General features: G+C 47.5%; 6 protein-coding genes across 23 annotated transcripts; 4 read left to right on the top strand and 2 right to left on the bottom strand.

Annotated features, from left to right (window-relative positions):
• Positions 1-3,414: 3,414 nt before the first annotated feature.
• Positions 3,415-53,152, bottom strand: LOC140899881 (protein ABHD15-like). The gene is given in 5 exon segments (XM_073316122.2): positions 3,415-4,962; positions 6,003-6,355; positions 8,807-9,207; positions 9,210-11,834; positions 53,067-53,152. Coding segments are annotated over 4 exon segments (1,290 nt in total). The 5' UTR covers positions 9,226-11,834; positions 53,067-53,152; the 3' UTR covers positions 3,415-4,442.
• On the top strand, positions 11,709-28,313 carry WDR81 (WD repeat domain 81). Of its 8 annotated transcripts, none has more exons than XM_073316101.2 (11): positions 11,709-11,843; positions 15,534-19,135; positions 19,528-19,635; positions 19,865-20,055; positions 21,983-22,173; positions 22,517-22,682; positions 22,817-22,982; positions 23,350-24,048; positions 24,638-24,783; positions 25,022-25,201; positions 26,304-28,313. In XM_073316101.2, the coding sequence occupies exons 2-11, from the start codon at positions 15,571-15,573 to the stop codon at positions 26,619-26,621; spliced, it is 5,730 nt and encodes a 1,909-aa protein (XP_073172202.1). In that variant the 5' UTR covers positions 11,709-11,843; positions 15,534-15,570; the 3' UTR covers positions 26,622-28,313. The 8 variants fall into 8 exon arrangements, with proteins under 8 accessions (XP_073172202.1, XP_073172203.1, XP_073172200.1 ...); XM_073316102.2 differs by lacking the exon at positions 11,709-11,843 and adding an exon at positions 13,795-13,833; XM_073316099.2 differs by lacking the exon at positions 11,709-11,843 and adding an exon at positions 13,884-14,558.
• Positions 28,620-65,953, bottom strand: SMYD4 (SET and MYND domain containing 4). 6 transcript variants are annotated; one of them, XM_073316107.2, is made up of 11 exons: positions 65,387-65,951; positions 65,045-65,189; positions 63,322-63,402; positions 61,087-62,257; positions 58,692-58,874; positions 57,797-57,966; positions 56,691-56,823; positions 56,074-56,190; positions 55,595-55,718; positions 53,067-54,784; positions 28,620-28,748 (listed from the first exon to the last, which is right to left on the bottom strand). In XM_073316107.2, exons 1-10 carry the CDS (start codon positions 65,518-65,520, stop codon positions 54,631-54,633), a joined length of 2,412 nt encoding a protein of 803 aa, XP_073172208.2. In that variant the 5' UTR covers positions 65,521-65,951; the 3' UTR covers positions 28,620-28,748; positions 53,067-54,630. The 6 variants fall into 6 exon arrangements, with proteins under 6 accessions (XP_073172208.2, XP_073172209.2, XP_073172210.2 ...); XM_073316108.2 differs by lacking the exon at positions 28,620-28,748 and adding an exon at positions 40,927-44,095; XM_073316109.2 differs by lacking the exons at positions 28,620-28,748; positions 63,322-63,402 and having other exon boundaries at positions 54,417-54,784; positions 65,387-65,953.
• SERPINF2 (serpin family F member 2) lies at positions 36,922-41,674 on the top strand. Its single transcript, XM_073316126.2, has 6 exons — positions 36,922-37,069; positions 37,433-37,576; positions 37,821-38,024; positions 38,911-39,053; positions 39,659-39,863; positions 41,123-41,674. Exons 1-6 carry the CDS (start codon positions 36,922-36,924, stop codon positions 41,446-41,448), a joined length of 1,170 nt encoding a protein of 389 aa, XP_073172227.1. The 3' UTR covers positions 41,449-41,674.
• Positions 46,090-54,036, top strand: SERPINF1 (serpin family F member 1). Its single transcript, XM_073316123.2, has 8 exons — positions 46,090-46,209; positions 48,896-48,981; positions 49,392-49,593; positions 49,678-49,833; positions 50,768-50,971; positions 51,948-52,090; positions 52,972-53,182; positions 53,632-54,036. The coding sequence occupies exons 2-8, from the start codon at positions 48,904-48,906 to the stop codon at positions 53,889-53,891; spliced, it is 1,254 nt and encodes a 417-aa protein (XP_073172224.1). The 5' UTR covers positions 46,090-46,209; positions 48,896-48,903; the 3' UTR covers positions 53,892-54,036.
• Positions 65,344-111,940, top strand: RPA1 (replication protein A1). 6 transcript variants are annotated; one of them, XM_078849209.1, is made up of 17 exons: positions 65,344-65,969; positions 69,030-69,077; positions 69,449-69,527; positions 70,165-70,273; positions 71,196-71,284; positions 82,903-82,992; positions 84,682-84,814; positions 86,296-86,398; positions 87,651-87,719; positions 87,868-88,060; positions 89,147-89,286; positions 91,508-91,656; positions 102,062-102,194; positions 103,521-103,697; positions 108,201-108,308; positions 110,374-110,460; positions 110,850-111,940. In XM_078849209.1, the coding sequence occupies exons 2-17, from the start codon at positions 69,036-69,038 to the stop codon at positions 110,958-110,960; spliced, it is 1,812 nt and encodes a 603-aa protein (XP_078705335.1). In that variant the 5' UTR covers positions 65,344-65,969; positions 69,030-69,035; the 3' UTR covers positions 110,961-111,940. The 6 variants fall into 6 exon arrangements, with proteins under 6 accessions (XP_078705335.1, XP_078705334.1, XP_078705338.1 ...); XM_078849208.1 differs by lacking the exon at positions 65,344-65,969 and adding an exon at positions 65,976-66,099; XM_078849210.1 differs by lacking the exon at positions 65,344-65,969 and adding an exon at positions 67,190-67,307.
• Positions 111,941-133,345: the final 21,405 nt, after the last annotated feature.

The raw sequence follows: 133,345 nt of genomic DNA on the forward strand, positions 1-133,345 counted from the left end.
GGGGCTCCTGCAATGCCCCTCTGGCCAATTGCTCCCTCCCAAGAAGTGGGGTTGGAGCGGGACTTGGAGGCAGAAGTTACTCCTGAGTTCTGTTTCTGCCCCGCCACACACTTGCTGTGTGACCTTGGGCAAGTCCCCTGACCTCTCTGTGCCTTTCCCCTCTGTATAATGGGGCCGGGGGGGAGCGCTGGCAGAGCTTGGGTTCAGTGCAATTCCTGATCTATGTGCATTCAAACCACAACCGGAGCATTGCGCTGAAAACCACTTCCCAGCACTCAGCCATCTGCTGGGCAGAGTGGAGCCAGCCCGTCCGCATGCAGCTCAGGGAGCCACCTGCCGGCCATGGCGGGGTCCCACTGAGGAGACAAAGGCCCTGTTCTGGGGAAGCAGAGGGCCTGAGGGGCAGCCCTGGGCGGCAGAGGGCCGGGTGGAGCCCCAGGCGGGCACTGATGGGGAAGCTGGGCTGGGCGTCCGCTTGGCGCAGCAGTTCTGGAGCGGTGCCACACCCTGGGAAGAAGAGACTCCCCTGCCCAGTGCTCGGGGCCCTGGTGGGCACAGGGCCCATGGTAGCAAATCCCTCCCCAGGGCTCAGCCCCTCCAGCTGAGCTGCCAAGCGCAGCATTTCCTGGTCGCTGAGTCCCAGCTCAGAGTCCCCTGAGTGGGAGGGGGGCAGCCGGGCCAGGGGCAGCTAGGATGGAGGGTGGCCAGTTTTGGTTGGGTGTATTCCTGGAGATTTCATCACATGACATAATCTTTAATTCTTGAAGACTTCAGGACAATCCTGGAGGGTTGGCAACCCTAGCCACTGTTCCCAGTAACCTCCCTGGCTCCCTTCTCCCCCCCCCAAACCCTTTCCCCCAACTCCACACTGGTTCCAGTAACCTCTCTGGCTCCCTAGTGCTCCCCAGCAACCCTCTGCCCAGCTCCCCACTGGTCCCAGTAACCTCCCTGGCTCCCTACAGCCCCGCAGCAGCCCTCTCCACAACTGCCTCCTCCACCCATAACAATCCCTCTTCCAGACGCTCTCCCACAGTAACCCCCCATCCCTCCCCCCGGCCCTGATCCCGCTCATGCTGATTCTCACTGACTGGAGGGGAGAGTTGTTGCTGCGGGGGCAGGAGGGAGCGAGGGAAGTTGCTGGGAACAGTGGGGAGTTGGAACTGTTACATAGTCAGTGTTATATTCATATCATAAGCATATTTCCATAAATAATATGGAGTGTAAGGCCACACCGGGGATTCAGCAAAGCAGGAATCTAGGTGAAGATGAAAAACAAGGCCATCACGTGGGGCAAAAGGCAGGGCGGTTCATGCCCCTGGCACCCTCGCTGCAGTACTGACAGGCTCTAGCAGAGGGTTTGGACTCTCCAGGCTGGCTTGAGCACAGTCTGCATGGGAGTAGGGCTCAATTAAAAGTTTCTTGAGGGCCAGCAGTAAGATTCTTGGGATGTGGTGGAGTTTGGGCAGTCACCCCCCAACCCCTAACCTGCTGCCCTGAGACTGCACAGCTGTTAACACGAGCCCTGCCCTTTCAGAGTCCTGGCCAGGCGGTGGGCCAGGGAGAAGATTTAGGGGAATGGCAGGAGTGGGGAAAAGGGATCTCGTCAGCTTTGTTCTTTCTCTTGTTTGGGTTTGTACCTTTGGGCACTTTTTATGCGGTGGAAGCAGAACTGGGGACACAACTGTCAAATTTCCTGTCCCCAGCACTACAATGGTGGCTGCGTCAGACATGCCTATGATAGATGGACGGACACAGAAGGAAACTCCCTAGAAGTAGAAATTGTGTCCACTGCTGCTAGTCAGGTCCGTTCCACAACCTGACCTGTATGTAATCCTGTATCCAGGGCAACCTCCCAGCCCTGCCTTGGCCCCTGGTCCAGACCCTCAGCATCCACATGACCCAGCCCAGGGACTATTCCCAGGGGAGCAGCCATGGCTCATCCCAGCTCCCCTACAGCACCAACGATAACACAAGTGAACTGAATAGCCCAGTAAAGAGGCTGCTGTGCCTGGCTGGCCAAGCCCCCCTCCCTTCCCTTCCCTCACCTCCCAGCTGGTGTCTGGCACACAGGCCTCTGTTTTGGAAAGAGCCCCACCTTAGAATCATAGAATCATAGAATATCAGAGTTGGAAGGGACCTCAGGAGGTCATCTAGTCCAACCCCCTGCTCAAAGCAGGACCAATCCCCAATTTTTGGCCCAGATCCCTAAATGGCCCCCTCAAGGATTGAACTCACAACCCTGGGTTTAACAGGCCAATGCTCAAACCACTGAGCTATCCCTCCCCCTAGCTATCCCTCCCCCCCTTAAGTGAGGACAGGTGGCCCCGAGGCTAGGGTGCTAGCCTAGGAGTTGGGAGACCCAGGTTCCATTCCTGCTTGACCTCAGGCAAGTCACTGAGCTGCTTGGTGCTGAACTGCCCTGCCCCACAGGCTTTGGTGAAGATAAAGGCAATAGTGATTTGGAGATGCCCCAGTGATGGGGGCACCTAGGGAGAATGAGAACATGGGCACTCCCCGGTGGAGGCAGGGCTCCTGGCAGCTTAACTCCGGAGTTGACTAAGCCTGTTCAGAGCAGGGGTCCTTGGCACAGCAGTCCCTACACCTTAGCTACAACTTAGTTACTGGGACTTAGTACAGCAGTACTAGGGGAAGCTGCATTCCCCCAGGAAAGAGGCGACTATAGCCAAGCCCACAGGCAGCTCAGTCTTGCCAAGCTCCCAGTGGGCATGATCATCCCCCATCAGCACCTGCTCCAGGGGGTTGCTCACACCAGGTTTAGATTCTAGGGGGCCCCCTAAGAATCCATCTCCCAGGCTTCTTGTCCACCCATTTCATGACACTGTTGTTCTCATCAGCTTGTTGCCCAGTAGTGCATACAGAGGAGTCAGGCACACCAGCTCCTCAAAGAATGGACACGTTTTCCTCCTGCTGCTGGATCTGTGTTATTGACTCAGGCCTTCCTGTACTGGAGCACAAGTCCCTTGTCTTCCCATGGCATTGCTTGCTTCTCCAAGAGACATCCCTAGCCGCTCTTAGCTTTCCACACGACACACCCAGCCAACCTTACCTCTGACCCCTTTGCGATGCTGGTACATGGGGACATGGCAGCTCTAGGTGCAATGATACTTGGGGAACACAGCATCAGCCAGTGGTTGTGGTGGACTTATAACGTGCTGGTGTTTGTTATGGAGGCATAAAGTACCCTTGTGGCTTCCCTATGGGGACAGAGCTCAGCTGTCCGGCTGCGGTGTGTGGTAAGTGTCACCTGAACTGAGCATTAGTGTGCAAAGTGGGGGAGTGTGTGTGCACACCTGTGGGTGCATTCATCTGTGAGTGTGCACACATGTATGACAGGTCTGTGAATGAGTGTCCACTGATCCCAGTGAGATGCAGAACAGGAAGGAAGACACCCGTCTTTGAGCCTAAAATAACATTTCAAGCATCCTTTAGTCTTGTCATGGAGCCCTAATGAAGAATGCCAGTTAGCCTGCACACACGGGCAAGGAGGTACAACTACACAACAGGGGTGCATTACAGATGAGGGCCCAGGAGCGTCTAGCACTGCATCACCCAGCTACGTACAGCAGTTCCAGCCTCAAGAAGGGAATCTATGCTAATTACTTCCTTATTTTTGTAGCTACGTGGAGAAAAGTAACAGGCCCAAATTGCTGCCCAGGCAGTGACCCTGAGTCACCCCTGATCATTCTGCTGCAGCCTCCCTCCCGACTCTCAGCTACCCCCATTTGCTTGGACACATGTAAAACCTAGAGATATGCTCACTGCAGCAGGGCCTGTGTCTTCGTATGTCTTCCATGAAGCACTCAGCATAAATTCGGGTGCTACAAAATAAATAAGAATAATTCATCCCTCTCTGTTCCATTGCAGCATAGCACCTGGCTGGGCCCCAATCTTCTAGCACTGGGACATCACAGTACCTGGCAACCATCCGCAAAGGCACAGAAACACATCACATTATCACAACCAGGAGCCACTGGCCCTGGGACACAAACACCACTTCTGACAGGGCAGCACCTGAGATGCTGACACCCAGCCAGGACGCAGCACCTCTGTCACGCTGCAGTTAGCATCTAACATGATCCAGTTGTTCACTGAAATACTATGTTCTTGCTCAGAGCCGTCCCTTCGGGGTGACCGCTCTGGGCCCTGTGCTTTTGGGGGGCCCCAGGCCGGCGCGATTGGCCAGGGTGGTTGGTCCTGGAAGAGACGAATCCATCTCTTTCGCCCTGGGTCCTGCACCCCACTAGGGATGGCCCTGTTCTTGTTACAAAGTGTCACAGTCCCAAGAGCGGGGCCGGGGGGGGAGGGTATGGCACAACCCAGCTGTCTGGGCTGCTGAGACACCATCCAGGTGCAGCTGATGAGACAGTGCTCTCGGCAAAGGTCAGCAGAACGTCCTCCAGATGCCGAGTGAAGAGCAGCTGTCAGTGGGTGTAGGAGCGCTGCCAGCTGTAAATGTCAGGCGTATTGTGGGGGCAACAGGACTCCTGCCTGCAGCCACTTCTGTCCTGGGTGACCTTCAGCACCGGCCGGGCCCCTCTCTTCTTGGCCTGGCCCTTCAGTTTGTCCTCTGTGAGGAGGAAATCCACAGTGGAGTTGAAGAATTCCAGCAGCACCTCATGGCTCCAGAAGGCACCACCCAGGCTATCCTTGAAGAAGCCGCAGTGTCCGCCTCCCTGGGTAAGCACTAGGAAGAAGTAGGGGTTTGTCTCAAACAGGTCGAGGGGCAGCGTGTCCCTGGGGGCCCCACACATGGGGTCGTCCTGGCTGCAGATGCACAGCACTGGTACTGCTACCTCGTCTACGTCCCGCAGGGGGTTGTTCCTCTCCCAGTACAAGTCCCAGGTCTGGGCCTGGCAGAACAAGACCTCCTCCAGCTCCCTCAGTGACTGGCCCCCAAAGAAACGATCCAGGGGAAGAACCTCCCCTAGCACCGTGGCAAACCTGGGGAGACAGACACTGGTGAGAGCCCAAGCAGGAGAATGAGGAGGGGGGACTGTGCTGGGGGAGGTTCATTGATTGAGCATGGGGCAGCTCCCCATGGCTCTATCTGGGATAGAAAAGGCCTTCTCCCTTCGTCCACCTCCCCCAGGGCTCTGCAGCTCCCCACCTTGTGCTGAGAAGCATTCTCACTAACCAGGACTGCTCCAGCTACACCCTAGGGCAGAGGTGGGCAAACTATGGCCCGCGGGATCATCCTGCCCATCCCCTGAGCTCCTGGCCAGGGAAGCTAGTCCCTGGCCCCTCCCCTGCTGTCCCCTCTCCCCCGCAGCCTCAGTGCACCACCAGGCTCCTGGCCCGCGGCTCCTGCCAGGCAGTGCAGGCAGCGTGGCTGGCTCTGGCCAGGCAGTGGGGCTGCGGGCTCTTCTGAGCAGTATGGTAAGGGGGCGGGTGGATTGGATAAGGGGCAGGCGATTCCGGTGGGCAGTCAGGGGATGGGAAACGGGGGGCGGGGGGTAGGATAGGCATGGGAGTCCCGGGGGGCCTGTCTGTGGGCGGGGGTGTGAATAGAGGTCAGGTCAGTCAGGGCCCGGGACAGGGAGCGAGGCGGTTGGATAGGGGGTGGGGTCTGGGTGGGGTGGTTAGGGGCAAGGGCCCTGGGAGGGGGTAGTCAGGGACAAGGAGCAGGGGGGGTTGGATAGGTCGGAGGTTCTGAGGGGGGCAGTCAGGGGGCGGGAAGTGGGAGGGGGCCAGGCCATTTGGGGAGGCACAGCCTTCCCTACCCGGCCCTCCATAGAGTTTCACAATGCCGATGTGGCCCTCAGGCCAAAGGATCACCAGCTCAGTCCCCTATCTGCTGATCCCACAGGATCTCACGTGGGTCCATGGGACAAGGGCAAAAGCCACTGGGATCCCTCAGTGCACTGCAAAGCTGCACTCATGGCATGGTGGAGCTGGGAGGCTGTGGCTCATTGCTTCAGACACGGCCGGGCCAGGCCATTGCTCCACGCTGTCCATCTCAGCCCCAGAGAGGAGTCACTCACCGGCTAAGCCACATCTTCTGGGACATGAGCAAGAGTTGCTGCCATAGCCAGGGGCACCCAGCTTCAAACCATCCCCGAGGATCAAAGATGGGGGAGATGCAGCCAGCAGCTGTCAGGTGGCTAGAGGAACCACATTCTCCCAGGTAGGAGAACAGGAGCCCTGCCCCAGTGCTCTCCCCCACTGCGAAGAGCAGGGCCCCTGGGCACTGGGAGCGGATGTACCGGATGGCTTCTCGCAGGTCAGCAGGATCCCCATACGGCTGCAGCGCGGTAGTGCTTAGGGGGCAGCCGTTCTGGCCGCGGCGGTTAAAGACAACAGGATGGTAGCCATGAAGGAGTGCCACGTGACATAGCTAGACCAGACAAAGGGAGTCACTGTGAGTGCCCTGGGAACAACAGGGAAGGACAGCCTGTCTGCTCTGAGGGCCCCACCCCTGGGCTGCTCTACCAACTGGTGGGTTAGGGCAGAGCCATCCCTTGGGTAGGACACATCGGGGTGACCGCTCTGGGCCCCATGCTTTGGGGGGCCCTGTGGGCTGGTGCGATTGGCCAGCATGGTCAGTCCTGGAAGAGACAAATCCGTCACTTCCGCCCTGCCCCATCCCCCCTCCCTCCCCCCCAGGGACAGCCCTGAGTTAGGGACTCAGACACCAGGAGAAACCTGTGATCACACCTGGAATCCAGGTCAGGATTCTTCCCTGTGGCCATTATCTATGTCTTTATGAATGACCCAGGTGATGGGTCTTAGAAGCCTGTTCCTCTGCTCAGTGCCATGGTATCCCTGCCTGGAATGTTTCCCTCATTCTTCCTTTCCTCAGTGTCCTGATCCCTGGCCATGCGGCCTTGGTCCCTGTCTCCTGGCCTTGGGTGCCACATGCAGGCCGAGGTTTGCAGACGTGCTCACTAATGTGGGCATCCAACCAGAGACACCTGGGCTGATTCCCAGCGTGCTGAGGACCCACCGTCCCACTGAAGTCAGTGGGAGCCGCAGGCTCTCATGGGGGCTGGTCAGAAGCTGAGGCACCCAAATGAGCAAGCACGTTGAGCACTTGGTGCCTTTAATCTCTGCGTCAGCCCCTCCATCCCCAACTCAGTCGTGTGCCCATCTCTGGCCTGCTCCCACTGGGATAAATCCATCTATTAATTGGGTGAAGCCAATACAGTACCAGGGGAGTCACCCACAGCCCCCGCCCTGCTGCAGCACAGCCCCAAACAGCACTGACCATTCAGCTTTCTATCGCACCATCCACTCACCTTTAAGTCCATGAGCCCTACCCCTCACCCTCATAGAAGATCAGGGGTGGAAGGGACCTCAGGAGGTCATCTAGTCCAACCCCCTGCTCAAAGCAGGACCAATCCCCAACTAAATCATCCCAGTCGGGGCTTTGTCAAGCCAGGCCTTAAAAACCTCCAAGGAAGGAGATTGCACCACCTCCCTAGTAACCCGTTCCAGTGCTTCACCACCCTCCTAGTGAATAAGTTTTTTCTAATATCCTCCCTGGTCTCTCCCTGCAAGAGGGAGGTTTCTGCCCCAGATGGTCAGGTGGGTTGGCTGCATTTCCCATGTGCAATGGCATTTTGTTATTTTCTGCCCTTGCTTCCCATCTCCCTAGCTCCCTTTGTTTGCAACTCCTCCCAATTCAGCATCATTGGAAAATTTAACTGGCATCTTCTTTACCCCTTTCCAGATGGGCATCACGTAGGGGGAGGGTTTAAATAACAGGAATGATTAATGAAGCTGTTAAAGAAGATCAGCACTAGGTGGTGTGGAGCGGGCAAGAGCATCAAGAGGTGTCATAGGGACCCAGCACATGTGCCGTGCTGCAGTTGGGGTCGTGTGGCACTAGGTGGGGGTGCCACTGACGGGACAACCTGGACTCAGTTGCACTGAACAAGCTTTCCTGGCCCTGAGACTGGAGTTAGCTGGGGAGCTCTCTGGCTGATACGGACCGTGTTGTTCTAACCGCACTCACAGGCTGTGGGCTGGCCCTAGTGAGGTGGCACTAAGGCCGTTTCTGGTAAGGTGAAGAGAGGTTTAAAGATGCCCAGAACGACCTACGTCTCCCAGCCCAGTCCAAGAGAATCCACTGTCTTCTCTGTAGATTCAGCTTGTCAGCTGCTGCAGCAGAGCCAAAGAGCAAATGGGGTCAGTGGGGTTGTGGGAGGATGGGGGATAAACCTCAGCACTAAATCCACTGTTAGCAGCGATTGCTAGGGGACCACTTTGGTGCTGGGCAAGGAACACACTGCTGGGGTTTATACACAGCCTTGGATAGAGAGCCTCTGCCTCGGGCGTCGGGCAGCTGGGAGACAGACTGGAGCTCCATGCAGCTGCCTGATGGGAACAGCCTGTTCTCCCTGGTGTGGGCAGGGGTTATGCAGCAATTCCCTAAGTACAGTATACCCTTCCAAATCCTGTGTGACCCCCTATGTTCTCCAGCCAGGCACAGCACTCACCCCTACTCAGCCCCAACCCAAATAGGCCATAGTGCTTCCAAACCCTCCAAACAGCCCACTTCTGCCCTGAGTCCCACCTCCCCACAAACATACACATTGTTCTGCCCCTCAAGGGTAGGGATTGGCTCCATCTCTGCGTCCTGTTGCTGTTTGTCTAAGGAAATTCTCTGAGCTGTAGCTGAAGGGGTCGGGATCATGGTCCCTTTTTCTACAAAGGGGAAAACTGAGGCGCAGGGAGGGGAAGTGACTGGCCCAAGGTTACCCAGTAAGTCAGTGGCAGAACCGGGATTGCAGTTCCTAGTGCCCAGCCCTGTTGCCCGTCACTGCCAGTCCCTCCCCCTCATTACCTTGCTGATGTTGCGGGTGACCTTCCCGAAGGAGTTGGGGACAAGCAGCAGGACAGGTGTGCTGCAGATGGTGGATGTCTGCCTCCTCTTCTGCTGTGCTGGCCCCACTGCCCAGTCCAGTGCCACCAGCCCTTCATCGCTCAGCTGCAGATAGGTCCTTACAAAATGCACCCTGCTATCCAGGGGCCCCATCATGCTGGCCAATGTCTGCAGGGTGGGGAGAGCCCTCCATGGCCAGCTGGCTTCGCATAGGCTTTTCAAGGCCTGGCACTGGCTCTCCAGGTAGGTAGCCAGCGCAGAGGGCTTGCAGACTAGCTGGGCCCCAGAGCGGCTGGGAACTTTTGCTTTCCGAACCCAAACCCAGACACACAGGAAGATGAGCAGTAGGAGGAAGCCCAGCCCCCCACCCATGGCAGCATGGCCAGGACAGAGCCTTCTTGGATCACAGGTCCCTGCTCCTCTATGGGCTCTGGGGGGCTGAATCACACACAGCCCTAGGGAGAGGAAGGAGCTGAGCCCAGGGGGCTGCACTATCCAGACCCCTCAGCAGACTTCCCTCCAGAGAGGACAGGTTTCTAGCATGGCAAACTTCAATCTTCTGCTTTGGTAGTGAGAGAGGGTGGGGGTGGCTGGGGCGCGTGAAGCAGCAGCCTGGAGGAGGAGCTGCAGCAGTTTCCGTGTAGGTCCCAGACGCAGAGAGAGAGAACCACAGAGACCAGAGATTGTCCATTAAAGACTAACCCTTTGGGTGAGGGGGGGGACTTGGGGATGGGGTGTGTGTGAGGGATGCTGTGGGGAGAAAGGCTTCACTTGGCTGCTGGGGCAGGCAGCATCTCAGCACTCTGCACCTACCCCCTCCGGGCACAGGAGTGAGAACAACCCCAGTCCTAGGAGAGCGGGCAAAGCAAAAGGGAAACCTGGGGAAGACAGAGCCCAGGACACCCAAAGCAAAGGGCAATGGCTACTCTCAACAGCAGGTTCAGCAGCTCATGAGCAAATACAGAAGAGAAAAGGAGTTAACATTTCCCGTCCCTTATTCTCAGACTCTGGCCCTCAGAAGCAGCATTTCAAATGCTCCAACCCAGGGTTGGACGTCCAGGGCAGATGCATGGGCAAGAAGCAGGAGAGTTAACTGGGCAGTGCTTTCCAGCCCGCTCAGCGGAGCGGCTGAAATCCCCAGCTGTACTCACAGAGAACAGCTTCCCACCTCAGCAGCACTGTGCAGAGGTGGAGCACACCTCCCCCTGGGAGCACGGCCAGCCACACCCACCATGCAGCTCACCCCTTAGCACTCACAAACCACGACACAGGAAGCATGACAGCTGATGACTAGACTGCTGGTGGCACAAGCCCCACTGCCATTCCTTGCAGCAGCAACATGGGCTCTCTGCAGAGCTGGGCCACATGGAAGCCAGGAGAATGGTCTGTTTCTCCAGCAACAACTGCCAGATCTTGGCCATCTGAGCTATGCTGGCTAAGGAACCCTGACTGCCTTGTCTAGATCTCAGACCAGTCCTGCCTGTAGCTGTGCTGAGACCAGACAAGTCTAGTCGGGGGACAGGGCACCAGAGCAGCAAGAAGCAGTGTCTAACCCCACCATCCTCCAGGGCATTTGGGTGCCTCTCACACACACATAACCCCTGCTGACATTCCACAGGGAAACCCATCCGGACACACCTCCAATGCATGTGATAGTCCAGCCAAAAAGCAAACGTAGGCTGGCTCCCAGGGATAAAGCCCTGGCTCCAAACCCCTTTACCCACAAGGCAAAGACCTTACTCCAAAGATCTTACCAATCACCCATGTCTTGGAGGCCTCCCAGTCAGGATCCAGGCCAGGCCACAGCCCAGAGATGGCTTTGGTAGCGCTCACAGATTAGTCTCGGTTTGGTGTGAGAAACAGTGTGTGAGTGTGAGTGCAGTAAAGCAGGCACACCCAAGACTGGGTTAAGGGTGCATGTGGGTCATTGGCCTTTTCTGATCCAGGAGTGCTTAATGCTCCCTTAACATTGTTTTGTATGGAACATGAATGAACAGCATCTGCAGTGATGCTAGCAGGGATACAACAACCAAGAACTATTGATCTCTTGTTCCAGGTCATAAACTGATCACAGGAAGGGGTCAGGCAGAAATGTGTCCCTAAGGGACAGCACTGCAGGTGCATTAGGTCTTCTCCAGTGCATCCTGCACTGGCCACCATATAAGGCGGACCGATGCCCAAAGGGCAGGCCATCCCACACCTCTTCCTGAAGATGCCAATTGCCCTGGGGGGGTCTCTATCAGTACATGGGCTTCCCCTGAATGATGCACCAGGTGATTTACAGCCTGTTTTATCCCTTGTTTCTTCACTGACCTTCCTGCTGCCTTGAGGGCTGTTTCATCCCCACAAATAATTACTCAGCAGAAGTTGCACAAGTCCCTGAATCAACATTGGTGAGAACAGGTGCGGCCAGAGCAGGAACTTGTAGCCACAGCACCAAAAGCAGCTGAGCAGGTACCACTAGGAGGCTGCGGGGCAAGGAAAGGAAAATCGCATCCCAAACCCCCAGGCCTGGGAAAGGAGGCGTGACTGGAACTGAAGGACACAGACAGGGCTGCAGGCTCAGCACCAGGAACTTAGCCCTTCACAAATGAAAAGTCTCCTTATTAAAAGTAATCCACATCATGCAGTGTCTGACACTCCCCCACAGAGGGCCCTGCCTCCTCTGGGAGCCATCTGGGCTAATGGATGCTGCCTGTTTACCCTGGACTCTTTCCTTGCACTGAAACAAAAACCCACTTACCCATGAAAGCTGGCGTGAGCAAGCGAATGGGAAGCTGTGATGGTTGCAGGACCCTGAACAAGGAGCTCACAGGATGTGCTGGTGGCGCAGGGAGTGGATTCGTGACACTGTTGCTCCCAACTTCTGCTTTCTCTCTTCCTCTGTTTCTTTCTCTGGGCCACGAGGCAGACCCCAGCGCAGCTGCCACTCCACTTTGTGTGCCTCTATCCCAGGTCCCACAGTCAGCTCACAGGATTCCTAAAGTCCCTAATTCAGGTGAGAGAAAATAAGCCATTGCTTTTCTATGGAACTGACTCTGTTTGTGAAAAGGGCTCTGTGCACATGACTGTGCCACACACAAGCAGCCTAGCTGAAAGCATGGCACTGCGGCTGTAGGAGTGTGTCACACTGCTCTGCACTGCATGTGCAAATGACTGTGCATCAGTCTGTCTGCCATGGGCTAAACCTTCCAACAGGTGAAACTAATAAAAACCCCTCTGCCTTTCATCAGAGGGTCTGGAAGTGCTAAGAGCCAGATGGGATTCCTTCCTGGCCGTGCTCAGTGTCCAGCTGGCATTAATTTGCCCCCAAATTAAAAGTTTAGAAAACCCTGTAGTGGGGAGGGTCTAGGGAAAGGACAGAATATGGAGCATACGAATGGGTCAGTAGCCTTTATTTGGGTGGGGGGAGAAAGGCATGTGCTAGATGTCCCAGGCTGAAAATTACTATTGAGGTGCACAGAGAGCTCAGGACTGAAACTGCAAGGCCAGGTTGCAAGTCAGCAGCACCAGGCTGAGCTGCGTGGGCGCTGTCTGGCTGTTTACCCTGATCACACCGCACCATCTCACCTCCCCACTTCCTTGCTGTGGATGGAGGAGCGGGCCATGTAGTTCTGTGTTGCTTTCGTTTCTGTAGTGACTTGACCACTTCCGGCCCTGTGTGGCTCTCAGCCACGCAACCCCATGGGCCCTGCACTAGAGCACCAATCTGCACAGCAGCGTCTCTCTGTACAGCATCATCCTAATATCTGTCCTTGCTGCGGCTTCTCTCTCTTTCCCAGGCCAGGCTGGGGAATAAAAAGATTCTGTCCAAGGTGACGAAGGCCAGACATGCAGGGAATTACCGTGGGGACCTATCCAGCAGCCCTATGGTGATGGCCTCAGAAGCTGGAGGATGCCATAAGAACATCCATACTTGCTCATACCAAAGGTCCATCAAGCGCAGTATCCTGTTCTCTGACAGTGGCCAATGACAGGTGCCCCAATGGGAATGAACAGACAGGTTATCATAAAGTGATTCATGCCCTGTCACCCAACCCCAGCTTCTGGTAGACAGAGGCTAGGGACACCACTCCTGCCCATCCTAGCTAATAGCCATTGATGGACCTATCTTCCATGAATCTATCTAGCTCCCTTTTGAACCTTGTTATAGTATTGGCAAGGAGTTCCAGAAGCTGACAGTGCGTTGCTTGAAAAAATACTTTCTTGTGTTTGTTTTAAACCTGCTACCTATTAATTTCATTTGGTGGCCCCTTGTTCTTGTGTTATGAGATGGAGTAAATAACACTTTCTTATTTACTTTCTCTATACCACTCAAGATTTTATAGACCTCCATCATATCCCCCCTTAGTCACCTCTTTTCCAAGCTGAAAAGTCCCAGTCTTCTTAATCTCTCCTCATATGGCAGCCGTTCTATACCCCTAATAATTTTTGTTGCCCTTTTCTGAACCTTTTTCAATTCCAATATATCTTTTTTGAGATGGGGCGACCACATCCGCACACAGTATTCAAGGTGTGGGCGTACCATGGATTTATATGGAGGCAGTATGATATTTTCTGAATCTTCCTTGATGATTCCCAACATTCTGTTCGTTTGGACAGCGGCTGCACATTGCGTGGATGTTTTCAGAGAACTATCCACGATGACGCCAAGATCTTTCTTGAGTGGTAACCGCTAATTTAGACCCCATCACTGTATATGTAGAGTTGGGATGATGTTTTCCAATGTGCATTACTTTGCATTTATCAACATTAAATTTAATCTGCCACTTGGTTGCCCGTGCAGGGGCAGTGGGCCCCAGGTAGGCCATCCGCTGAGTTTTAAGCTGGCTAGCCCTCTTTTGGGGAAGGGCTGTCCTTCTCCAGCATAACTGTGGAGACCAGGATGTTGCAGAGCACCCGGCTGGGTGGGGTCACGGGGGGAACTACGGGAACATCCGCTCCTGGGGGCTGCGCCCCTGGGCACCCCGTGGGCCAGCTGACGGGAGGTGGGCGCAGGGGCCGAGAGCCCCCGGGGAGCTCACGGCTGAAGGGAAAGGCCTGGTACCAGCGTCACAGCGCCCGCGACCTCCCGTCCCTCCCATGCTAGAAATGGGGCTCCGCTCAGGCGGGAGCAGGGGCCGGGGGGGCAGGACCAGCCGCGAGAACCTGCCCCCCCAGCAGCCGCGGGACCCAGGCACCGCCCGGGCCGGAGGGAGCTGCGCGCCGGGGCCCGGGCCGGAGGGAGCTGCGCGCCGGGGCCCGGGCCGGAGGGAGCTGCGCGCCGGGGCCCGGGCCGGAGGGAGCTGCGGGCGGAGGGAGCTGCGCGCCGGGGCCCGGGCCGGAGGGAGCTGCGGGCGGACGGAGCTGCGCGCCGGGGCCCGGGCCGGAGGGAGCTGCGGGCGGAGGGAGCTGCGCGCCGGGGCCCGGGCCGGAGGGAGCTGCGGGCGGAGGGAGCTGCGCGCCGGGGCCCGGGCCGGAGGGAGCTGCGGGCGGAGGGAGCTGCGCGCTGGGGCCCGGCCTCGGCCCCCGCCCCGGGGCTCCTCCAGGCCCGGCTCAGACCCCGCCAGGGCCGCGCCCGGCGCCTCCCCACGTGGAGTTTGTTTCCCGGGGAAGCGCCGCACGTGACCGGCATCAGCTGATCCAACATGGCCGGGGCCCGGGCCGCCCCCGCCCGCCGGGGCTAAGGGCTCGGGCCGGCGCCCGCCCGGGGAGCCCCGCGCCGCGGCCGCAGGTACGGGCCGGCCCGGGCCGGGGGCGGAGACGGGGCCGCTGCGGGGCCCGGCCCGGCCCGGCTCGGCTCCCCCTCGCCCCGCCGCAGTCCCCCGTGGGAGGAGCGCGTCCCCCTTCCCGGGGCCCGGCCCGGCTCCGCCCGCAGCGGGGGGCGCGGGGCTGGCCCGGCTCCAGGGGTCGGGCGAGCTCCATTGAAAGCTCCCCGCCCGGCGGCCTCCCGGCTCGGGGGGGGGGGCGGCCTCCCGGCGGCGCCCCGGCTCTGGGGGGGGGGGCGGCCTCCCGGCTCTGGGGGGGGGGGCGGCGGCCTCCCGGCGGCGCCCCGGCTCTGGGGGGGGGGGCGGCCTCCCGGCTCGGGGGGGGGGGCGGCCTCCCGGCTCGGGGGGGGGGGCGGCCTCCCGGCGGCGCCCCGGCTCTGGGGGGGGGGGCGGCCTCCCGGCTCGGGGGGGGGGGCGGCCTCCCGGCGGCGCCCCGGCTCTGGGGGGGGGGGCGGCCTCCCGGCTCGGGGGGGGCGCGGCCGCGCCCCGGCTCGGGGGGGGCCCCATGTGCTGCTCTTGCCCAGATTTAATGCTGCTGCCACCGCTCTCCTGAGCGCGGCCTGGCCAGCCCTGTGGCGCATGGCAGAGCAGTAAGGCACTGGCCTCAGGCGACCCCCGTTCAGGAGCGAGTCTTGAGCCCTAGGTCTGTCCACACTGCGGGGGGGACTGAGCTTCCCAGCCCGGGGAAGACAGACCCACACTAGCAAGGCTTGAACTAGTGGCTAAAGGCGGAGGCTGGACTAGCCACCAGAACGCGGGGCCTCTGGACTCTCTGTTTCCAGCAGTCCTAGCCCCAGCCCTTAGCGTGGGTCTGTCTGCCTGGGCTGGGAGGAGCGCAGATACCCTATGGCTGAGGAGAGTCCTCGAGCCCCATGCGCATGGGTGGAATCGCAGCCCCCAAGCTGCCTGTCTCATTTAAAGTGTGTCTGTTTCCCACACAGACAGCTGAGCTGCGGAACGCACCGGTGCCAGACCACCATGGAGTGTCTCCTCAGGAGAGCGGAAAAAGACCTGAATATTGACCACAGGCAGCTCGCTGCTGCTGCTGAGGGGACCCATCTCATTGCCTTTGTCCCAGTGAAGTGGCTAGTGAGCCTGAAGGAGCGCAGGGTGCTGCCCAGCCTGTGCCCCCGGCCCGAGGGGCTGAGCGAGGTGGAGGTGAGGACTTTCCTTCAGCACTCTGTGCAGAAGCTGCCTGTTGGCTGGACGAGAGTGGAAATCCATGGTCTGAGGAAAGAGAGGCTGGCTTATCCGCTGACTCTATACCACAGTGCGCAGGACGATCGGAACGGGGGCGTGGAAACACTCCATGGGTTCATGCAGAACGTTGCCTCCCAGAATTATAGAAACTTGTGGCACAGAGCTCACCGCCTGTATGTGCAGCCGTCCTGTCATGCTCACATGCCGCCCACGATGCAGGCCCTGGACATGCTCAGAGTGGCTCTTCAGAAGATCTACGGCTGCCCTTTTCTCCAGGTGGGTAGGAGTGTCCAATATGCCTCTCCTGCCAAAGAAGGTTCTATAGCCACAAAGGGGACGTCCTCCTGCCCAAACATCCTCCGAGCAGAAGCTCTTCTGGAGTCAGCTAACATGCTGTACATCATCTACCCGTATGTGCAGTATTGCTTGCATGACATTGTGACCTTCAGCCCTGCGAAGCTCACCAACAGCCATGCCAAGGTCCTTTTCATCCTCTTCCATGTCCTGCAGGCTATGAGGGCCTGTCACCAAGCAGGGTTGGCATGTGGCCCCTTCTCCCTTCGCGATGTGGCAGTTGATGAGAAGCTGTGCAGCAGGCTCAGAATTAACCTCCGTGAGTATGAGAAACCAAAGGAGGAAGAGAGGGATCTGAGAGCTGAAGAAGAACAAAGGGCTGAGAAAAGCAGGGCTGTGGAATGGACTGGGAAGGAGGCTAGGTGCACAGCTTGCCAGGAGGAGCTCAGGGGCCTTGTGCTGGATTGGGTGCATGGGCGAGTCAGTAACTTCCACTACCTTATGCAACTGAACCGCCTGTCTGGACGGAGAATGGGAGACCCCAACTACCACCCGGTTCTCCCCTGGGTGGTGGATTTCACCACCAAAAATGGCAAGTTTAGAGACCTAAGAAAATCCAAGTTCCGCCTCAATAAAGGAGACAAGCAGTTGGACTTCACCTACGAGATGACCAAGCAGGCATTTGCAGCTGGAGGATCAAGTGGAGAACAGCTCCATGTGCCCCACCATATCTCCGACGTGCTCTCGGACATCACCTACTACGTCTACACTGCCCGGAGGACACCCAAGGCTGTGCTCTGTTGTCATGTGAGATCGCAGTGGGAGCCAAATGAATATCCAGCTAGCATGGAGCGCATGCAGAGCTGGACTCCAGATGAGTGTATCCCCGAGTTCTACACAGACCCCACCATCTTTAAATCCATTCATTCTGACATGCCTGACCTGGATGTGCCATCCTGGTGCAGCTCCTGTGAGGAGTTCATTGAAGTCCATCGCATGCTGCTGGAGAGCAGGGAAGTCTCTCAGGATCTCCACCACTGGATTGACCTCACTTTTGGCTACAAGCTGCTGGGGAAGGATGCTGTCAAGGAGAAAAATGTCTGCCTCCATCTGGTGGACAACCATACCCATCTGACCAGCTATGGAGTGGTGCAGCTCTTTGACCAGCCACATCCCAGACGCATGGTGGGACTTGCATACATACCCGCTGAAGCGCCAGTCATTGCTCGACCTCTCATCCAGCATGCCAGAGAGACAATAGTCCTAGAGGATGTCCAGGGTCAGATGGGTGATGGGGTCAATGGGCTGGTCTTGGAAGCCACTCCTTGTGAAACGAGCTGGTCTGGTGACAAATCCATCAGTGGTGAGGATGACTTGGAGCAAGGCACTGAAGCTCTGGATTCCATTCCTGCAGCTGGCAGAGCCGCCGACCAGCCCTGTCCCTGCATGCCTTCAGCTCAGCCCTCCAACCTCCCTGCCTATCCTACAGAAGGCAAAACCTCAAATGTCCGGCCTAATCGAAGGAGTAAGCCTGGTGTTGTGGATCACGCTGAAAGGGACAAGATGAAGATTACACTTCCTGAGGGTTTTAATCCTGTCCAGGCCCTGGAAGAGCTGGAAAAACTGGATAACTTCTTGGTTAAAGGCTTAAACAGTGAGATGGAGCTGATGGAGAAGCCACGGGTGGAGCCGCCGCTGCGCCTCTCAGATCTTTTCCAGAGAGACATGCAGGCCCTGGGAGTTCTGATAGCTGAGATTGTGTTTGCGCCGAGGGTTCGCACCCTGAAGCCAGATGCCTCCCTGCTGGAGCGGTTCCTGACCATTCGGAATCTTTGCCAGTATCACCCGAAGGAGATCCCAGCCCCGCTCCAGCACATGCTGGATACTTTGCTGCAGCTGAACATGCCTCAGGGGAGACTTTTAAAGAACAAAGTGGCCAAGAACAGAGTCCAGCTTTTTGAGTACAAACCTGTTTCCCAGGGTCTTCCGCCACCCAGCCCCTTGCAGTTCCTTAGTCCTTTCAGCTCAGTTGTTCCCTTCCCTCCATATTTCCCATCTCTGCACAAATTCATTTTCACCTACCAGTCAAAGAAAGTGGAGGATGAGAGTCAGGGCCGTGAGCTTGTTTTCCAGCTGTGGCAGCAGCTGGAGGGGATCCTCTGTGAAATCACTCCTGAAGGCTTGGAGATCCTGCTGCCCTTCATTTTATCTCTGATGTCGGAGGAGAACACTGCAGTCTATACAGCCTGGTACCTGTTTGAACCCATAGCAAAAGCTTTGGGCCCCAAGAATGCAAACAAGTACCTGCTCAAGCCCCTGATTGGTGCATATGAGAATCCCTGCTGCCTCCATGGCCGGTTTTACTTGTACACAGACTGCTTTGTGGCCCAGTTAATGGTGCGTCTGGGGCTGCAGTCCTTCCTCTCTAATCTGCTGGCTCACATCCTGCAGATCCTTGTTGGCGTTGAGAGCTCCCGGGAAGAAAGTAAGTCCCTTCTGGGAATGGCAGAAGATGAGGAGAGTGGAGGAGGCAGCCCAGTTTCCTGTGCATTTGGGGAAGAGATCAAAATGGATGTGGATCATGGTTCCCCGGCACTTGACCTTTTGGATTACACATCTGGAGTCAGCTTCCACGACCAGGTCTATCTGCCAGAGAACGAGGACTTCCAGAGTGGCCTCTATGTCAGCGAGTCCCTGCAGTCTCAGGAGCAGGAGCTGCTTAGCCTGGGGCGGCTGAGTGACAAAAGCAGCGCCAGTGAAGTGTCGTTGGGAGAGGACAGACCTGCAGATGGGGATTCCCAGAAGGACAAGAGTAGCTTGAAGTCTGTGGACAGCAGTCAGGACCTGAAGCAGAGTGAAGACTCTGAGGAGGAAGAAGAGGAGGTGGAGGAGGAGGAGGAGGCCACAGTTGCTACAGAGCTTACCCTGTCAGTGGGCACTGGTCCTTCCATGGATGCTGCCCTGGCTGATGACCACAGTGAGCCAGAGGAGGGGGACGAGCAGGAGCTGCATGACCCCTCTGAAGATAAAGAGCAGACAATTCTCCTGGGTAAGAGCTGCACTTAGATGTCCGTCTGTCCGCGGTGGTGAGTGACTGGTGCAGCAATGGGAGAGGGAGATGGGAAGCCAGTCCCATGCAAGAGGAGCTGGAACCAGCTCTGGACATGCTCCTGAATTCTCCAGGAAGGGGATCAGAGCAAATCTGAATCTATCAAATGGACACTTTAATAGGGTGGAAGATGGAGTCCTGATGTTGCCGCTTGGCTGATGCAGCTGGCAGGGTGCTTGACAGAAGCCCAGGCGATGCTGCGGGTCAGGAGTCCGCTATGTGGGGAGCTCTGGTGAGGACTGAGGCTCTCAGTATCCCATGGGCAGGGTCTGGGAAGCTTACAGAGTGGTAGAGTATTGCTCCTTCTCCTACTCTGTGCTCTTGTTTTGCAGACACAGCCTGTAAGATGGTGAGGTGGCTCTCGGCCAAACTGGGCCCTACTGTGACATCCCGTTACATTGCAAGGAACCTGCTCCGTCTCCTCACATCCTGCTATATCGGTAATGTCACTCCACCAGCTTTAGAGGCCCTTTGAAGGGCTGCTCCTCTGACTGTGTCCTAAAGCAGTCTGCTGTGAATGCTGCCCTCCCCGAGAAGGGGTGCAGACCTAACTGCATGGCGCGCATGACTGGCTGGGGGGTGGACAGGCCCCATGTGAGTCTTGGGATGAATGTGCCCTTTGCGATTCAGCACAGCGTGTCTCAGCTCACTGAGCTGTCTCTCTGGCAGGTCCTACCAGACAGCAGTTTGTACCAAGCAATGAGGAACACAGTCCTCTGAATGCGGGAAACATCTACCAGAAGCGACCAGTGCTGGGGGACCAGGTGTCCAAGCCGGTCCTGGCCTGTCTCATGTATATGGCATACCTGTATGGAGAGCCTGTTCTGACTTATCAGTACCTGCCCTACATCAGCTACCTGGTTAGTGTCCCTTCTTTCTCCTTTACTTGTAGCTGTTCACGCATGTGATGGAGCGAGAGATGCATCAAATGTTGAGCTGCAGGCACGCAGGAGGGATGATACAGCACAGGCTGCTGAGGGAGCTGCTAGTCTCCAGAGCACACGCATTAGCTGTGGTTAATCCTGGGCATCGTAAGCCGAGCAATGTCCTGCTGGGCTGCTGCTTGGCTGGGAGTTGGCAGGGAGAGCACTTGGCTGATGCAGCCAGAGCAGGAACTGCCAATTCCAGGAGTGAGTTCCCACTTTCTGCCCATGGGTGCAGTGGAGGGATTTCCTGTTTGGAAACCCTCGGTCTCCAGGAGCTCTTGGTGTAAGAGTTCTGCACTATATAGATATGGGACAGGCCCAGGAGGGATTGAAGGCATCTGCCTCTCAATTCCATACTGAAACATTAGCAAGATTTACGGGCTTCTTGGTTTGAAATTCTTAGTTGCTCCTGTTGATTATTTGGCAAAGTGTGCAGTAGAGGTGATCAAAAAATGGAACCCTGTTTAAAAAAAAAATCAACCTTGATTTTGTTTTGAGGTGTACAAAACAGATCCATTTTTATTCTCTTAAATAGTTGTTACTTTTCTACTTACAGACTCTTGCTACATGACGAATTTCAGTAACCATTTCCTTAGCATTTTTTGATTAAAAATTGTGGGTGGGGAATGGCACAACAGTTCATGGAACCCTTTGGCAATGCTGGTCAGATTTCTGTGGAAAAATTTTGTTTTTGAAAAAATGCCATTTTTCAATAAAAACTTTGTGGAAACTTTCAAGCAGCTTTATCATGCAGGTGGTCAGCACAGGAGCCTGGGAGTCACTGAGTTAAGCCTCTTTCCCTACCAGCTCTCTGTGATCCATTTGCCCTGGAGGGGATTCTCAATGTCTGAAGTCAGCAGCTAGAGTTATGTTAGCAGCTGATTTGCTTTGGCCTCTTGTTTTACTCCAAATAGAGAGAGAGAGAGAGAGAGTGTGTGCGCGTGTGTGTGGGGGGGCACACCATGTGCTGCCTTATTGTTGCGGAACAGTGTTTGGCAACCTGATGTCGGAGAGGTGAAACTAGGGGGCACACCAACTGCTCCTGCAGGGGCTTGGCAGAAGGGTTTGTGCAAGACTGTGCTGTATTGGGTTAAAAGATGGGAAGAAACGTAGCTTGTGATCGTAAGCTGCCACCGAGAATTGTTCCCATTTTCAGTGCAAACAGCTCTCTGCCCTGCGTCTTGGGTAAGAGCATGGGTTTGTAGGGCGGATAATCTAGAAAGGATGCCTTTGGTGTTACACTGAAAAGCTCTTTAATAATGCTAACTGTGGCCAGAGCTCTGCTGTAGCCAGTGCTCTTAAGGCAGGGAAAATGGTCACGTATGTTCCAAGCCTGACCTTTGAGGTTCTGGGCCTACGCTGCTCTTCCAGCTCTGAAGCGTGCTGGGCTGGCCCCTCAGAATGTATCATTTGAATGTCACTGGCCCAGGAGTCCGGTTCCCAGGATGCTCTGCTAGCGTCCTGGCATGGCCTGGTGGTGGTGAGGCCTGTGTGCTCCGTTTCTCTTCCCCCACTCAGACTCCAGGCCTTAGTGTGTCCTGCAGGCAAACACTGTCTGTGCCATGGAATTGAAGTGCTTTGTTCTCATCACTCTCCCTCCTCCTGGCTTCTGGGTCTTTCCAGCAGGTGAGGGCTTTGGGCTCAGCCTCTCCCCTGCAGTCTGTTGGTCCCTGGTGGGGCTCGGTGCTTGAGCAATGGTTGGAAGCTCCTCTGGAGGCCATGAGAGGTGCAAGCATGAATTCCTTGGGAACTGCTCCAGAATGTGGCTTGTCTGACCTGTGCAGGGAGGCAGGTAACCATGGAATGGGAGGTGGTAATGGAGAGAGCTTATGACTGCTTGACTCTTCTTTCTGCCCTCCAGGTTGCCTCTAGCAGTGGGGTTGGCTCTGGCCGACTAAACAGCAGGAAGGAGGCTGGGCTGCTGGCAGCTGTGACTCTGACCCAGAAGATAATCGTGTGCCTTTCAGATACCACCCTGATGGATATTCTCCCCAAGATCAGCCAGGAGGTCCTGCTCCCAGTACTGGGCTTCCTGACCTCGCCTGCCATTGGGTGCGTGTAGAGAGCCATCACGCCCAGGGACCAATCAGCACCCACCAAACCCTAGCATTTCCTCTGCCTGGTGTGCATAAAACATCATGAGCAATCTAGCGGGTTGGGATAAAGCTCCCCTGGGCGGGGGTGGGTTCAGGACTATGGGGGCTCACGCTGCCATTCTGCCCCATCCCCCCCGGTGGGCTCTCCTCGTGCCAGGACTCGGCATGACACAGAGTTCATGTCTCTGGAGCTCTCTGACAGTGCTGTCTCTCCTCTGTGCTCCTGTAGGGCAAGAACCCTACGTGGGTGCACACTGTTGGTCTGCGGGGTGGGGTGGTGACTGATGTGTCCTCTTCAGGTTCCCTAGTGGTGCCCAGGCCCGCGCTGCCCTGTGTGTTAAGACCATCGGTTTAATTGCCTTGATCTGTCTGCGGATTGGGCAGGAGATGGTGCATCAGCACTTGAGTGGCACCGTAGGAACCTTCTTTGGGGCTTTCTCACTAGTGCAGGAACTGCAGGAGCAGGTTAGTGACCATCAGTGGCATCTGTCTCCCTCTTCCCCGTGGGGCTGTGGGCACATGGACGTTGCAGCTCGTGGTGCCCAGGGAACGCATGAGGGGCCGGTCTCACTAGAAATCATCTGTCTTCTCTTGTCCAGGGTCTGTCTTCAAAGTCATTGAGCCCTGGTGAGACGTCTGAGCTGGAGGTGTCCTTCTCAGATGGGAGAGTGCTGCGCCTGGACCCAGCCGTGCTGGCAGAGTTACAGAAGGTTTTCAGCCCAGAGATGGCCTACACCACCTATGTCCCCTTCTCTTGCCTGCTAGGTATGCTTCAGCTACCTTCTCTTCGCGGCTGGGGCCTTGTGCTAACAGTCCTTGCCCTGCACTCTGTGATTATATGCCTGGCCTAGGGTCCAAGTGCAGCAACTGCTCTGTGCATGAGCCTTGAACCATAATGCAGCATTGACGGACAGGAATAAACCCTCAGGACATCATATGGGCCTTGCCCTGCCTGCAGGGGACGGAAGATCTCCCTGCCCCTCTGACCAGGAAGGACATGTAGGTGACGGTATCTGGAGGGGCCTTGGGCCAGCAGAATACTGGATGCTCTGCGAGCCTTGTGCTATTGCTGAGGGAGATGGGGAGGCCGGGGAGAGGTTCCTTCTTCCAGAGCTGTGCTCTGTACTTTCAGGTGATGTTATCCGGACGATTGTCCCTAACCACTTGCTGGTCGGGAGCCTGGCCAACTTGTACCTGGAGAGCGTGAATCCAAAGAGCTTGCCTCTGGTCAGTCCGGAGCCAGCACCGAGCACAGCCTGCTTGGACCAGGATGCCCGAGGCAACGAGCCCAGTTCCAGTCACCATGAAGACAGTCACTCGGGCACCTTTGGGAGTGTGCTGGTGGGAAACCGCATTCAAGTCCCTGCGGACACACAGCACAAGGGTTCTGGCCCGCTCTGCTTCAGCCCCAGAGCTGATGGCTTTTGCCCCAGTTCTGCCAGCGAGGAGAATGTCCTGAAGCAGGATCTGCCCCGCAGTGCCCACATGCTCTGTGGGAACTGGCTGGCTTACTGGCAGTACGAGATCGGAGTGAGCCAGCACGATCCCTGCTTCCACTTCCACCAGATCAAACTGCAGAGCTTCTTGGGGCACACAGGGGCCATCAAGTGTGTGGCACCATTCAGCTGTGAGGACTTCTTCCTGAGTGGCAGCAAAGATAAAACTGTCCGTCTCTGGCCCCTCTACAACTGTGGGGATGGCACCAGTGAGACGGAGTCACGGCTCACGTACACTCAGCACAAGAAATCTGTCTTCTACGTGAGCCAGCTGGAGGCCCCACAGCAGGTGGTGAGCTGCGATGGTACTGTCCATGTCTGGGACCAGTTCACAGGTGAGGGGGCGTCTGCTGATGCAGTGTTTGAAGAGAGGGGAAGCCGGGGCAATGGTGAGAGGCTGAGCTGTACTCAGCAGGCTGTACGCTTACTGAGAAGGACCAGGCTAAATCTGTACATCTGCACCTATAGGAAACTCAGCCCTGTCCTCTTGATTTCAGGAGGAACAGCTGGCTGGGGCTTCTCTGCAGAGTAAGACAGAGTGATTCCGTTCTCCTCCTGCTCCTGGCAGAGTCTTACCTATAGGACAGAGGGGGTCCCTTGCTCTGAAGCAGCAAGTCTAGTCTGCCTCTAGAGGCAGGAGACTGGAGTAGAGGTGTCCTGTGTTGCTGGTCCCAGCTGATTTCCTGGTAGAGACTGTCCTCTGTTCCCTTCCTTTTCCCTCCCCGCCCTCCTGACACCATGGGTGTCGTTGCAGCAGTGTGTGATGAGTTGCACACAAGGACTGGAATTGCCTTTGGTTCCAGGAGCCATGGCCCACGGTGCCCTGAGCGGTGACGCCTATTGGGGCAGCTTTGCTGATCCTCCCCTGCTGCAGGGAGGTAGGCAGGCTGCACTGGTGCACTCAGCCTGTTGTTCTTTTCAAAGGTAAACTTCTCCGGACCTTTGATGCACTGGACAGCAAAGTTCCCATCACCGCCGTGACCACCATGCCCTCTCCCCACAGCAGCATCTCTGTGGCCAGTGCAGACTCTGTGCTGCGCTTCATTGACCACAGGAAGCCAGGATTACAGGTACCGGGGTCTTTGCCATCTCTAGACATTGTGGGCCACCCTCTCCCTGATCTGTTCCCCAGTTGCACCTACCTCCAAGGTTCTTACCAGGCCAGTCATTGCTACTCCCAGTCCATGCATGATTGGGTACCCACAAGGTGAGGCTGGTGACCTAGGCCTGGCATCCAGGCCCTCCCTGCTTCCTCTCCTGTCACTCAGTAACTGGGGCTACTCCTATCTGTACCTCTGTCTCCTGTAGCACGAGTTCCGCTTGGCCAGTGGAGTGAGCGCTGGGCTCATCCGCTGCTTGGCTGTCAGTCCCAATGGGCGCAGCGTAATGGCTGGCTTCTCATCTGGATTCATTGTGCTGTTGGACACCAGGACTGGGCTCATCTTGAGGGGGTGGCCAGCCCATGAGGGAGATATCCTGCAGATAAAGGTGAGAGGCTGGAATAGGGCTTGGGCTGCTCCTGCATGTGGGGGACCACAGACGGCGCTAAAGGCTGAAAGTTGGCTGTGTGGGGCCTGCTGTGCGGATCCTGCTGAGCCTTGCGGCAGCAGAAAAACAGAGCTGAGGTGGGGTGTCCTGCTGCCGGTGGCTCCTGCAGCATTCAAAGGGCAGTGAGTAGATGTGCCCATTTGTCATCTTTCCCCCACTCCTTAGAAGTCTTTTAAACTCTTGGTTGACTTTTTTTTATTTTAAGGCCACCTCTGTTGCCCCCTTGCCTGGGCTTTGCGTAGGGACTGCCAGTGACTTTTGGTGCATTAGATTCTTCCAGCTCATGTTCTGTCTGAGCCAGCAGATCCCCGGTCTCCTTGCTGATGAGCAGGCATGGGCATTGTGAGGGGCAGGCCAGACACACAAGCTGGGGAGGAAGGGAGGGTGCTGCTCTCTCCCTGAGGCTAGCAGCCCCTCCCCGCTCAGGACCTCATTCTAATAAGTAACTCTTGTCCATATTTACCTGCCCTGAGGGAGCAGCGCTGGAGTTTTTGTGTCCTTGACCCAGTTCAGGTTAAACAAAGTTCACCTGCGTGGGTTGTTTACCCTCTCGCAGCACTGCTAGCCAGAGTGCAGCGGCCCCAGCCCTTTGCTCTCCTCAGTGCAGTGTGTTGCACAGTCTCAGCTGGGCCCTCAGCTCGGCATCCCTGAGCAGGGTTGTGCTTTGTGGACCTAGGCTTGCGGAGGAGAGAGTCTGGCAGTGCTGCCCGCTCTGTAATAGTAACAGGATGACAGAGGAAGGGGCAAGCCCCCAATGTGCAGGGAGAGGGCTGTCAGGTGAGGCAGAGATGCACGCTGTCGATAGTCCCTTGGGAGAGTGCCAATTGCCAGACTGCGCTCAGGAGTCTGAGATGGGAGGGTGTCTCGGGCTGACAAGTTCTTGCCAGCAGAAGATGCTGTAGGTGCCCTGGTGAGAGGAGCTCAGTGCTACTCCTGTTTGCAGGGTCCGCTTCCTGTGATCTGGGGAGGGGAGAGTTGGGCTCTCAGGCTGGGGTGCTCTTAGCGCAGAAACACTGATTCACTGGCACGTTCTCTCCTGCAGGCTGCAGAGGGCAGTGTGCTAATCAGCTCATCTTCTGATCACTCCCTGACTGTCTGGAAGGAACTGGAACAGAAGCCTTTGCATCAGTATAAATCTGCTTCCGACCCCATCCATGCCTTTGACCTCTACGGCAGTGAAGTGGTGACCGGCACCGTGGCCAACAAGATTGGCGTCTACTCCATGCTGGAGTCATTGGCCAGCACGACCAAGTTGAGCTCAGAGAACTTCCGGGGCACCCTGACCAGCCTGGCTGTGTTGCCCACAAAGTGTCATCTTCTCCTGGGTTCTGATAATGGTGTGATACGTCTCCTGGCATAGTGGCCGCCACGGCCTATCTGCCTGGTGTCCTGTGCAGTCATCCCACTAGCTCTGGTAGTAGCACCTAAGGCCAATATCTTGGCTCATGGGGAAAGGGGGGTGAGGTATTTCTCCGGGATACAAGATACAGGCGGAATGTACTTGTGAAGGAGTTCTCAATAAATCACCCCCAACCTCTGCCTGCATTCAAAAAAGCCATAATGGAGGAACCTCCACTGCTGCTGGGAGAAATCTGGGCATTGCAGGGCAGCATCACCCTCCTGCAAGAGGCCTGGAGCCTTCCACACCGTGTGTGCCTGACTCCCCCTGGGACTGAGCTGCTCTCAAGAGAAAGGTGGACTCTGGGCGCTCTCCTGTCTCCCTCCAGCACAGGGGTGAGAGGCAGCCCTTGGTAAGAGGAACACAGCCACTGCCCTCCACACTCCAGCCCAGAATTGGTGGAGCCAGCTGAGCCTGGGAACTGCCTGGTATTGGGCATGCTCCCCTATGGGGCCTGTAGGGCACTGGGCTATTTGGTTGTCCTGGACGGTGAGGGCTGAAGGGACACAAATGGTTTTTTTTCTCAGTTTGCTTTATAGTCTGCCGCAGTCCATTTAAAAACCCCACCCCAGCCATGGCATCAATCTGGGAACCTTTCCCAGCACCCACTGTGGCTTCTCACTGATTCTAGGGCAGTGGAGGGTAGCAGAGCCAGCCATTTACCCAAGGCATAACCACCACCTGCTGCCCACCATCTGTTTGGGGGTGGGAATGCGCCTACAGAGGGGTGGGGCAGCCCCAGCTGCCAGGAGAGGCAGGAACTAGACCTGTCTGGGGGGTTTCAGGCTCCCAGCCAGGCCCTCTGCCCCGAATCTCTGCATGCTCCTTGGGCAGAATGAATGTCTTTGCCTCTTCTGGGACAGGAGCTAGGGAGATCCATATCCCCCATGGCTGGGGGGGATTTCTTTTGCGTGCTCTGGAATGAGGCTGTGTTGGCTGCTCCTTTCAAAGGAGGGGCCCCATCTGTGCTGGGTGGATTCAGGCTTGGCGGGGAGGGTAGCTTGAGCCCCTCTTTGCTGTCGTACGTCACACTCTACCTTACAGGTTTAGGACAGCACGGGGCAGGACCCAGCATGCCTTGAACCCACAAAGTGCTGCCCTCTGCCCCAGGACTCCACCTCCTGCCAGAGACCGTGGCTAGAACAGCCCTCTCCAGGCAGCCGTGCTGGAGCTGTGCCTGAGGGGAAGAGGGCATTCCTTGGGCCCATCAGTGAGGGTAGCTGCCTGTCCATACCAACGGCTTGGTTCTGCTGCAGGCTCCCTCTCAGTCCCTTGAGCTACTCTGAGTGTTTGCGGAATGGTGCGGAGGGGTTGGGAGCCTGACCAGAGGGGCCTAGCCTGAAATCAAGGCTTGGCCTGATGGAGGGGAGGAGCCTGCAGTGCCTGGGCAACTCCTGCTGGCTCTGTGTGGAGCGTAGGGACTGTGGGGAAGAGCTGTCGTCCTGCCCGGGCTGGGAGTCCCTGGGCTGCCCACTGCTGGGGGGGTCTCTGCTTCCCGCTGCCCTGCGCTTGCAGACGGAGGGTGGAGGAGATGAGCACTTAGTCCCTTGCTATCCCTCCATTCAGGGGTAGGAGGGGAACTCTGTCCCCTGTTGCCTATTAACCATTTGCAATAGATGTAAATATTTATTCTAATAAACCCTTTGAAAGAGACCAGGAGAGGAGCCTTTCTGTGTGGGGTGCAGGGGTGTGCGGTGTGGCGGTATGCGTGTGTTTTACTTATGGGGAAAGGATGATGGCCTCCTTACACAACTTTCTGTAACGTAGGAAAAAACCTGCACAATCCTGGGGGACGTCAGTCTGAGTGACACATGCTGGTGTTCTCATGCTGCCAGCACTAAAACATCCTTGGGACTTTCTAAACCTGTTGCAGTCAACATGGGGGAATTCTATATTAGACCTTGTCTTAACAGATAAAGAGGAACTGATCACAAAACTAAAAGTTAATGGTAGCTTAGGTAGGAGTGATCATGACTTTATTCTCCTTGCACGTTATAAATGTGACAAACTCCAGACCAGTTATATATATTCTTGCTGCTTTAGGAGGGCCAGTTTCACAAAGCTGAAAACAAGTATGAGCCAAATCACCTGCAAGGAAGAATTTAATCAGAAAAAAGTGAATGATGGTTGGGAATCATTTAAGAACTGCTTACTAGATGCCCCAAAAAGCCACAAACAAGGGAAAAGGCTGTGCCTGATTGAAAAACTGACCTGGGTTAGAGAGGAAATGACGGCAGCTGTAAAAAGCAAAAAACCAAAACCAAAACAAACCAACCCCCCCCCCCCAAGTCTCGCTGTGTGTGTGTGTGTGTATATATATATAAACAAATATATATATATATATAAACAAATGGAAGAGGGAAGCTGTTAGTAAGTAATATAAATTAGAAGGTAGGAACTTTAGAAAATTGATAAGGGATGCAAGGAGAAATCTATGGCTAGCAATGGACAAGGAGTTTTTAAAATATATTCGGGGTGGGGGGGGAGGAAGAATCCTTACAATGGTTTTGGTTCATTTCTATATGGAAATGGCAGAATTATCAATAATGCAGAAGTTTTCAGTAAATATTTCTGTTCTATATTTGGGGGAAATACATGATGCAGACTCATCATAGGGTGATGATAAAACTCTTTCCATTCCACTATTATCTCTGGAGGATGTTAAACAGAAGCTACTACAGTTAGGCATTTTAAAATCAACAGGTCCAGATAACTTGCATCTAAGTGATTTGAAAGAGCTGGCTAAGGTGCTTGCTGGACCATTAATGTTGATTTTCAATATCTTCGAGTACTGGGGAAGTTCCAGAAGACTAGAAGATAGCTAATGTGCCAATTTTTAAAAAGGGTAAATGAGTTGACCATTCAGCCTGACGTCGATCACAGGCAAGATAATGGAGTAGCTGATACGGTACTCGATTAATAAAGAACTAAATGAAGGTAATGTAGTTAATGCAGATCAATACAGGGATTATGGAAAAATAGATCTTATCAAACTAACTTTATCTTGTTTTGATGAGACAAAGTTTGGTTGATAAAGGTAATCATGTTGACGTAATATACTTAGACTTCTGTAGGGTGTTTGACTTGGTACTGCATGACATTTTGATTAAAAAACAATATAAAATTAACATGGCATGTTTTAAATGGATTAAAAACTGGCTAACTGATGGGTCTCAAAATGTAACTGTAAATGGAGAATTGCCATTGAGTGGGTGTGTTTCCAGGGGGGTCCTTCAGAGATTGGTTCTTGGCCCTACACTATTTAACATCCTTATCTGTGACCTGAAAACACAAAATCACTTCTGATCAAATTTGCAGAAGACACAAAAATTGGAGGAGTGGTAAATAATAAAGAGGACAGGTCACCGATTCAGAGTGCTCTAGATCACTTGGTAAACTGGCTGCAAACAAACAATATGTGTTTTGTTATGGCTTAATGTCAATGTACAGACCTGGGAACACAGAATGTAGGCCATACTTATAGGAGGGGGGACTCTATCCTGGGAAGCAGTGACTGAAAAAGATTTGGGCGTTGCGGTGGCTATTCAGCTGAATATGAACTCCCCACGTGATGCTGTGGCCAAAAGAGCTAATGTGATCCTGAGATGCCTAAACGGGAATCCTGAGTAAGAGTAGAGTGTATTTGGCACTGATGTGACCACTGCTGGAATCCTGTGTCCAGTTCTGAAGCCCACAATTCAAGAAGGATATTGATAAACTGAAAAGGGGTCAGAGAAGAGCCACAAGAAGGACTAAAAAACACGTCTGATAGTGATAGACTCAAGGTGCTCAATCCAGCTTCACAAAGAGAAGGTTAAGGGCTGACTTGACTATAGTCTGTAAATACCTACATAGGGAACAAATATTTAACAATGGGCTCTTCAATCTAGTAGAGAAAGATCTAACATGAGCCAATGGCTGGAAGTTAAAGTGAGACAAATTCAGACTATAAATAAGGTGGAAAATGTTAACAATGAGAGTAATTAAGCATTGGAACAATTTATCAAGATTGGTGGTGGATTCTCCATCACTGCAAATTTTTAAATCAACATTGAATGTTTTTCTAACAGCTCTGCTCTAGGAATTATTTTGAGGCAGTTATCTAGGCTGTGTTATACAGGAGAACAGGCTAGATGATCACAACAGTCCCTTCTGGCCTTGGAATCTATTAGTCTATGGGTGGGAATTAGCGCTGCCTGTTCTGTGTTTGAGGGAAAGGCATGGGGTGTAGCTGGATGGTGGAGGGGCAGTGTGGCTGTGTGTTTGAGGGAAATGGGTGTGCAGCATTACTAGGGCTGGGGTTGTGGGAGAGGGTTGCAAAGTGACTACTCTGCAGCCAATAGTTTCTCTGCTCTGAGTAGTGACTTGATGAGAACCAAGCCAGCTCGCCTCATTTAGGCTCCCCTGACAGAAGAAGGGGTGCCGTTGAGCAGCCCTGTGCCTTGCCAGCTTGGAGTAGGTTGTGCTGCTGACCCTTGGATCCAACTTCTACTTCAGTATGTTCTAGAGCTCCTTTCCCCCCTCCCTAGGCTTTCAAAGCAGCTTCCCAACAGAACACTGATCTGTCCCAAATCAGCCTCCTTTAAAGCAGCTTGTGGTGACAGTTCTCAAGCCTGTCTTGTTTTCACCTGTTCTCCCCTCCCCAATCTCTTAAGGCTTCTCCATATAGTCACTGTGGGGGCCAGGGCCTACTCCAGGGTGTATGCGTGTGGGGAAAGGGCAGCAGCCCTCCTGCCCTCGCTCAAAAGCTCTAAGCCTAGACTCAGCTAGCATAGCCCTGGCTCAGGCCCTATGGTCCCATTCAAATTCTCCACCCCTCCCTAGCACTCTAGTCCAACAGTGATATTAACACATGAGGCCGCATCACCCCCAGAGACAGGTGAGGCTCATTATCTCCACTGTTCAGAGGGGAAGCTCAGGCCAAGGTTGTAGCAAGTCAGTGAGAGAGCCAGTATTGTGCCCTTTCCACAAGAACATCCTGCCGCGTTAGAGTGGGGGCTTTTCTGGTGTGTGTGTGTCAAGGGCTCACAACACCGTTGCTTGTGGGGAAACCCAACTCTTCTAGGCATGGCTCTGCTGCTGCCTTCATGATGTGTTGCATGGCCCAGAGGCTGTCAGCTCAGCCCAAGCTGAGCCCACTCCACTTCCTGCTTGGACCCACTGCAGCCAGCAACTTGGGCCCTGGCCATGTGTCAAAGGGCTACAGTCCTGTGTTTGCTGCAGCAGGAGGAGAGGCTGGGATAGATAGACTAGAAAGCTGGAGTTTCTCACACAGAAAATTCTAAGAATAGTGGTGGGGCGAGGAACCCAAAAGCCATTAAGTCCCAAACCTTGGCTCTCCCATTTGAGGCCATGTGTAAGGGGTCTGCACTCCTCCAAAGGCACAAAGGAGATCTGGAAAGGGGGAGAGTCTCAATTAGACAAAAGATTCCACTTGTTACTTCTACTCTTGAACTTTCAGGAGTAATGTAAGCTGGTAAAATCAGGGTCACAGCTATCCTTGGGGTGCAGCGACCTAGAGTCCCACAGAAAAACACCAATTCGCTCCATCCCAGAACAAATGTTTAACCGGATGTACAAGGTCAATATTTGCTGAAAGGGAAAAATCTTCAAATAAGGGGTGGTGCTGAAGGTCATGCCTGTCACTGCCTGGCAAGCGTGGGCTGGACAAGGGGCTTCATCTGTCCCATGCAGAGCCATCGGCTGGGTAGAGAGGGTGTCAGCACCAACAGAAATGCTTAACAAACCGAGGTAAGGGGCAGAGGAACTTGGTTGGGGGGGGAAGGGGGATTTGGCAATAAACTGGGGGGAACTGTTCCAGTGGGGGGGGGCACAGTGTGAAATTGCCCGAGTGGAGGGTGTGGGGGGTAGAGAATTCAACAATGAGCTGAGGGCCAAGGGCCTCAGGGATTGCATGTGGGGCCAGCTGTTGGATTTGTGGGGGGGAGTTGAAATACTCTTAAGCTCTTCACATATGATTGGCAGATGAGGGAGAAGGGCTGCAGCCCAGCTTGTCCAGGTTACTCTGGGGACTGCCTGGCAAACTGATGCTGCCCCCCAGGAATTTCAGCTCTGTTTTGGGGGTGGTGCTGGGTGTTTACCCAATCAAGGAGTAGGAGAACAACCCCTACTAGACCAGGGTGAGTGCCTGGGGCTGGAGCCAGGTCCCAGTGTGGTCCAGGCCACTGCAAGTGGGCAGGGCCATGCCTGGGGCACTGGCAGGGAGCCTGGCCCCACAAGTGACAGGAACAAGAGTGTGGTGGTAGGAGGGGCTGTGCTTGCCTGTAAGGGGAATATGTGAGTGGGGGGAAGGGGAGGGCTCTGTGCTGCAGGCCAGCTATTGAGAGGGTAACACTAGTGATCAGCTCTGACATTGCACGTCCCATCCACAACCCTCTACAGGCAGCACCTGCTGGATCCTTGGAGCTCCCTAAAAGGCAGGTCAGTATCACTGTCCCCCATGGAGGCACAGAACAGCAGCAGATGTCTCTGACCATCAGCCAGGGGCCTGTCCCTTATCCCCAGCTTTGTGTGCATGGATGAGAGAGTGGAGAAGCTGAGCCTCTCCCTGGGTTGTGTGGGACAGATTTCATTTGGGAATCGTTAGGAAACTGCAATTTGCTCTCCAGCCAAATGAGGGTGAGAGGGGATAGAAATGCAAGTGTCCAGGGAGAATAAACTCCTGAGCACAGCTACAGCACTGCATCAGTGCTGGGTCCTGGTCAACGCGATGCCTTGCGTTGGTCCTGGACTCCAGTTCTCTTCAGCATCATTCACCTTGCCAGCTGCTGTCTCCCTGGGTTGGTTTCCCAGCAGTTTGTGTCTGTTCCTCCTGGATCCTTCTTTCCTTTCCTCTTCTTTGGGCTCATTATCTGTTGCTGTTCTCATTGTAATAATGGGCAGGCACAGCACAGGCACCCCGGGAGCAGAGAGGACCCAGGGAGTAGCCTGTGAGTGTCACTGACAGCTTTTGTATTCCAGAAATACGGCGATGCTGCTCTGGGGTCTGCTGCTCTGCTTGTCCACTCTGCACGATAGCCCACGGGTAAGCCACAGGCACAAAGCATTGCCTTCACCCATCCTGCAGGGCATCTTCTCTGTCAGCACACTCTTCACCCCAGTCAGCCGGGGGCAGTGGCGGGAACAGGGCAGGCAATGCCAGGCTGGATTAGAACAGGGCTGATCTCCAAATGGCTGGCACCAGATGCTTCTGAAGAAATCTCCAAACAGACTACAATGGAATAACCTGCCCCCAGGGGACGCTGCTTCGGCACCCGGTCAGTCAGTTGTTGGCTCCTGCCCTGACACACAAGGGCGTATAGACCTCGGTTTCTTTATCCAGTCTGATGCGACTGTGGATGTGCTCACGATCCACATAAATACCTAATGTTTTTTAGCATCCTCATGAACTTCAATGATATCTAGTGGCTGTGAGTTACAGGAGTTCATCAGGCACTGTGATTTAAAAAAATCCTTTCATCCGTTTGCCTCCTTGCTCTCATGAGAGCAGATATAGAATTGCTCAGTCTATCTTCTATCCCAGCCACTATTTTGCATCCCTCTCTCCTGTTCCCTCTCTAAGCTAAACAGTCCCAATCTTTCCAGTCTCTCTCTAACCATTTCCATCACCCACCTCGGGACTCCTCCACTTCTGTTACATCCATTCTACAAAGAGGTTACAACTATCTTTGCTTCAGTCAGCCAAGAGAACCACAGGGGACATGCTTGTCTCTGGCCCAGCCTGGAGGGACGTGGCAGGAAGTGAGCCAGAGGGGAGTGATTTCCTCAGCCAAACCTGGAGGAAGCTATTTGGTATCCAACTCTGGGCCTCTTCCCTTTCCCCCAACTCTGACTCAGTTCATGTCCTTCCAGTTTCCTTTGGCACATGCCCTTGAGATGGAGACTCCCCCCCGCGACGACGCTGCCCAGCAGGAGAGCCCTGAGGTAAGAGGTGACAGACTCCCATATGTTGAGGTTTCTCCAGGGTATTTGTAAAGCTCTACCAGCTCACCTTGGTCTAGTCCTGCCAGTGCCACCTTCAAACACATGCCAAAAATACGGGGATGTCCAACTTCATTGTGTGTAGAGTCTGCCATATGCACTGCATCCCAAATATGGTCACCTGACTTTCAATGGCACTTAGACACCTCACTCCCTTACACTGGTTCGAAAATCCTAACCTTAAGTGAGAGGCCAGCATATGGTATAGGTCAGTGGCTCTCAACCTTTCCAGATTACTGTACCCCTTTCAGGAGTCTAATTTGTCTTGTGTACCCCCAGTTTCACCTAATTTAAAAACTACCTGTTTACAAAATCAGACATAAAAACACAAGTGTCATAGCACACTATTACTGAAAAATTGCTTACTTTCTCATTTTTACCATATAATTATAAATCAATTGGAATATAACTATTGTACTTACATTTCACTGTATAGTACATAGAGCAGATTGTCTATATGAAATTTCAGTTTGTACTGACTTCACTAGTGCTTTTTATGGAGCCTGTTGTAAAACTAGGGAGATAACTAGATGAGTTGATGTACCCCTGGAAGGCCTCTGTGTACCCCCAGGGATATGCGTACTCCTGGTTGCGAATCACTTGTATAAAGGACAGAAATTGATGTGTAAAGAGATTGGCTGGTGAATTATTTAGTCATAATACCAATTAAGGAAATTACCAGCTGTGGGCAAGGAAGAATAGAGGCTTGTGTCTGAAACTGTGTCTGTCTTGGCTCTTACACTGTGCTCATCCCTGTGTTACCTGAGTGCCTCATGGATCTGTTCAAATACACACAAGGAAACCTCTGTATGTCTCTCCCTCTCCCCATGCTATTCTGTAGGGAGGGTTTTTGTCATTTAGGTGGAGTTACTGAGGGCTGGTTAGGTCCAAGAAGTGACCAGCATTGTAGATGTAGAGGCTGTGACACCCACAGAGAACGCTGCAGAGATGGTGCGAGGCAGATCTGCAATGCTAGAGGTGTGGAGAGGAGGAGAGTTCGGGGTTGATGATGCTGGAGCTACAGCCAGAAGAGGCAAAGGAAGGCCTGAACAAGAAGGAAACCAGAACTGGAGTGCAGGAGACTCCTCGTGCCAGGAGAAAGATGTTAGCCGGAGATATTTAACTGAAGGAAGCTGAGATGAAGCCATCTTTTCACTTAGCCAGGGCAGATCAAGAGAGTAGGCAGGGAGGAGTGACTGACTGCCTTGGAAGACCTTGGCTTGGCCCGTTTTCTTTGGAATAAGGCCCTTTCTATTTTCCAAGTTTGTGCTAGTGTGAAATCCTGAATAACTGCTTTCAACCTTCAGGGCCCTGCAGTGAAAAATGACACCAGCATAGAGAATCCAGAGTGGGATCCCTCAGCACTACAGCGGACCAGTCAGGTAACAGAGAGGACGGGGACGCTGGCCAGAGCTGGGGCTGATCTTCTGGCAGAGCAGTACAGGCACAAGGGGTGAGGCTGTCACTAGCTCAGCATATTCTGTCCTGGGATGTACTGTGTCAACACACAGAGGCCACCTCGGCACTAATACTCCATAGTCAAAGAATACACACAAGTTTTGAGAAGGGACTGGATGCAACAGGTCCCTCATCATCCTCCCCTTTAATATAGGTCATCATCTGGTTGCTGTTATTGTCAGGGGACTTGGTCCCTCTGCTCTTCAATGCAGCTCTGATAGGAGCTGCTCAGATGTCAGGACAGTGCTGATCTTTCAGATTGCTGATCAGTTCCCTCTGGGTAGCCCTCCCTCTCACCGACTACCTGTACTGCTTCCTCACAGAGCATGTAGCCTGTGCCAGCTAACCGGCACTGCTGCCTCCCCACCAGCGTGAACTGGACCCATTCGTCCCCTCCCTGTGACAAGCCACCTGCAGTCCCAGTAAGAGAGTGAGGAATGCAGCTCTGTTTCCCTGCTTTCTCTCACTGTAACATCCTTCTGTTTCGTTACAGCACTCTGAAGAGGCTGGAGCCTTAGAAGGCGATCCACAGTTTGTTCCCACCACCACTCTTCTGCCAGTAGTGGATCCAACCCTGCCAAATGCTGCAGTGTCAGATTCCACCTCTGACACCTGGGAAGACATCCATGGGCCTACACTGCCACTTCCTACCACTACCAGCACCACAAGCCCTGGGGCTGGCCTCACAAGCTCAGAGGGCCATCTTGTCACCAGGACAGTAGGAGATCACAAGCAGGTGCTGGAAGGGCAAGAAGTTGATTCCTCTGAAGAGGAGGAAGAAGGTCAAGAGAGAGGCTGTGACATGTCTCAAGAGCAGACACACAGGCTAGCAGAAGGTCTGATGAAATTCACCATCGATCTCCTGACAGAGGTCCAGCTGGAGACCAGCAGACCCAATGTGATCCTGTCTCCCCTCAGCATCACCCTGGCATTGTCCCAGCTGGCACTAGGTAAATTACTACGTTCAAACAGCACAAGCTTTCATCCTCTGTAATGTTCCCTCTAGGAGAAGCACCCATAGCCAATGTCCAAAATGCAGACACTAAGCCGGGCACCCTCCCCCAGTGTTAATGCTCTGGCTTTATTTACTAAGGGGCATGAGGTGACGTTCCCTTGAGGCTGGTCTCAGTTTCACTTGCTGGGACAGCACGGACCTGGCCAGGGGGTGCTGTGACAGTGCTGCTAATGCCTTACACTCAGGCCACCAGCGTCTCTCTGGGAAGACATCAGATGCCCAGCCACAGAGGGAGGTGGTCAGAGCACCCGCCCCTCAGCCCCTCAGATACTGACACAAATCTGATGTTGCTTTTAAGGAGCAGCAAACCAGACGGAGAAACGCCTGCTGGAGGCACTGCACCTGGAATCAGTGCCCTGTCTCCACCACCTGCTGAGCAGCATTCGCAGGCGGCTCACAGGGTCCATGCTCAGAGTAGCTTCACGCGTCTATCTGCAGAAAGGTGAGAGCCAGGAATGGGGAATTCCTACTGGGGTGGGGCTGTTGAATAAAACTCTCTGGGACGCACACACAGACTGAAGCAGCTGGGCTGACAGAAAAGTGACACCTGTTAGTTTCCTGAAGTACTCCCTGTGGGGATGCCCCTGCTATCTGGTGAGCACATTTGGCTTCACACTGCACTGTCTGACACGCTGAGCGAGTTTCATCAAGGCCAGATGACGTCATGTCAAGTTCCTTCCTTGCAGGGTTTGAGGTTAAAGAGAAATTCTTGGAGAACTCAGAGCAATTCTATGGGGCAAAGCCTGTGACCCTGTCTGGGAACAATGAAAATGACCTCATAGCCATAAACAAGTGGATAAAGGAGGCTACTGAAGGGCAGATATCCACCTTCCTGGATCATCTCCCTGCAAGGACTGTGATGCTCCTACTCAATGCTGTCCACTTCCAAGGTGAGCTTCAGCGCACTCCACAATCCCCACTTTCCAGGTCTTTCCCTCAGTGACTAGCTGGGGTTCCGGGTCCTTTCCCCAGGTGAAGTAGCTGCATGTACTCAGGTGGAATCTCCTTTCATTTCTTCCCCATTTTGCTAGATTCCTCTTTTCCTTCCCCTGCATGTATGCAGCTCCCCTTGTTTAGTCTTGTCTTCAAATCCCATTACAGCGCAGCCTCTTAACTTCCTCACCTGTGCTACACACGTTAACTGACCCAGGAGCCAGAACTAACCCACAGCGGCCCTGTTACCTTGTTGGTCCTGGTCCCTGGGACGCAGCACATCACCTTGCTCTTCTTAGCCAGGTCACACACACTTCATTAGGTGCCCAGCAAGGTGCTCTGAGGTGCTCCTGTGAAGTACTGGCCAGGGTTTCAGCCCAGCCCAACCTTAGCCTGGTCTTCCTCTAATTCCCTGAGGGCTGAATACCTCCATGCTGTCAGGAGCCTGGCCTGTACTCTTGCAGGAGCTCCTTGCACTATCACTGATGTTGGCCTCCTTCCTCAATCCCTGCATTACTGGTGGCTCTACAGCTGTCTCTCTTTTCCTCCATCACTGACTTTATCCTGCACTTACAGACATTCTCTACTTCCTCCCCACAGCACCTCAGTCTTCTCCCTCACTGAGGCACAAAGAGGGGATGCCATTAGGCGTTGGCTCATTCCACTGCACCACACAGCCTCTCCTGAGGATAAAGACATCCTGAACTCACAATTCTTCCTGCTCTGACACTTCTTTCTGCTCCAGTCCCCACTCACCTGTTCGCTGATGCTTTGTCAGGCACTTTCCTTTGTTTTTCATTCAGATTTGGGTTTGATTAATTACAAATTTATGGTTTTGGACAGGATTTTGGAGGCATAAATTTGACCCCAGCCAGACTGGGCCAGATATATTCCACCTTGATGACCAGTTCATAGTTCCCGTTGAGATGATGAAAGCTCAGAAATATTCCCTGAGCTGGTTTACTCTGGATCCCCTGGAGGTTCAGGTAAGAGTCTGTCTAGGGTGCTGCCGGGCAGCTACAGGAATATCCCTTTGTTATTGCAATACCTCCACTGTATTCATGTTCTATGAGAAGAGATGAGTAATACCTGTTCACAGACGCAGGACACAGAAGTTCTTTTCAAACATCTTTTGCCTTCATTCCCTGAAAGGCTGTAACATCTTTGCCCTCAAATTCACGGGGATGATGGACTAGATGGGACCTAATGGACCTTTTGGATAAGTCTGAGAGAAAAAGCAACATGGAGATGGAATTCTCCCATGAAAATTGGGAGGATCTCTTCAGAACAGGGCCACTGCAGTGTAAATGCAGTTCATTTTACAGGGTGAACTTTGTGTTTCTCATATCTTTGGTCTCCACCTGCCTTGTGGATAAATACTGGCTCTGAGCATTAGCCCTATCTGTTCCAGTCTGACCTCTGTCTCCCTGGGATAAACAGCCACTCCACTCCCATCATGCTGCCCTCCTCCCCCTGGCTAATTGTTCTATTGAAAAATCAGCCATGAGAGGAAGTATCCCTTTCTGAGCCCTCATTGGCTTTACTTGGCTGTTTCCTATTCCACCAGTTCTTCTGATTGGTTTGTTTCCAGGTAGCCAGGTTTCCCTTTAAGGGCAACATGAGTTTTGTGGCCATTGTCCCAAACCAGTTTAAGTGGAACGTCTCCCAGGTGCTGGTGAACCTCAGCCATGACAAGCTGCACAGTCGTTTCCTCAAGGAGAAGCCCACCATGGTAAAGATGCCCAAACTGCATGTAGATTACCAGCTTGAACTCAACCAAGTCCTCAGCCAACTAGGTAATGCCCAGGGTGAGGTTTGCACAGCATGAATGGGTTGGGCTGATTGCAGTTATCTGTGCACTGAAGCTCAGAACTGATCTCCTTGCTCGAGGCAACTTCAAAGACCATGTAACTCTTTACTCTTCTCCCTGTTCCTGTCCTTTGCTTTTTTAGCACCAGCCTTTTCTCTGCCCACCCCGCAAAAATGTGGCCACTGTTAGTCTGAGAGCCTTCTTCACTGCAGTTCCTGTAACTGTCTCTCCCTATCTTCCCCTCCTTCAGCTCTCCATCTCACTTCCAAACTCAGCTGTGACCACCTTTCCCCTGCCTGTGACCTCAATTTATTTCCCCTTGATGTTAGGATGTATGAACTGCCAAGACAACCATGCTTCTCAGTGACAATGCAGATCACAAAGCCCAGAACAAAGTGTGTGAGAACTAAGGACAAAACAGTCATTGTTAAGAGGATCCGGACCGGGTTATGAAATGGACTTCCAGATGAGATTAGGCAAAAACAGAGTATGAGTGTGTTTAGGAAATGCAGCAGAACCTTCCTCATGGACAAAACATTTCCAGCATAGCAGGAATGACCTTAACCACAAAGCCCCTGATCTACCCTAGCACCCTTCAGAAAACAAAATCTGCAACCAACCAATCAACGCTAAGCAGCAAACAAAATATACCCCATCAGAGCTTTCCCCCCCACAAGGGAGAAATGCCAGAGACTCTATGAATTCCACTAGGGACATCACTGTTTCTACTGGTTTTATGTGGAAGGTGCTCAGATACCATGCTGTGGGCAGCAGTATAAAGCCCTAGGATATGATCAGTCCATATGAAAGCTGTGTTTGTTTGGCACTTGCAGATCTCCATACAGGGAAGGACTGGTAAATCTGGCCAGAGTGCACTTTTCCTTCCTCTGCCTGGCCAGTCCCTGGTGTTGTGCATAGAATACAGTGATACAGGCGGCTGCCGCCTCTACAGCAAAGGTTCTCAAACTGGGGGTCAGGACGCCTGAGAGGGGTGTGAGCTGTCAGCCTCCACCCCAAACCCTGCTTTGCCTCCAGCATTTATAACAGTGTTAAATATTTATGTGTTTTTAATTTATAAGGGAGGGTTGCACTCAGAGGCTTGCTATGTGAAAGGCATCACCTGTACAAAAGTTGAGAACCACTGTTCTACAAAGATGAAATGAATGTCTGAGCCAATGGCATGCCATGGCACCGAACTAGTGAACAGACAGGCTTCTGTTTGACCCCAATTTGATTTCTATTTAGGCCTCGGGGAGTTGTTTTCAGCCCCAGACCTGCAGAAGATCACAGATGAGCCTCTCTTTGTATCCAGCATCCAGCACCAGTCCACCCTGGAGCTTGCAGAAGATGGCGTGGAGGCATCAGCTGCCACCAGTGTCATGATGTCTCGTTCACTCTCCACTTTCAGCCTCAACCAACCCTTTCTCTTCATCATCTTTGAGGAGACAACGGGCATCCCACTCTTTGTGGGCAGCATCCAGAACCCCAACCCCAATGCTGCCAAACAGAGAAAAGAGCCACAGGACTTGCCTAACCTGAAAAATGCCATCAAAAATAGTATCCCCAAATAAGGGAGGAGCAGTGCCTAGGAATCCTGGGACTGCTGCCTGTGAGACCTCTGTAGCAGGGTCTCTCTCCCTTGACCAGGCTGCCATCAGAAGCCCTTCTGCCCCATCCCAGTGGGTCCCCTCTGGCAGGGCTCTCTAGAACCCCTCAACATCACTCTTGAGCAGCAGTGCTGGGTACCTCATTGTCTTGAATACTCGTTAGCTTCTGACAATGTCTCTATGCAATTGGACAAAGACAAGAGGTGTAAAAGCTGCTCTTCCTTCTGAGCCCCTCATGCACATTCCTTGGTCAGGACATTGACCAAATAGCAGGACTTGCTTGTCACTATATAGGCCAACGGCAGCTAAATCAAACTGACTAGCAGCCAGTTGCCTTCCCTGGGATGTAAGTCTCAGCTAATACTTCTGATAAAGGTTCTGCCTAGAATATTCCTGCCCCTGTCCCCCTGGGTACTGGGATTTGCTGGGTGTGTGCACAAGGGAGGGGGTTTATTTCTATCCCTAGCACCAGCCCTTCACCTGGGATTTTGGAGGCATATTTTGTAAATTGTTTTTTTTAGTAATTTTTATGTTGGCACAATAATAAAGAGTAAAACAGAAGATGTTTGGCTGAGTTGTCACCTTGAGAGATACCCGGCAGAGACTGGAAAGGGGCATAGCAGGGCAGCAAACAGGCGGAGTAACTGCAAAGACTGAGGGGAAAAAAAAAGACTTACTGGGGCTTGACCAAAGGATGGAAGGTCCTAAAGGGTCTCATGAGAAGTGAGCAGTCCTTTCTCCTTACTCCAATTCACACCACCAGAATGAGGAGCCACAGGATGAGATTAATGTCTAGTAAATATGGAACCACTAAAAGGACATTGCCTATTCCTCTTTGGAAATCTCAGCTGAACATACCAGAGAATCCACTAGTGTAGGTGGATACAAAGAGAGGGGAGATTCAGTCTGATGCCACAGGGTCTGAGCTGAATGCTGTAGGGGTCAAGAAGGAAGTTTCCCCATTTGCAGCATAGCACAACTGGCTGGTGTTTGCCTTCCTCTGAGGGAGGAATTGGTATTGGGCATTGCCAGCTGGCAGGCTACTGGCTTCAATGGATCAGTGGTCTAATCTGGTCTGGCACATCCTACGTGTGACTTGTTCTCCTATGTTGGGTACTCCTGAGCCTGCAGAACAATGCTACAGGAGTTTGACATCTTCCAGGACATGACTGCATCTCCTTGGGGTCAGAGTCACTCCCTCCCATCAGTACAGGGATGGTGTTCACCTTGAAGTTCACTTCTGAGACGGGTACAGCTCACTGAATCCCTGCTCTGAAATAATTCAGCATGTCTGACCCAAGCAGCAAAGACTGATGGTTTTGGGGAAAAGCAACCCCCCCTACAGCAACTTAAGCTGTGTTATATTAGTCTTGCTAGTTTTGGTGTTTCTGTAGCAATTAACAGTGAACGTCTACCTGCTGACAAAGGGAATTTAGAACCACTCTTTGTTGGTAGATTCTGCTTCTCATTGCTTCTAGGAAGTCGTTCTAGGGTATGTCTACAGTGCATCTGGGAGCGAGCTTCCCACCCTGGTCCACAGTAGTGAGCTAAAGGTAGCTGTGTAGACAGGGTGGCTTGGGCTCTGAAGCCCACTCTCCTCCCACAGGTTTCAGAGCCCAAGCTGCAACATGGACACAGCGATCTTTAGCACACTACCATAAGCCCTGCTAACACAAGTCTCTTCACCTGAGCTGAGGGACTTACTCCCAGACACCAGGTAGACATACCTTAGTGGTTTTGTTTTTGCATGGAAGTAGCTAAAGAACCAGTGTCACCTTCCCAACAGCTTCCCCTTTCCTGAGTAGATCTGCCCCAACCAAACAGCAAGCTGCCTGCTGGCATCTCCCTCACTGACTGGCCTGCACTTTCTGTTGGGATTGGAGGGAGGGGGATCGACTCACTGACCACAGACTTCAGGGACACAAGAAACTTTTTCAAAGAAAGCAACTGGCTCAAACCTGCAATTACCAATAGACACCACACATGGTTTACAGACTCCAAGTTTAAGGGGAGACCAGCTAAGAATAATTCCCAGCCCTGTGACCCATGGAATAACATTTACTGGTCAAAAAGAGGATATAATTATTCTATAATTACTCTACCGTGTAATTAACAAGTAAACCAGCAGGAATCCAGCTCTATTATGAGAGCCCTCAGAGAACATTTCAGATTGCTTTGCTCTCATAATTATTGCCTTAATTTAGAGATGCTGGTCCATGCCTTAGTTAGGTCTTGCCTTGGCTACTGCAACTTTCCCCTCCTTGCTTTGCACCTTGCTGCATTCCATTCTATCCAAAATCCTGCAGCTAAAGTCATCTTCCTTCCACACCACTGCCTTCCAGCTCCCTTTGTGCAGAATGTACATGTTTCTTCCTCTTCAAAGCCCTGAACAACTCAGTTCTTATTTCCTCCTACTCCCCTTCATTCTGGTAGTTCCCTCCTGCTTTTCTTCTCATACTCCCATCTTCAGGTTGTTCCAGGGGACAGTGGCTAGTTCCTGCTGCACTGTGTATAAGGCACAATTAACTTTTTATGTTCAACAAATGATGTTACATTGAAATTAATTCATGAGATTTTGCGCAGTCTTTTGAGGCTCTTCAATGGAGGGGTGCTGTAGAAATGCAAAATATTATTAAGATCCAGGCTCACGACTTCCCACCACAGGACAATGCTCTTGCTTCCTAACATTCATACATCTTGGTAATGACCCTTGAACCTATTCTGGTAAAGCAAAGCTCTATCATAGGTTGTAAGGCCGGAAGGAATGACCGTGATCTTCTAGACTCAAATGTATGACACAGGCCATAGGACTTCCTTGAATGAATTCCTGTTTGAACTAGAGAAGGTCTTTTAGAAAAACATCCCATCTTGATGTAAAAATTTCCAGTGAGTGAGAATTTCCCATGTCCCTTAGTAAGCTGTTCCAATGGTCAATTACCCTTACTGTTAAATTTATAACTTACTTCCAGTCTGAATTTGTTGAGCTTCAACTTCCAGCCATTGGATCTTGCTATAACTTTTTCTGCTAAATTGAAGAGCCCTCTATTATAAAATTTCTCTTCCCTCATGTAGGTACAGGACCTCTTTCCTGAAAACTATTGCCCATAGGGTGAAGCCATCACTAAATTAATATTTCTTGATAACTTTCATATTTGAAATGTTATTGAATTTCTTCACTTTAGCAAATCCATATGAATATCAAACATACAAAATGTCCATGACATAAAGCCTAATGCTGTTCAGAAAGAATATGCCCTATTTTAAATAAAATAAGCTCCTCAAACCAAAATAAAATGTCCACATGGAGGGTTTGGACTGGTTTAACTAAGTTTGTTTAAATTCACAACTTTAGTTAAACAGATACAACTCTCTACATAGAAAAGGACTAATTGACTTAGCTAAAGCAAAATAGGTGTGTTCACACAGCCTTTGCATAGGTTAAAATCACACCTATAGTTAAACTGGTGCAACTTTCTTGTGTAGACAAGGCCTTAGTAAGAATCAGCCCAAAGCCTTCCACAAAGTACATTTTAGTACAAAACACGTACATTAAAAAGAGGAAATGGAGAAAAACATGGGAAATGTCAACTGCTAATCTCCAACAACCAGTGTCATTCAGCGTCAGGTGAATGCAGAAGGGGTCACAGGGACAAGCTTATTTCCACTGATCTCTGCTTACAATACAAGTCCAGAAGTAATTTCCACATAAGGCCATAACTGTCCATCTTATTCCTGCTCAGGAAGACTGTTTTTTCTCGCTTGGCCATGGTCAATGAAGCAGCACTGAGCCACAAGAAACCAGCTGGGATTATTTGCTTTGCTCACAAAGATGCTGGTTTGCAGTTCATGTGGGTCTCCAGTCATCCCCTCTTCCCATTAGCTGAGGGCCTGTAGGCGATGAGTGCATGTATGAATAAGTCAGTTTTATGCTTCTCATTGCCTAGAGAGTAAGGCCTGCAGCACAGCAGGGACAGATTCCAGGACAATCCCACATATGGGGTTTGGCACAGCTGCCTTCACTACATTTTCAGCATTTCCCTCTAGACAAGCTGCTTGAGGCAATGGTCAGATAGCCACAGTCCCATCCCATCTCTCCTTCACTGAACATATTAACATTCTTGTTAATACTGACCCTGCAGCTTGGCTAGAGCTGCTCCTGGGTCCTTATTTGCTTTAAATCAGTATTTGGATCCTGCTGCTGGATCGAGGTTCTTGCTACGTTCAATGTTAAAGTTGCTGCTATATTAATGATGCTACTGCAGCTCCCACACAGCCATCACCAAGCATTTTATAACCCCCTGAGGTAGGGAAGGAATTGTCCCATTTTACAGATGGGGAAGCTGGGGCTCTGCGACGGGAGCTGACTTGCCCAAAGTCACACAAGGAGCTTGTGCAAAGCACAGAATAGAAGCCAGAGAACTTGGTTCTTAGTTTTATGCTTTAACCACTGACTGTTTCTCAAATAATGGGATTTGCTTTGGGAGCTGGATCAAGTGAAGGGTTAAAGCAAGCACAATGCAGTGACAATCACAGGATCAAAAATGAGAGCAGACCACTTTAAGAGAGCCCTGGGAAGTGTAACCTGAAGCCTGCTAAAGGCTGGGCTTGGGAGCAGTCTGCTGGCAGGCAGCAAAGAAAGCAGATGTGGCTGTTATAAACTCCATGCTGTCCAGACTCTCATCAAGGGTGGTAACATTAGACAGCACTGGCTGAGAGGAGTCCGAGGTAAGGAGCAATTCACCCTGCTTCCAGCCCTGTTGGCCCTCAGCTAGTAGCAATGGGAGTACCCAGAATTATGGGAAGGGCACAGGAATGAGCCCCCCGGGGGGGGGGGCAGCTCTCTTGCAGGGCCTGGGAGACAGGAGTGATGGTCCTTGCTGTGGTATGGCCTGGGGAGTGTAGAATTCCTCCTGGGGAACAGGAGTAGGCTGGAAATGGGGGACTCTCACAGAGGGCCTGGGGCTCTCCAGATGTCATGGGGCTCCTCCTGAAGGGACTGAGGGCCAGAAATGTGCTTGGGAACAAGGGTCCCTCCTGGAGGCTCTGAGGACCAAGCATGGATGGGCAGGGGTTACAATGCTGCATCAATTAGTGCTTGTGTTGCAGTTAGTTACTATTGGAAAGAAAAATATCTAAGTCTAGCAGAAAATTGAGTCAGACCCTCTCGGTGAGGTGCTCTGAGACACCCCCCAATAGAGAGAAACAGACCTCATGGGTGGGGTGGCTGAGATATCCCACACTCAAATGTGCTTAAGGATAGTTAGAGACCTTCAGAACTCTCTAGCCTGGGGGAAATGCTGTTTTATTTTAGAGCTGCAGAGATCCAGGGATCGGACAATTCGCGCTTTGAAAGCATCTTCTCAGCTTGTTTCCCAACCTGCTCTTTCTGAGTCTAACATCACAGACTGTGTGCTCTAGATCTTTTCCTCTCCTTTTAAACATAGCTACAGATTTTAAAGTCATGCTAGAAATCACCCCAGCTCTGCTCCAGTAAGGACTTTTTCTATCTGCAGTTTTGGCTGTGTGTATCATAACTGCAAAAATAGAATCCAGATGTTCAGGCCCATTCCGGCTCAGCAGGGCTTTGTCATTCTAAAATGGAAATCACTTCTTGGCAAAGCCTGAGAAATATGAGGGTGGTGACAATCTTGGCAAAGATGATAAGATCTGGGAATGCATGCTCCATTCTCATGCTCCCAGGAGCACAGAGCAGTTGGGAGCAGAGTATTGTAGAGCTTTTTTTCAGAACAAAGACCACACTTCATGGAAAACCCACGTCTCACGCCTAGCCCAGAGCACACCTCTCACACTACGCATAGTGGTAAAGCCAGGTGATGAATCTGCTTGCAGCAGGCATCCTCAGACAGCATCCAGCCAGAACCTCTCTGCTCACGTGTGCCACAGGAGGCAGGCCTGCTCAGAAATCCCCACCATAAGGCTCACTCTCACAGGAACAAGAAATCCCCAAATCACATCCACCATCACGCCACCTAACATTGCTTTGGTTCAGTACAGCAGCTCTACTCAGAGCATATTTTCTGCACTGGAAAGAAATCCAGAATACCGCTCTCCTGGGTGGGCGATGGTGTCTGAGCATAGATACAGTTTTGTGTCTGCTCTAAACAGAAACAATGCTACAGAGAAATCTCCTTTGGCAGGGATGCTGTAGATGCACATCGTGTTTCCTAAAGCAAAACTGCTATTCTGGAGAGAGGGTCTGGGGGAGCTTTTTCTTGTAGGGGAATCCTCTGCCTGAAAGGCTGGTCCCTGAATTATAGTCGTTTTGGACACGTGGCTTTAAGAGTTTGCAATTCTACCAACAGCCATGTTTGCTTCAGAGCTGCATTTAATTTGAAACACATGTGCAGACTCCTACTCCTTTGGCTGCACTGGATCACAGGGGTTAGTTAAATACAAGTGCCCTTCCTTTAATTTCTTTGGAATTTATATAAACATGGCTTTCACCCAGCCCATGGCATCTGACCTCAGGGAAATGGCATCCCTGCAATTGCTCTAATTTACCCAGGATGAACATTTGGGTAACACTACCCTTTGGGCCAGACACATCATTGTACAGAATCCTCCCATGCAGACACTGGAGAGGTTAACATTGGATTTCTGAAAAAGAACAGGATTACTGGCTCTAGGGAGCTTGGTGGTTTTTTCCTATCAGGAATCCTGAGTAAGCCCAGTCCTGTCCTTTACCTCCTCTCTGCTTTAGCCTCTACCCCATGGTATACATTTAGGGTGAGGAAGAGTTCGTAGGACTCCCTTTGGAGCCCATCAATGTTGCTATTTAAACAGCTACTGAGTGAGAGTGATAGTAAGGTGCTTATGCAGGCAGTAATCCTCCAAGGATAGGGCTACTCAGTGAGCAAGACTGAGGCTAGGAATTTAATTGGGGGGCTGGGCAGGGGGTGTATGCATGTTCAGGACAACAGCAGTAGCCCGTTAACTATCTATCTTTTATTTCATCCAGTGTTAGTTGTTGCACTTGCTGCTTTTGTATTAATATTGACATTTGAATGTATGGGATGTAAAGCAGCAAGAAGCATCTCTTGTGCACTGATCTGATCTAGTACCTTTCAGGGCCATGGAGTCTGGTGTCTTGTCTGAGAGCCAGGGTGATTTGCATCACATCTCTACCTCTGCTTTTGGGCACAGGCACACCTGCCCATGTGTCCACAAATGTGCATGCCACAATCTCAAGAAGCTCAAAGCAGCTGGAGCTGAAGCAGCTGAAGAAGCCAAAGGCTGAGGATTTGCAACTGGTCAGCTGTGCACACCAGGTCCTGCTGCAGACAGAGATGCAAATGCAGTTCCTGCTAGGTGTAGTAGACAGAGCTAGTTGGAACAAATAAGTAGGCAGATTGACTAGGGCAAACAGCTCTATTGTGTTCTTCCCTTCTAGGTGCCATCATGCAGACTCTGTTTGTTCTCCTGTGGTTAGGGCTCCTAGCCTCCCCCAGCAGATCTCAGGACTCTGCTACAGAGCAGGTGAGCGTGATACAAAACATGACAAGGAGAGTGAGAAACCTGGAACATAAAACTTCCAAAATTAAAATTCTAAATGGGAATATTAAGCACCATCCTCCAGAGTTGCCAAGGACAACCTAGGATCATAATGGGCAATGAAATGAGACAGGTAAGTCCTACTCTGCCTAGGTAAAAGCATGGTGGGATCTCTAGTAGGTACAGCAGGGAGGACTGGGTTCTATTCCCAGCTCTGCCTATGACATACTATGTGATCCTCAGTTTTCCCAATGGTAAGACAAGGCCAGTACTTCCCTAGTTTACAGAGGAATGTCTGTAAAGCACTTTGAAGGTGAACAGTTCTCTGGCTATCATTACTGCTCCTCCCTTCTGATACATAACAATTCTAAAGAAGTGTTTCTTGTGCCTGCAAGGACTCTGGTACCCCTGAAGGAGGCAACACAGAGGCTGCTGAGGAGGAAGATCCCTTCTACAAAAGCCCTGTAAACAAACTGGCAGCTGCAGTCTCCAACTTTGGCTATGACCTATATCGCCAGCAGTCGAGCAAGACTCCCACCGCCAATGTGTTACTGTCTCCCTTCAGTGTGGCTACTGCACTTTCTGGTATTTTACTAGGTGAGTCCCTACTCCTCCTCCTCCTCATGCATACTCGTGCATGGCTGGAGGGGGGCCTCATGCTCCCTTATTTATGGTTGGCAGGTGCTGGAGAGCGAACAGAAGACCTGATTTCTCGTACTCTCTTCTACGACCTGCTTGACAAGGCTGAGGTCCACAACACCTACAAGGAGCTACTGGCCAGCATCACTGCACCTGTAAAGGGCTTAAGAAGTGCCACCCGCATTGTTGTGGAGAAAAGTAAAAACCTATCTTGTTTTTGTCCCTGAGCAGCAGTCAGCAGAGCAAAATGGATGAGTAACTGTCACAGGCACCCATGGCTTCAGTTATGGGACACAGCTGTGCCTGGAGCCTGAGCAACTGCTTCCGCCCTGTGCTGATTGCGCCATGCAGTAACAATGTTGGGGGTCCCTATATAGAGCTTGGAAAATGTTTATTAAAATCAAAAGTGTCAACAGGGCACTTGGCAACAGAGCTGCTGGCACAGAAGGGACCCAAGAAAAAATTGCTTTGATAATTTCATCTCCTCTCTAAACCTCACTCTAGCTGTGCCTACCTCCCAGGAGCCATCTGATGTATTTTCAATTCCAGATACAGTTTGATTATATCTTTTGCTTTACAATAATGATCAGCCCCAGCCTGGAAGACAGATCATATAAGACTGTTTGACCCCTCAGCGTCAGTTAAAATGCCATGTTTCACTCTGCTCTAGACCATCTTGATAAGAATGCTAAAATCTCCCACTTTCCCCAGTCAGCCTAAGGGCTTGAGGAAGATCCAAGCTCCTCAATAAGCTGTAATCATATAAGGAGTGTAGGGACAGGGCTAGAGTCAGACACCAAAGTAGTGGCAGCTACAGGCAGGCTTTTGGTTCCTATCTCTCATCTTTACCCATTAGTTGAAGGTTTTTCCAGAGGACAGCATAGGATGTGGCTGTGAGACTTAGATAAATACATCAGTTCCCCACACAGCTTTAGTCAGACTCTCTAGGTGTTTGCACATGCCTGTGTATCACAACAATGGGTATTTAGAAGACCTTGGCTTACACATCTGTAAGTATGTCAGGAAAGGGCGCAGGTTGCTCACTGCCAAGCCTTCAGCTGTATGTCATTGCCTTGGGATTTAGTCTCTGATAGAGGGAGTAGGCTGCAGTAATGGTCTTTCTGCCCCTCAGAACTGAGAATGAAAATTGGGTTTGTGAGCCGGCTGGCGAAGTCCTATGGAGCACGTCCCAAGTTGCTGACTGGCAATGCCCAATCAGACCTTCAAGACATCAACAACTGGGTGCAACAACAGACCAAGGGAAAGATTGTCAAATTCCTGAAGGAGATACCTACAGGCATCAGCATCTTCCTCATCGGGGCAGCTTATTTCAAAGGTAAGAGCTTACTGTCATTCATGGCGGGGGAAACGGGGGGTCTCCTATTTGCATGCCAGAAAACACAGGAGGGAAGGTCAATTTCTGGCTAGAGCACACTGAAGAGGTAGGCAGAAAGACAGAGTGACAGGAGGAAACTTCTTTGAACACATGGATATAGATTCTCTACTGTGAGTTTAGTAAAGGAGGTGGGACAGATGCCTGATGAACATGGAAAGAACTTCCCCAGGGGAGGAGTCACTACTCACAGGAAGCTGAGTCTTGACCTGCTTGCAAAAAGGGGTCAGGGAAGGAGGAAAATGAAAGCCTGTAAGGATGAAAAAGACAGAATGCCCTGCCCAATGGAAGGAGATTCATCAAGAGTTCAGATGGGACTGTGCTTGCCACAGCACCCCTCTCCATGGACAGGAGATACTGGGGAGCCATTTTAGGGAATCCAGACATCAAGTATTTATATTACAAGAGAAGCTATTGGCCTAGTCGGACTCAGGGCCACGTAGTGCTGGGTGCTCCCTGAACAGGGGTACAGACACAGTCCCTGGCCTGGAGAGTTAACAAGTCAAGACAAGGAGCAAATACACAAAGGGTAGGTGGAGATTAGCAGTACCACTTGTATTTGTGCATATAAAGTATAAAATAATTATGTATTTATAATTACATAAATAAAATATCAGCTCTCTCCAACTGCTCCTCCACCCAACCAGCATATGTCAGATGACTTCATGTCCAATCTGGTTAAACCTCAGATGGGATGGAAGGGACTAGAGAGCCAACAGTAACAATAAGACAAAGTTGCAAGTATAGCTGATCCCAGTAACTGGCTCTCTCACCTCTATCATCCTCCACTTACCAAGACCAATCCCCTAAAGAAGGGCTATTTCATGTATGAAACCACAAAACCATTCCACTGGCTACACACCCAGGCCTTAGGTTTTCCCATTATTCCTGAACGTTCTTGTTTTATTTTTAAAAATAGGACAGTGGGAGACCAAGTTTGACCTTACAAAGACTACGCTGCAGGACTTCCACCTGGATGAAGACCGATCTGTGAAGGTGCCCATGATGTCGGACCCCAAAGCCATACTGCGATATGGCTTCGACTCAGAACTCAACTGCAAGGTCAGGTGAAGGACTGAGCAAGAAAGAGACGGTAGTCCCTGTGCAAAATAACCTCGCCCAAGACTAGGGAAAGATCCATCTTCACTCACTAGCTCCCCCCCACTAGAGGGTGAGTTCTGCCCCTCCCACCAAACTCCTGTAACTCTTATGCTTACATTGTACACCAGGGCAGAGAGCTTTGGGTTTTCTCAGAGAACTCCACATCCCCATGATCATATGGCAAGCAACTACATCTTTAAGTAGCACAAACATCTTTCCAGTCTGTACAGCCATCCCCAGCTGGGCAGGGAGGAAAGTGATAGGTTGCAGGGAAGGGCAGGCTCTTGTAGAAGTTTCTCTCTGACTCACTGCCTTTCAAAAAGTGGCAAGTTATTCGCTTTATGTGTTCCTGCCTGTTCCTAGTGGAGCTCCACCCCCCTGGTAAGCATCCTCCCTCTGACAGGGGAGGGAAAGTGCTGCTTCTGGGAATTAATCAAGGCTGCTCCTGAAATAGCTGGAAAGGTTGCTAGTGAGTTAGGCAGGGCTGACCGTGGGTCAGACTCCCAGAACTGGGGACTGTGCATAGCACAGCATCAGTATAGGGGTAGAAGTTCCAGCTGAGAATTCCACGGTGCCCCACAGCAATACTGTAATTCAGTACAGATTCTCACAGGAGAGATTTTTACAGCAGGAGGGACAGGGTTTAGGGCAGAAGTCTGCATTGTGGAGGGGCAAGGGGGACTTGTGGTGTAACAGATAAGCAGGGTGGGAAGGAAGAACCTGGTAGATGGAGTGGCTGGCTGGCCAACCAACCAAGGTTCAGAGACCATAGCTGGCACTGGGAGATTCTGCTGGTGTGTTTAGAGATAACTCCTTGTCTTTTTTTTTTACTACCCTTCCAGATTGCACAGCTACCACTAACAGGCGGTGTCAGTGCTATGTTCTTCCTGCCACAGAAGGTGACCCAGAACATGACCCTGATTGAGGAGAGTCTCACCTCAGAGTTTGTCCGTGACATTGACAGGGAGCTGAAGACAATTCACGCTGCGCTGAGCATACCCAGGCTGAAGCTGAGCTCTGAGGAGGCACTTAGAAGCACACTGCAGGAAATGAGTATGTACACAGCATGGCCCTCTGCAGGCTGCCGGGGCTCAGAGCAGTGAGCAGAGCTGCTCTTTCCTTCAGCTTCCTGAGAACAAGCAGTCAATTGTCACAAGCTAGGTCCTGCTGTCATATCTATGCACTTCATTGACAACTGCAGCTCATGCTTCCATCTCTCATATAGGCTCTGCCTAGGGGCCACTCCCACCATCCCCCAATGAGCTCAATGGGCCCTATGAATAGGGTTGCCAATTTTGGTTGGATGTATTCCTGGAGATTTCATCACATGACAATCTTTAATTCCTGGAAACTCCAGGCCAACCCTGGAGGGTTGGCAACCCTGCCTATGACTCCTCCCCTCTACAGCACTAGTAGTACTGCCCCAATCTGCAGCACTGTCTCCTCACCCTCCCAGAAGGCCCCTTCTTCCTAGCTAATGGAATCTTCCTCCTTTCCCATAGGGCTCCAGTCGCTCTTCACATCACCTGACTTCAGCAAGATTTCTCCCAAATCCACCAAGCTCTCTCATGTGCAACACAAGGCAGTCCTGGAACTAAATGAAGATGGGGCAAGATCCACACCAAATCCTGTAGAGAATGCTGCTCGCCTGACCTTCCCCCTTGACTACCATCTGGACAGACCTTTCCTATTTGTGCTGCGGGATGACGTCACGGGAACCCTCCTCTTTATTGGCAAAATCCTGGACCCCAGGAGCACTTAGCTCCATGGACAGCAGCCTGCAACGTTAGAGTCCTCCAGAAAGGCTGGGGTAACTGGGAAGGATGCTGGGTCCCTGCTCTGCTGCACAGATTTTAACTTGCAAATCTTATGCCTACATGCTGCAATAAAAGAGCTTTTGTCACGAACATCTCAAAGCGCCGCAATGTTCTCCCTTGTGACACAGGCCCTGGTTCAGTTTGCATTGGGTCCCCATACCAGTTTCCCAGAGTTCCTCCAACATCACCATATGTCCCCTCTGGTGAGCCCCACTGTTCTGGCCTAAGTTCTATTGCATCCCCTTCATCTTGTGGCTCTACATTTCCTGGCCTGCTGCCCGCCTCATTCCAGCCCCGTGTCTCTCATGTTTGCAGGAATAGGTGTGCTGAATGGCAGGCAATAGGTGAATAGTACTTCACCACTATTGTTTGCTTTCGAAAACTGTGGGCGTGGGGGGGGGGGGGGGGCTGCGTGCATAGGACCAACATTTAACCCTCCAGGGAAGAACCACAACTTCAGAAAAAACACATAATGGGCTCTCAAAAGCATGTTAAGAAATTCTACAGCAACATTCATTTCTATGAGACAGCCCTTCTGTCAGTACCACAGTGGTGTCCTCTCCCATGTCAGCAGTGATCAGCTTGATTCCCTGGCCCTCCCTAGGGACATTTCAGAGCTCACCCAGCTTGTAGCCAGGCCTTGTTTGCATGGCTGCCCTGCCACATGGCAGCTTCCTTTGTTAGTCACTCAACCCTGTGAAGGAGGTTTCTGGGCAGCTCCAGCAGACAGGCTCTCATCTCCTGCAGTTCCTGGACCTGGGCATTCTGAGGGCCACAGTGCACAGACAAAACCGTCTCTGCTCTTTGAATTGTGCACAGAGCTTCAGACACTGCAAACCTGAAGTACAGAGGGAAGAAGTGAGAGAAAGATTTAGGGGACAATCTTCCCACAGCACATTTGATGAAGTCATTCATTCAGCACCCTTCATCCTTTCCTCCATTTCCCCCTAAGCCAGGACAGCTCAGGGAATTTCTGTCTCAGTGAAAGAAGGAAGAGGTGCCTGATCACATGGGTAGGACTCACCCTCGGCATCCCATCACTATCAGGTAAATGCCCTGTTTTAGCTAGGGGAACTCAAAGTGCTTCACCCTTGGAAAAACAGCCATATTATCTTATTGCCACTCTTGCCAAGGTGGGAGACAGTTAAACCAGAAATACTGATAAGAAAGGGGTCTACAAAAAAAGTAATGAGATCTGCTGGCCAATGGGTTAGAAGAGAAAGCGTCTGGGACACTGTCACTTTAAAAGGAAGCGTCAACAGCACTGCAGTACTGGGGCCTGAACACTCCATGGTACCTGGGATGCCAGAGAAGCAGTAACAGGAAAGGGGATGATAGGACAGGAGTGGGACAGATGAATGGGTAGGAAGGATGCCAAAAGGAACACAAGACGGTTGTGGAGCCCCTAGCCAACTGAAGGAAACTTTCATTTGATCCAAATACTTCGCAGCCTCCACCTCATCCTGGATAAAGGGCAGATGTCTCCCCTTTGCCAGAACATCCAGGAGTCCTGGAAGACATCTTGCAAAGGGACTAATGATGCCAAGGACTTCCTGCCACATCCCCATCTCAGAGACACAAGGACATGGACTAAAGCAGGGAAGAGATGGAGAATGAAGGGTGAGATAGTGGGAATGGGGCTCTTTACCCATTAAAGAGGACTTGCGCCAGTTTGAAGAGTTCATGACCTGTTTCCACACTGGACGGTCCATGGCGAGTTTCCACAATTTGAATGCTGCGCTGCAGGTGCTTCGCTGCTTCCTGCCACTTTCCTGGCCAAAGAAAGAATGGATTATTAAAGCTCCCTTTCTATAGCCACTGGAAGGAACTCAAAGGACTTTACAACTTTAGTGAACTAAGACTCACAGAGGGGTGTTATCCTTATTGTACAGAGTGGGAAACTGAGGCACACAAGGTCACACAGCCAGTCCCTGTTGGCTGGGAATAGAGACTGTGGCTAAAACTAGATTCCTAAGAAGATTCCGCTATGTGAGTTTAGTGGGCTGCAATAAGAGAAGGGAGGTGAGAAAGGGAACAGACTAATCAGGGAATCTCCTTCTACTGACATTAGAATTAATAGGCCAGCCATACAAAAATGACCCCAGAGGCGACAGGAAGACATCTTACCAAGTGTGGCATAACCCTGTGCCAGGTGATCCTCAATCTCGCCCACCAGCATGTGCTCTGCAGACAGGAAGTTCTCTGCATCCATCCGGCACCTCATCAGCAGCTCAACAGCCTGATCTGCAAATCCAGGGAACAAAAGCACTTTTCCACAAGACATGAACCCATTTCAGTTGCCAGCTAGCCATGGTCTATGAAGTGAGATTGGGTCCATCTATTCCCACCCCCCAGCCTTGAGCAGTTAGCCCTGGACTTTATATGTTGTTCTTGCAGAATTATCTAGGGTCACCATTTCTATTTCAGTCTGAAGCCTGTCTGACCTAATGCAGAGTCACCGGGGGCAGGGGGACCTTCTGGAACATAGGGTCTGGGCCCAAACCTTCAACATTTCCCTGAATTCCCTCATATTCCAGTGGAGCAAACATGAGATTTAGCCTCCCAGTCTGATCAGCAGCATAAGCAGCCTACCACTTGTGCTCCCAGGGATTCCAGCTTCATATCAGCAGTACCTAAATGCTTGGGCAAAACTGCCATCTGGTGGCTGGGACCAGGATCTTGCTATAAAGATTACTTGTGTAATGAACTGAACAACGTCCAAGACAGATGGCTGGCTCTCTTACTGGGCTGGTTGTCTTGGAGAAGTCCCAGTGCTGTTTTAACTTGCAGCTGAAGGTCCCATAACTGGTGTAGGAGGTAATCCCTGCCAACCAAGAGTGTACAAGCACCACTGGAACAGCGAAGCACAGCTTCCCCCTGTGGAAGTCACAGAATCATAGGGACCTCAAGAGGTCAAGTCCAGCCCCTGCACTCAAGGCAGGACTAAATTATCTAGACCAAGCCACCTTTACAATAATTTTTGCACACAGAAAGCATAGAGTTGTGTATCTCTACGCCCCATAGTGTATTACAGGGCTATTGCACTGTTTCCCAGCCACACTTTAAACAAAGGGGCCTGTCTGTGTGCTGGTGTTATATCTTCAGATCTCTGGAAGAAAGCTGAAGGAGTAGCCCTGGCAATGGTGCCAGCCTGAGCCCACTTAGATACGGCCAAAATAGGGCATGGGCCACCCAATTAATCTTCACAGAAAACACACACTTTCTCTTCCCTCTTTCTTGATGGCTCATAGCTCTACAGTTGTTTTTTAACTTCTAAAACAGCAACATGGCTGTGCAGGGTATTTTACAAAAAGAGATGAAACAGAGTCTCTACCCTAAGAGCTTACAATCTGAAGACCAGACCAGACCAACAGGAAAAGAGACCACCAGGAGGCTGGTGGAGGATTAGGCCAAAGATCATATGATCTTGTGGTTGCAAGAGAGAGTAATGCGCAGATCCTATTAGGACCCTAGTAGGACTGTTTTTAGTTTATAAACCTTCCTTGAGAAGTGGGTTTTGTGAAGGGATTACTGAGAGCAAGGGCACAAGGCAGACACATTAAGGGGTTTCCAAACATCTGGAAGATTAGGAGGGTGGGGAGAACACAGTACTTGAGTGGGACCCCTTGATTGTGGCAACCTTTCCCTCTGGACAGGCTGGAGAAGTACAAGTCTTCCAAGAGGGTTGCTAGAGAATAACGAGACCATCCCTCACTTCTGCCTAGTCCGAAGAGCAGGGGCCCTGGACTCAGATCCCCACCTTGCCCCTCACAGTACAATGCCAGAGTGCAGAGAACATTTAGTTTTACTAACATTTCAAAAGTTACACAGTTGTGATTATGAAAGTTACCTGCATTGAAGCATGGCAGCTGGAACAGCAGAATATATCCGTTGTGGCTACTATGCCTGTGACATCAGACCCCAACTCATCCAGGCAGGCCTGGCATTGACACTCAAAGAAATACTGACAAAGGAGCCGTTGCCGCCTCTCAGCAGCCCTCATTCTGCATCGGTGAGGCCCTACAAAGGGATGATAATGAGTCAAAGAGATGATACATTAAGAAAGCAGGGAAGTTGGATACCTAACTACAGACTAAAATCCACCCTGCCATGGATTGAGAGGGAATATATAATCTGTAAAAAAAACGAGGAATACTTGTGGCACCTTAGAGACTAACAAATATACCCAAATACATTTGTTAGGTTTCAGAGTGGTAGCTGTGTTAGTCTGTATCAGCAAAAAAAACCGAGGAGTACTTGTGGCACCTTAGAGACTAACAAATGTATTTGGGTAAATTTGTTAGTCTCTAAGGTGCCACAAGTATTCCTCGGTTTTTTTTGCTGATACAGACTAACACAGCTACCACTCTGAAACCTATTTAATCTGCGGCTTCATTACATTTTGGATTTCCTACCCACATCGGAGGCCTTGCAGTGAAATTAATGGGATTGAAGAAGGGGTTGGTGTGGCCCAGTGCCTCTATGTCAGGGCTATAGACTGTGGGTCCCACATCTTGAGATGCAACTAGAGAGTGACCGTAAGAGATAAACGGCAGGAATAGGAGGTCTCATGCTGAGGTCATTGATGCAGGGTTGTGCACACACATGCATGTGTGGATAGAACAGAGACAAACTCCAAACACATGTTTGGAAATGTTACCCTTGTGGCCATGATACTGCAGGGACTGCAGAGGTGAAAGGTCACTTGTGTACCCTATGTATTCCTGAAAGGGACTGCAACTTACCATAGCAATGGAAAATCTCTTGCCCTCTTGGGATTGGCTGCGATGCCCTGACTCTGACAGCAGTCCCACTGAAAGTCACGCTAGTATTAGGGTCACAGGAATGGTTCAGGAGGCTGGTGACAGGGAAGAGGGCTGTGGCCAGGCGCACCTCCTCACTATCTGCAACAATGCTGTCTCCAGACTCTAAAGACCACACAACATAAAAAGGGCCAAATACATCACGAAATCAGACCTAGTGACCTACTTTGCTTATATTCCAGGCACTGAATCTAATCACAGCAAAACATCAGCAGCAAAAAAAAGTTTTTGGTGTTTTAATGTGATAATAAAAGAATAATTACTAAACAAATTTGAAAGCTGCCATGCTCACAGTCTGACCATGTGGAGATGGTTTTGGGTAATCAGCTCCCCATTTGAATCCACAGGGAAAGCAAAGAGTTTCTAGACTGCTGAAGGTAAGTTCTATTCTTCTAGACTGCTACTATAATACAAATACTAAGTTTAAATATTTGGTTTAGCTGCTGTTTAACTGAAATATTTTTAAAAACAGAACTTAAAATTGTAAATTTAGAAATCTTTGCATCCAAATCATTTCTCCCTGCATCCAAACGAAGAGCAGATTCCCTAAGGTCTACTCTATAATGTCATTATATTTGACATTATAAAAAGATAAAAAATAATCTAATTCTGCCAATAGATGTCTATTTTTAAGCATTTCCCCCCCATTTTTATCAATTTAAACGTTCATGTGTGCAAAATTATGGGTAATAAGCAATTTTTTCGATTTATATTAATTTAAATTTTCACAGCTATGAGAAATTATGGGGGAGTCAGAATCATTAAATGGCAGTAGACATTGAGATTTAAAAAGTTAAAGCTTTATAGCTGTTAAAACACAAACTGTCAACATCCCATGTGAAAATATACAAAGTAAATATCCTTAAATCAAACTCAAATCAAAATAGTTCTCAAGCAGCATTTTTCTTACTTTCCCTATTTGTAAATTTTGATAGAAGTATTTTGTTTGTTTCTATGTGTATGGTGAAACTGATGTTTACTTATATTTGCTGAAAAAAATCTAATCCTTCCAAGCTTAGTTATCTATCAAACTAGGGAAATGTGGTCTAGATGAAATCATCATAAGCTGGGTGCAAAATTGGCTGAAAGACTGTACTCAGAGTAGTTATCAGTGGTTCACGGTCAAACTGGGAGGGCATATCCAGTGGGGTTCTGCAGGGGTCAGTCCTGGATTCAGTACTATACAATATTTTCATTAAGGACTTGGATAACAGAATGGAGAGTATGCTTATAAAATTTGCAGATGACAACAACCTGGGAGTGGTTGCAAGTACTTTAGAAGACAGGATTACAATTCAAAACAACCTTGAAAAATCGGAGAATTGGTCTGAATTCAACAAGATGAAATTTAATAAAGATAAGTGCAAAGTACTCCACTTAGGAAAGAAAAATCAAATGCACAACTACAAAATGGGAAATAACTGGCTAGTTGGTAGTACTGTTGAACAGAATCTGGGAGTTATAATGGATTACAAATTGAATGAGTCCACAATGTGATGCAGCTGTGAAAAAGGCTAGTATCTTTCTAGGGTGTATATACAGGAGCATTATGAATAAGATGCAGGCGGTAACTGTCCCACTTTATTGGCACTGGTTAGGCCTCAGCTGGAGTACTGTGTCCATTTCTGGGTACCACAGTTTAGGAAAGATGTGGATAAATTGGAGAGTGTGCAGAGGAGAGCAATAAAAATGACAAATCAGATTTTCTAAACCTTTTAGAAGGAAAGGTTAAAAACATGGTCATTCAGTTGAGAAAAGAAGACTGGCAGGGGTGGTGGGGTGGGGTGTTGAAAACAGTCTTCACATATTTTAAGGGCTGTTATAAAGAGGATGGTGATCAATTGTTCTCCATGAAGGTAGGACAAGGAATAAAGGGCTTAATCTGCAGTCCTGGAGATTTAGGTTAGATATCAGGAAAAACTTTTCACTTATAATGATAGTAAAGCTCTGGTATGGACTTCCAAGGGAGGTAGTGATATCTCCATCATTGCAAGTTTTTAAAAACAGGTTGGACAAACATCTGGCAGGGATGATCTAAGTTTACTTGGTCCTGTCGCAGCACAGGGGGCTGGACTTGACGATTTCTTGAGGTCACTTCTAGCCCTACATTTGTATGAGTCTATGCTGGGCATACCACTAGGAAAGAATAAGGAAGTTTCCATTGTAAAAGAGATTATGAGGTTTTAGGGAGATAAGATACTTACACAAAGTTTATGCGAGTGCAGTGTGATCTCTAAGAGTGCTCATCCATTTACTATATCCCTCCCAAAGGACAATCCAACGAGGACAAGAGAGAAGAGTACAGTTTCTCACTGACCTGACTCCCGGATTGCAGTCACTGCTTGAGCATTACATTGCAGCTGCAACATATGCCTCAGCATTGCTTCTCCCAGAATCTTCAGCTCCGGAGACAATTCAGCAGACAACTTCACATGTGCTTTCAGTTTGGACTGGCTCTCACATGACTCCTGACTAAAAATGGTCAGATCTGTGTTGAGCAGTTTCTTGCATATGGCTATTATGCTCAGGCTGCAAAGGAACTTGTGTTCAGGGCTGTGCTTTTCAGCATGGGTCAAAAGGTTGAAGACAGCTTGGTAAGAACCCTGGTACTGTCCATCATCCTCACAACCAGGAATCAAAGGCTTTGGTTTCTCAGAGAGACCCTCCATGCCAGCTGTGGAATCTCGTGTCTCATCCAGACTCTTACCTCTGGCTTCAGCCTTGTAAAGTTCCTTGTCATCTCCATGAAACTGCTTCACTAAGCTGCTAACCTCTGCAAATCCAGCCACTAGAACAGTTCTTAAGGCAACATGGGAGAAGACCCCTAGTGTGAGCAGCAGTGCCCCTAATGGGCACTCTGTACTGTGATAGTGCTCCCATGCCAGCTGTGCACACTTCTTGCTGCAGTACTTGGCATAGCTACACCCCCCGCAGGGCACTGAAGCCAAGAGCTGCTTCAAGCAGCGATGACAGTGGAGGTCCCCATTAGTTACCCTAGTATCCCATGTTGTTTCAGCACTGTCCTGGAGCAACAGACCCTTCCCTGGGCTGAGCACACTTACAAAGGCCTCCTCTTTCACCAAGTTCTCCCCTGGCAGAATATCTTTGGTGGCAACCAGATGACGTCCTTTGCAGGAGTTAAAGTTCAAGCTCACAGATGAAGATGCACTTGAAATTTTACCATTTTCTTCCCAGAATTCCAAGTCCTTTTGAGTTTTGCTGAGTGCTTCCGGCACCGATAGTGGGCTACTCTCCTTCTCATGTGCTTTCACTTTAAGTTGGCTGATTTTTCTTAGCAAAATCTGGCGTGTGGTACTAGTCAGACTCTGATCCATAGCTATTTTACTCTCCACCTTGCTGATGACCCCTGCTGCCTCCTGTAATCTTCCCAGAAGAAGCAGACACTCAGTTTTCCGCAGCAAGATCTTAGGCTGCAATCTGTCTGGATAGCCCTGGGCTTGAGCCCTGTCAATGTCTTCCAGACAATCCTGGAAGCGAATACAAGAGACGTTTTAAATGACTTTGAAAAATGCCTGAAAGATTTTTACTCTTCTGCCTCATCTGAGATTGGGCACATTTCATTTATTTAGAACTGCATTAACTAAGTTTCTGGTCCATGACTGAACAGGGGTCACAGTAAAGTCTTATACAGTGCTGCCACTTTAAAAGTGAGACCATCCCACAGAGAGAAAGGGTGAAGAGACTCTGCAGGAATTCAGAAAAGCACCTGCAGTTTGAAGCAGTTTTAAAACCATATCGGACCACGGCCTCTTGTTCTGGTATTTAAACTTTGTTCTTTAGTCATCTTAATTTGGATTTAAATAAACACAAGAACACCTATCCTAGGTCTAGTGTACAGGGCTTGGATAATATAGCTTTAATTAGTTAGTAAGACCTCTACTGGCTTTCCCTCTCTTCTAGGTTTTAAAAGCTACTGGAATGCAGAGCAGCAGTGTATAAATGTAGGTAGGCACTGCATGTTGTATACAGTTAGTAAATATGGTGATATGGACTTCACTGTGCCAGTGTGGTTTCTTCACATTATGTTTGCTATATAAAGAGCAAAGGACACAACACCAAGTCCTAGGCACCCTTGTCATCCACTAAAACTATACCATAAAAACCATTACAAAAACAGCAGCAAGAACACATTACAAACCAGATTAATATCACCCACTGCTCAGGTTCCAAAAGAGAAATCCTACTCTAGCCATCCCCAAATGCCATCTTAGGCTATTTTGAACCAAGAGCACACAATGTTGAGCAATGGTCTCCCACTGAGGTATGGCCTTTTCCAATTTAGTGGCACTTCATTTTAACACCTTCAACTAGCCCGACTGCTGCTGTCTTTTGGGCAACATATAGGGGGATTACGCAGTGCTGGCACCTTCAGAAACACACAGCATGCCACTTTTTTGAAGTTGTGGCACAGCATATAAAACACAATTGAATAGCTGCAAAAACTTCACTGCCATTACCGGATTCTCTATACCCAGTTTTCAAAATGAATAGCTGCTGGGTTGTCCTTGATTCTGTCAAATCTAGGACTTACCTCAAACTGACCCAAGTGAAAGAGGGCTGCAGAGCGATTGGCATAACACAATGACATTTCTGGGCTGTTGTGGGACACTGCCTGCAAAGACCAAAAAGAGTAGTTGGCACATTGAGAAAGAGTGACTGGTATATGTTCTATGGGCAGCTTGGGTTCTGGGACATGAAATGTGCGTGGTCAGGGCTGGGAAAGGGAGAGTAGTGGGGTAAAGAGTCAATTCAACCTGTTATGTGCCAACCATTGGATTAGTGTACTGGAGATTTTCATTCCCAATCTTGCTTATCTTGACCTCTTCCACCTTTATTCCACATCATAACGGGGTTAGGAGGGCTTGTGAGATTCTTGGATATATAAACAGGGAAATACAGAGGAGCAGGGAGGTAGTTTATCTCTGTAGATTACATTAGTGAATCCATTACTGGAATAGTATTCCTGATTTTGATGCCTACTCTTCAAAGAGAGATGTTGATAAATTGGAGAGGATTCAGAAAATGGAAAAATTACTCAAGTTCTGAAAATCCTGCCTTACAGCAAAAGACTTAAGAAGCTCAATCTATTTAGTTACTATATGGTTAAAAGATGACTCAATCAGTCTATAAGTACTTGCACACGAACACTTCATTATGCCTTTTTCTGTTAGACTAAATTCAGACTTGAAACACATTGCAAAATTTTAACAGAGAGATCAACCAACCACTGGAACAATTTGCCTAAGGACATGGTGGATTTTCCATCACTTGAAATCTTTAAACCAAAACTGGATGTCCTTTTAAAGACACACTATAGCTTAATCACAAAGAATGTATTTGATGTAGGAATTACTGGATGAAGTTCTATGGCCTGTGTTCTGTAGGAGGTCAGATTAGATGATTAGAAAGGCCCTTTCTGGCTTTAAAAATCTATCAATCATAATAATTTGCCCTTCTCTAGAGTCTTCCATCCAAGGATCACAATACACAGGTTTCAGAGTAGCAGCCGTATTAGTCTGTATTCGCAAAAAGAAAAGGAGTACTAGTGGCACCTGAGAGACTAACCAATTTATTTGAGCAGAAGCTTTTGTGAGCTACAGCTGAAGTTACATCCGATGAAGTGAGCTGTAGCTCACGAAAGCTTGTGCTCAAATAAATTGGTTAGTCTCTCAGGTGCCACTAGTACTCCTTTTCTTTTTGTGAATACACTGTACAGAAGCCTATAAATTAAGCCTCAACACCCTTGTGAGTGTTTTTGTGAGTTATTGTGAGTGTTATATGTTTTTATTTTGCATATATAGAAACTAGAGAACACAGAGATCATAGATCCAATCCTGAATGGTGCAGAGCATTCTCAGCTCCTGTGAAAATCACTGGGAGTTGAAACTGCTAGTACCTTTCCAGACTGAGCAAAGAGCAACCAGCGGCTTGGCCAAGCGCAGAGCAGAGCTGGGACTAACACGTGGTCAGGTTACAGCCGTTCCGAGAGAAGACGGACCGGCTACATGCAGGGAACGCGCAGAACGAAACTTCTCCTGACTGTTTTACCCGAGGGCGCCGCAGAATGCCGTTTCCTTGCTCACCTTACGCAACCGCATTAGACATCCGTCCCAACAGCCACAAACACCTCAGCATGCCTGGGGAGTCCCAGGGAAGTTATCCCCACATCAAACCCGCCTACCGGGAGATGAACTGGGGCTGAAGCCCTCAAAGCACCCGTGTTTCCATCGGCGTGAACGACTGGGAACCTCTACCTTGGAATAGAGGACTCGTGCAGCCGCGTATTCCCTTTCCTGAAACCTCTTGTTCCCCTCCTGCTTGTAGAAAAGGGCAGCTCTCGGATCCTTTCCCACCCCGTTTCTGAGCGCCAGTCTGCGCAAAAATTCTTCGTCCGCGGCTCTGCGGGGAGACGGAAAGCTCGGCGTCACGGGCCGGCGGCCACACGGGACAGGCCGGGCCGGGCCGGCGGCCACACGGGCCGGGCCGGGCCGGGCCGGCGGCCACACGGGCCGGGCCGGCGGCCACACGGGCCGCGCCGGGCCGGCGGCCACACGGGCCGGGCCGGGCCGGGCCGCGCCGGGCCGGCGGCTACTCACTGGAAGAGAGGCAGGCAGAGGAGGAAGGTGTCCCGAGGCGGCACGGCCAGAGACAGCTGCTCCCGCAGGCCGGGCTCCAGCGAGGCCCACCTCCGACGGGCGTACGCCTTCCACTTCTCCGCGGGCAGATCCATGGCGGGAAGACCCCGGCTGGACAGAGCCGCCCTGCGAGCCGGCAGCAGCGGGGTCAGGAGCAGCGGGGCCGCGTCCCCGCCGCGGCGGGGTGGGCGAGGGAGCGAGTCCCGGCCCCACCGGGGCCCCCCGGGACACGGCGCCCGACGCTCCCAGCAGCCCGGGAGACGGGGCCGGGCAGCGCACGGACCCCTCCCGCGCCTGGAGACACGGGCCGCTGAGCTCCCCCCGACCCGCACCCAGCCCCGAGACGGCTACACGGCCCCGCCTGCTCGGCCCCGCCCGGCGCGGCTCTCTCCCTCACGCTCCTCAGCCGCGGGACTCGCAGTCAGTCAGTCAGGAGGAGCCCATGGCGGCGCACACAGACGACAGGCCGGAGAATCATTTCCGCCGTACAGAGCACGCCAGCCAATAGCGAGTGTCGCACCGGTGACGTCTCTACGTGCGGAGCGTACGTGCTGAGGGGGTGGCGCCGCGCGACGGCTGAGCGGCAAGAGAGAGGGTTTGGCGGGAGTGCGAAGAGGTCGCGCTCGGGGAGGCTACGCACCATGAGCGCGCGGCTGAGCGAGGGGGCCATCGCGGTGAGGAGCTTCGGGGGAGCGGGCGCCCGGCCCGCCCGGAGCCCGCCCGGCCGGCCGCGGTTCCACCTCCTCCCGCGGGAAGGAGTGGGGGCTGGGCCCCGGGGAGGCGAGATGGGCGTGGTCAGTGCTCGGGGGGCAGGGGCCCCTGTGTGCTGTGGCCCCCCAGAGGCTAGGCAGGGTAGCGCACGGCGCCGAGGGGAGTAACTGCTCTCGGCTGGGGCGGGGCCCCCGAGCGCTCTCGGAAGCGGCCGGACGGGCCCCTTCACCCCGCTCGGGCCCTCAGAGGCGCCAGCTCCTCATGGCGCCGGGGGGTGCCCGCGCCCTCCGTCCCTGCCCCCAAAGTCACTGCCTCAGTTCCACTCCCCCCGCCCCTATTGGACCCCGCCCCAAATCCCCGCCCCACCCCCGCTCCTCCGCCTCCCTCCCGGCGCTCGCCACCGCTTCGCGCTCGGGGGAGCCGGGGAGGGGGGCGGCGCGCTCGGGCGGGGCGGGGGGCGCTCGGGGGAGCCGGGGCGGAGCGGGGGGCGCTCGGGGGGGCGGGGCGGGGGGCGCTCAGGGGGGGCGGCGCGCTCGGGCGGGGCGGGGGGCGCTCGGGGGGGCCGGGGCGGAGCGGAGCGGGGCGGGGGGCGCTCGGGGGGGCGGCGCGCTCGGGGGAGCCGGGGCGGGGCGGAGCGGGGGGCGCTCGGGGGGGCGGGGCGGGGGGCGCTCAGGGGGGGCGGCGCGCTCGGGCGGGGCGGGGGGCGCTCAGGGGGGCCGGGGCGGAGCGGAGCGGGGCGGGGGGCGCTCGGGGGGGCGGCGCGCTCGGGGGAGCCGGGGCGGGGCGGAGCGGGGGGCGCTCAGGGGGGGCGGCGCGCTCGGGCGGGGCGGGGGGCGCTCAGGGGGGCCGGAGCGGGGCGGGGGGCGCTCGGGAGGGCGGCGCGCTCGGGGGAGCCGGGGCGGGGCGGAGCGGGGGGCGCTCAGGGGGGGCGGCGCGCTCGGGTGGGGCGGGGGGCGCTCAGGGGGGCCGGGGCGGAGCGGGGCGCTCGGGGGGGCGGGGCGCTCAGGGGAGCCGGGGCGGGGCGCTCAGGCGGGGTGGGGGGGGCACTCACCAGTTTTTCCCCGTGGGGGCTCCAGCCTCGGCGCACCCACGGAGTCGGCGCCTGTGCTGGACCTGCTTTCGCTACGGTTCTCAAGCTGTTATACTGGTGACCTTTACAGCAAGCCTCGGAGTGCGTCCTCCCCTTGTAAATTAAAAACAATTCTTTTATATGAAACACTACTATAAATGCTGGAGGCGAAGTGGGGTTTGGGGTGGAGACTGACAGCTCATGACCCCCACATAGTAAACTCCTCGTGGGGGTCATGACCCCCAGTTTGAGAGCCCCTTCACTACGCCCCTGGGTTGTTACATTCTTTCACTCCATGGCCACTTCCTCAGTGATCCTTGGCGCACATACCTCCCTTTCCGGCCCTGGATAGTATCTGGATAGTATCTGCCTGGCTGTGGATTTCTATCTTCTTTAAAGTGGTGGAGCAGCTGGTTAGTTATAACCCCGCCTTTCTGTATCTGAGCTTTTTATTCTTGCTGCCTGTCCGTAATTTCACTCCTATTATTTTTGAGGTTTATAAAGTTAGAAGGGAGTGCTTGTCATCTGTTCAGCACACCTCTGACAATTGGTTAAATGAGCAAAAGAGAGTGAGCAACAACCCTACAAAGTATAACAAAAAATAAATTACCCATAGCACGCTCTGCCCCAACTCTTGGGTACTGTTTGCGGTCTGGTTCTGTGCCTGCGTGTTTACTACTACTCCAGTTCTGGTATTTTGCCAATTTGATCACACTTGAATTCAACACCGGAGAAATACGCAACAAAGAGCAGGGGTGGGCAGATTACAGCCCAGGGGCCACATCTGGCCCTTCAGACATTTTAATCTGGCCCTCAATCTCCTGGGGAGCGGGGTCTGGGGCTTGCCCCCCTCCGCATGTGCTGTGGCTCTGTAGGCTCCCAGAAGCAGTGGCATGTACCCCCCTCTGGCACCTACATGTAGGGGCAGCCAGAGGGTTCTGCACACTGCCTCCTCCCCAACTGCCACCCCCGCAACTCCCATTGGCCGGGAACCATGGCCAATGGGAGCTGCAGGGGCAGCACCTCTGGATGGGGCAGCGCGCAGAGCCACCTGGCTGTGCCTCTGCATAGGAGATGGAGAGGGGACATGCTGCTGTTTCTGGGAGCTGCTTGAGGTAAATGTGCCTGGAGCCTACACTCCTGATCCCTTCCCATGCCCCAACCTCCTGTCCCAGCCCTGATCCCCCTCCCACCCTCCAAACCCCTTGGTCTCAGCCCAGAGCACCCTCCTGCACCCCCAACCCATCAGCCGGAGCCCTCACCCCCTCCTGCACCCCAACCCCCAATTTCAGGAGCATTCATGACTCGCCATACAAATTCCATATCCAGATGTGGCCCTCGGGCCAAAAAGTTTGCCCACCCCTGACAAACAGAGAAACATGTGGAAAGGGAAGAGATGGACTTTAAAAAAAATAGTTGAACTCTTTGGGAACTCTAGGTTCCTTGGCTAAGTTACAATTTGTAGGAAGTATAACTACTTGCAGCAGCTCCATCGGCTGCCTGAAAATGCTCAACAGGCAACTGTGTGAGAATTGATGAACTAGTAAATCAGCCTGTCACTTCCCATAAAGAGCAGGGATTTCTGAGGTGAAATGCTTCTCTCAACAAATGGTCTGTCCTTTTCCTTGTATCAGGATGCGCTTATACAATGAATAGAAATTTTGAGGATGTTCACGCTGTTGGCACACTAACCAAGTTTGATTCCCTGTTTTGGGAACAGTTTATTATAATTAGTCGAGTTATTTGTTGGCTAATCTCCTCAGTCACAAAGCTCTAAAAATGTTTTCCAATCAAAAGGATTAAATCCTCTATCTTCCTTTATAGGCCATAATGCAGGGAGAGAATAATTTAAAGCCTGTCCTCCAAGTCATTGTGAGTATTCCCTCAAGTGTTATTTTATTCCTATTATCCGTAGCTTAGTGTACTTATAATTGTACATGCTGATCTATGAGTCCATAAAGATAAGGTGCCTGACAACTCCCCTCCCATGAGTTTACAATCCAATTCAGACATGAAGAGGTGGAAGCCTTGTAGGTGAGCAAAGGAGCACTGAAAGGCTCGTTGGCATGAATCTGAGCAAGCATGTTTTAGTCCGTCTGAGATTGGCTTTAATTGATTGTTATCTGTCTATCTTAGTTTTCTGCTTTATGAGTAAGCTCTCCCCAATAGGTGTGATCTCATACTTTGTCTCTGTGTGCCTATAAAATCAGATAAGGGCTAAGAATTCAAGTGTTTTCTTCTAGAACATCCGTGCCATAGCCACAGGAAATGGGCCACCTCGTTACCGTGTGCTGATGAGCGATGGGGTGAACACACTTTCCTGTAAGTAATTCATAGTGATGAGAATTTACAAGTGCATGGCTAATAACTGCACCCAATTGTCAGAATTAATGACAGAGTGGTTTTTGCTGCTGAACTAAGTTCCAAAGGAGTGTGTGAAGGCTATAGAATTTATTTATTTAAATTTATTTAGATTCTGGGATCTATAATCGTATTTTAATCTTACAAACAAAATCCAGCTTTTCTGAGTTGTTGCAGTGTGTCCAAGAATTCATGTTAATTATGGAGAACAGCTCAGTCATACAGAACGGTGATTAACGGACTATCATAATAGTGGTGAGGTCCAAGAACCATTTAGCAGCTCATCTTAATCTATCTTTTTCTAATTTTCTGCATAAATTTTACTTCAGTGGGTTGGGCTACAAGGCAAAATATCATTGCAAGGGTGTTGTATTCTGTTCTCAAACTTTAGGGAGTTATAAGTGATTTATGTTCCAGAGATATATTCACACTTTCTCACTTGTGATTGCACTGGTTTGTGTGAGATGATTAATGGGACAGGCCTTAAATCTATGCAGGACCAGTGGCCAGAATGGATTGACTGCAGTTAGCTATGACGGCCATCTTTTCAGGGCTGCATATGCTGGTTGTTTTAGGGTTTTTCTTCTGTTTTTTGCAGCTTTCATGTTGGCTACACAGCTGAACTCTCTAATTGAAGAGGAGCGCTTGTCTGCCCACTGTATCTGCCAGGTTAACAGATACATTGTTAACAGCCTGAAAGATGGAAGGTATACATGTATATTTAGATATGGGCACACAAATGCATCTGACTAGTGGATGCTGCTGCATCTCACATACGGGATGAGAGGTCATTATTAATAGAGATTATTAATAGGTGTATCCATTGGGGTGTATGGTGCATGAGGGAGGAGGCATGTGTTTCTCCTGACACATCATGTAATCGTGATGGCTGTTCGAGGGTTGCAGAGATAAAAGTTGCTGTACCTGGCTGCAATGTGGTTAGTTGCAAATATTAATATCTGTGTAGTAATTAAATGGATATAACTGGATAAAATGCATCCAACTCTGTAATCATTAGATTTCAGTCACTGAAAATTACTTGCTGTGGGTGAGGGTGTGAATGAGGACATGCCCTGGTGGTGGTTGGTTTTGTATTCAGATGGTAAAGTACTTGAACTTTCTATTGCAAATTAAGGTACGGTAACAAACCTTCAAGATTGTGTACATGCATGAATGTGTAACTGTGTGAACTTTTGCTGTCACTGTCTTTCTCCCCAGTCCACCTTTTCTATTTGACACTCACTTGTATTTAGTTTTATGCCATTTGGGGCAGAGTTGTAAGGGATCTAGCACATTTTATGTGCTCCGACATTAATGTTGACTGTATCACTACATCTCAACATCATGTGCATCATTCTGATGGCTGTCTACTCTTCCTGATTAAGTGCTGTATTGTTTCAATCTACACCACTTCTACCTGCATTTACTAAATTGTTAAATCTCTAGTTGATAATGGAGTGTTTCTTCTTGACAGTGCCTCAGCAGGAAATCTGTCTTCTATAGTGATTGCAGTGCCTGTGTGTATGCAAAAGACTCATTTATAGCCTAGGGCTGTATATGGGCTTCTCTCTCGAGAAGTGTCCAGGAAGATGTCAAGAGTCTTTACTGTTGCTTGCTTTGTGTTTGTAGGAGAGTGATTATATTGATGGATTTAGATGTTCTGAAAACAGCTGATGTGGTTGGTGCAAATATTGGCAATCCAGTACCGTACAATGAAGGTAAGGAACCTCCTACAGACAATAGAATTGTATAAGAGACTCACTATCATGCTGGTTTTCAGCTGGTTACTCTGTTTTTAGTGAAAAAAATATGGACACCCATTTAATTGTCTTGTGCCTGGAGTCTTGATTTCCAGTTGTCCACTGTCACCGTAGCTGTGTAGCTTACAGTTTTGTACAGTGCCTATCACCACAATAGCTAAGCCCAGGCCAAATGGGTTAGTTCCTGCTTCTATGTGTTATGGGGAAGTATCAGACCGGCTGATTGTCACACCTTAGTGACTTTCTATATAGCTCTCAAGTATAATATTGCCTAAATGTTTCCATTCTGATTCTTTTTTTATCTGCTTGTAACTGTCAGCTTTCAGGCAGACATTTTCCAAGCCAGTCTCCTTGAGGTTGTGTTTGGAAAATCGATCAAAAAGTTCAGCTTTCTTAATGAAAGTTGGGTGGTGGGTGGGAAATATATTTGATATGTAGGGCTTTAAACTAGATTAAAAGGTGCCGGAGATAAAAGCCCAAAGGTAAGTGTAAAAAGAAATGACCTTAACAGAGGGCTAGCTGTTTTGGGGGGAGACATGGAAACTTATGATAGGGTGATAGAAGCAACAAGAGGGAAATTAGTGAGGAAATCTGCTTGACAACTAATTGACTATACACAAATGTAAGGGCTATGGGGAATAAACATAAATAACTGGAAGTCTTAGTCCCTGAGCTAAATTATGACTTAATTGGTGTTGTGAGAAGTGTCATGGCTGGAATATTGGTATTAAGGGTATAGCTTGTTCAGTAAGGGCGGGCAGGGTAAAAAAGGGAAAAGGTGTTGCATTAAACTTCAAGAATATATACACTTGTTCTGAGGCAATGAGAGGCCAGACCAGTTGAAAATATCTGAGTAAAGATAAAGGAGTAAAAAAAAAAAAAAGGGTGACGACATGGTAGGGGTCTACAGTAGATCACCAAATTAGGAAGAGAAGGCGGATGAGGCATTTCTAGAACAAATAACAGAAATATCCAAAACACAAGACATGGTACTGATCATGAGCTTCTACTATCCTGACATCTTTTGGAAAAGTAATACAGCAAAACATAACATTTTTAATAAGTTCTTGGAATGTATTGAGGACAGTTTTTGTTTCAGAAAGTGGAGGAAGTAACCAGGGAACAGACTTGATTCTGACCAACAGGGAGGAATTGGTGGTGAGTCTGAAGGTGGAACGCAGTGTAGGTGAAAGTGGTCATGAAATGATTATTTCATGAGTAGAAGGAAAGGAAGGCATGAGATCAGCAGAATGAGGACAATGGACTTTGTAACAGGGTCGGTACCCGCCTCTCATGAGTGCCCCTTCTGGTCGGATGTGATCCTGTTGTTTCTTGGTTTGTGGTAATGGGGTAGCATCCACTTCTCACAAGCGCCCCCTTCTGGTCGATGGTTTCTTCAGTAGGTCTTCAGCGACTCATCCCTCCAGCTGAGTGTCTCACGCTGTCTGTAGGTGGAACAGAACAAACAAACCCCTTCTGGGGTATACTGTCTTTACCTTCTGCCAAGGCTTCCTCCCTGGAGACACTGCCCTCTATAACAGTCCAGCTGGGCCCATCGCGGTATACCCTCATTTGGTCTGGCTAGGTTCTTTGTCTTTGCTCGGCAGCCTGTCAGGAACTCCTTTTTAGCTTCATCAGTCTTCGGCAGCCTCCCCTGGGCTCAGTCTTGCCCACACTGAGCTGTATGTTGCCTGCTGCTCTTCCAGCTAGCCAGGAACCTGGTCTTCCCTCTTCCAGCACCAGGAAGCAACTGACTGCTCTGCTTGTTCTGCTGCTTTTTAAGTGGCCTTCCTGGTCCCTCTGTTTGGCTGCTTCCCCTGCAGCCTCTCTGGGCTACCTAGAGGACTTCTCCTCTGCTCTTCTCTGGGGAGGGGTGAGATGGGACATCTGGACCTAATCCACCCCATCACAGACTTCAAAAAAGCAGGCTTTAACGAACTCAGAGAACTGGCAGGTAAGGTGCCATGGGAAGAATATCTCAGGGAAAAAGTTCAGGAGAGCTGTCAGGTTCTCAAGGAGACGATATTAAAGACACAACTGCAGACTATCCTGATATAAAGGAAAGAGAGAGCCATATTGGCCCTCTTTCTATTCTTCCTGTCAGGAGCTCTTTAATGACCTGAAAATCTGAAAGGAATCTTACAAAAAGTGGAGACATGAACAAATTGCTAAGGAGGAGTATAAAAGAGTAGCACAAGCATATAGGGACAACATCTGAAAGGCTATGGTTACACCTACCAAGAAACATAAACGGCAATAAAAAGAGGATCTTTAAATATATTAGGAGCAAGAAAAAAACAAAAGTGATGGCCTCTACTTAGTGGGGAAGGAGAAGTAATAACAGAAAACATCAAGAAGGCTTAGGTGTTTAATGCTTCACTCTTCGCTAAAATGGTTAATGGCGACCAGATGCTCAACACAACTTATATTAGCAAAGGTGGAAGAAATGTAAGACAAAATATGGAAAGAACAGATTAAAAAATATTTTAGATAAGTTGAATATATTGAAGTCATCAGGTCCTGATGAAATTCATCCTGGGATAGTTAAGGAACTAGCTGAAGCAATCTTGGAACCATTAGCATTTATCTGTGTGAACTCATGGAGGATAGGTCAGGTCCCATTGGACTGAAGAAGGGCAAACATGTTACCCCTCTTTAAAAAGGGGAACAAGGAGTACTTGGGGAATTATAGACCAGTCAGCCTAACTTCGATACCTGATACTGAAGATATTGAAACAAATAGGGTTACTGGCCTGTCAGTAGATGTGATATATCTTGATTTTAGTAAGGCTTTTGACACAGTTCTACATGACATTCTCATAAGCAAAGTTTGGAAATGTGGTTTAGATGAAATTGCTATAAGGTGGGTACACAAAAGGCTGAGACACCATACACAGAGAGTAGTTATCTGTGGTTCCCTGTCAACTAGAAGTATCTGGTGGGGTTCTACAGGGGTTTGTCCTGGGTTCAGTACTTGTCAATATTTTCATTAATGACTTTGGGGTGGAGAGCATGCTTATAAAATTTATAGATGACATCACCTGGGAGAGATTGGAAGCACTTTGGAAGACTGAATTAGAATTCAAAAAGACCTAAACAAATTGGAGAACTGGCCTGAATTCAACAAGATGAAATTCAGTAAAGATAAGTGCGTAGTACTTCACTTAAGAAGAAAAAACTAAATGCACGACTACAAAATGGGGAATAACTGGCTATCTGGTAGTACTGCGGAAAAGGATCTGGGGGTATAGCAGATCACAAATTGAATGAGTCAACAATGTGATAAGGGCTAATAACATTCTGTGGTGTATTAATAGGAGTGTTGTATGTAAGACATGGGAGGTAATTGTCCACTCTGCTGAGTGCTGGGCACCACATGTTAAGAAACATATGGACAAATGGCAGAGAATGTTTAGGAGAGCAGTGAAAATGACAAGGGTTAGAAAACCTGACGTAGAAGGAAAGGTTAAAAAATACTGGCATGTTTAATCTTGAGAAAAGAAGGTGGAGGTGCTGGGGGGCCTGATAAGGCTGTTACAGAGCACTCTGATCCATTGGTCGCCACATCCACCAAAGGTAGGGCAAGAAGTAATGGGCTTAATCTGCAGCAAGGAAGATTTAGGTTAGATATTAGGAAAAGCTTTATAAAACTATCAGGGATGATAGTTAAGCACTTGAACAGGCTTCCAAGTGAGACAGTGGAATCCACATCACTGAAGGTTTTTAAGGGCAGGTTGGACTTACATGTGTTAGGGATGGTCTAGATTTACTTGGTCCTGCCTCAGTGCAGGGGGCTGGACTTGATGACTTGTCAAGGTCCGTTCCAGCCTGACATTTCTATGATTTAAAAAAAAAAAAAAAAGTCTGAACTTTCTTTGAACAGCTCTATCATTGAAATGGGTGGGGATAAATAGTTGAAATTTGGCAGGGAAATAGCCCTTTGGGAGGAGCAGTGCCTTTGAGAGAAACTCAGGTAACAATACGATCCATTTTCATTGTTGCTGTCTCCACGTTCTGATTTGGGAAATTAACACACGTGTGTGTGGTAGAGTAGCAGGACTGACAGGTAAACTGCCAGGCTGACCAGAAATCTAGCTGACTAGTTGGAGCAGAAATCCTACCTAATGCTGCTGTGTAGAACCGTCTTTTTCTATTACTGTTACTTCCATTGTTACTTTTGGGGGAGAAATGCATGCACTAAACAACAAGAGCTTGCTCTTGTGACAGCCATGAAATTAATCACAATTTTAAATGGTGTGGTTAATCGTAGGTCTAGACTAGTGTCTTCTGAAAATTTACTGAACAGACTGTTTTATGTGCATGTGTGATTTTCTTCCCAATTGTTTGTCTGATACAATAGTATATTTCTTGTTAGCTAGGTGTCTGTTTCAGAGTTGTAATTATTCTTTACTGTTGCTTAGAAGCAGCTTGTCATTTCAAATATTTCTAAGATGCATTTTCAGTTACAGATTATTCTGAATGTGCAAGTTGTGAAATTATTTTCTGTAGTATGGCTTAGGTTTAAATTTGCATAAAAGTGATTGTAATAGGAACAGAAATCAACACAGACTGAGCAGTTCTTGCATTGTTAAAATTACTGGGGGAGTTTTGCTCCTTGTGCTTCTTATTTGAATTTAAAGCTAGTCAAAGAACTAAAGCTGTTGGCATTTGGTCTAATATAGTCAGAGCAGTGTTAAAGGTTCAGGAGCAAGGCCAATGCACTGATGCATTCTGCAGATTAGAGGTTCTCAAATTTTTTCATAGTGTGGACTAGGGATGTAAAATATTAAATGGTTAACTGGTAAGTATTAGACTTACGGTAAACCCATCCTTACTGTTAACCCCCTGCGTGTGGGTCTCGAACTGGTTCTCCTGTCCCCGCATCGGCAGGCTGGGCAGGGGGAGCACATTTAGGCTGGGGGGGATGGGCTGGGGCTGCAGGCCCCATTGAGGGGGTAAAGTAGTCCTCGGTCTCCCATGTGCCACTGGAAGGGGTTCGGCTGCAGAAGCAAATGGCGTGCTGGGAAGGGAAGGGAAGCTGCTGTTGGGGTGGCACGGAGAGTCTGTGGAGGCCGCATCGGGACAAACTAGGTACCTGCGGCCCTCTCCCTTTAATTGATTAACCAGTTAAACAATATAATTTTAATAGTTTAAACGGTTATCTTTTTAAACGATATTTACATCTTTAGTGTGGACCACTTTTTTAACACGGAGATAGTCCTGTGCGCTTCATGCCCTCACATTTGGCATCTCATAACATCCCTGTGGTAACTGCAGCAATTTTTTTGCAGGGACCAGTGATGTTAAGGAAGTACTTAAAATTAATTAACAGAAGCTAAAAACGCTAACAGCTGAAAATAGGGCAGAGGATGCTGTCTGGAGTGCCTCATAACTGCGAGTGCTGACCTCAGGGCAAGCATCCCAAAATGGTCTATTCTACAATTTAGATTTCATCAAACCAGTAACAAAGGTGAACTTCTGGATCACTGTACCTGTTTTACGATGGAGTCACAGACAGTCCCCTTAAATTCGCCATTCTGTCTTGCCACCCAGACAAACTGGACTGATGATAAAAGGTCACTTAAACCAAAAATCACCCCACATCAGATTGTTCCCAGTCCCAAGAGACCAACCAGTCTCTTACCCCAGATCAACTGGTACTCTAAATCTTACACCAAAGACAATATTGGCAGCCAATTCTATAGTAAACTAACTAAAGATCTTTTAGCTAAGAAAAGGAAATGAGAATTATTGAGAGGTTAAAGCAAGTAAAGTGTGTGTGTGTGTGGTGGATATATAAGTGAATCAAAGTTTGTAATTCCAAATGTTGGAAGTGATGTAATAAACTACCAATTTCCCAAAATGTCTCTGGGGATCTCTGGTTTGCAACTGGTACAGTTCCCTGTAAGAATCCAAATGGTTCAGAGAAGGATCTTTCCTTGAATCCATATTTATAGCTTCATCTGACAGAAAACAAGCTGACTGTTTGTCTATACCTGCATGGGCTTTTCCTTTGATGATGGTGAGTGAGGAATGCACTTTGAGTCCTTGACCCCCCTTCTCTGAGTTATTTAATTATAAGAAAAAAAAGAAAAGGAGTACTTGTGGCACCTTAGAGACTAACAAATTTATTTGAGCGTAAGCTTTCGTGAGCTACAGCTCACTTCATATGTTCTGATGAAGTGAGCTGTAGCTCACAAAAGCTTATGCTCCAATAAATTTGTTAGTCTCTAAGGTTCCACAAGTCCTCCTTTTCTTTTTGCAAATACAGACTAACACGGCTGCTACTCTGAAACTTCCCATTAGGTATAAGGGTATATACAATGTAAATGTTTGCTGCTCATTATAACAGGATACAGATTAGTGAGAACAACGCAAGTAACATCCCATTAGTTTTATGAAGTCTAAACATCAAATACTCTTTTCTACCTTCAACAGTCACTTTGATTAGGTGAATTGGCCTGAATACACTTTGGCATGACCTGGTCTGCCAGCAGCATTGTAAGACCAATAAGCTCTCTGTAGACCTCAAGCAAGTGCTCCGCAACCCACTAGCTACCCATGTGCTACAGTTTGGGATCCTCTGCTATAGATTGTTAAACTTTTACCTGGTTAAAACCATAGACTCCTAATTGAGAAAGACCAGGAAGCTAGGGGAGTTTGTTGCTAGTTGTATATTTGAACACATATTCCAGATGTGTTAATTGTAGAATTGTAGGACTGGAAGGGACTTCTAGAGGTCTTCTGTCCAGTTACCTGCATTAAAGGCAGGACTAAGTAGTATCTAGACTTCCCCGAGAGATGTTTGTCTAACTTGCTCTTAAAAATCTCCAATGATGGAGATTCCACAACCTAGGCAATTTATTTCAGTACTTAACCATCCTGACAGTTGGGAAGTTTTTCTTAGTGTCCAACCTAAACTGTCCTTGCTGCAATTTAAGCCCATTGCTTCTTGTCCTAGCCTCTGAAGTTAACAAGAACAATTTTTCTCCCTCCTCCTTGTAACAACTTCTATGTACTTGAAAACTATTATTCTGTCCCCCCATAGTCTTCTCTTCTCCACACTAAACAAACCCAATTTTTTCAGTCTTCCCCCATAGGTCACATTTTCTAGATCTTTAATCATTTTTGTTGCTCTTCTTTGGGCTTTCTCCAGTTTGTTCACATCTTCCCTGAAACGTGGTGCCTGGAAGTGGACACAATACTCTAGTTGATGCCTAATCAGCTTGGAGTAGAGTGGAAAAAATACTTCTCTTGTCTTGCTTACAACACTCCTGCTAATACATCCCAGAATATTTGCTGCTTGCTTGCTTGCCTTCCCCCCCCCCCCCCCCCCCCCAGTGTTTCACTATTGACTCATATTTAGTTTGTGATCCATTATGATCCCTTTCCACAGCACTCCTTCCCAGGCAGTCATTTCCTTTTTGTATGTGTGCGGCTGATTGTTCCTTCCTAACTAAGTGGAGTACTTTGCATTTGTGCTTATTGAATATCATCCTCTTCACACCAATTCTCCAGTTAGTCCAGATCATTTTGAATTTTAATCCTGTCCTTGAAAGCATTTGCATCCCCTCCCTGCTTGGTATCATCTGCAAACTTGAAATATATAGATACTTTATAAGTAATATATCCCCTGAGGTATGTTGTGAAGCACAATACTGGGCAGCTGACTACTAAGCCATGCCTTGGAAGTTCTTAGTGCTTTTATAAAAAGATTCTTTCACAAGTATTTTCCTGTTAAAATGCAAGAGAAAATGTGGAAGAGCAAAAATAGTTTTAAAAAATCCCCAAACTTGTGCTATTTCTGAAGCCTCTTCATTTAACTCCTCTTTCATGGGCATCTAGGACTCTAGCTTTCTTTTCTGGCTCCTATACAGAATAAATTTGGAGTTACTGAATAGGGAGTCCTGTTGGGCATCTTTTCTCTTTTGAAGCTAGAGCACTTAAGTCAGCTAAGTTTTGGCTGGCAAGGGTGAAGCCCAGCGTCTCTGTCTAGTGGATGCTGGAGAAAGCACGCAGTATTGGGTTTGATGTCAGTCTGTTGTTAGGGAACAACTGTCACCAATTCAGTATTGACTTTACTGTAGCAGCCAATTAGAAGAGTAGATTGGCTTTGTGCGGAAACCTTGTTCTGATTAAAAATAAACTAGAGGGTCACACACTTCATAGCTTCTGTCAGCTGAGCTCGTACACACCAGAGCTCCTTGTGTTCCACTAATCGCCCCCATAAGGTCCCTATGTGCCACCCTCTCATTCCCCTCTTTCAGGGACTCCCTGCAACACTCCCCCGCGTGCTTTGTGCTTCCCTCTACCATTGTTGGTTTTTTTCTTTTTGTCAGGGAGATGAGTTATTCAGGTTGTGGACATTTTGAACTCTCTTGGTGCAATAGGCAGAGTTGAGATGGTGGAGTGTTATGCTAGAAGGTGTTAATGGCTGTCATCAAACCAACTGCTTGATCTAAACAACTGTAGACCTGGAATTTTGAGAATTGATTGTATGCATTGTTCTAAAAATTATTGCATCGTGCCCAGACATATAGAAATGCCATTAGGCTGAGTGCAGGGCCTGACTTCGCTCAGTCAATAAAAACCCAACAAAATCTTTGACCAGTGAAATAATGAGGGTGACTATTACACCTGTAAGAGGATCTAAGTTTTCAAACTATGGGTAACACTTCTCTAGGGAGGGTCGGGGGAGGAAGGGGTTGGGGAGGAATTGGGGGATGTTGTTACCTTGGATTAAAATAGCAGTGAAGACATAGCTATTTAGCTTTTAACTTGGGTTAGCAGCTCAAAGATCAAAGTTGAAGCCTATTGGGGAGTCTGGAGTTGAACTTCAAGCTGCTAACCTGAGTTAAAAGCCAAGTTGCTGCGTTTTCACTGTTGTTTTAAATTGACTGAACACTTTTTTTTTTTTTTTGGCAATTAAGACACATACATAGGATAGTTTTCTGTAATGTAGAGTCAGTCCCTATTTTAGGGTGCTCCCAAGTGGCCATTGTCAATATACTGACAACTATCTCTAAGGTGATCAGATGCTGTGGTGATCTACCTGACTTCCTGTGAATCTCAGCACTGTGGCTCAGGTTGGTCAGCAATGGATTCAGACTTGACTGTGGTGGTTTCTATAATGTGGAGCCCATCATTCTTCATTTAGTGTCTCCATATTTTCTAAATTAAAAAAATAAGGTATCTCTTATAGGTTATTGTTGAGTCTAGATTTACCTTCACCCAGCACCTTTTCGCCTGCATTTTAAAGAGTTTTGTTAAGTTATATTTTAGCTCTTGCATGGTGCAGTGGTGCAGACCCTACTGCTTAAAGCTGTCAAAAGCTTAAGAACAGCCCTACTGGGTCAAATCAAAGGTCTATCTAACCCAGTATCCTGTCTACCGACAGTGGCCAGTCCCAGGTGCCCCAGAGGCAATGAACAGAACAGGTAATCATCAAGTGATCCATCCCCTGTCACTCATTCCCAGCTTCTGGCAAACAGAGACTAGGGACACCATTCCTGCCCATCCTGGCTAAGAGCCATTGATGGACATATCCTCCATGAATTTATCTTGTTCTTTTTTGAACCCTGTTATGGTCTTGGCCTTAACAACATCCTCTGGTAAGGAGTTCCACAGGTTGACTGTGCGTTATGTGAAGAAATACTCCCTTTTAGTTGTTTTAAACCTGCAGCCTATTAATTTTATTTGGTGACCCCTAGTTCTTGTGTTATGAGAAGTAGTAAACACTACTCTACTTTCTCTACACCAGTTATGATTTTATAGACCTCAATCATATCTCCCCTTAGCCGTCTCTTTTCCAAGCTGAAAAGTCCCAGTCTTATTAATCTCCCCTCATATGGAAACCGTTCTGTACTTCTAATAATTTTTGTTGCCCTTTTCTGAACCTTTTCCAATTCAATATATCCTTTTTTGAGATGGGGCAATCACATCTGTACACAGTATTCAAGATGTGGGCATACCATGGATTTATACAGAGGCAACATGATATTTTCTGTCCTATTATCTATTCCTTTCTTAATTATTCCCAGCATTCTGTTAGCTTTTTTGACTGCTGCTGCACATTGAGTGGATGTTTTCAGAGAACTATCCACAGTGACTCCAATATCTTTCTCGAGTGGTGACAGTTAATTTAGACCCCATCATTTTATATGTATAGTTGGTATTATGTTTTCCAATGTGCATTACTTTGCATTTATCGAAATTTAATTTCATCTGCCATTTTGTTACCCAGTCACCTCGTTTTGAGAGATCCTTTAATAGTATCCCTTTAAATAATTGCCAGCCCTGAATTCTTTCTAAGTAGTAATAGAAAGTGGTTGCTTGTGAAAAGAGATCTGGTTGAGATCACCATATGCTATGGCTCTTCTCAGGATGGTTTGCTGTTGTCTTGTAACACATTTGAATGTTAGTGGGTGTTCTATGCCATGGGGCTCTTGTGAAAACAAGATTACATCCCATTGTGACACCATGGGTATGTGTGCCTCATTTTCCCTTATTGGGCTTTCGGTAAGTTCAGTGATGCTTGCATACAGTGAACAGTGCCCCTCCAGGGGTCTAGTTTATTTAATCAACCACCAAACATGCTTTGTAAACAAGCCACCACCTGCTTTAAGACCCAGGGCTTCTCTTCTGCCAGGAGCTGTGCAGTCTTTCCCATGCTAACTCAGGGTTTCTCCCATGCCTTCCTGCCTAAAGAGCTTTGTAGTCTTTCTCCTCTGGAGTGTTCTCTTTGTGTTCTGTGGCTGGTTCCTCTCTCTGGGAACTTCTGCTCTCCAGGAACACACCACTGGGAGTAGCTTTCCTATCGAGCGCCCCTGTGGAGCATCCTCTTGGTTCTGGGCTCCTGCCTGAGGCCCATAAGCTGAGGCCCAGGTGTTTCTTACCTAATTAACTTCTGCCCACCTGTTTATCCAATTAACCATCCATAGGTAGATCTGGGTTGGCTCATTCTTTTCAGTAGAGCCTGTCACGGGGAGGCTGGGTGCCTGACTCCACAGAGGACCACCCCTTGTGACAGGCATCCGAAAGGCACTTTTAAGTACTTGGGTCCTCATAAAGCAGTTGCTGTGAGAGATCTGGTTGAGATCCATATATGCTGTGGCATTTCTCAGGCATGGTCTACATTTAAAAGTTAGGTCAATATAGCCATGGTGCTCAGGGGTGTGGAAAAAAGTTCACACCCCCTGAACACCATAGCTATGGTGACATTAACCTCCAACATGAGGGCAGCTTGGTTGATAGAAGAATGTTTCTGTCGACCTACCTACTGTTGCTTGGGGTTTTGGAGTTTCTGTGGTGATGAGGAAAACCCCTGTCATTGCTGTAGGATGCATCTGCACAACAGCAGCATATCTGTGGCACAATAGCTGTGCTGGTCTAGTGCCCATAGCCTCAGGGTGGCTTGCTATTGTCTTGTAACACATTTGAATGTTAGAGGGTGTTATGTGCTATGGAGCTCTTGTGAAAACAAGGTTCCATCTCAAAAAGGCACCTTTAGGCAGTTTTAATTACTTTGATCTCCAGTCCATTGCACTATAAGTAGTCTCTTCCCCTCTGGTTAACAGGACAGGGGCACCAGCAGCAACGTTCCTCAGTTCCAGCAGCCAGCCCAACACACAGCAAACCACAGCAGCAGAATGGAAATTCAGCAGTAGGTAAGACACTTCTCATTCAGGGTGTCTAAATATTGGCTTGCAATACTGAATTGAATTATGAGCCTGAATTTGTTTAGGACTGGAAAGTAAACCTAGCTAGAGAATCCTATAACAGCAGAGAATGGAGGCAACTTCAGGGCACCACTTCAAAGTGCTGAGAAAAGAGAGGGCAAGAAGTTGTTCTAAACCAGGAAATGAAAAGTATACAGCAACAGACAAACCGTAAATGTCTCTTCATTCACTTACTGTCCCTGAGAGAATGCTGTCCTAGAATCTTTGGAATCTGTTTTCATGGCGAAAAGGAACTACTGCCTTTAAAATATTTGAGCCCTTCTGTGAGGGAAGAATGATGAGTTCATCTTAAAATGCATGAAAGAAACTTGGTAAAAATTCTTGACCTCGTTTGGGAAGTGGCATATATTGCACATTCTTTCTGATGGATGGCTTTTGGTTGAGGCCTTGTCTACGCTGCCACTTTACAGCGCTACAACTTTCTCCCTCAGGGGTGTGAAAAAACACAACATCCCTTCCGCCCCTAGCACTGCAAGTTTCAGCGCAGTAAAGTGGCAGCGTAGACGGTGCACCAGTGCTGGGAGCTATTCCCCTCGTGGGGGTGGTTTTTTACAGCAATGGGAGAGGTCTCTCCCAGCGCTGGTGCCGTGACTACACAGCCCTGTTCTTTATGCGCTTTAACATTGCTAGTGAAGATACATTGTGCCCTCTAGACAACTAAACAGATCGTGGTTCCAAACTGATTGAAAGGGTGTGTCCGTGCTAAGCCATTGAAGCAGAATGGTTAGGTGTTATAGGTATGAGATTCAATTGAAACTGCCTCTATAAATACTAGTTTTTGGTGAGGGCTTTAAATTGGCGTATAAATTGTTTGTCTAGCTGCAGATTTATTTTTCAAGCAAAAAGGTTTCAATCCAAGTCTGAGCTATGAGTAAGATTTGGGACCTGCCTTAGACTTTTTTGGCCAAATTGCACTATTTGAGAAGCATTTTGAAATAGATACGAGAATTTTGAAGCCTGCTTACTAAGACAAAAGTGAAAATGACTCCTACCTTACTTTCTTTACTCCTTACCTTACTTAAACGTATTTGGTTATTCGTTTTACATTTATAGGAGCATAAAAAGGCTTAGTAACTGTGTGTTTGAGTTCTCCAAGGAGCTGCAGGACTGTAGCTAAACTTGCCATATCTTATTGGTGCTGGTTTGTCCTTGCTGATTAATCCGCTGACAGTTAGCTGATGATTCTAACTGAACACCCTTGGAGACTTGTCCATAGTTGCCATTCTTTGTTCACTTACGGTTTAATAGTCATAAAAGACTGAAGCATTTCTCTTCTGAAACCGTTTGCAGTGACAGACTAGGTATAGTTTGTGACTCAAGAGTAGAAGTGCTTTAAAACAGTGAATAACTTCTTTAAAAACATACTGTTTGGTGCCTTTGTACCCTGGTGACTGGAGACTTATAAATGCCTACATGCACTTTCTTCTACTTGCTTGTGTGCACCATCTTCCTGTAGCCAGTGAGGAAACTTCTGTTGCAGATTAAGTGAGTGGTGCCTGGCTTGGCACTGCCACTTGAAAGTTATTTACTTTAATCTTTGTCTACACGTAGAAAACAAAAGTGCAAGATCATTTTGTCCGAGTTCTATATGACTGAATTTATGCTTGTTTTTTCTAGGCCCCACTACTACTAAGTACCATGGCCCCTCAAAGCAGTTTGGTAAAGCAGGTGGTACTAGCTTCTTGAGCACCCCTGGTGGATCACAGTCCAAAGTGGTACCAATTGCCAGTCTGAACCCATACCAATCCAAGTGAGTTACTCTACCAGCCAGGTTCAAAGAATACTGCATGCATGAAGGAATGATGCTCAGAGTAAATTTCTGTTCTCTCAGAAGAAACCTCAGTCTTTTACGTCTGCCAAAAATTCTTTAATTTCTCTCGGACACAGTGTCAGTTACCTCAACACAGCTGGTACTAAAGGTATTTTTTCGATTACCCCATGTCCTAGGAACTCTGATAATCTGAGATTAGGCTCTGGATCACCAAGCTCTACGATACAACTGCGGTTGTATCGTAGAGCTTGGCTGTAGATAATGGATCGTGTGGTGTGGTCTGGATGAAAGCTGGAGGCATGTAGGTAAGTATAGCGGTCAGTAGGTTTCCGGCGTAGGGTGCTATTTATGTGACCATCGCTTATTGGGATTGGGCCAAAAGAAATCTGATGAGGTTCAATAAGGATAAGTGCAGGGTCCTGCACTTAGGACAGAAGAACCCAATGCACCGCTACAGACTAGGGACCGAATGGCTAGGCAGCAGTTCTGCGGAAAAGGACCTAGGGGTGACAGTGGACGAGAAGCTGGATATGAGTCAGCAGTGTGCCCTTGTTGCCAAGAAGGCCAGTGGCATTTTGGGATGTATAAGTAGGGGGCATAGCGAGCAGATCGAGGGACGTGATCGTCCCCCTCTATTCGACATTGGTGAGGCCTCATCTGGAGTACTGTGTCCAGTTTTAGGCCCCACACTACAAGAAGGATATGGATAAATTGGAGAGAGTCCAGCGAAGGGCAACAAAAATGATTAGGGGTCTGGAACACATGACTTATGAGGAGAGGCTGAGGGAACTGGGATTGTTTAGTCTGCAGAAGAGAAGAATGAGGGGGGATTTGATAGCTGCTTTCAGCTACCTGAGAGGTAGTTCCAGAGAGGATGGTTCTAGACTATTCTCAGTGGTGGAAGAGGACAGGACAAGGAGTAATGGTCTCAAGTTGCAGTGGGGGAAGTTTAGGTTGGATATTAGGAAAAACTTTTTCACTAGGAGGGTGGTGAAACACTGGAATGCGTTGCCTAGGGAGGTGGTGGAATCTCCTTCCTTAGAAGTTTTTAAGGTCAGGCTTGACAAAGCCTTGGCTGGGATGATTTAATTGGGGATGGGTCCTGCTTTTGAGCAGGGGGTTGGACTAGATGACCTCCTGAGGTCCCTTCCAACCCTGATATTCTATGATTCTATTAGCACTGTAGTGTCTAGGAAGTGCTTCCAAGAGAATTGTGCTTTATCACGCTATATGCCTTAAAAGTGACTGTTTTCTTAAATGTTGTTGCTTCTCTCTAATTTCTGTTTTAATGGTATAGACAGTATACTGTTTACACAGACAAGTAGAATCACTGAGATACAGTGGAGAATACTAGGTTCTAAATTAACATCTCAAGAACTGAAAGTCTGTGAAATTTGTAAGACTCCACTCCAGTCTAAAAAAGGACATTGGAGTACTAATTCTTACTGTCTTGTTTCCAGATGGACCATCTGTGCTCGTGTTACTCAGAAAGGCCAGGTTCGCACATGGAGCAACTCCCGTGGTGAAGGAAAGCTGTTCTCTATGGAGCTGGTTGATGAAAGTGTAAGTACTGTGGTGGGATCCAAGATACTACTGTGATGGGAGCCATAGAAGTACCTAGATAGGAGCAGATGAGTTTTTGAGAAACAACATTCTGAGAGAAATGAGAGAAGGAAGAACAAAGGAAATAGTTGGCAGATTTGTTATAGAGAATGGCATTCTTTGAGGTGTTAATGTACTTGATAGTCCTGCATTCATTCGCTCAGAGTCTTTACAGCTATCTAAAATGGGACCCTAAATACAGTTATTTGCCTCTTTTTGTTAACTCAGTCTAACATGTGGTAAGTGGCCAAAAATGGTGGCAGCATCAGAATCTGGTATCTATGCAGATGGACAATGTCTCTGGTTTGTGGCACTCCCCTTTAGACTGGCAGATGAATCCCATTGCTGTTGCTAGGACTTCACATCCGTAATACAAGGAATAAGACATGGAATTTAAATGAGCATCTCCAAATAGAAACTCTCATTTTAATTGGGAAATCAGAATGTATAAAAAAGTAATAAAGGGAAATTCCATTTCTGGTTTATTTTGATAAGTGAATCAGTGTGGTCAATCTAAGCCTGCTCTTGAGACTTGTTACACAAATATGTTGATTAAACTATTTTGTTACACAGCAGCTTGTTTGTTTGTATGAGATTATTTTTAGTACCAAATGTGTGGTTCATAATTTGACACATCTTCATCAGCCTTTTATTTCACTTCTGTATGCTGTCAGCATTTTGACTGACAGTTTTTATTTTAATTTTTAATATTTCTATTGCATAAATATCTTAACTAGTGGAATTCTAGCTCTGTCATTTATTGTCATTCAGGGAAGAGCTTGTCACAACACACACTGCTGTATTGATCAGATAAGATGTCATCCCCTAAATTTGTGAAGCTAAATGCTATATCTAAAATGAGGTATTGCCTAATCTGTAAAATGACATAATTAATGCAAGGTTCGGGCATATCTGTTCAGAGCTACACTTCTTTACTACACTGTGATGGCATACTGTATGCACCACCACATCTCATTCTTTCTGGAGTTTTTTTATATGGGGTTGTTAAAACATGGAGATGAAATCAGATGGTCAAGCAAAGGATTTATCATCCTAGTTATAGCAAAATATGTATGGAAAATTTATTTCTTCCGTGGCTGGAAGAAGGCTACCCCTACAGAGCATTACACATCTGTAGAAATGGTGCCACTTTTATTGGAAAGATTTTGCGTGCTGAATTTTAGTTCTAACTGGCTTTTGCATTTTCCTGCAGGGTGAAATTAGAGCTACTGCTTTCAATGATCAAGTGGACAAGTTCTTTCCCCTCATTGAATTGAACAAGGTGTAGTATCATTATTATTTTATAAACCGATATGAGCTAAAGAGAGGTGTTCATAGAGTGTACAGGGTTGTTTAATGTGAGCGTAAGCCATCTGCAGCCTTTCAGTGCGGGTGTATCCTATGTTTCATCACTTCTCCTTCTCCTCTAGGTGTATTACTTCACCAAAGGCCATCTGAAGACTGCTAACAAGCAGTACACAGCTGTGAAAAATGACTATGAGATCACATTCCATAATGAGACTTCTGTTGTACCCTGTGAGGATGCTCAGCACCTTCCTTCAGTTCAGTTCGAGTTTGTGCCCATCTCTGACTTGGAGAACACATGCAAAGACTCAATTATCGGTGAGTCTGTATTGCAAGATGGGGAGCCATGAGGCTTAAAATTAGTCGTCTTGTACCAAATACTTGAGGAGCAGATGAAGAAACCTATAGTGCTATGTGATTGATATGTTCTCTTTTAGACATTGACATTCAGTTACTGCAGTGGTGGATGCCCCTAGAAATGCCTGAGGTAGTTACTTTTGCTTGTTTCGCTGCTAGGAACTTTAGAGATGGATGTCCAAGTTCAAAGCAGTGTAGAGATTAGAGGACATGTTGCACGAGTTTATCACTTCTAAAGTGTCCAAACATGTTTGAGTTGCCAAATGAAAATGACTTCGGTGTCCTCATCATAGTTCCTAGCAGATCCACTTTATAATCCCTTGCTCAAGAGAGCCTCATACTCGAATAAAGAACAGGAGTACTTGTGGCACCTTAGAGACTAACAAATGTATTAGAGCATAAGCTTTCGTGGGCTACAGCCCACTTCATCGGTTGCATAGAGTGCAACATATAGTAAGAAGAGATAGATAGATATACATACAGAGAACATGAAAAAGTGGAGTAAGAGGCTAATTAATTAAGATGAGCTATTAGCAGGGGAAAAAAAACTTTTGTAGCGATAATCAAGATGGTCCATTTAGACAGTTGACAAGAAGGTGTGAGGATACTTAACATGGGGAAATAGATTCAATATATGTAATGACCCTGCCACTCCCAGTCTCTCTTCTACTCTGAAACCTGTCATACAGGAATAGAAAGTGGTGCTGCAAGGTGAGAATGAAGTCCATTTTATAAAGTGGTAGGAGAGAAGATTGCACAAAATCTTAATCTACCTGGTACGGTGAGTCCCTTACTTTCATGAACGCTAAATTCATGAACAAAATAGTATTCCAAAGATGTAATGGATTTTTCTTTCACCAACAGCCTTTCTACTTTAATATACAGGGTTCTCAGGTTTTAGCCTTTTAGAATTTTAACAGTGATTTAGAATCTCACAAGATGTAATCTGATGCTACCTATGTGTGAGTTCTTCCCATGCAGTCTTTGCTCATCTGCTCCAGCCATGACCTTTCAAGTAATTCTAACTGAATTATGCCTACTTTTCAGACATAATTGGAGTCTGTAAGAGCTATGAAGACAGCACTAAAATTACAGTGAAGTCTACCAATAGAGAGGTGTCCAAGAGGAATGTGCATTTGATGGATACATCGGGGAAGATGGTGACAGCTACTCTTTGGGGAGATGAGGTAAGTGCCCTGTTACCTGTTCTGAGCTTTCAGATATATTAAAAAGAAGAATGGCTATGGTATGTCACCTGAGGCAGGTAATAGTACTAGGCTAAGGGAGGGGATGCATCTCAGTATTGAGGGTGAAAGATTTAGTTTGGCTTCACTCTGATCTGACATTGTTAGCCTTTCTCCAAAATAACTTTATGCTGTGGCTGATCTGGTGTAGTTTGAGCAACACTGTGCGTCATGGCTGTCAAGAGTCTGGAGATAAACAGGCTTCTGATTCAGGAAGCCAATCTCAGCATTAGCTCCAGGGAAGTTGCTGCTTGATCAAGGAAGAGCTCAATGACCAAAGGTGTCCAGGAGGGTTAAGTTTTATTTGTAGGGCAGGGTCCTTGCAACCCTGACTAAAACCAGTGCTTGTCAAGGGTTGTGAGGAGGAGTCAACCTCAAAAAGCTAGCAGGAATAAAGAGCTCATGAATGTATTTAGTTTTTAACCATTGGGATTTGGGGGACGTGAGCTCAATTTTGAGCATTGCCATAAATGTCTGTTGTGGCCTTGAACAAGTCACTGTGTTGTTTTCTAGTGATGTGGTAGGCTCTTGTTGATCTGTGCCCCAGTTTCCTGTCTGTAAAATGGGTATGATTCTGATCCACCTGACAAGGATTCCTTGAGGCTAGATGTTCATAAGTCACACAGCCTCTCTGATGGAAGGTGTCACAGAAGAGCTAAATGTTAACTCCATGCAAATAGCCATTGTGCAGAGCTATAAACATTATGAATTAAAACTGTTTTCTGCCACAGACTGGAGAGGGTGAGAAAGCTGAGAGGGAGGAGAGGGGCACAATGTGGGTCGTGAATGGCCAGTCTGCTGCTGCAGGGAGAGATCTGTGACCTGTGTGATCTGGCTGGATTTCTTGAATATAAGCACTCATTGTCTTTAATCCTGGTCTTACACTGCAGTTTGTTTGCACGGCCGAATATTGGGGTTGGTGGGGTGGATTGATTTTTTAAAATCATCAATTTTAATCATGATTTAAATCAGCAAGCAGGAAATCTTGGTTTAAATTATCAATCTTAGTAGTGTTTTGCATTTATACTTTTTAGTTATTGTCATAAAAAAGGGTTGAGTCTGATCAGTTGGTAACAATTATAGCATGTTGATTTGTAAGTAAATATAGCCTCTACTCTAAATTTTGTGCTGCTTTTTGCTAACCAGGAAGATATACTTTATTGATGCACAATTCTATAGCTTAAATTACATTTATTCAGATTCTTAATTTTTATATTTTTTATTGCTGGTGAACGATGTATTTCTTTACTAGATTAATTTTTTTTTTATTTGTGCTTTGTGTAAAGCTCTGTGTTGGATGGAAATTCAATTTCAGTTAAAAATTCGCATCATTTAAATTTTTTAGTTAAATAAAAATACTGTATGTGCTGGATACATAAGGAAAAAAGCTTATCAAAACATGTTTTCTATTTTAAAAATTATTTATTAAACAAAGGAAGAATTATAGAAACATATAAATGTAGAGCTGGAAGGGACCTCAATTTTTATAAGCATATTTTAATTTTGTAAACATACTCTCCACTCCATCATCTAAGTCATGAAGGAGAATATTCAATAGTACCAGACTCAGGATAAATTTCTGTGGGACCTCAGTAGATACGTCATCCCAGTTTGACAGCAAACCATTGGTAACTACTCTTTGAGTGGTGACAGGTTTCAGAGGGGTAGCCCTGTTAGTCTGTATCAGTAAAAACAAATGAGGAGCCCTAGACTATATTTCCCTAGTTTGTTTATGAAAATGTCATGTAGGATGGTCAAAAACCTGACTAAGATCAAGATCACACCTACTACTTCCTCCTATCCACTAGGCCAGCAATCCTGTCAAAGAAGATAAATAGGTTGATTTGGCATGATTTGTTCTTGACACACCCATGTTAGCTATTGAAATTAGGCTGACTTCATTTTTCTCCAGTTAAATGCGCACACACTAGGGTTTGGGGACTTCCTGCATTCTCTGAGATTGGCCATTGGGGATACAAAAATCCTTTAAACAATGATTAATAGCCAGTTTTCAAAGGCTTAATGACCTAGCTTAGATACTGTACCTCATAGGTACAGCTGGACAATCTGGTCCAGTTTTGGCCTGTTTTTAGTCATGATCTATGAATTATGAACCGAGGTGAGCTGCCACATTGGGCCATTAATGTTTTCTGTGTTTTCACAGGCTGAAAGATTTGATGGTTCTAGACAACCTGTGGTAGCCATCAAAGGAGCCAGAGTCTCTGATTTTGGTGGCCGGAGTCTCTCTGTCCTGGCTTCCAGCACAGTCGTGGTGAACCCAGATAGTCCAGAAGCATTTAAGCTCCGAGGATGGTATGACTGTGTACTTGTGTTGAATAGAGGGGACTGCCTATTGCTTGACTTTAACTTGTTGGGGATTCTGTTCTTGTGTTACCCCTGTAATCCACGTGAGCAGTCTACAGAGCATTAAGGGAAACACTGGATTTGGGTTCTAAATAGAACAGTTTCCATTTCTCTTGGAGGCATTATGGCCTTCGAAAGGTTGGTTTTAAAATTCTTAAACTGACAAACCTGTATTCCCATAGCAAACTATGAAGAAATTGGAGAAGAAGCAATTAGAGTGGAAGTGGTGCATGTTGACCCATATCCTTGGAAGACAGCATGAAATCAGACTTTTAACAACTCTGCTTCTATGGGTTTTACCTGAGAGAATGTTTTTCTTCCACAAGCTTTATCTACTCTGCAGGATCTTGTGTGTTCAGCTAGTGTGGGTGGGAGGAATAGTTTTGATTCTTGAAAGGTTTTGTTGTTGTATTGCAGCCTCCTTTTCCTTTATTAGATGCCTTTTATGGTATAATAACAAAATGACATCAGATCTTTGTCGTCAAAGTAATGTAATTCCAGAGGTTCCCCTAGTGCTGCTAGATTACAAGCCCTGCTAAGAGGAAACTACAAGTGTAGAAAGGATGATCTAGTGAATAAGGCGCTGGACAGGGACTGAGATCCTGAATTCAATGCCTGGCTCAGTTAGACACTCTGTGTGATCTTTCACGAGTCACTTAATCTACCCTGTGCCTCCATTTCTCACCTGTAAAATGAGGATAGTACTTCCATACCTCACAGGACTGTTGAGAATAAAATCGTTAATGGTTCTGAGGTTCAGATACTGCTGCAGTTTTCATTAAATGCTGTTTTTTACGAAGTGCTGTCAGCATGCTCAGTCTGTACCAGATACAGAAATAGCCCCTCCTTCAAGGAGGTTATGCTGTAGTAGACAGCGAGCATCAAACACATTGGGAAATGTGGAACAGGGCTCTATCTTAAGATACATGTTTGTTTGTTTTAATGTAAGTGTAGGCTCATGTTTGTGGGCTCTGTACAATAAGTGAGGTTTGAGGAGGAATTTTAAAGGGGTGGGAGTCTGGTGGAGGGCACACCATGGGAAAAAAAGTGTGAAAATGAATATGACGGAAGATGAGAGGAGAGGATAAAAAGTAAGAAATGAGATCAAAGATACAGGGAAGAGCAGAGGTGTGCGGTCTAAAAGGTGAGGATGAGAAGCTTAACATTCCCCTTCCCCCCCCAATCCCCTGCCTTTTGGAGTCAAGTTACAAAGAAAACACTCCAAACTGTAACATGATGGAATTGCTACGTTTAAATAAACATAACTAATGTTGAGCAACATGGTGGGGAATAGTGTATTTGGCACTGTACTTCAGGCTGCTTAAAAATAACTTGGAGCAAGTTAGCCCATGACATGATCTAGTAGATCTTCCTGATAGTTGGGTTCTTTCTCATGCTTCACCAGCATTAATATTTCATTGGTGGTTGCCTCTGGACAGTAAATTAGAGCTCTCAAAATTAGTTTTTACACTAACATAGCCATGTATTGTGATGGTTTAGTGTGATGTCTGCGTTGTACTCTACTGAAAGTCATAAGACCTTACAGTGCAGAGAAGAGTGCATGGCCTCCCAAACGAACTGGAAACGCTTTCCTCCCTAAGAAAAGCTAAACAAACACTGCATTAAAGTAACAATGCACAGCAGTTTCTCAGGGATGGGAGAAAGAAACACCAGTAAGTGCTTCAGCTTTTGAGTTTCCTGGCTCTGGAATATCAGAATCCTAAATAGTATCATTCTCTTTTTTGGGAGTTCTAGATTTTTGTTAGTTCAAGATCATGATGTCCTTCTCTCCATCAGAAAATGGGGTTAGTCTATCAGTGCCACTTGTCACCTAGCTGCGGTTGCTGGAGCATGAAGTGATGAGCTTTCACCAGCCTGCTCTCAGCCTCTTCTGACCTTGAGGGGAGGGACAGATAGGGTCATAACTCAACCTCTGATTCTCCCACTTGGCACCATCTGTCTGCTTTTAGGCTTACTTTAATATCTGAGGGAAGCTTGGAGAAGATGTGCCTTTGGAAGGGAATTGGAGTAAGGGCTTGGGAGCCTTTTAAATTGATACCAGTTACTTTGGAAAACTATAAGGAGGACTTGTGGCACCTTAGAGACTAACCAATTTATTAGAGCATAAGCTTTCGTGAGCTACAGCTCACTTCTTCAGAAAACTATGTACAGAGTGCTTTTGCTTTTTTATGCAATGCACTTGGGTTCCATTTCAGTGACTCCCAGACTTTCTAGACTCCTCTTCCCAAGACTTCTCGGTTCCTCTCTGAGGCCTCCCTCAACCCCATTCAGAGTGTACGTAGGTTGAGGCAAGGCTTCCTCATTATTTCAGTTCAGTTTTCAGTGTGCAACTAAGTTAGCCATGCACATGTTGGGTACTGCAGCCGCCTTAGCTGCATACTTCATAAGCTCAGCAAGATAATTGTATGCAAAGTGCAGTTATTCGAGTGCTTGCTCATGTCAATTCCTTCTAGGTGTGCGCGCGCCCATGTGCGTGGTTGTTGGAGATTTGTGCCTTAGCGGTATCTGTAGGGTCGCCAGCGGCACCCCCTTGAGTGCCGCGCTCATGCACTAGCATATCAGGTGCGACCAACCCTGTCCCCTTTCAGTTCCTCCTTACTGCCTGTGGTGATTGGTCGGTGCACCCTTCCTTGCATTGCAAGTGCTAGCGGTTTTCATCTAGTGTCTTCGAGCCTGAAGGCCTTGTAAACAGGTTTTTTTATAGCACTTAGTGTTAAGTAGTTAAGTGTAGTTAATAGTTAGCAGTTAGGGTCCCAGCAGGGACTTTGCCCCAGGCGGTACATGCCCCAGTCTCCCGGATTTGAGCCCTGCCTGGTCTGCAACAGGCCTATGCCTGTAAGTGACCTCCATAGTACCTGCCTCAAGTGCAATGGGGAATGACACGTTAGAGACAAGTGCCAAATTTGTAAGAACTTCCAGGCGTGCACGCAAAAGGAGCAGGATATTTGGCTATGGGCTCTCCCCATGGAGTCCGCCCTGCTTCCAGCCTCTGAGCAGCCCCAGCAAGACTCGCCAAGTATCTCTGCCTTGGTGCGCAGTGCTCCCACGGCACTGTTCCCTGTCACTGGTGCCCAAAAAGAAGACTAAAGAGCATAGCTCCCCAGCAGCAAGCAAAAAGGGCCATGGGCCATTGGGCAAAGGACCCGCTTCAGGCCACCTGGCCACTCCAGAGCTGTGTACTTGCACTGCCCCCCCAGCTGGGGCTCTTAGTCCCGTGAAAGGTCCACCACCGACTCCCAGGAGCAGCATGGGACCAAAAACCCTGGCAGCACTGACTCCTTCACAGGCACCCCTTGTGCCGAGAGCACACAGGCCTCTGCCCATGCCGCCACTGCAGCATGTGCCCCACAAACTGGCAAAGGCTCCCCACAAGGGCAAGCCAGCCGCTAAGACCCCTTGGGGCAGTGGAGCGCCGCCAATCCCCTGAGACGAAGCAGTGCTCTCTACCTCTGCACTGCAGGTCGCCGGAGTCGCAGCCCGGATGCTCTGGGGCTCATCCTCGGTCACTGGCACCACGTTCATGGTCGCCACTGTGTCAATGCGGATCGCCTAGAGCAAGACGCCAGTCTCTGTACTACCGACGCTGCTCCCTCCCCCACAGATCATCCTCTAGGCACAGGTTCCAGTCGCCTGCATAGTGGGAACGCTCCCCATCACATCTCCAGGCCCTCCAGCGCTGATCACCTCGCCTTGGGCATCAGTCCCCGACGGCAACGGCCAGCAAGCAGACCCTGTGTTAACAGCTCCACCGTGGTCACTGGAAAGGGATTCTCTTGCATGGAAGCCCAGTTCAGCCCCTTGCTTAGTCTGCACTAGGGCAAACGGGCACCCGAGGCTACGTCGACATTTCTAACTTAGCAGCGTGGCCAGTGGCTGGTGCAGTGGCCCTATTGGGGCTCATGGGTAATGCTGGTTGTGGCGATGCCCCCTTCTCACCACTGATCGGCCGCTGCCTCAGAGCAGCAGCTGGTGGCACCGGGCTTGGTGCACAGGGCACTCCCAGTGGTCAAAACAGAGGAAACGGCGCCCACCCCAAGCCTCCCTCCCCTGTGGGGGAAGATGCTCCGGAACCTCCCCTGGGGGTGCAATCATCATCCTGGTCCCCAGATGAGGCGGTTGCGGGTCCCTCAAGGGCAAGGCTGCTGGACAATTTCAAGGGAAATCAGGCTCTGCTGCGTTGGGTGGCCAAGAACTTGGGCCTGGAGGTGGAGGAAATAGCTGAGCAGATGGACACCTTGTTTGGCGTTCTGTCAGCTCCACCCCAACCCATGTCACGCTACTGGTGCACGATGGTGTCCTTAAGAGTGCCAGTGGTCTCTGGCACACTCATTCCTCCTACCTCAAAGAGGGCCAAAAAGTAGTACTTTGTCCTGGCCAAGGGGGTTGAGTACCTCCCCGGCTCGCTGGTGGTCTCTGTGGCCAACAAAAGAGACAAGGAGGGGCATACCAGTTCGACCCTCAACAATAAAGAGGCTAAACGGTTTAGGAGAAAATTTATTTGACGGACAGTTTGCAGTTCCGGATGGCAAACCATCAGGCCCCCTTGGGCTGTTACAACTTTAAGTTATGGGACTCCCTCCGTAAGTTCGAGTCCTTTCCACAAGGTTTGACTCAAGAATTTGGCACTCTGGTGGAGGAGGACACTGCGGCCACCAGGTGCTCCCTCCAGAGGCTGTGGGATGTGGCAGACTCGTCAGCCAAGGTGGTCGCGTAGCTCCTGGCTTCAGACTGTAGGTCTATCCCAGGAAATGCAGACCTCCATCCAAGACCTCCCATTTGATGGGAACAGTCTCTTTTCAGACCAGACTGATGCGAAGTTACGTGGGCTGAAGGACACCAGGACCACCCTTTGCTCGCTGGGAATACATACGCTGCAGCCTGCGAGGAAGCAGTTCTAGCCGTCCCTGGCTCATCAAGGGCAGGTCCCGGAACCAAGTATAGAGAAGCCTTGCATGCCACCTGCCATGACCTGGGCCTGTTGATGATAAATGAGAGAAAATCTACCTTCCACCTTAAGGCCAGTCCAACACAAAGTTCATATGAGCGGTTCTCAACTCCACGCAAGCCAGCGCCTTCCTTCCGGAGGAGCGTTTTCAGACCGTCGGACCTGATTTCCCATGTGAGGAGCTGCCCGCTCACCATGGCTCACACTTGCCTGCTGTTGTTGGGCCACATAGGTGCCTGTGCCTATGTGGTCAGTCGTGTCCAGCTCTACCTCCGGCCTCTGCAAGCATGACTGGCATTGGTCTACATCCACAAAAGACATGATCTTGACCTGGTGGTTGGATGCCGGGACAGTGTTGCAGGTTGTCCCCTTTGTGACCCCTCCCCGCGCTGACCCTGGTCTCTGATACTTCCAACCTGGGCTGGGGAGCCCAGCTGGGTGAGCTGAGCACCCAGGGCGGATGGTTGCGGGATGATCTGGCCCTTTACATCAATGTCAGGGAGCTCAGAGTGGTTCCCCTGGCCTGCCAGGCCACTTTGCCCCACCTGAGGGGCAAAGTGGTGAAGGTCCTGATGGACAATACTGCTGCGATGTATTACATCAACAGATAGGGCAGAGCCAGGTCATCAGCCCTCTGTCAAGAAGCTCTCAACCTTTGGCACGTCTGTGTGCAGCATGCCACTCATCTGGTAGCCATACACCTGCCCGGCACCAAAAATATGCTAGCGGATCTCCTCAGCAGGACCTCTCGTCTTGCCAGGTGGATTTGTTTGCGTCCCACCGGAACAGGAAATGCCACATGTTCTGTTTGCTCCAGGGGATGGACAGGGGTTTGCTGTCAGATGCTTTCCTAATTCTGTGGTCAGGGGCCCTGATGTATGCCTTCCTGCCAGTGCCATTGATCCAGAGTCCTTCTGAGAATCAAGTGGGACAGGGCGAGGGTTATCCTGATAGCCCCCGAGTGGCCTCACCAGTACTGGTGCAGCATGCTGCTAGACCTTTCGGTAGCCGAGCTGCTGCGACTCCCTCTCTGTCCGGACCTGCTGTCTCAGAATCACAGCAGTCTCCTGCACACGAACCTGGAGGTGCTGCGCTTGACAACATGGCTGCTGCATGGTTATATGTGGATGAGCGGGAATGCTTGACCCGAGTGCAAGAGGTCTTGCTGGGTAGCAGAAAGCCCTCCACCAGTGTGACCTATCGGGCAAAGTGGGAAAGGTTTACATGCTGGGCCTCAGATCGGCATGTCTGAGCCCAGCAGGCCTCCCTGCAGGTGATCCTGGACTATCTCCCACACCTCAAGCTCTAAGTCTTGTCCTGTTGTCAGGGTCCACCTGGCTGCTATTTCGGCTTTTCATCCTCCGTTCCAAGGCAGGTTGATCTTCGCTCACGGCATGACGGCCTAACTCCTGGAAGGTCTGGAGAGTCTTTATCCGCACATCCGGGATCTGGTCCCTTATATGCCATCATGTGCCAGCAATGCCCCTCTACCATGTACATTGGCCAAACCAGACAGTCTCTACACAAAAGAATAAATGGAGACAAATCTGACATCAGGAATTCATAACATTCAAAAACCAGTAGGAGAACACTTCGTTCTCCCTGGTCACGCAATAACAGACCTAAAAGAGGCAATTCTTCAACAAAAAAAACTTCAAAAACAGACTCCAACGTAATTTGCAAACTGTACACCATCAAATTAGGCCTGAATAAAGACTGGGAGTGGTTGGGTCATTACAAAACCTAATTTTCCCCTATACTAAGTTCCCCCTACTGTTACTCACACCTTCTTGTCAACTCTCTGAAATGGGCCACTCTCATTACCACTACAAAAGTGATTTTTCCTCCCTTGGTGTGTCCTACTGTTAATTGAATTGTCTCGTTAGACTGACCTCTCATTTGGTAAGGCAACTCCCATCTTTTCATGTGCTGTGTATTTCATAGAATCATAGAATATCAGGGTTGGAAGGGACCCCAGAAGGTCATCTAGTCCAACCCCCTGCTCGAAGCAGGACCAATTCCCAGTTAAATTATCCCAGCCAGGGCTTTGTCAAGCCTGACCTTAAAAACCTCTAAGGAAGGAGATTCTACCATTCCCTAGGTAACGCATTCCAGTGTTTCACCACCCTCTTAGTGAAAAAGTTTTTCCTAATATCCAATCTAAACCTCCCCCACTGCAACTTGAGACCATTACTCCTCGTTCTGTCATCTGCTACCATTGAGAACAGTCTAGAGCCATCCTCTTTGGAACCCCCTTTCAGGTAGTTGAAAGCAGCTATCAAATCCCCCCTCATTCTTCTCTTCTGCAGGCTAAACAATCCCAGCTCCCTCAGCCTCTCCTCATAAGTCATGTGTTCCAGACCCTAATCATTTTTGTTGCCCTTCGCTGGACTCTCTCCAATTTATCCACATCCTTCTTGTAGTGTGGGGCCCAAAACTGGACGCAGTACTCCAGATGAGGCCTCACCAATGTCGAATAGAGGGGAACGATCACGTCCCTCGATCTGCTCGCTATGCCCCTACTTATACATCCCAAAATGCCATTGGCCTTCTTGGCAACAAGGGCACACTGTTGACTCATATCCAGCTTCTCGTCCACTGTCACCCCTAGGTCCTTTTCCGCAGAACTGCTGCCTAGCCATTCGGTCCCTAGTCTGTAGCTGTGCATTGGGTTCTTCCGTCCTAAGTGCAGGACCCTGCACTTATCCTTATTGAACCTTATCAGATTTCTTTTGGCCCAATCCTCCAGTTTGTCTAGGTCCTTCTGTATCCTATCCCTCCCCTCCTCCCAGTGTATCTACCACTCCTCCCAGTTTAGTATCATCCGCAAATTTGCTGAGAGTGCAATCCACACCATCCTCCAGATCATTTATGAAGATATTGAACAAAACCGGCCCCAGGACCGACCCTTGGGGCACTCCACTTGATACCGGCTGCCAACTAGACATGGAGCCATTGATCACTACCCGTTGAGCCCGACAATCTAGCCAGCTTTCTACCCACCTTATAGTGCATTCATCCAGCCCATACTTCCTTAACTTGCTGACAAGAATACTGTGGGAGACAGTGTCAAAAGCTTTGCTAAAGTCAAGAAACAATACATCCACTGCTTTCCCTTCATCCACAGAACCAGTAATCTCATCATAGAAGGCGATTAGATTAGTCAGGCATGACCTTCCCTTGGTGAAGGTTTATACCTGCTAATGTATTTTCCACTCCACGCATCTGATGAAGTGGGTTCTAGCCCACGAAAGCTTATGCCCAAATAAATTTGTTAGCCTCTAAGGTACCACAAGGACTCCTAGTTGTTTTTTCTCTGGGATTTGAATCTCATGTTGTCGAGGCTCATGGGCCCTCTATTTGAATCTCTGGCTTCCTGCTCTCTTCTCCTTCTCTCCTGGAAGAAGGAGTTCCTGATGGCTATTACGTCCGCTCACAGAATGTGTGAGCTCAGGGCACTTGCGTCAGAACAACCCTATATGGGGTTCTACAAGGATGAGGTTCAGTTGCAGCTGCACCCGGTGTTCTTGCCCAAGGTAGTCTTCCAGTTTCATACCAGCCAGGACATTTTCTAACTGGTCTTCTTTTCGAAGCCCCATAATTCCAAAGAGGAGCGCAGGTTACAGGCCTGGAGATCTGGCGGGTGCTGGCCTTCTATATCAGCAGGACACAGCCTTTCCGTAAATCAACGCAACTGTTCATTGCTGTGGCAGACAGGATGAAAGGTCACCCAGTGTCTGCTCAGAGGATTTCGTCCTGGATCACAGCGTGCATCTGATATAGCTATGAGCATGCGAGTGTGCCTCCGCTGGCGATAGTCAAAGCGCACTTGACTACAGCGCAAGCATCGTCAGTGGCCTTCTTGGCTCAGGTGCCGATCCAAGAGATCTGTAGAGCTGCTACCTGGTTGTCTGTCCACAAGTTTATGTCCCTGGGACGATGCTGGCTTCGGCAGGACAGTGCTGCTAGCTGCAAAACTGTGAACGCCGAGCCCACCTCCACTGGCACTGCATGTGAGTCACCTAGAACGGAAAGAACATGAGCAAGCACTCAAAAAAGAAAAAAACGGTTACCTACCTTTTGCAACTGTTGTTCTTCGAGATGTTGCTCATGTCCATTCCATTACCCACGCTCCTGCCCCTCTGTTGGAGTTGCCTGCAAGAAGGAACCAAGAGGGCATAGGGTTGGTGACGCGTGATATACCAGTGTGTGAGCATAGCACCGAAGGGAGCGCCACTGCCGACTCTACAGATACCGCTAAGCCAAAAATCTTCTCCAACCGAACACGTGGGCGTGTGCACACACACCTAGAATGGAATGGACATGAGCAACACCTCTCGAAGAAAAATAGTTACAAAAGGTAGGTAACTGTTTTTTTCCAGCAGGTTATAACTTGGCAAATCCAAACCAGTTTTTATCAGAACCCTCAAAAGCACTTCTCCGTGAGGTCTGTCTTTGTGCCAGGTTTCAACTTCCACTCCCTAACCATTTGGGCTTTAGAGCTGTGCAGAAGAATGTTGCAAGAATTTATTACAATAGTTAAGTGGTGTTCCATTCTTCTCAAAAATAGTTGAACTGTTATTACCCAAAATTTCCAGAAGAAAATCCCCTTTGTGCAAAGACTGAATATTAGAAACTTCTGCTTCAAAGTGAGTGGCTGAAAATGGGATTAGAATCAAAAGCTTATGCAGTCTTACCTATAATGGTCATTACTGCTCCTGTGGACTTCTGTTATTTCTTTGTGATGGATATATAACTAGTGGGTTTTTGAGAGAGCTTCTGCTAGCCAAATCAGATGTGCTGTAATTCAATTAATGGTCATGGCTGTATTGATGCAAGAGGCTATGCTTTTGTGGACAGTGGTCTCTGGGAGGTTTGACACAACTGAAATGAGCTTTCTGCTGAAATAAATTTGCCACTAAGTTGAAATCACAACATCACCTGAGCAGGGCTTGTAGCACCAGTTTCACTGACAGACATATTTGCTTATTTTAACTAAAGAAATATGATCTATTAAACACTATTTGCTTTTCTCTCAAAGCTGCAGGAAAGATAATGGCAGCATGTAATTTAATTCTAATTATGCAAATATCTGGCTGCTTCTAAAATGCATGCAATTCCTGGTTTGGCCACTAGCTGGCATCAAAGCTATGGACATGTAAAGCAGAATTTGTCCACTTTTGAGATTATAAAATACTATGCTAATTAAAACCGGATTAATTTATCCTGAAATGCTATTTGTGTAATATGCACATGGTACAGTAATTGTTTCCTGTGCAGGTCGCTGATAAACTCCCTCTTGCATTAAGTATGTAAAACTAAATATAAGATTTTGGATAAGTCTGGCTGGTTTGCATTCCAAAACTGGAAGAATCTCTGTGCTTTCAGGTTTGACTCTGAAGGGCAGCTTTTGGAATGTACCTCAATCTCTGATCTGAGAGGTGGACCAACAACTGGGGGAAATACCAACTGGAAAACTTTGCATGAAGCTAAATCTGAAAATTTGGGACAAGGAGATAAGGTAAAATAGGGCTATTAAATGCAAACTATGTATGCTGCATAGAAAATAAGTTAGGTTTTACTCAGGTGTGGTGTTTGAAGTTACCAGTTCTTGAGGGAGACTGTTACCTTTGGAGACTGTTAGAACTTTTGATCTTACTGAGTTTGAACAGAGGTTAATCAGATCCTGAAGTTCATGGCATCACTTTATTTATTTTTCATATTATAATAGCTAGAATCCCCAACAGAGTTCTGGGCCCTGTTTTTAAAAAAAAAAAAAAAAAAGACACTCTATGACCAAATAAGCTTTCAATCTTAATAGACAAGACTAATTGTGGGAGGAGAAACAGGTATAGAGAGGTGAAGTGACTTCCCCAAGGTCACACAGCAGGTAAGTGGAAGAGTTACATAAGAACATCATAACGCCATACTGGGTCAGACCAATAGTCTTATCTAGCCCAGTATCCTGTCTTCTTACAGTGGCCAATGCCAGGTGCCCCAGAGGGAATGAACAGAACAGGTAATCAACAAGTGATCCATCCCCTGTTGCCCATTACCACCTTCTGGCAACAGGGGCTAGGGACACCATCCCTGCCCATCCTGGCTAATTACCATTGATGGACCTATCCTCCATGAATTTATCTAGTTCTTTTTGGGGTTAGAACCCACGTCTGAGTCCCAGTTCAGTGCTCTGTTCATGAGATCACACTACCTTTTGTTTTTGAAATTTCAATGCTAAAGCTTCACGGTATAAACCTACCAGCATCTAAAGGGTAGGAAGAGACTTTTCATATAGGCAGGTTATTCCATAATTGTCCATTATGGAGTTTGTCTTCCTCTGAAGCATCTGGTGCTGGCCACTGTCAGACAGACTGGACTTGATGAACTATTGGCATGGCAGTTCCTGTGTTCTTTTGTTCTGCAGGCTGTGGTTTTACTGAATGTTAGTTTGCAGCACACTCTATTGTATATAGATCCTCTGCCTTTTTAATTTTACTCTCTGAAGAAGAATGGGGAAAGTATGAAATTTTGTTGTTGTGAATGAACAACAGAACATGAATCTCCAGTCTTGACTAGAGACAATGGGAAAGCAAATGTGCTCATTCTAATAAAGTAGGGATTGTGAACATGGTTCAATGAAGATTTAGGGACTTCATTTAACTTAATGGAATCCAAGAGCAGTGGCAGCAGCAGATTTGAGTTGCAAGTCCCAATGACCCACAAATTTGAGGTCTGTTAGTCATAAAAATCCAGCTATGGCCTTTCATGTTTTCCAATTCATTTAGAACTCAGATTCAGAAAAAAATCCCAGTGTTTTGTGGGTAATGTTGCTCTCTCATTCTCTCAGGCAGATTATTTTAGCTGCGTGGGCACAGTGGTATTCCTGCGCAAAGAGAATTGCATGTACCAGGCATGTCCCTCTCAGGACTGCAATAAAAAAGTGATAGACCAACAAAATGGACTGTATCGCTGTGAGAAATGCGATCGTGAGTTCCCCAACTTCAAGTATCGCATGATACTCTCGGTAAGTAAAAGGATTAGGTGAAATAGTGTTGCTCGTTGACCACATGCCTAGTATAAACATAATTATATGCTTTGTCTGAGAGAATGGGGCAGCAGAGTAGAGTGGTCCAACGTGTATGGATCCTGTGGATAAATGAGCATTAAGCAGCTTGTGTGCTTTAACCAAGCAGGTAAGGAGTGTTTCATTGATCTGATTAGCAGTTTGTTTCCTTCTGCTTCAATTAAAAGCTTTTCTTTATTCCAAAAAGTTTCAGGCTAACCCAGTTGATTCTGGTTTGCAAACATGGCATGCAGTGCAAAACTTAGATGGCCCACATCCCTTCAGTGATGAAGATAAACTAATGTAAAATGGCATTTCTGAAGAGTAGTAATAGCACTTTCACAGCTGATACCTATATTTAGTTCATTCTTTTGTAGGCAATGTTCTGCCTCTCATGCATTAATGGAACCCGCTTCAGGATAGTGTGCCTGAGAATTGTTATTGTGACACCTGCTTGCACCACTCACATTGAGATTCTTTTTAGCCTTTACGTTTATAAAATGCTTGAAAAATAGTGGGTTGTGCCTACCTTTAGAATTGCTGTGCTGGGGGGTCTGCTTGGGAGTGGATCTATTGCTGCAATTTCACTTTGGATAACACAAAGACTAAATGAAACAGTACTTCTAAACAGAAATACTCCTCTTATTAGAAAATCTAAAAATGTACAAACTACCCTATGAATTAGTATTTCTGCTGTGGAGTGTGGGGGGATGTGGGAGGTGTACTTATGAATTTCACACCACTTGAATCTCCTGTTTTTCACAGAAAGAACAAGGAGTACTTGTGGCACCTTAGAGACTAACAAATTTATTTGAGCATAAGCTTTCATGGGCGAAAGTCCACTTCATCAGATGCATGCAGTGGAAAATACAATAGGAAGACACACACACACACACACACAACATGAAAAAATGGGGGTTGCCATACCAACTCTTAACGAGACCAATCGATTAAGGTGAACTATTATCAGCAGGAAAAAAGCAAAAAAAACCTTTTGTAGTGATAATCAGGATGGCCCATTTCAAACAGTTGACAAGAAGGTGTGAGTAACAGGAGGGGGGGAAATTAGCATGGAGAAATATTTTTTAGTTAGTGTAATGACTCATCCTCTCCCAGTCTTTATTCAAGCCTAATTTAATGGTGTCCAGTTCGCAGATTAATTCCAGTTCTACTGTTTCTCATTGGAGTCTATTTTTTGAAGTTTTTTTTGTTGAATAACTGCGACTTTTAGATCTGTAATTGAGTGTCCAGGGAGGTTGAAGTGTTCTCCGACTGGTTTTTGAATGTTATAATTCTTGACGTCTGATTTGTGTCCATTTATTCTTTTGTGTTGAGATTGTCCGGTTTGGCCAGTGTACATGGCAGAGGGGCATTGCTGGCACATGATGGCATATATCACATTGGTAGATGTGCAGGTGAATGAGCCTCTGATAGAGTAGCTGATGTAATTAGGTCCTATGATGGTGTCCCTTGAATAGATACGTGGACAGAGTTGGCAACGGGCTTTGTTGCAAGGATAGATTCCTGGGTTAGTGTTTTGTTGTGTGGTATGTGGTTGCTGGTGAGTATTTGCCTCAGGTTTGGGGGGCTGTCTGTAAGCGAGGACTGGCCTGTCTCCCAAGATCTGGAAAAGTGAGGGATCGTCCTTCAGGATAGGTTGTAGATCCTTGATGATGAGCTGGAGAGGTTTTAGTTGGGGGCTGAAAGTGACAGCTAGTGGCGTTCTGTTACTTTTTTTGTTGGGTCTGTCCTGTAGTAGGTGACTTCTGGATACTCTTCTGGCTCTATCAGTCTGTTTCTTCACTTCAGCAAGCGGGTATTGTAGTTGTAAGAATGCTTGATAGAGATCTTGTAGGTGTTTGTCTCTGTCTGAGGGGTTGGAGCAAATGCGGTTGTATCGTAGAGCTTGGCTGTAGACAATGGATTGTGTGGTGTGGTCTGGATGAAAGCTGGAGGCATGTAGGTAAGTATAGTGGTCAGTAGGTTTCCGGCGTAGGGTGGTGTTTATGTGACCATCGCTTATTAGCACTGTAGTGTCCAGGAAATGAATCTCTTGTTTGGACTGGTCCAGGCTGAGGTTGATGGTGGGATGGAAATTGTTGAAATCATGGTGGAATTCCTCAAGGGCTTCTTTTCCATGGGTCCAGATGATGAAGATGTCATCAATGTAGCGCAAGTAGAGTAGCGGTGTTAGGGGACGAGAGCTGAGGAAGCATTGTTCTAAGTCAGCCATAAAAATGTTGGCATACTGTGGGGCCATGTGGGTACCCATAGCAGTGCCGCTGATTTGAAGGTATACATTGTCCCCAAATGTGAAATAGTAGTTCAGCCACCAGGTTTGCCATGACATTATCAGGGATACTGTTCCTGATGGCTTGTAGTCCATCTTTGTGTGGAATGTTGGTGTGGAGGGCTTCTACATCCATAGTGGCTAGGATGGTGGTTTCTGGAAGATCACCAATGGATTGTAGTTGCCTCAGGAAGTCAGTAGTGTCTCGAAGATAGCTAGGAGTGCTGGTAGCATAGGGCTTGAGGAGAGAGTCTACATAGCCAGACAATCCTGTTGTCAGGGTGCCAATGTCTGAGATGATGGGGCGTCCAGGATTTCCAGGTTTATAGATCTTGGGTAGCAGATAGAATACCCCGGGTCGGGATTCTAGGGGTGTGTCTGTGCTGATTTGTTCTTGTGTTTTTTCAGGGAGTTTCTTGAGCAGATGGTGTAGTTTCTTTTGGTAACCCTCAGTGGGATCAGAGGGTAATGGCCTGTAGAATGTGGTATTAGAGAGCTGCCTAGCAGCCTCTCGTTCATATTCTGACCTAGTCATGATGACGACAGCACCTCCTTTGTCACCCTTTTTTATTATGATGTCAGAGTTGTTTCTGAGGCTGTGGATGGCATTGTGTTCTGCATGGCTGAGGTTATGGGGCAAGTGATGCTGCATTTCCACAATTTCAGCCCGTGTACATTGGCAGAAGCACTCTATGTAGAAGTCCAGTCTGTTGTTTCGACCTTCAGGAGGAGTCCACGCAGAATCCTTCTTTTTGTATTGTTGGTAGGAAGGTTTCTGTGGGATAGTATGCTGTTCAGAAGTGTGTTGGAAATATTCCTTGAGTCGGAGACGTCGAAAGTAGGATTCTAGGTCACCACAGAACTGTATCATATTCGTGGGGGTGGAGGCGCAGAAGGAGAAGCCCCAAGATAGGACAGATTCTTCTGCTGGGCTCAGTGTATAGCTGGATAGATTAACAATATTGTTGGGTGGGTTAAGGGAACCACTGTTGTGGCCCCTTGTGGCATTTAGTAGTTTAGTTGCTTTTCTACAAAGGAAAAGACAAATGTGTGTTGTAAATGGCTTGTCTAGTTTTTGTAAAGTCCAGCCACAAGGAAGTTTGTATGGAAGGTTGGTTTTTTATGAGAGTATCTAGTTTTGAGAGCTCATTCTTAATCTTTCCCTGTTTGCTGTGTAGGATGTTGATCAAGTGGTTCCGCAGTTTCTTTGAGAGTGTGTGGCACAATCTGGCAGCATAGGATTAGGGTTACTCCTTGTTCTTTCTGCTGATACAGACTAACACGGCTAGCACTCTGAAACCTGTTTTTCACAGAAGACAGAGAATTCACTTGAGGATTTTGCTTGGTCTTTAACTTGTACCACATTATTGCTTGGTATTGTGGGAGTCTCAAGGTAGTGTGATTTTTTTTTTTTTGCATGCTGTTTTGCTGAAATACCTGGATGCAATATGGTTTGAGATGGAGACGTTAAGATTAAATTAGGACACAAATTGGTTTCTTAAACTGATTGTGGTGATAGAGATTGCAGGCTAAAATAAAGCTCCTCCCATGTCCATTCCTACGTGTGTGTTGGCATCTGAGTTAGTGAAGACCTCTGCTGTTCTGTTGAAAGCACTGTGCATCTGACACTTAAACAAAATCTTTGAAGTTTGTCATAGCCTGTGCATCAAGTCCCAGTTTCCAAATGTGATCTGTACACCAGGCTTCTGCACAGCAACCCTTCCTGCCTGAGTGCGGTGTGGCTGTCAGTCTGCGTGCAGCTGCTGCTCCTGTTCTCTGGCGTGAAGAAAAAGGTGTAGTGCTGCTTGCAGCTACCTTCATTCCTTGCCGTGTTGCACTGGGGCTGATGGCCTGTGTTCTGCCGTCACTTACACGCGCACTTCGGGGGGTGGCAGCAGGCGGCCATTTCCCCCATATGCTTACATTATTAGCTTGTTGGCCTCTCCTTTTGACTCTGGTTGAAGCATGTTGCTAGACAGTCTGTACTGCCATGAAAAAGATTTGTTGCACTTTATCCACCAGTGAGTTCAAATAGTTACAAAAGGCAGGGAGCTTGAGGCTGCAACAGTCACATTTAAAGTTTAAAGCGCTCCCCAGCTGTAAAATAAAACTTTTGTTCTTTAGTTTTCTTCAGTGGGAGGCAATTGGATTAAATGGCTGTGGACTCTTTTTAGGTGAACATTGCAGACTGTCAGGAGAATCAGTGGGTGACTTGTTTTCAGGAGTCAGCAGAGGTCATTCTTGGGCAAAATGCTGCTTTCTTGGGAGAACTGAAAGAAAAGGTGAGTCAACTAGCTTGTTCCTTTTTTAAAAAACAATAAAGTAAATGTCGAGAGTATACAGGATTCTGTTTCCATGTGTTTTGTCACTTGGGATTTTAGAAGCTGCCAGTGGCAGCTGTAGCATAGTGGCGCTACCCTCAAACAGGTCTCTTGTCCTTTCTGAGCCTGTAGTTAGGCTTCTGTGACAATTCACTAACTCTAAAGGACCCTTGAAGGGTGTAGATTTGGATCCTGCCGTGAGTTCTGTATGGACAGACCCCTGTATGCACACACACCACCATTGAATTTAGCGGGGATTTGCAGGGGCCTAGGGTTCCACTCATGTGGCTCTCATTGCAAAATTGGAACTTTATTTATTGAAATGAGTATACAAGGAGTATCTGAGAGATTCCTGCTACATTTAGCAGGAATTTGATTTTACCCATGGCTTCCAACTTTCTTGTTCACACTAGCGTAATTTCCTATCAACTCAATTCTGAGGCTAATTTTACTGGTGCTGCTTAGTAGAATTCAGTTTTGTGGCCTTACAAAAATTATGGCTTTTTAAATAGTGTGTGCAGAGATGTTTTAGACATCTGTCTCATCAGATTAGAATAGTTTGATAATAAACCACTTAAGCTTTAATAAAAATGACAGTCTTTTCTTCTCTTTATGTATGCATACCTCTCCTCTACCACAATCTCCCTCCCCTCTCCAAACCCCTCCCCCTCCACCCCCGCCCCAAAAAAAACCCAAAAAACTTTTTCTAGCTTTTTCTCTTGAAAATGATCTTTTGGTGTCAAAGCTCATATCAGACATGAAGCAGGTCATTCAGAAATACTTGGCTTATTAAACTAAAATGTATTAAATGTTGCTGACCTAAAGCCTTAGAGGAACTCTGTTGCACAGGATGACATTTTTAGCAGTCAGCTAGCTATATAACTTAATCTGACTTTGTTTTGAAAGGATAGTAGCAAGTGGCTAAGCTGTCCGCCACTGAGGTGTGATGCTGGTCATGACCATAGTTATGTTTGTATAAATTTTCATTTTACATCCCTAACTTAATGAAACTCTCTCATCTTTCAGACATGATTAGTCTCTGCCTGATTCTGAACAAAAATGGTTTAGCCAGTTCTGAGTCAGAGGAGAATTGGGGAAAATACTTTCCCAATTACAAAAACATAAACAAACAAAAGATCTGGATTCAATTTCTGGGTCTGACAGTTATCTGCTCCTTGACTTTGGATAAGTCACTTTCCCAACTCTATAATGGAGACATTAAAGCAGTATTTATTTGCCTGTATCACTCAGGGGCTGTGAGATCTAGTGGAATGTCTGTACAGTTTTTAAAATGTAAAGCTTTATTAAAAAAAATAGTGTATTGTACTTGAGAAATGGTATGTGGTCATGTAAGCAGTCTGTGGTGGTATAATAGACACATGATAAATGGTACAATTGCATGTGTAACCTTAACTTTTCCTGACTTTTGAGTGCTTTTCCGTGCAACTTGGACAGTCATTGTATGGCTAGCAAAAAGAAAAAAATCACAACCCCCCCCCTTTTCTTGTGTGGTATCCTTTCCAATGAATATGTGTCAGGATGCCAGGATACACATGCAGCTTCACTAGATAAGCACAGAAGCTGAATAAGTCTGATAAGACTGTTGGCAGTAAAATGGCTAACCATCTTGACATTTCAGTGACTATAATTAAGCTTCAGAATTAACCCCAGTTCAGAAGCATGGGGGACTTCACAGCTGTTGGTGATCTCAGTTTAGTTCTCTGCAAACTGAACACAACTGTGCGTTGTTTCACATGGCCAATCGAGAGTCTTCAGCATGGACTGGAAACTTCATCTTTTTTAAAATTTAATTTAAACTACAACTGTGGAAACTAAACAATTTGTTGGAAGAACAGTCCTCCAAACTAGATTTTACTATGCCCACACACTTCCATTGACCCAGCTAATCTATATTTTAACAAATTCCCTCAAACTTTACAATGGCTGAGCTTTTCTGAGACTCTATGGTGCAGCTGGATGCTTGGATTGTCGTCGTCTCACGTCTCTGTCTTTGTACTCCTCACAGAATGAGCAGGCATTTGAGGAAGTGTTCCAAAATGCCAACTTCAGCTCATACGAGTTCAGGATCAGAGTCAAGTTGGAGACTTACAATGTGAGTACTCCCACCAGGTGGATGGGGACATGTAGCTCTGCTATATTTAGACTAGATTGACAGGAACCTGCTTTCTCTTATGCTATGGAGTGGGGGAGGGGAAAGAGCTTCCAGAGGTTTTAGTTAGGATGGCCACTGTTCACTGCATGGAATGAGAGAAGAATTAGCATCATTTTGTGACACTGCTTTTCTTCTTACTCAGCAAAATCTAGCTTTTCACTTTGTTTTCACTGGAACTATTAGCTCTGGAAGCCAGAACTTCACACTGCTGAGTAAACTTGACACCCAAGAGTAATGAAGCTACTTTGAGCAAAGGGAGATTAGAACTCATGTGTCTGGAGCACTGAGCCCCAGCTTTCCCTCTTACATACCACTTTTCTCTTTCAAAGGATGAATCTCGTATTAAGGCTACAGTACTGGATGTGAAGCCTGTGAACCACAAAGAATACAGCAAGAGGTTGATCATGAACATCAGAAAAAACGCAGTACAGCTAGGTTGAGAAGGATGGTGTTGATTGAGCTGAAACTAGAACTTCCACACAGAATAACTAAAGAGCTGAAGTTAAATTGATTTCTTCCCACCCCATGTGACAATTTGGCATTAGTTATACAGTGCATGGTAGCCCTTTATAGTGGGAAAGTGATTTCATGGAATCCTGTGTGCAGATATCCCAGTGGTAAGTTAAAAGAAAGTCCATAATAAACCAAGGCCTCCTGAGTGCTCTATCTTGGTCAATTAAACTATGGCAGAGCTAAAGAGGAATCACGAGACAAACTGATACTAGTTGCTCCGGCAGGCCTGCAACCTGTGTTAAGATTTCATTCTTCAGACATTTTGTATGCCTTTGTTAAAGTAACTTTGCTCTCTTCAGAGATTTAAAGCTAAATTACAGACAGATTTTTTTCTTTTCTTTTTTTTTTTTTTACTAGACGAGACTGGTGACACCCTTGACACTTTTGACTTTTTCTGAAGGGGGTGAGGGGGAGGGAGAGACTGTCATACAGCTTTCTGATGTGGACTAAGGAGAAAGAAAGGGCCTATTAGCACGAGTCAGTCCTCCTTCCGCAGAATTCAAAGGCTTTCTCTTTCCACAGGTGCCAGGCAGTTGTTAATGCTTGGAATGGCAATATGGTAGAATTATTAATCAAAGACACATCTCTCATATCTGAAGAATATCCTTCCTTCAGGGTTTATCAGACTGAGTCAGATGGGTCTGATATTAATCAAAATGGTCTCTTCTGGGAGAAGCTGATAAGCATTGACTCTCTGTCCCCCAGGGAAATCTAGGCAACTACAAAGCATTGCTTTAGTTTTCACTTCACATACTTCTTGCCTTATACATATTTGTTTTGTTGGTGTTTAATTTCTTTGGTTTTGTTTGTAAAAGTGTTAATCAGAAAGAAGTTTTTAAATGGGGGCCACTTCATGTTAAAACTGTGTTTCAATAAACAATAACAATAAACAACAAAGCTTTTTGTTCCTGTGTTGTGAATCTGCTTTCTTTGAACTGAAGATTTCTCATTACTGGAAAGCAATTAATTAGCTTCATAGTAAGTGTTCACTTGGGGGAGACATTATCTTTTTTTCAGACTCTAAGGTTAGACTGAGGAATGGAGATTTCTCTGCCTGATGTTGGCAGCAACGGAAATGCAATGATTTTTTTTACCATTTCTCTGCCTGCAAATGCTGATGATCTGGCACTTTTGGGATTTTTATTGACGTTTACACAGCAGTCTAAAGCTAACCAGGCTTTGAGATTTGTACAGACAGTGAGCTAGTACAGAAAACAGTAATTATGCTACTGGGCTTTTCAGTCAGCAGAGCATGCTAGCTGTGTGTGCTCCTAATCACATTAATTATGTGTTCCCTGGCTGCAGCTCACAGCTTGGCATTTGCTGCACAGCTCCAAACATCCAGACAGTATTGCAGTCAGTTTGTGGTAGCAAAACTGAGTTTTGTTATAGAACTGTAGCTTGTGTGCTTGATTGGTGCACTCTTTACTTCCTGAGATGTCCTGTTTGTGTCCTTCAGTTTGTGGGTCCTTTTATATTCAGGAGCTCTAAATGCCATTGCTGATAATGGACATGAATGGCATTTTCCCAGGCCCATTAACTGCATGGACAACGCTTTTTCCCTTTTTGGACTCTAAAGGTAGTGAGTAGATTGCACTTGGTTCTTTTGCTGATGCCTCAGAATTTTTATGGAAGTACTTGTTCACTCTGACCTTGCTTGTAAAGCGTTGACTAGAAAATTATAGTCTTCAATGCTGTTCTGGATTGACAAACTGTGTGTTAGGAGTGATAATCTGTCTTTCCACTCTGCTAACCAGTCTTTTAGTTCTGCTCCTTTCTTATACTTCACCTCCCTCCCAATTTGGGAGCACTGAAAACAAGGTGTTAACATGAAATGTTCATGTGTGTGGTGAGCCCTTTAGTCTATTTCTCTTGCTCTCAAGTTGGGGGAAGAGGAGACACATAGCTGTTGCACAACTGTTGTTTGAACACATTTTTACTGGGGTGCTCCAGTGAGAGCAATTGCCAAAGTTTCACTTTAGATTTCTCTTTGGAGATGCACCGTAAACAGGTGCCAGTGTTTTTTTATTTTTTAAGAGTTTGTGTTCCCAGAGGATCTTCTATATAGATTCTGGCTCTTGGACCTTATAGTTTTTTTGGAAGTATAACAGCAATAAAGGCCAATTATTTTATTCTGCATAATATCTTTCACTTTTATGGATCAATCTTTCTGTCATATCCACAATGACATCACTGTTAAACAATTAAGAAAAAATTAATATTCTTGCCTTTATTTTATAGTTCTAGAACTCCTCTCATATTTTATTGTGCAAGAGACTGAAAAAAGAGTAATCATCTAATTTCTTTCTATTTCCCATTGCTCTATGCTTTCTGTTAAAGCTCTCCTCTCTGGTGTGTTGCACTAACTTTTTGAACTGCCTGGTCAAAAATCCCCCCCCCCCCTTTTGTTGAAAGGACCGTTTCTGAAAGTTAAAAATATTGATTGAGGTATTTAATACACTAATGAAAACCACAGTTATTGATTATATAATTAATATACTGTCTAAAAGTGAAGTTTGGCAGCACTTATGGAAAAGCTGTATTGACTTGTGCTGCCTTGGCAATGTGCCTTGCAGGTTTTATTTATAGAAAATGATACAGGTTCCTCTTCAAGTAATGATTCAATCCTACTTTCTACTCGCCACAAACTAGAAAGCTACTGTTCCCCTTACTGACTCGCTAAGATTTTCATTTATCTTTGGGGGACTAAAATTTTCAGCATTTAGCTTTTAGGTCTGTTGTACTAGCTCTTAATACCAAGCTATTCTGCTAGTATATAGGTCCTTTGGTTTTTTTGTTTGTTTTTTTTTTTCCAAATTTATCAGGTCAGAGGTCTCCAAACAGCTTTGTGTTTCCTATAAACAGCTATATCCCGAAGGATCTTTGGGATTTGTAAATTCTTAAGAGAAATTAGTACAGCGTTACTCAGTGTAACCAATTCTGCCCTTTTTAAAGCAGATCTGTCTGGTGTGAAAAAGCCACACTTAAATAAGACTTTCTAATTTAAGCTCAACCAGAGTGGTGGTCAGTTTTGCGTGGTTTTGGTTCAAGCCAAGGTAGCCTTTAATATAATACAGGAAAGAAGGCTCTGCATCTTGCCACTGAAGAACAGAGCCATCTTGCTTACGGGTGTATACCTGCCTTGTTTCATGGGCTTGTTTGGCTTGTTAAACCATACCCTGCTAATATTCTGAGCCACATTCAGCCTTGCTTCTTTCTTCGTGACAGTGTTGCCTCCAAGTTTAGGTTTACACGTCCTCCTTGGTGTTATGTCACAAAGCCTGTGTAAAATTTGCCAGGAAAATAAAGCTGCATTTTAAAAATTGTTTTAATTTGTTCCATTGTCATGTGAAATGGTTAAATTTCTTAAGCCCAGGTGAAGTTATTTACATCCAGTTCAGAAGCTGATAACTAAAGTGTGTTGGGTTTTTTTTAGATTTCAAGCAGTTTTAAAAAAATTCTTCCACTCCCAAGTGTATCAGCTTTCTGGTAATTGGAGCTTTTGCTGTCATTAAAAATGACAGCTTTCTCCGATAACATTCCTAGTGCTTGTAAAATGCTGCTAACGTAACCTATATTTAACTTGTATTAGCGAGAATTTCCTTTCAGTGGTCGCTTATTCCAGAGTCCTGGGGTGAATAGCTGGTTATTTTTCTTTGTGTGAACGTAGCACTCTCTAACCTAGTTAAGAGTTAAAGATTTTACCTAAGGACCGAACTGGACACTCATGTCTCCTTGTCATAGCTTCCACTGTAGAGGCTTATTTGTGTTTTCAGCCAATCATGGAGCGAAGACCATCCTTTTTGGAGAGAGAATGCCCTGCACTAATGCCTATTGTAATAAGGCCCAGATTTTGCTTGTTTCCTCCTAAAGGCCTTTGAAAAGACTTCTTACTCCCACATTGATCATCCAAACAAAACCCCCTTGCTCTTTGTGGTTGGTTGAAAACGTTTGTCCAATTGAAACATTAAGGTGCTGTCCTGATAATTGAGATGCTGTATCACAATCTGCTCCTCTCTTCTGCCTGGAAGTGTTCCACACAGAGCCCTCTAATTAAATAGAGAATGGTTTGCCATGTGAAACTGCCACTTCTGAATCTAGCTAACTCATTTCAAAAGATGTCATCACTATCTTTATAGCTATTCTTAATAATTTTCTCTTGAATCAGAGAGGGTTCTAACCTCATACTTTGCTCCACCAGTTGTTTGGTTTTGGTGTTTTTCTATATTTGGAATATTTGTATAGGGTGTTGTTTTTTGTTGTTTTTTTTTTGGTGTGGAAATACTCATTAGAGTAACTCTTAAGGGTGCACCTTTGTGAAATAGAGTCTGTTGGGCCCCTCTGAAGCATTGCTATTTACAGTAGGAGCATGTGCAGTCTCTTAGCACAGAGCCCTGTCAATCACATGGCTGTCATATTGGGAGAGTGCTTGAAGAGCACCACTGCCATCCCCATTTGCTCGAGAATGAAGGTGTTTAGGTATTTTACCGGGTTAACATCTATTTCACAGACAGATGTGTGTGCTGCAACCACCTTCTGCACATGCCTATAATAGAAACCATTAGCTCCTGGGTGCTATTGAAGAGCTAGAGTGAATAGGAAGAATGTAGGGTACTATTAATGCATGAGGCATGATCCAGATAGGACAAAAATAGCATAGCAGATTACCAGGTAAAATTGGCTTTTACCTCTTCCTTATCCTTCTTGCAGTCTCCTGCCAAACTTCAGCTTTTAAGTCGGTACTCAGAGAAATTCTCTCTTGTTGTAAAGATGCCTCTTGTTACCAGTTAAATCAGTGATTGCTTGGCAGAAAATCTGAGTAGCTGGTATCATTATTTATTACCTTCATTACCTACTGCATTGAGTGTTTGTCTGATATTAGTGGCTTCTATTTACCCAACTAAGCATCGCAAAGATATTTTGTCTATGTTCTAGTGGCTCTATCTGCCTTCATCCAACTGGATGTAGAGATCCCGCAGGGGACAATACTGTAATGGCCCATACTCAGTTCTTTAAAGGTTCTTAATTCTCCTTATTTGACAGTAGGGGGCTGAAGAATGTGTTTTTCCAACTACTATTACTATCAAACTTCAGCTGCGTTGTGGAAATCCCTTCTAGATTTGTACTTGATCTCTAAATGCTGCAAGCCTGATGCCACCATCTTCAAACAGCGAAGGAGTAGCAAGCCAACTCCTGACAGTTTGTTGGAGAATATTTATAATTCGAATGCTAATTCCTCCTCTTGACTCATAATAGCTTCTGAATCCAGAATCTTTAAATTCTGGATCTCATGTCTGAGGTTAATCCATCCAGATAGATTGAGAAATAGAATTTGTAATTTGGAGAAGTAATGTCAATCTTTCTTTGCTTTAGCCAGTTTAGTTATAGGCATATTGGCCATGGGTCCCACCGGGATACCAATGCATGACGTTTGTTCTGTAAACTCTCACCAAAGGCAGATTGTTTCTAATTTATTCATATGGGCAGCATTGAGAGTTTGTCTCCTTTGTACCCATGTCCTGACACAGGTTTAGAAGCCTCAATAACTGGCAGTGGTATTAAGCCTTTTAAAGAAGTTGTAAACTTGGAGAAAATAGACTGCAAAATAATCAGGAATTTCAAGTTTCTTCTTCCATGACTAGTGAAAATTTGCAGAGACTGAGGAGAGAGATGGGATCTCTCTGGATTAAAAGTCAAGAGGTACTAGTGGTGCCATATAACAATCTAGATTTTAAATCATAGAAATAATGGGTAAAAACAGTGAAGAAAACAATAATTCTGGCTAATCAGAACTACTGAGCACATTCGTGGCTCTGTGAAGAGCTGGATTGAAGTACAAGAAGGCTCTGCTTCTGAAAATAAAGGAAATGGGTTTCTGCACCAGTCAACGACAGGAGGCAGAGCCTACTTGAATTAGGCTGGAAGTTAAATTTACTGAAGCAGTTTATAGAAACACTAGAGTGTAGCAGCAGAGCACAATCAATAGACAGGATCCAGAGATGATGGCGTAAATGTTTCAAATGTGCTCAGGGTAATTAGTTCTGAATTACCATGTGCATATTTTAAACATTTAAATGATCATCCTAGGATTTAGTAAACAGTTTCATGTATCTTGGTTTGATTTTTCCATAAAGCTGTTAGTGACTAATCTGGATGAGCAGGGTAGAACAGCCACAACCTGCACTGTTGCTGAAGGTAATCAGCAGTGCAGCCACTGGAATAACTGCTGGAAAATGGGGGTTAGGTCATAAACCCTCCCTGTCTCAGCTGTCTCATACAAGCTGCCTCTCCTAGGAAGCAATATTCATTTTGTACCGGTTTTCAATATGATTGGCTCAGCTCTTAAACTGAAAGGATTTTATGCAGGTGTATGTTGCATTTTCTTATACCTCAAACAGCAACAGAACAAAAACAAAACCAGTAAGCGGTTAAAGTGCAAAATCCTATTTGTATGCAGTAAACAGAGATCCCCCTTCTGTCTTGATACTCTGTGGCTGCTGTGTGCACATCATATCTTTCCTTCTGCTGTCCTAACTGCGCCTTCGACTTACAGGCATGTGTGGCAGCCCATGGACCTTCACTGCTTCAGAACGGTCATCACAATCCAGGGTCTAACTAGGCAGTTGAACATGCCTAAATCAACTAAAATATTGACAGAATTCTGGGATAAAAATTCATTTTCTTCCATTTAGTATTTTATTTTTTAAAAAAATCCATGCTCAGTCTCAGGATTTTCTTTCTTCTGGCCTTTTTTGGCCACAGCATTAACTTTTAGCACGAAGGGTATTTAATTTAACTTTAATTTAGGACAATAACAACTGGCTCATGCGAATCCCGGAGCCAGCAGGCGGAGCTTTAAGAATAGAAACTATTTCTAAACCCCGTTTGTGCTAGGGGCACTGAGTGGGAGCTGCCTGCGCTGAAATCCTGATTGAATAAAAATGGTTCATTATGCAAACTGTCTGGTTCAGTACGCAGAGGCATCCCCCAGGCACAAACCCCAAGTAGCTGCTTTCTCTTTCCCCAGATTAAAACATATGAAGTGCTTTGATGTAATCTTATAACAAAGCCTAATGGAAATTTTATTTCCTCTGAAGTTGACTGTCATTTCTTATTGCTCCTCTTCCTCTGTCTTCTTAATACTCTCTGATTTGGAGATCTGCAGTTAAATTTGCACTGTTCTTGTTCCCAAACACAGTACGCTTCCCCTTCCATGTTCAGGTTTATTTAAATTTAAATACTGTTATGTTGCATTACAGTATATTTAATCTCTTGTTTTTCTACAGCTATTTATCATTTTAATGAAATGCTGTAGAATATGACATTATGCAATGTGTTTAAATTGATAAATTACATTAGAAAAATATTGGATGGGATTTTTTAATGGTTAGTGGATTTTAGTAGATATATTTTCTTATTAGTAGACTCACTGCACACAGCTGGCATGAGGCTGGAATGTTAAGGATTTTGGGATAAGCTATGTTCATAAGTTTTCCGAGACTTTGCCGAGCAGAATGGATGAAGAAAATTTGCCCCAATGCAGTTACTTTTACATCATCAGTTGCCATGACAACTACATGCAATACTATATTTTTATTCAAAAATTCCTTTTAAGACTCAGTTGCTGTAATTTGTTTCAGCTCTTAAAAGGCGTGTTTCTCTTGGTGGTGGTTTCAGGGCTCTCATTACTGTAACGGAAAAGTAGCTGTGCTAATATACTCTTCATTTCAACATATGCAAGAGTTCAGTACCATCCAAAAATAGAATTTAAGAGTGGAGGTGATGAATCTGCTGTAGGATCTCTTCAAGACTACAGGAAAGAGGAATAGGCTTAGCTGGCAAACTGCCTTAAGAAGAGAGATGCTGGTGTTCTGTATCAGTGATTACTAGACCCAATGGGAGTCTAAAAAAATGCAACTTCAGTTCTGTGTATCCTGCTGTTTTGCATCAGGCATATTCCAGTTGGCCTTTCATGGAAGACGGATGTATTTGCATCTTCCAAAGAGCTGGGGCTTCAGCCAGATGTCATTCCAATCATACTAACAGTATTTGACTAATGAGTAGAGATGTCCCTGAAGTATTTGCTTAAGAATAAGCAGCAGAGTAAAGCTTGCTGCCCTTTCTTTCATGATTAGCTGTTACCTTAATTCATTAGATGACCACTTCACAGGCTACGTATGTATGTTTAGGTTTTGACCACAGTCAGAGGCACTTGTTAGGCTTCTTGGGTCTGTAGAGTGAGGCTGGAGATCTTCTGAATAGACTGCTGAGAGTTTTCTGGTACTGTACTTCCTGCTTCAAGAAGCAGAGCAGAACCAAGAGGGGTACCACATCCAACACTATCTGGGAGAAGTTAGGCAAACTTCTGGAGGCCCCAGAGTTCAGGCCTGGTTGGAGTTTTGAGTTGGTTTTACCTGAATGGCTGTGTCAGTCCGTCCTTACTCTCCTCAGGCTCTTAATCTTAGCTTCTCCTAAGGTGCTTATTGTCCTGGTGGTCAAGCCCCATATCAAAGTTGAATGATCTTTATGGTGTCCTGTAAGCCTGTTTGAGGGGTGTGATGCATGCAGTTCGGGTGCAAAGTTGTTGTTGCAGTGTAAAATTGAGTGTTGAATGTGTACTATCTTCAGGGGAAATGATGCAGTCAGCCTTGGAGCGGGCCCTTGCTCCCCATTGTACAGGGACGTGTCTGTCTCCCAACCCCAACATGCTATGGGACTGTTCCCCACTAGAGAAAGGAAGAGATTCCAAACCCCTTCAGGTCATTGCAAATGTCATGATAGACATGCCTTTCCTTGAGAGACTGTTGGACCTTAATGCTGCCATTCTGCAATATGAAGGTTCCATAGAGTCTTTGTTTAATAGTCTGAAATTTCTGATTTCACTGTTTCCTGTATTTGTTCTTGGCTTTTTTAATCGTGTGTGTGTGTGTGTGTGTGTGTGTGTGTGTGTGTGTGTGCGTGTGTAGTTGGAAAGGGTTAAAATGGTCTTAGTAGCTCCGTCCTGTCTGCTCCAGCCACAGCTCCTAGATGATTTAATAAAAGCAAAGATGAGGGTCATCTAATTCATGCCCCTTTGTAGGGCAGTGTTTTTCTGTAGCCCCCCGGCAGCTCATCTCAAGTGCTTGATTTTCTTTATGCTTTGTCACAGCTTTCATCCTTAACTGTATTTCTCTGATAAACCATAACTGCTTTTCTGTTGTGGCTCCCATGAAAATGACCACCTTACAACTTGGATTCTGTCGGCCTCTGGCTGTGAGACTTGGGCTGGGCAAATCATTTTGTGTGAGCAGAGATTATAGGAAAGGGCATATCTCTCCATGAAAGATGAATCCTTCTTCCTCCCTTTGCTCCTTATTGGAGTAACTTTATTCCTGAGAAATTTTGTTACTTATATGAATGTCAAATATGATTCCATCAGAATTATAATGGAATTCAGCATAAATTAGTGACCACTTAGTGTTACAGAAGGCTGCAATGTAAATTCGCTCTGATCTCACCACAGCTCAGTCTTTAGTAGATGCTTCAGGATGGATTCCCCCCTACCCCGCCCCCCAAAAAAAACACACCCACACACCAAAAGTGGTCATAAATTGCAACCAGTCACTGGACTTCCTCCAGTCCTAGAGCAATTACTGGGCCAATTTAACTGAAGGTTTTGATCAGGTGTTTTACTAGCAGGATTTTATTTCACTAAATGAATGTCTTCTAAAGGACCAGGCATGTAATATTTACATGTTAAAGTGCTGCTATAATGGCACTGCGTTTAAGTTCACTAGGAGACCAAGAATCCTGTGGTAAAATGTGTGATAACTGCTGCATTTACGAGGGAAATAAATTATAGCAGTTGAATTCCTCCACCCGAACAAAGGCCCATGTTATACAAGCATCTCTGCTTTATGAAAAATTGTTTGAGCCGTTCTCACTTCCTGCCGTAGATGTTCCATAGAGTTCCTGTGCACTGTGGGTATTGCATTCCACAGTCGTTGGGGCAGCGTATCAATGGGTGGGGGATTGTTCTAATTTTTCCATCTGTACAACATGACTCTGATGTAAGGTTTAACGTAATTAATGTTTGGAAAGTCTTATGAGAACTTCAGATGAAAGGGGCTATTGAAGTGAAAATTGTTAATGAGCTATTTCAGTACTCAGAGCAGTGATGTAAACAGAACCCGATTCTACCTACCCCAGTCTGGGTGTGCAAGGGGGAAAAAGTGCATTGTCCTTCACCTAGTCCTTTGCTCATGTGTGAAGGAGTCAGCCCCTTTCATGGAGAACAAGCGGCAGGCATGTAAGCTGGAGAACACTTTTAAATGTGTACCATTTCATGACAGACAGCAGCTCCAGGGTGTTTGGGCATGGGGCTCTTTGCCCACTATACCTTTCCACCTTGCAGTCTTAGGATGACATCGGGGGGAGAAAACGCTGCATCTCAAGCAAAGTATAGTCCATTGTGTTTACTTTTGGGCATTAGTGCAACCCTGAGGAAGTTGGGTGCATACCTATCCCTACTGCTTCACACCCCTTTCAGCCTTCATCATTACTACTCCTAATCTCATTAGCCACTTACTGCTTTTATTCTGCTAGGTCATGATTTGTAAGCAGGCCTCATGCACTGCATATCTCCATGCTCAGTGCACATGTGTGTTAGTATCTAAATTCTTCATCTTAACACATAGTTGAACTAATCAGACAATAACACTCTGCCGCTTAACTTTCTTATTTCTTGGGATAATCTGTTCCAAACTCAGAGTATTTTAATATATTTTGTACTACATAATCTGTTTTAAAAAAAAAAAAAAAAAAAAAAGCAAACTCTGCCTGTACCAACCCAGCCCCCATAACCAAAGAAATCACTTAACTGGGCAATTACCTGTGAAAACCATAGCCCCTCCTTCCTACTATGCCTCACCTGCAGCCCAGGGAATGAGGTGGCCCTTGCAGTATTCATTGAAGCACAACACATGCATGATTTTTTGGGGTCGGAAATGAATCCCCTTGTTGAAGACCCTCTTCGGAAAGTACCCGAGCCAGTCGCCACCTCTTGTTTAAACCAGGTGCTGGTTGTGAGTATCATAACTTGCTGCTCCTCTACATGGAAGGCTGAATTAGTGACAGCCTGGCCCCTTTTTAAGCGGCAGTAAATGGCTTTTTCTATTGGTGTATATAAACCATAACCTTGCTGACTTTCATCTTTAATCTCTCTTGCAGCAGCTGACTGTCAGTTCTCCTTGGCAATGCTTTTCCCAAATGAAAGAGGGTTTGATGGAGTTAGCTCCGTGCTCAGTATCTTGAGGGGAATGAGTCCCTGAGCAAACAAGTTCAGGCCTTTGACCCTGAAAGTACTTGAGGTGTACTGTGATCTCAAGTGAGTTGTGTGTGCCCTGTGGATTCCCAAACCACACTGTGACTGTGGAAGGCTCCTGGGTGTGATGCTAGTGTTGATCTCTCATTTCTTTTTCTGTGCCTTTCAGCTGGGAGATGAGTGAGATCACAGAGCCCCACTTTGCTTTTTGCAACAAGACAGTCTCTATCCATGCCCTGACACCTCCAAAAGAAATGCACTCATTACTCTTTGTGGGACCTCTAGCTTCTTCCTTTCAGACTAATAAGAGAAACGCCATTTCATGACCAGCAAGTGCTTTGTGGATAGATGTGTTTTCTTTATCAGCACCTGTCTGATTACAGTATAGCCAAGGGGTACCAGCTGTTTTACTGGAGTACAGCTAATACCATTATATGATGCACCTTTCCGGGCAGAGCAGAACATACGTGCAGTTGCCTCTCAATACTTCTGTGTAGCGTTAGAACTAATAGGAACCTTTCATGGCTTTTGATGTGAAGCAGTTAACGATGTATGCTTCCAAAATGAAGGCTGTTGTCAAAAAATAGAAAGGGAAGAGAAATTAAATGCTACCCCGAGCAGTAGCAGAAGTGAAAGAGCATGTGACCCTAGTCCACAGCAGGTGACGCTGTGCTTTCCCTGGCTAATTACATTGAGTCTGCATACATGTATGGTAATGATGGACTTTAACACCAGCAAAAAGAAAAGGAGGACTTGTGGCACCTTAGAGACTTAGCAATTTATTTGAGCATAAGCTTTCATGAGGTACACCAGGGTAACGTTTTAAATAACGTTTAAATAACACAATGTTTATTTATTGTGTCTTTAAATAACACAATGTTTAAGCACCATAGCTTTTCCCTTTCATGTATGTTTTGGTCTCATTTCTAATTATTGAAGGCATTTGACTTTAGAGAATAGGCCATTTCCCCTTGTTCCTGCTGTGGTTCAACAACCCTTTGTTTATGCCAAGCCAGGCCAGTTTCTTGCAAGAGATTGTGATGTTAAACAGAAGGTTATGAACAGTGAAGCAAGAGTAACTTGGAGAGACAAGTTCTCTCAAAACAAACTTCTTGGCATTTAGGAATTGCTGGGGCAAAAGGCAGAACAGCATCCCAAAAAGGTTAACTAGGATTAGTGTGCATCTTTAGGAATGTATGCAACTACATTAAAGAGCAGTTAGTTTCCAAGCCCACCTAAAAATTATGACTTTTGGCTCCAAGAATGTCCAAAATTACACACACACTCATGAGAGCTCTGTGGGCCAGATCACTCCCTCCTTCAGAAAAGTCTGCACGACTGACACAATTAGGTGGAAAACTCTATGCCATTGGGTGGATGAAAATTCTCCTGCATTGTGGGGCAAGAGCAAGGGCTAAGGGCCCTATAAACCATGAGTAGCATGAAATGCATGGGGAAATCTCCCAGCATGCAGGCTACTCAGGATGGGGCACGGTCCTTTCGTGGTACTGTCTGTCTCTCAACATCTGTGTCAGTAGGGTTCCCGCAGGAGCACTTGCCGCGGGCTATGCCTGCTCCAAAAGGAGGGACGACAGAGTTAGTGGACTGAGCATAGCATTTGGAGGCAGCAGCCATGTGTGTGTCACATTTCTGCTTCCAGCTGGGTGTGTGACCTTGGGTAAATTGCTTTGTCACTGTGCCTCGGTTTCCCCATCTGTAAAAGGGAGATAATACAAAATGTTTTACAAAGCTGATTGTGTAAGTCTAAAGTATTCTCCTGTAGGGACGTTGCCATGAGTTTGTAGGGAGGGGTTGTTGTTAGAGCATGACTCACAATTTCATCAGTTCCTAGTTACATCCCTGCCCCAGTCAGGCAAAGAATCTCTGTAGTACATGGGAGAGGAATGAGACGCTCATCTGCGTTTAAGTCAGGAAAATACTGTAGGATGCTTGCTGCTGTAAATGTCATCCTGAGGAATTTTCACATACACCAGCATACAGATATTTAAAATAAAAAGTGAAACTCCTTCAAGGCGAAAACGGGGAAAATCTCGGTGAGACCAAGAAATCTGCTTTACAGCATGAGAGGAAGGGACCCAAGGAGAGAACTCTAGCTCATCTTGGCTGCAATAACATGTAGTCTGTCCCAGGACACCCACATCTCTGGCTGTGACTCTTGGTGGTAGAAGCTGCTAAATCTACAAGTGTAGCAATGTGGTGTTTTTTTCAGAACGTCCCTGATCATTTTTGTTGGTGTTTCTTTGTCCCATCCTCTGCTCCTTCATGCTCAGCAGCCCAAGAGCAGATTTATCATGAAACAAACCATACGATGGCATGGAACCCCCAATGACAGGAGGCCCCTCAAAATACAGGACAAATATCTGACAACCTGCCCCCAAGTCCCTGCCATTGGTGCAGGAGGGCTCAGGCCGGCAGGCTGCCTGCATGCTGAGGCCAGTGGGCCCACACTGCTTCCGGAAGCAGCCGGCTGCTGGCATGTCTCTGTGCAGCCCTGGCAGGGGGAGAAGGCGGCTCCATGCGCTGCCCCTGCCCCAGGCAGCGCACGGAGACTCGCTGACCCCCTCCCACCAAGAGGCGCACAGAGACGTGCCAGCAGCAGGGCTAAGGTGGCCCCTGCCTGCTCTGCCTCCCTCCCTCTGTGCCGCTTTGTTCCCGTAAGCGGCTGGCATGACCCTCTAGCCCCTGGAGGGTGGGGATGTCTCCGCGCACTGCCCCGCCCTGAGCACCGACCCCGCAGCTGGGGGGGCAGTGGCACGTGGAGACCCCCTGCGCGTGTCCCCCATCCCCCTCCAGTCTAGGAGCCGGGGTGTGTGTGCTGGTAACTTTGGGAGTCACACTGCTTGAGGTAAGCGCTGTCCCCTGTCCCACTCCTGCACCCCAACCCCCTGTCCCAGCCCAGAGCTTGCATCCCATGCCCAAACTTCCTCCCAGAGCCCATGCCCCAGCCCAGAGCCTGCACCCAAACTTCCTCCCAGAGCCCACCTCCCACATCCCCTCCTGCACCCCAACCCCCTGCCCCAATCAAGGTACCTCACTTTATTTTCATTTACTTCCCTTACATGTAGGAGGAGAATGAAGAAAAAAATAATGAAAAATGGGGGGGGCGGGGAGATAAGAGATAATGTTCTTTTTCTTGGCTGGGTCCCAAGGGGGGCCCCCTGAAAATGAAGTTGCGTATATGGCCCCACTAACTCTAAATCCACCTCTGCAGTAGCCACATGAAAGCAGAGCAAGGTTAAAGATACATACCAGGATTTTGCTATCCCCAAAACAGACAAACTTCTAGGCCAGGTCTGACATGGGGGCCATCGAGTCCTTTTGCCGACTGTGGCCAGTACCCACTGCCTCAGTGGACGGTGCTAGGCTGTGATGTTACTGATAACTCTACGTGTCCAGTTTCAGTGGCTACAGAACATGCTGTGCCCTGTGTAGATCTCTCTGAAGCTACCATTCCATGCTCTGGGGTCAGTTTGCTGGTGGAAGCTTCTCCCTATCCTGGAATATCTCCTGAGGCTGCAACAGTGTTTGGTTATTTGTATTCATCTTCAACAAATGCCAGTAGCTGCTGTTTGGTGTTGAACTGAATACCAAAAATGTTGATTCACTGACTTAAAAATACACTGGACAAAATGCTGGAAGATGTGCATTGACAAGCAGTTGGAATTGGTGACTTAAGTATGCTAACTCTGACTTTTCCAAATCTTATGGCGCTGTTTCAACATAGATTGGATTGTTTTATTGGACAATTAATTACCTAGATCCCTTTTTAATTTCATGGATATACAGTTTGAGATTGTTGGGGATTTTTCATCTTCAGATGCCTTTTATCCTTTCCCCAGTAGACTGATGTTGCTGCCAAATTGAAAGGATTATTTTCTTGGTGGCCAGACTTGTTTGTGCTGTGAAGCCTGCTCTAGGAATTGGGGTGAAAATGAAGTCTATCCAACTTTTCTTTGCCCCACTGGATTTAGTCCCCTGGCAGGCTTCCATTAAAGTCCTGGAAGGGGAAATTCATTAGATGTACCTTTAGCATGATTTCCCATGGCTTTGATTTTAATGAAAATGTGGATATGAAATTGTTTTATCATTAGAATCTGTTGACTGAATGTCAATGAAAAGCAATTCCACCCACCAGCCGTATATAGATGCATCCTGTGTGCTTAGGTAAATCCCCCAGTGAGAGTGTGAAACATCAGAAAGGGCAGAAATTAGCCTGCGAGGTTTACAAATGCACTGCAGGCTAATGTTTTTCTGCATTTCAAGGATCTAAGTTCAGTTCCAACAATGTTGTTCCACTTATAATCCGTAATGGGAAAACTAATCAATTAAAATGGTCCATTCTTAAACCATTGCAAAAGGAAAGTGATGTTTAGAATAACTGCATTATGTAGCATGAAGGATGTGAACTAAAGATAAAAGCATGTTATCCCCAAATCTGCAAATCCAGACAATCTTTTTCCATGGTACCTGAGAAGGCAGGAGGAGAAATTCTGGTGACACTCTTTAGTAGGTTACCAAGGAGTGTTTATGCATAAGGCAGCTGACTTCTTTTCTCTGAAGACCAATTTATACCAGCCCCAGTGACTGCAATGAGCCTTTAACTCCCAAATCTCAGGGCTGCAGCTCAGCATTCTAACCGAGGATACCACTGGGACTGCAAAGACAGCTGTAGGGTTTGGATGTATACCATTGTACCTACTATAGCTGTAGAAGGAGCAGGAGTGCTCCTGAAAGCTTGCCTGTGTTGTTTATACAATATGTGCATTTGAAATCTACCACACAAGAATGCATTTGAGTCTATTAGACAGCCTTTCTTTTTTAGGTCAGTGCAGTGACTAACCCAGACCTGCCTGATTGCCTTGTGAATGAAAACAAAAATGTAACATAAGGGTTCCTCAAGTGTTACCTTTGTCATAAGCCACCAAGGCATGCTGACTACAGTACTTTCAGTGCATCCTCTAGATAAAGGTTAGTATCTGAAGAGTTGCAATGTGGGTAAATCTCCTTTACGGCAATCTGGTGCCAAAATCTGCTCTGTTACACCTGTGCAATCTCTTTGCCTCCTACAAACACTGGGTCTGATTTTCCTGTAACTTAGATGGATGTAAATCAGGAATAACTGCTGACATCAGTAGTTACACTGATGTAAAAACTGGTGTAAGAGCGGAGAATTGGGCCCCTTCTCAGTATCTCTGCCTTGCTCTCTGCTGAATTCTGCATAGAGATCAGCACTTCCAACAACAAAAGAAAGTAGGTCACTGGCAGGTCCCCCCCAGTCCGCCCTCTACTGTCTCATCAGAAACATGTGTGTTGAATTACACGCCTGCATTTTGAAGCAGGAATATGCACAATATTTTCCCCATAGGAAGCTGCATGTGGTTTGATGTTTACAGCTCACTAGGTAAAGGTGCACCATAATGTTCACTTCTTCCCTACCCATCCTTACTGTAGCTGTCAGACACGTGATGCCGGGAAAGTCAGGAGACCTGTTCGAATGTAAATATTGCAGAGGAAAGCTGCCCTAGTTTTGCTGTAGTGCAGCGGTGCTTCTGGGAGCCTGTGAAGCAGACATTGGCACCTGCATGCGTGTGTGCTCACTTTCTACCCTGTTATTCTGCTGCTGTATATTTCCTTTGCTCACTGTGCCCATGAAACTCCAGTTCTACTTGAAAGATTATCCAATGTGCTAATTGGGACTCCTGCTATGATTAAAAAGAAGTTTCAGATTAAAACCACCATGCTGTATAGCTCAGGAAGAAAACATCTCTTTACAAACACAGCAGGAAATTTTTTTTTTTTTTTGGTAACTTTGAAGAAACTGGCTCTTACTGCTGTTTTTGCCCACAAGGAGTCAAGTATGGACAATCAGTGTGCAGTGGTCAGAACTATAACAGGAGGAACATTTTCAGGGAGGTAACATTGAAGGGTTGTTTTTTTTAATGTGATAATCCTAATAGTTTTATCTCTGTAAACCTCAGATCCTATCCACGTGGGCAATGGCAGGTTCCACTGCTCCTAGCTAGAGCACTCGCATGTTTTTGTGACTTTGGTCGTGTGACTACACGAACAGGCTAAGTGCTGTTTCAGCTTTGATGGGCAGGGTAGGGTATTTAGCACATTTAATTTGTTACGGAGCCTCTGCTGTAGTACAACAGAGCTGCTTTCAGAGATGGCCTTAGCTTGCTGGAAGTCCCCAGAGAGAACTGACTGGTGAGCTTTCCTTAGTTCTTCGTCACAAATTGCTATTTTAATAGGAGCAAACTCTTATCAATGACTGCAATATTTGAGATCATAATGGTGATGTCCTGGACTTCCCAAATGTTTGCTTTATTTTATTTATTTTTAATTTGTTACACAGTCTCCTAAATTGTGTCCAAAATCTGACCCACCTTCACAAACTATTGCAGTCTTGTGGGGAGTGTCCCTTGGAAATAATCAACTTCTCAGTTGAGTTTTTTAAAGAGCTGCAGTTTATATAGGGAACCGTTTGGCTCAGTCCCCAGAGCAGTGATAATGTCAGCAGTGATGCTGCTATACAGACAAAGTTAACAGAATGGGCCAGGTTAATGTGAGCATTGTGAGCCCGCTCCGGTTGACAGGCCAATGGGAGTTTTGCCATTAACTTAAATGGGAGCACATTTGGACCCTGTAACACACAAGAAAATAAAATCAGACTCTGTCAACAGAAAAGATGTGAAATGGCAGAGTCTTTGTGGCGTCGGTCCCTGCATTTCTTCAGGGCCTGTTACTCCCACTGTGGGTGTTGCAAGATCAGAGCCAGAGGGTATTCCAGCGAAAAGGGGCCTGGGAGCCCTACTGCCTCTCTGCTCTAGCTTGGGTTTGGGGTTTGTTAGCAGCCCAGAGGAACTGACTATGTGTTGACTTAGCTCCCCTTTTTTTCTGCTTTCTCTGGTGCCTAGAGCTGCCTTTTATGTTTTCAGTTTGTAGTTAATTTGAAGAGTTGCATAGCTTGGAAACCACTGTTAAAGGAATCCGGTTTCTAGCACCTGAGATGAAATGATGAAAATCACCAGACAATGGAATTGCCTTTATTTTCAAAGATTTTAAAAATAAAAGAGACGGCAAATAGAAAATCAACTGACTGGTGTAGGTCACAAACATTCACACAAGGGGACAGTATATTGTATATTATTAGAAAACATTGTTCCATTGGATCACTGAAAAGAGAATAACGTTTCATAATAGTATTAATTGTATTAAAGTTTGCACTTGAATTTGTGCAGACTGTTAGGGCAAATATCTGTTTCCCAAACACTACAGTACATACATGTGCATGACATGCTAACGTTGACCAGAGAAGAGTCGTTTGCATATTATGAGGACATTCTCTGGCCTGCGTTATACAGGAGGTCAGACTAGATGATCACAATGGTCCCTTCTGCCTTTGGAATCTATGAATATTATCTGCACTGATTGCTGTCCCATCTGAGCAGAAAGAAATGGATCTCTAAACCAGATAATTGTTTCTTCTGTATCCTCCTCTCAAGCCTCCCTGAATCTCCCTCGGTCCCCTGTAGTCCATTCAGAACACAGCAGCGAAGTTTATCTTTCATAGCCACTAGTTTTCCCCTCAGCCTCTGAATCAGGATATCCTTCTTCCTTTCAGGACTTGGCATGATTCCACCCCAATCTATATGTCTGCTGTCATTTCCGACCAGTCCTTTTGTCCACTGTGCTCTTGCCTCACCTCTCCTTTTGCCTCACTCTCCCATGCTGGCCCCTGCACCTGGAAAGAACCCCTCTCCTCATCCCAATGCACCAAGCTCCCTTGTAACTCACTTCAGTGCCTGCTCAGTGCTCACTTCTGCCACGCAGCCCCTAAATGCTGCTACCTCCCTATGGTGTTGAGACTCTACAGTGGTAGGAGCCATGTAAGTTTCTAGAAAGACAGACAGGGCCAAAACTAAGATGATCTAAGGCAGGACCCCCCCCCTGCATCTTCCCCTGTGTTTGTGCCGTCCCACTGTTTAGACCATAAGCTTCTCAGTGCAGGGGCCAGGTCTTCTCTTGAACTCTTACAGCACTTAGCATACTGACAGCTCTTAACAATAGCAAGTAAAGAAAGGATTTCCGAGTCTGCCTATGCCTGCTCTGCAGAGAACCTATTTTAGCCATTCAGTGAACTTGAATGTATCAGGCCCCGTTGAGCTAACTGAAAACCCAGATAGTGGAGCCAAGCTGTCAGCTCTTGGCTTTCTGTTTACTATAATTTGTAGGGAAGGACCCAACACATGTATGTCTTCTGATTTTTCATTGCTTTATCCATGCGCAACTGGTACAATAATGAGCCTGGGAGCTGAGCAGTCTTCCTGCTGCCACAGAGGGCCCTATGGCCTGTTTGTCTGGTTTCCACTGTTCTGCATTCTCTGCTCTTTCATGGAGGCATTTTCCTGGGTTATGCTTTGAAATAACATTTATATAAGAGCTGGAAAACTATGGGTGTCCCAGGGTCTCTTCATAGCAGAAATCAGATGAAAACATGATACTAGCTTCTCATACAATAGGAATATTTCCAATGGACAGAGGATACAGAGCAGCTTTGAGTTGGGGTAGTCTGCAGGAAACAAACTGACTTTTTGAAGGCTGCTTGGTCCTTCCCAGTTGCACTGCACTATACACTGCGTAATGTACACACCAAGAGCGTAATGCATGGACATGACCTTAAATCAAAAAGTGAGATTCTTAGTGTAATAAATAGAGTTACACTGTTAGCTTTAAAGTACAGGCACTAGACTCCTCAGGATAAATATTAGGGGAAGCTACACAAGTTCTTTAAGAAAAGTGATTTTGTAGGAATGCAAAATTCCCTCTGGGATTTGGCTTGGAATTAGGTGTCCCGGAGACCTACTATGAGAAAGTAAGAGGTGTTATGTACAGCTGAAGCTCATGCTGCTTAATTCTAAACAAAGTTATTCTGTGGAATGGAAAATCCACCTTTCTGGAAAGCAAAAGGTATGAAGTGGAGAAGAAATTACAATCTGTTCTCAGACAGGTCAAAGAATGACTGAGAGACATTTTATTTTCTGTGTCAGCCGCTGAGATCTATAGTCTGTTTTATAATGGCAGTTGGCTCTGGAATGGAATCCTGATGCCTTTTTCTTTAACCCTTGGCTGAAGGGTTGGGATGTTGTTAGTTAATGCCTTTTTCTATCTACAGCTCTTTCTCTTAATTGTATCTTTTCTTTAACACCTGTCCCCTGAGAAGATAGGTTTGCACTGGTTAAAGTCAGATATATTGCTTTCTGTACTGAGGTATGGAGAGAGCTATAGTCTCCAGGTACAGTGAAGCTCTGGGGTATGTGGCTATGCAGCTGTGTCTTCTGGAGGTTTGGCTTGCCATGTTGTTGGCAGGTTGCTGACTCCACAGAGCCAGTAGACACACCCTGACTATATTCTAACGGGTAGGATATCATTTACATTGGCAGTGGTGTTGGGGAGGGATACTGCTTCATTATGGTTAATTGCCATTTCATAGTTGTTAACTAGCAACAATTTGCTCAGCTCAGTACAAGACAAATGTAGAGAGACAGTTCCTGTGTCAAGGATCTTACAGTCTAGCGGGAGTCTACTTAGTTTACGATCCAGACTGAGGGCCAAACCCCAAAGTGCTTACTCAGTTTTCATTTAAGCAAAACTCTCGCTGACCTCAGGGAGAGGTTTACCTTTAGAATCTGTGTGTGCGGTTTTGTTACTCTAAATAATATGCATGACAACCTAAAGCCTCCTGTTTTGAGTTCATACTTTATCTGGAAACACATACAATTCAGGATTTGTGAAAATTACTGCAGGACTTAGGTAGAACATTTTCTGAGTCAGGGAGGATATCAGACTAAAATAAACAAATTGGGTGAAGAAATGGGGGGGAAAAAATGGAGGTTCTGAGTAATTCTAGCAAGTCCTTTAAAAAGCTGTGTGTGGTGAACAATGCACATGTTACCCTGCAGTTGTCAATAGCACAAGGGCTCTGTGGGAGTGAGGAGCAATGTAAGTTGTTCACGATTCTCAAAGCATTAAGGTCACTAGAGCACCTGTTTGTTGTTGACTGTAATTCAGGTTAGGCCCCATCTCTCTTTGGTATAGCTGTATTGTTTTGTTTCCTCTACACATGGCCCAGAAAAAGCTAGACAGGAATGTTACTGTACAATCCCCTTTATCCCGCTGATTTTTCAGAAGACAGATTTCTAGCAAAGCTGGAATTAGTCCTGTTAATGTTTTGCAACAGAAGTAAAAAATACTGGTGAGTTGCAGTAAGAGCAAGTGGGCCATGTGCTAATCAGGGGGGGTTAAAATGGGATTCGTTTGGCAGAGAGAGTGTAATCAGAGCTACGATGCCGCAGTTGTGTTCTGCCATGTGTTATTTAAACAATAATTTGGTAGTAAATATAAGTTATAAACTATATATTAACCTGCAAAGGAAGGGGATTGGGAGATTTGTACAAAAATTTAGAAGCAAGTTAAAAGGGCAATTAGAGGAGCAGAAAGAGATCAAGCAGTGAATTGGAGAGGATATTTTCACGCATAGTCAAAGCTTCAGGAGATATATTCAGAGCAGACAGAAGATAAAAAAGAAAATTGGTCCATTACAAAATGATAGCAGAGAATTGGTGACATGGGAGAAGGTAATGGCTGATTCATTTAACAGTTATTTTGATTCTGTTTTTACAGAAGAGGAAGGGGAGCTGACTGAGACAGATCAAATTTCTTGATAAGGTAGGGGAAGAGCTCGAGAATGTAGAGCAATATGCAAATTGTTATGGAATGATTGGACACATTCAAAATCTCAGCCACACTCAGGAAAATTTTTAGTAAAAATAGATTTTATTTAGTGACTCCAAAGTGTAATGAGTGTGGTGCATCTTAGTCCAGTTCCCAGTATCCAGGAATTTACATTACAAAGAATGCAGCTTCAGTGGGGACTAACTGGCCCCCTTTTGCAGTCTGGGTAAGAGGCCAGGGATGGAATCGGCC

The sequence above is a fragment of the Lepidochelys kempii genome, chromosome 17 (assembly GCF_965140285.1).
Source record: "Lepidochelys kempii isolate rLepKem1 chromosome 17, rLepKem1.hap1, whole genome shotgun sequence".
Lineage (NCBI taxonomy): Eukaryota > Metazoa > Chordata > Testudines > Cheloniidae > Lepidochelys > Lepidochelys kempii.

Excerpts from the sequence above, each read along its gene's own strand:
- WDR81 (XM_073316098.2), top strand. The coding sequence starts at position 15,439 with ATGGCTGAGGAGAGTCCTCGAGCCCCATGCGCATGGGTGGAATCGCAG. Across the intron at positions 19,636-19,864 it reads CCTCACATCCTGCTATATCG|GTCCTACCAGACAGCAGTTT; the intron begins GTAATGTCACTC and ends TCTCTCTGGCAG. Across the intron at positions 22,174-22,516 it reads CTGACCTCGCCTGCCATTGG|GTTCCCTAGTGGTGCCCAGG; the intron begins GTGCGTGTAGAG and ends TGTCCTCTTCAG.
- SERPINF2 (XM_073316126.2), top strand. The coding sequence starts at position 36,922 with ATGTCTCAAGAGCAGACACACAGGCTAGCAGAAGGTCTGATGAAATTC. Across the intron at positions 37,070-37,432 it reads ATTGTCCCAGCTGGCACTAG|GAGCAGCAAACCAGACGGAG; the intron begins GTAAATTACTAC and ends GTTGCTTTTAAG. Across the intron at positions 39,054-39,658 it reads TGGATCCCCTGGAGGTTCAG|GTAGCCAGGTTTCCCTTTAA; the intron begins GTAAGAGTCTGT and ends GTTTGTTTCCAG.
- SERPINF1 (XM_073316123.2), top strand. The coding sequence starts at position 48,904 with ATGCAGACTCTGTTTGTTCTCCTGTGGTTAGGGCTCCTAGCCTCCCCC. Across the intron at positions 50,972-51,947 it reads CGGGGCAGCTTATTTCAAAG|GACAGTGGGAGACCAAGTTT; the intron begins GTAAGAGCTTAC and ends TTTTAAAAATAG. Across the intron at positions 53,183-53,631 it reads AAGCACACTGCAGGAAATGA|GGCTCCAGTCGCTCTTCACA; the intron begins GTATGTACACAG and ends CCTTTCCCATAG.
- SMYD4 (XM_073316107.2), bottom strand. The coding sequence starts at position 65,520 with ATGGATCTGCCCGCGGAGAAGTGGAAGGCGTACGCCCGTCGGAGGTGG. Across the intron at positions 62,258-63,321 it reads TTCACTTGGGTCAGTTTGAG|GATTGTCTGGAAGACATTGA; the intron begins GTAAGTCCTAGA and ends ATTCGCTTCCAG. Across the intron at positions 57,967-58,691 it reads AGAGATTTTCCATTGCTATG|GGCCTCACCGATGCAGAATG; the intron begins GTAAGTTGCAGT and ends ATCCCTTTGTAG.
- RPA1 (XM_078849208.1), top strand. The coding sequence starts at position 66,067 with ATGAGCGCGCGGCTGAGCGAGGGGGCCATCGCG. Across the intron at positions 70,274-71,195 it reads AACAGCCTGAAAGATGGAAG|GAGAGTGATTATATTGATGG; the intron begins GTATACATGTAT and ends TTGTGTTTGTAG. Across the intron at positions 84,815-86,295 it reads CTGAACCCATACCAATCCAA|ATGGACCATCTGTGCTCGTG; the intron begins GTGAGTTACTCT and ends TCTTGTTTCCAG.